The following is a 144,179-nucleotide window of genomic DNA, read 5'->3' on the forward strand; positions in this document are numbered from 1 at the left end:
AGGGCAGAGTCAGTAAGGTACAGAACGGCAGGCAGGCTCAGGGTCAGGACAGGCAGGGGTCAGTAATCCAGGGCAGAGTCAGTAAGGTACAGAACGGCAGGCAGGCTCAGGGTCAGGACAGGCAGAGGTCAGTAATCCAGGGCAGAGTCAGTAAAGTACAGAATAACAGGCAGGCTCAGGGTCAGGACAGGCAGAGGTCAGTAATCCAGGGCAGAGTCAGTAAGGTACAGAACGGCAGGCAGGCTCAGGGTCAGGACAGGCAGCGGTCAGTAATCCAGGGCAGAGTCAGTAAGGTACAGAACGGCAGGCAGGCTCAGGGTCAGGACAGGCAGGGGTCAGTAATCCAGGGCAGAGTCAGTAAGGTACAGAACGGCAGGCAGGCTCAGGGTCAGGACAGGCAGGGGTCAGTAATCCAGGGCAGAGTCAGTAAGGTACAGAACGGCAGGCAGGCTCAGGGTCAGGACAGGCAGAGGTCAGTAATCCAGGGCAGAGTCAGTAAGGTACAGAACGGCAGGCAGGCTCAGGGTCAGGACAGGCAGAGGTCAGTAATCCAGGGCAGAGTCAGTAAGGTACAGAACGGCAGGCAGGCTCAGGGTCAGGACAGGCAGAATGGTCAAAGAACTAGAAAACAAGGACTAGAGAGAACAGGAGTACGGGGGAAAAAACATGGTGTTAGGCTTGACGAGACAAGACGAACTGGCAACAGACAAACAGAAAACACAGGTATAAATGCACAGGGGATAATGGGGAAAATGGGCGACACCTGGAGGGGGGTGAAGACAAGCACAAGACAGGTGAAACAGATCGGGGAATCACAGCATCCCTCTGCAGGGGAGAGTACTATTTATCCTTCACAGTATGCATGAGGTGCTTACTGCTATACTCTGGATGAGGAGAAATTCAATGCCTGGATAATACATCATCCTTTTAGACAGTGTTTTATTGTTGTTGCTTTACCTGGTAACGTTTTTCAGATAATAACAAATTAATAACTGTTTAATAACAATGTTATAGTATTTTGTGACAATGCAGACGTTCATCTATTGAAGTAACATGAGATTGTGTGAGATTATGCAGAGGTTCTCTGGACACGCCCTCTTGGTTTTAATTTTTCGCCGTTTAAATCAAAAACCACTCCCCTTTATGCAAATCCCTCACCTCCGTCAGCGGAAGCTGGCTGTACACTTATTTCCGACTGATATTCCTTTAAAGGCAAATTAAAGCTGTGCTTTGACTGACTGCAGACGTCCCAGAGGATCCAGTCGATGCACCAAAATACCTTCCGAGGGGACGTAAAAACACTATCGCAACAGTTACGAACGAAGGAAAGAGATAACGATAACTGGGTAAGCATAATGCATGTTTTAACAGATTACATTATTATTATTATTATTATTGACCAACTATCGTTACCAAGCATCGCAGGTTACTTGCTGCAGCAAAAGGTTTCGCTTGACGGTTACAGTAGCTATGCGATACGTTATACTTGTGTGACAAGCAGCATCTAAATGTTCCGTGGTAGGCTATAATAAACGCGTTTCCCTATATGTGTTTTACACTGTACTAGAATGAACGAACTGACAACCTCAAGTTTGTTGATAACGTTGAATACACAGCGGGCTTAATTAGATAATAATTTGAAGTGCTCGTTTAGCTGTCTACGATGGATGCTGTTGAAAGTGGCCAGAATAGATTTAAGGTGGAATAACGTTAATTGGCCAGTTGTCAATTACAAATTGTCACGTTAACCTTTTCATATAATACAAAATGTTCATATAACCATTTACATTATAACGTTAATTCTTTCAAAAGCACTCTACAATATATTCCACGAGAGCTAGCTACTATTTTCTACCGTGTCATCCCGTTCAACTACTGTAGTTAGTGTACAGGTGCGCCTGTGAAAAGTAGCCTATATGTTTTGCATTTGTTTTCACAGAATAACATTGTTATGCATTACTAATATAAATATAAATTGACAAGATTTTTTGCCATGTCTTGTCATAACATTCATCAAAAAATGCATTAGATTTGTTTTGTTGCCTCGCATCATTTTGTACCTACTACGAGCGCAGCACAGCCTGGCTAAATAAGTAAAAACCCACGCTCTCTCCTGCAATTGCTTTATTGTGAAATTGCAATCAACACTAGTCTCCAAATTAGCAATATGCATGTGTAAGGTGATTATGACGCAATTTATAATGAAAGTACATTCTTAAATAGCATATTTTATTCTGTCAAATAGGCCAGTTAATTATACAGTAAAAGCAACCAAGTTTGTTTGTTGACCAGTTTTTCAAAATACATTTGTACCTCTAGCTTTTACTCTTCAGCATAGGACAGTACAAATGATACACCTGTAGTATTCTACTTTACAGCAGTACAACTGGAAAGAGTGTAGGAATAGTGGTGGAATATAGTGTGCTAATTGAGAGGTCTAGCTTTTGATACCCTCAGCGACAATGTCACATACCCCACTCTGAGTGTGTTTGAGCTGGGTAAACAAACCAAGCAGCCCACAGTCAGCTCAGCTCTTTACCTGAAAAGTTACCCATCACATACTAGAGAATACCTTCCCCCCATAATAGCCTAGTTGCATCACAGTTAATTCTGAGCATACAGATTAAACTAACAGGTAGGGGCACCTTGCATCATTATCATTATAGAATATCTATCATTATAGAATAGACTATCATTATAGAATATCTATCATTATAGAATATCTATCATTATAGAATAGACTATCATTATAGAATATCTATCATTATAGAATATCTATCATTATAGAATATCTATCATTATAGAATAGACTATCATTATAGAATATCTATCATTATAGAATATCTATCATTATAGAATAGACTATCATTATAGAATATCTATTATTATAGAATATCTATCATTATAGAATATCTATCATTATAGAATATCTATCATTATAGAATAGACTATCATTATAGAATATCTATCATTATAGAATATCTATCATTATAGAATATCTATCATTATAGAATAGACTATCATTATAGAATATCTATCATTATAGAATATCTATCATTATAGAATATCTATCATTATAGAATAGACTATCATTATAGAATATCTATCATTATAGAATAGACTATCATTATAGAATATCTATCATTATAGACTATCATTATAGAATATCTATCATTATAGAATAGACTATCATTATAGAATATCTATCATTATAGAATATCTATCATTATAGAATAGACTATCTAGCCTATAGAGCATATCTATCACTAAACTTCAAGGCAAGGAGAGAACAACAAAATGACATGGATGATTGTTGTTTGGCATTACTCTAACAAGTACTTGACATCTGCTATATTTACTTGCATCGTGTGAGTCTATATTTACTGCAACGTCCAGGTTCATGTCAGGGAAGTGGTGTGTTGTGTGGATCACATTGAAATCAGATGTAAATCGCCCTTTGCTGTTTTGCGTTGAGATGCAAAACAGAAGGGTAGAGAGAGCCTGCGGTAGGTTTTCTCTTCTGCTGATTACCCAAGTGCCTCGAGGGTGGCGATGCACTGGGTACTTCTTTGCTTTCCAGAAAAGTGTGCTAACCTAACCACGATGCTTTGTTTGTCTTTGGCAGGTGCCAAGAAGACCACTACTCCTCTTTTCCAAGAGGACTAGGAGTACGACGTCTTTGGAACCACTGCTGTTGCATGCAGTCGTCTGCAGAGGTTACTGTATGAAGCTTTTAAGGCCTTTTTGGTGAGTCTGTCTGGGTTTTTTATAACTCATTCGTTTTTAGACTGTTCAGGTTAGATACCAGATGTAGATAGACACACACACCCATATACACACATACATATACACACACACATTCACACATACATATACACACATACATATACATACAGTACGTATACACACACACATACACACATACACATACACACATACATACACACATACATATACACACATACATATACACACACACACACATACACACATACATATACACACATACATATACACACATACATATACACACAGTACATATACACACAGTACATATACACACAGTACATATACACACATACATATACACACATACATATACACACATACACACAGTACATATACACACACACACATACACACAGTACATATACACACACATATACACACATACATACATATACACACACATATACACACATACATATACACACATACATATACACACATACATATACATACAGTACATATACACACAGTACATATACACACATATACACATACATATACACACATACATATACACACATACACACAGTACATATACACACATGCATATACACACATACATATACACACATACACACAGTACATATACACACATACATATACACAAACCCATAAACACCCTCTCACACACTCTCCTGACCTGGAACTGTAGTGATGCGGGGTGTGCCGGTCCGGTCTGGTTTCAGCTCGAGCGTCATGAAGTGAAACCTTTACTTCCCATTAATGCTATTGATTTCTAAACACTCCTGCTGACTCAGCAGGCGGTCTCGCACCGCGGCAAAGAGATGGCACGAGCCAGGCAACCACAGACCCTTGTTCTTGATTCGTTGCAGACTTTCTATGTTTCGTCACCACCGCTGAATAAAGCCTCAACGACACATGACAGAAAGGTTACTGTCGGAGCTTCAGCTACTAAAGTGGAAGTGTTCTTCCACAACCCCAGAAGTCATTGGACTGCACTCTCACACAACTTGTTCCTCCAGCATTTTGTGTTCCTCATTGCAGCTTAAAACAGCTGATTAAACCTTTCTGGCTGACTGCTCGATGTGGAGGCATGAGAAATCCTCCTAAATGGGAAATAAGTTTCTTTAAAAACAGTGATACGTTTAGTTTTAGGCTATCTTATCTTGTCTTTGGTTGTATGCTTCTGACAAGGTCTAATTATTTTATTTTAAATTGACAGTGAGTTTAGAAATGGTAGCCCTAATCCTAGGTCTATAGTTAGATCTTTTTGCTTAACTTGTTGTTGTGGGAGATATTGAATATTAGGGCATATAATATCCAATGTAATGTAACAAAATGTGGAAAAAGGGAAGGGGTTGAATACTTTCCGAATGCACTGTAAATCAGGCTAAAATAGTTTGTTGTTTGTCTGTGTTTACTTGTTGATGTCACAGTGATTGCTGATGGAGAGCAGACCTGACTCTGGCCACGCGGACACATTGTCGTAGCTCTAAATCAACATCAGGTGACATGCATGCAGCATGATGCGACTGAGGTTTAATAATAGCCCTGGTTCTAACGTAGAGGTCAGATACACACTGCTCCTGTCCTGTTAGCAAAGTGTCTTCATTTTCCACCTTAGTCTATTATAGTTATCATCCTATACTGAACAAAATTATAAACGCAAGTGTTGGTCCCATGTTTCATGAGCTGAAATTAAAGATCCAAGAAATGTTCCATACGCACAAAAGCTTATTTCTCTCAAATTCTGTGCACAGATTTGTTTACCTCCATTTTAGTGAGCATTTCTCCTTTGCCAAGATAATACATCCACCTGACAGGTGTGGCATATCAAGAAGCTGATTAAACATGATCCTTACACATGTGCACCTTGGGCTGGGGACAATAAAAGGCCACTCTAAAATGTGCAGTTTTGTCACACAACACAATGCCACAGATGTCTCAAGTTTTGAGGGAACGTGCAATTGGCACGCTGACTGCAGGAATGTCCACCAGAGCTGTTGCCAGAGAATTGAATGTTTATTTCTCTACCATAAGCTGTTTTACAGAATTTGGCAGTACGTCCAACCGGCTTCGCAGCGGTAGACCACGTGTATGGCGTTGTGTGGGCGAGCATTTTGCTGATGTTAATGTTGTGAACAGAGAGCCCCATGGTGGCGATGGGGTTATGTTATGGGCAGGCATAAGCAACTGACAACGAACACAATTGCATTTTATCAATGAAAATTTGAATGCACGGAAGTACTGTGACGAGATCCTGAGAAATAGATGTTTTATATAGTGTAGTCTGGGCTCCCGAGGCTGGAGGAATAGATGAACAGGAGAAGAAGGTGAGTGATGGCTGAAAGGGGATGCAGCTGGCTGATTACAGCTGGCTGATTACAGCTGACACACGTGGACATTATTGGACCGGTCATACAATAGAATAGTTGCTGTTGCTTACATTTGAACTGACTTTCTAAACATTTTATAACGGGCACCAGCGGGTTATTTAGATCGGTAAGGTAGTATTGTTTTCATATAGTAGTATCATATGAAATGGTACTACGTTTTTCTAAAATGTTGGTATCATGAGTACAGTATCATGATGTTTTGGTACCGTGATATTACCGTGGTACCGGTATGCCGTGCAACACTACTTAGGATGGCGTCTTGGGCTAGTGGCTGGACGCTCTCTCTCTCTCTCTCTCTCCCTCCACTCACTCTCTTTCTCCCCATCTCTCTCTCTCTCCCTCCACTCACTCTCTTTCTCCCCGTCTCTCTCTCTCTCCCTCCACTCACTCTCTCTCTCCCTCCACTCACTCTCTCTCTCCCTCCACTCACTCTCTCCCTCCACTCACTCTCTCTCTCCCCATCTCTCTCTCCCTCCACTCACTCTCTTTCTCCCCGTCTCTCTCTCCCTCCACTCACTCTCTCTCTCCCCATCTCTCTCTCTCTCCCTCCACTCACTCTCTTTCTCCCCGTCTCTCTCTCTCTCCCTCCACCCACTCTCTTTCTCCCCATCTCTCTCTCTCTCCCTCCATTCACTCTCTTTCTCCCCGTCTCTCTCTCTCTCCCTCCATTCACTCTCTTTCTCCCCGTCTCTCTCTCTCTCTCCCTCCATTCACTCTCTTTCTCCCCATCTCTCTCTCTCTCTCCCTCCATTCACTCTCTTTCTCCCCGTCTCTCTCTCTCTCCCTCCACTCACTCTCTTTCTCCCCGTCTCTCTCTCTCTCCCTCCACTCACTCTCTTTCTCCCCGTCTCTCTCTCTCTCCCTCCACTCACTCTCTTTCTCCCCATCTCTCTCTCTCTCCCTCCACTCACTCTCTTTCTCCCCGTCTCTCTCTCTCTCTCCCTCCACTCACTCTCTTTCTCCCCATCTCTCTCTCTCTCTCTCCCTCCATTCACTCTCTTTCTCCCCGTCTCTCTCTCTCTCCCTCCACTCACTCTCTTTCTCCCCGTCTCTCTCTCTCTCCCTCCACTCACTCTCTTTCTCCCCATCTCTCTCTCTCTCTCCCTCCACTCACTCTCTTTCTCCCCGTCTCTCTCTCTCTCTCCCTCCACTCACTCTCTTTCTCCCCATCTCTCTCTCTCTCTCCCTCCACTCACTCTCTGTCTCCCCATCTCTCTCTCTCTCTCTCTCCACTCACTCTCTTTCTCCCCGTCTCTCTCTCTCTCCCTCCACTCACTCTCTTTCTCCCCGTCTCTCTCTCTCTCGCTCCACTCACTCTCTTTCTCCCCGTCTCTCTCTCTCTCTCCCTCCACTCACTCTCTTTCTCCCCATCTCTCTCTCTCTCTCCCTCCACTCAACCTCTTTCTCCCTGTCTCTCTCTCCCTCCACTCACTCTCTTTCTCCCCATCTCTCTCTCTCTCCCTCGACTCACTCTCTTTCTCCCCATCTCTCTCTCTCTCTCCCTCCACTCACTCTCTTTCTCCCCATCTCTCTCTCTCTCTCCCTCCACTCACTCTCTTTCTCCCCGTCTCTCTCTCTCTCCCTCCACTCAACCTCTTTCTCCCCATCTCTCTCTCTCTCCCTCCACTCACTCTCTTTCTCCCCATCTCTCTCTCTCTCCACTCACTCTCTTTGTCCCCATCTCTCTCTCTCTCCCTCCACTCACTCTCTTTGTCCCCGTCTCTCTCTCTCTCCCTCCACTCACTCTCTTTCTCCCCGTCTCTTTCTCTCTCCCTCCACTCACTCTCTTTGTCCCCGTCTCTTGATTAACTTGTTTTTCCCTCTCCCTGCTCCATGCAGCCTGCTCATAAGGTAGCCAGAGCTGCAGTTACATTACCAATTACATTACCAGTTACATTACCAGTTACATTACCAGTTATATTACCAGTTACATTACCAGTTACATTACCAGTTATATTACCAGTTACATTACCAGTTACATTGCCGCATCACAACACACGCTCCTATGTAGCCTGCCTTGCAGCAGCAGGAGGATTCTGACTCAACTGAATGGGAAAGTCTAAGATGAGAGACTGCACTACGTGTTGTTCCTGTCTGCACTCAACCTTGATTCATGTTGTCTGGTAGTTCTCTGGTAGTCAGGGCTGTGATGTTTGTCAGCTCTTTGACTCTTGTTTCTGTGACTAAAAAGACCTGACTGCTGCATGTGGTTGCCGCGGGCTGAATTGTCTGTCTGAGATGCCGGTCTACCTGTGTACCCACCGTAGTGGACAACAATAGGTCTAGGTCCTCTTCACGCTATGAGTAGATAGGGAGGGCCCTCCAAACAAGGAAGTATCTACAGGGTGCAGTTGGTTTTTATTGTTTCCGCTTCTCAAGGCGCTAGACTTTCATTGCCCCAGATGATTCATGGGTGTGTCTGGTAAGGTGATAACTGAGTATTGTTGATGATCAGTCACTAGGTTGATTCATGGGTGTGTCTGGTAAGGTGATAACTGAGTATTGTTGATGATCAGTCACTAGGTTGATTCATGGGTGTGTCTGGTAAGGTGATAACTGAGTATTGTTGATGATCAGTCACTAGGTTGATTCATGGGTGTGTCTGGTGAGGTGATAACTGAGTATTGTTGATACCTGAGTATTGTTGATGATCAGTCACTAGATTGATTCATGGGTGTGTCTGGTAAGGTGATAACTGAGTATTGTTGATGATCAGTCACTAGATTGATTCATGGGTGTGTCTGGTGAGGTGATAACTGAGTATTGTTGATACCTGAGTATTGTTGATGATCAGTCACTAGGTTGATTCATGGGTGTGTCTGGTGAGGTGATAACTGAGTATTGTTGATGATCAGTCACTAGATTGATTCATGGGTGTGTCTGGTGAGGTGATAACTGAGTATTGTTGATACCTGAGTATTGTTGATGATCAGTCACTAGATTGATTCATGGGTGTGTCTGGTGAGGTGATAACTGAGTATTGTTGATGATCAGTCACTAGGTTGATTCATGGGTGTGTCTGGTGAGGTGATAACTGAGTATTGTTGATGATCAGTCACTAGGTTGATTCATGGGTGTGTCTGGTGAGGTGATAACTGAGTATTGTTGATGATCAGTCACTAGATTGATTCATGGGTGTGTCTGGTGAGGTGATAACTGAGTATTGTTGATGATCAGTCACTAAATTGATTCATGGCTCTGTGTCGTTCTCAGTGGAGACAGACTGCTCAGGTTGTTTTGTATTCTCATGCCCCTCTTGAAATGAGAGATGCTGAAGGTTCCCCTTTCTCCCTCCCTCGACCCCTCTCTCACATAATGTGTCTCCACTCCAACCCAGGTAACTCACTCTGAAGCTTGGGTGACGGGACTTGGCAGCGGTTCAAGAACAACATTAAGGCAGCAGCCAACTAGTGAGTGAGAACATCTCCTCTCAGACAACAAATGCAGTGTGACTGGTTTGGTATGAAAGGTTTCCTTGTAGTGTTTACCTGGGCCAGATCTATTTGGATAGGGATGATATGAGATGCCACCATCTTGACACACAGGTGGGTCATTGTTCATTTAGTGATGATGTAAAATGGAGACTTTTCAAGATAAGCCTAACGTTACTGGTTTTGTTTGTCATTCATTTGAATGTGCAATTGTTAGTGAGATATAATAACCATAATAGTTTTTGTGTTGTGCATTGTCAACTGTCCATGGTTTAGATTAAGAATAGATAGGTGATGATGACATAGCCTAGTTTACACACAGATACCTGAACATAGAAATATAATCTACACTGAGTATACCAAACATAAGGAACACCTTCCTAATATTGAGTTGCATGGAAAGAGCAGGTGTTCTTAATGTTTTGTATACTCATTATAGTTCTAGTGTGATTGTGACGTCTGCCAGGTTTTCAGTTACTGGTCAAGTGAATGTTAGAATGGGCAAAACGAGTGACCTAAGCGACTTTAAGTCACCGGCAGTCCTGTGGGCGAAAACGGCTCGTTGATGAGAGTTCGAAGGAGAATGGCAAGAATCGTGCTAGCAGGTGGGCCACAAGCAGGGAAATGATGGAGCAGTACCTACTGCCCTACAGTACCTACTGCCCTACTGCCCCTACAGTACCTACTGTTCTATAGTACCTACTGCCCTACTGACCTACTGCCCTACAGTACCTACTGCCCTACAGTACCTACTGTCCTATAGTACCTACTGACCTACTGCCCCTACAGTACCAACTGTCCTATAGTACCTACTGCCCTACTGACCTACTGCCCCTACAGTACCTACTGTCCTATAGTACCTACTGCCCTACTGACCTACTGCCCCTACAGTACCTACTGTCCTCTAGTACCTACTGCCCTACTGACCTACTGCCCTACAGTACCTACTGCCCCTACAGTACCTACAGTACCTACTGCCCTACAGTACCTACTGCCCTACAGTACCTACTGCCCCTATAGTACCTACAATACAGACAGTACCTACAGTACCTACTACCCCTATAGTACCTACTGCCCCTACAGTACCTACAGTACCTACTGCCCCTATAGTACCTACTGCCCTACAGTACCTACTGCCCTACTGACCTACTGCACTACAATACCTACTGCCCTATAGTACCTGCTGCCCCTACAGTATATACAGTACTTATTTCCCCTACAGTAACTACCGTACCTACAGTACCTACTGCCGCTACAGTACCTACTGCCCCTACAGTACCTACTGCCCCTACAGTACCTACTACCCCTACAGTAACTACTGCCCCTACAGTACCTACAGTACCTACTGCCCCTACAGTACCTACTGCCCCTACAGTACCTACTACCCCTACAGTAACTACTGCCCCTACCGTACCTACAGTACCTACTACCCCTACAGCACCTACTGCCCCTACAGTACCTACTACCACTACAGTAACTACTGTCCCTACAGTACCTACTGCCCCTACAGTACCTACAGTACCTACTACCCCTACAGTACCTACAGTACCTACTGCCCCTATAGTACCTACTGCCCCTACAGTACCTACAGTACCTACATTACCTACAATACAGACAGTACCTACAGTACCTACAGTACCTACTGCCCCTATAGTACCTACTGCCCCTATAGTACCTACTGCCCCTAAAGTACCTACAGTACCTACTGCCCCTACAGTACCTACAGTACCTACAGTACCTGCTGCCCCAATAGTACCTACAGTACCTACTGCCCCTACAGTACCTTCTGACCCTACAGTACCTACAGTACCTACTGTACCTATAGTACCTACTGCCCCTACAGTACCTACAGTACCTACTGCCCCTACAGTACCTATAGTACCTACTGCCCCTACAGTACCTACAGTACCTACAGTACCTACAGTACCTGCTGCCCCTACAGTACCTACAGTACCTACAGTACCTACTACCCCTACAGTATCTACAGTACCTACAGTACCTACTACCCCTACAGTACCTACAGTACCTACTACCCCTACAGTACCTACAGTACCTACTGCCCCTACAGTACCTACATTACCTACTGCCCCTATAGTACCTACAATACCTACTGCCCCTACAGTACCTACTGCCCCTACAGTACCTACAGTACCTACAGTACCTACTATCCCTACAGTATCTACACTACCTACAGTACCTACAGTACCTACTACCCCTACAGTATCTACAGTACCTACAGTACCTACTACCCCTACAGTACCTACTGCCCCAATAGTACCTACAGTACGTACTGCCCCTACAGTACCTACTGCCCCTACAGTACCTACTGCCCCTACAGTACCTACAGTACCTACTGCCCTACAGTACCTACTGCCCCTACAGTACCTACAGTACCTACTACCCCTACAGTACCTACTGCCCCTACATTACCTACAGTACCTACTGCCCCTACAGTACCTACAGTACCTACTGCCCCTACAGTACCTACAGTACCTACTGCCCCTATAGTACCTACAGTACCTACTGCCCCTACAGTACCTACAGTACCTACTACCCCTACAGTACCTACTGCCCCTACATTACCTACAGTACCTACTGCCCCTACAGTACCTACAGTACCTACTGCCCCTACAGTACCTACAGTACCTACTACCCCATACAGTATCTACAGTACCTACAGTACCTACTGCCCCTACAGTACCTACAGTACCTACTACCCCTACAGTATCTACAGTACCTGCAGTACCTACTACCCCTACAGTACCTACTGCCCCTACAGTACCTACATTACCTACTGCCCCTATAGTACCTACAATACCTACTGCCCCTACAGTACCTACAGTACCTACAGTACCTACTATCCCTACAGTATCTACACTACCTACAGTACCTACAGTACCTACTACCCCTACAGTATCTACAGTACCTACAGTACCTACTACCCCTACAGTACCTACTGCCCCAATAGTACCTACAGTACGTACTGCCCCTACAGTACCTACTGCCCCTACAGTACCTACTGCCCCTACAGTACCTACAGTACCTACTGCCCTACAGTACCTACTGCCCCTACAGTACCTACAGTACCTACTACCCCTACAGTACCTACTGCCCCTACATTACCTACAGTACCTACTGCCCCTACAGTACCTACAGTACCTACTGCCCCTATAGTACCTACAGTACCTACTGCCCCTACAGTACCTACAGTACCTACTACCCCTACAGTACCTACTGCCCCTACATTACCTACAGTACCTACTGCCCCTACAGTACCTACAGTACCTACTGCCCCTACAGTACCTACAGTACCTACTACCCCATACAGTATCTACAGTACCTACAGTACCTACTGCCCCTACAGTACCTACAGTACCTACTACCCCTACAGTATCTACAGTACCTGCAGTACCTACTACCCCTACAGTACCTACAGTATCTACTACCCCTACAGTACCTACTGTCCCTACAGTACCTACATTACCTACTTCCCCTACAGTACCTACTGCCCCTACAGTACCTACTGCCCCTACAGTACCTACAGTACCTACTGCCCCTACAGTACCTACAGTACCTACTACCCCTACAGTACCTACAGTACCTACAGTACCTACTACCCCTACAGTACCTACAGTACCTCCTGCCCCTACAGTACCTACAGTACCTACAGTACCTACAGAACCTACAGTACCTACAGTACCTACTACCCCTACAGTACCTACAGCCCCAATAGTACCTACAGTACCTACTGCCCCTACAGTACCTACTGCCCCTACAGTACCTACTGCCCCTACAGTACCTACTGACCTACTGCCCTACTGACCTACTGCCCCTACATTACCTACAGTACCTACTGCCCCTACAGTACCTACAGTACCTACTGCCCCTACAGTACCTACTGCCCCTACATTACCTACAGTACCTACTGCCCCTACAGTACCTACAGTACCTACTGCCCCTATAGTACCTACAGTACCTACTGCCCCTACAGTACCTACTACCCCTACAGTACCTACTGCCCCTACATTACCTACAGTACCTACTGCCCCTACAGTACCTACAGTACCTACTGCCCCTACAGTACCTACAGTACCTACTACCCCTACAGTATCTACAGTACCTACAGTACCTACTGCCCCTACAGTACCTACAGTACCTACTGCCCCTACAGTACCTACAGTACCTACTACCCCTACAGTATCTACAGTACCTACTACCCCTACAGTATCTACAGTACCTACAGTACCTACTACCCCTACAGTATCTACAGTACCTGCAGTACCTCCAGTACCTACAGTACCTACTACCCCTACAGTACCTACATTACCTACTTCCCCTACAGTACCTACTGCCCCTACAGTACCTACAGTACCTACTGCCCCTACAGTACCTATAGTACCTACTGCCCCTACAGTACCTACAGTACCTACTGCCCCTACCGTACCTACAGTACCTACTGCCCCTACAGTACCTACTGCCCCTACAGTACCTGCTGCCCCAATAGTACCTACAGTACCTACTGCCCCTACAGTACCTACTGCCCCTACAGTACCTGCTTCCCCTACAGTACCTACTGCCCCTACAGTACCTACAGTACCTACTGCCCCTACAGTACCTACTGCCCCTACAGTACCTACAGTACCTACTGCCCCTACAGTACCTACAGTACCTACTGCCCCTACAGTACCTACTGCCCCTACAGTACCTACAGTACCTACAGTACCTGCTGCCCCTACAGTACCTACTGCCCCTACAGTACCTACAGTACCTACTGCCCCTACAGTACCTACTGCCCCTACAGTACCTACTGCCCCTATAGTACCTACTGCCCCTACAGTACCTACTGCCCCTACAGTACCTACTGCCCCTACAGTACCTACAGTACCTGCTGCCCCTATAGTACCTACTGCCCCTACAGTACCTACTGCCCCTATAGTACCTACTGCCCCTACAGTACCTACTGCCCCTACAGTACCTACTGCCCCTATAGTACCTACTGCCCCTATAGTACCTACTGCCCCTACAGTACCTACTGCCCCTACAGTACCTACTGCCACCATAGTACCTACAGTACGTACTGCCCCTACAGTACCTACTGCCCCTACAGTACCTACTGCCCCTATAGTACCTACTGCCCCTACAGTACCTACTGCCCCTACAGTACCTACAGTACCTACTGCCCCTACAGTACCTACTGCCCCTACAGTACCTACAGTACCTACTTCCCCTACAGTACCTACAGTACCTACTGCCCCTACAGTACCTACTGCCCTACAGTACCTATAGTACCTACTGCCCCTACTGCCCCTACAGTACCTACTGCCCCTACTGCCCCTACAGTACCTACAGTACCTACTGCCCCTACAGTACCTACTGCCCCTATAGTACCTACAGTACCTACAGTACCTACTGCTCCTACAGTACCTACTGCCCCTACAGTACCTATAGTACCTACTGCCCCTACAGTACCTACAGTACCTACTGCCCCTACTGCCCCTACAGTGCCTACAGTACCTACAGTACCTACTGCCCCTACAGTACCTACAGTACCTACTGCCCCTACAGTACCTACAGTACCTACAGTACCTACCTCCCCTACAGTATCTACAGTACCTACAGTACCTACTGCCCCTATAGTACCTACAGTACCTACTTCCCCTACAGTACCTACAGTACCTACAGTACCTACTGCCCCTACAGTACCTACAGTACCTACTGCCCCTACAGTACCTACAGTACCTACAGTACCTACTACCCCTACAGTACCTACAGTACCTACTGCCCCTACAGTACCTACAGTACCTACTGCCCCTACAGTACCTACTGCCCCTACAGTACCTACAGTACCTACTGCCCCTACAGTACCTACAGTACCTACTGCCCCTACAGTACCTACTGCCCCTACAGTACCTACAGTACCTACAGTACCTGCTTCCCCTACAGTACCTACTGCCCCTACAGTACCTACAGTACCTACTGCCCCTACAGTACCTACTGCCCCTACAGTACCTACTGCCCCTATAGTACCTACTGCCCCTACAGTACCTACTGCCCCTACAGTACCTACTGCCCCTACAGTACCTACAGTACCTGCTGCCCCTATAGTACCTACTGCCCCTACAGTACCTACTGCCCCTATAGTACCTACTGCCCCTACAGTACCTACTGCCCCTACAGTACCTACTGCCCCTACAGTACCTACTGCCCCTATAGTACCTACTGCCCCTACAGTACCTACTGCCCCTACAGTACCTACTGCCCCTATAGTACCTACAGTACCTACTGCCCCTACAGTACCTACTGCCCCTACAGTACCTACTGCCCCTATAGTACCTACTGCCCCTACAGTACCTACTGCCCCTACAGTACCTACAGTACCTACTGCCCCTACAGTACCTACTGCCCCTACAGTACCTACAGTACCTACTTCCCCTACAGTACCTACAGTACCTACTGCCCCTACAGTACCTACTGCCCTACAGTACCTATAGTACCTACTGCCCCTACTGCCCCTACTGCCCCTACAGTACCTACTGCCCCTATAGTACCTACAGTACCTACAGTACCTACTGCCCCTACAGTACCTACTGCCCCTACAGTACCTATAGTACCTACTGCCCCTACAGTACCTACAGTACCTACTGCCCCTACTGCCCCTACAGTGCCTACAGTACCTACAGTACCTACAGTACCTACTGCCCCTACAGTACCTACAGTACCTACTGCCCCTACAGTACCTACAGTACCTACTGCCCCTACAGTACCTACAGTACCTACAGTACCTACATTACCTACCTCCCCTACAGTATCTACAGTACCTACTGTCCCTATAGTACCTACAGTACCTACTGCCCCTACAGTACCTACATTACCTACCTCCCCTACAGTACCTACAGTACCTACAGTACCTACTGCCCCTACAGTACCTACATTACCTACCTCCCCTACAGTACCTACAGTACCTACAGTACCTACTGCCCCTACAGTCCCTACATTACCTACCTCCCCTACAGTACCTACAGTACCTACAGTACCTACTGCCCCTACAGTACCTACAGTACCTACATTACCTACTCCCCCTACAGTACCTACAGTACCTACTGCCCCTACAGTACCTACAGTACCTACTGCCCCTACAGTACCTACATTACCTACTCCCCCTACAGTACCTACAGTACCTACTGCCCCTACAGTACCTACAGTACCTACAGTACCTGCTGCCCCTACAGTACCTACAGTACCTGCTGCCCCTACAGTACCTACTATCCCTACAGTACCTACTGCCCCTACAGTACTATGGCCTTTAACACCGTCAGTCAGTGTTTGTCTGTCTGCTCGTTGTGCTGTGTGTGTCCAGTGTGGAGCATGCCAGGAACGCTGGGATTAAACAGAGCGGAGGGTATTTGCATAGGAAAATAAAGGGTTATCTGTAGCTAAAGTTCCTTGAGTTGATGTCACCACCAGGCTCTGGGAAAACCAATTAAGGCACCATACTGAATAGCCAGGATGAGATGGGGGAAGTTAGCCTACATTGAATGGTGCATGCAATAACACCACTTTAGTGTTCATCTGTAGTCACTCTATGTATCTATTATATGTTGGTTTATGGCAGGCTTCGTGAGACTACCGCAGGGCTGTTGCATTTGTTGTTGTAAATAGTAGCCTATTCTATTCTACAAATAGACTGCAGTTGATTCTTGCGTCCGTGTGTGAGTACTGTACGTGTGTGTGTGGCAGTTAGGTCAATCCAACGCTAAACTAGAGATTTCACTTTGGCCTCATGAGAAGTGCTGGTGTATATATCAGGAGCTCCCAGATCAGACTATGGGGTGGCTGTTCACACACTCTGTCCAGACTAGTGTGTCCTCCCAGAGGTGGGACCAAGTCATTGTTTTACAAGTCACAAGTATCAAATCAAAGTATAGTACCTACCTCTGCACTACCACACCCAAGTAAGTCTCAGCACTCAAGTCCCAAGTCAAGTCCCAAGTCAAGGCAGGCAAGTCCGAGTCAAGTCTCAAGTCAAGACCGACAAGTATCAAGTCAAGTCTCAAGTCCTAAACTTTGAGTTTCGAGTCCTAAACAAGTCATAATGTGCTCTTCGCCAAATGTAATACCATTTCATATTTTTAACAAGAGTAATAGTTAGTATATTACATTTACGCAAATCATGAATGCTTTTAAAAATATATTTATTACTTTCCAAATAAACGTTATATTTCCATGGAAATACATGGGTAGCCATAAGAAACAACAAACTGCCTAGCCAGTTGTAGCAGTGATCACGTTCCCGCACTGACTGACTGTGTGGAGGCTCATTGATTTAACGTTAAGTTAGCCAACATACTACACTGGCAAAGTTATGAATGATATAGCTGTTGGCTATATTAGCCACAACTTACCGTTCTTTGTGCAGCTTCAAATGTCGAACAAAGTTGGAAGTTGTTGCACCTCCGTCTGTAATTTTCTCCCTGCATGTTTTGCAAGTTGCAATCCGTTTTTTGTTGATACAGTGTCGTCTTTATATCCGAAAATAATCTTTCCAAGGGCTCCATCTGAATTCACCCGCCGACGTTCCTCTGCACTGCCACGCGCAACTTTTTCTCAGCTGGCACAATTTGATTGGCTGCTGCCCGATTCAAACTGTAATCTGTTAACCTGTCTAGGAAACGTGGGACGCTTGCGTCCCACCCTAGTCAACAGCCAGTGGAATCGCGTAGCGCGAAATACAAATACCTCATAAATGCTATAACTTAAATTTCTCAAACATATGACTATTTTACACCATTTTATAGATACACCTCTCCTGAATCGAACCACGCTGTCCGATTTCAAAAAGGCTTTACAGCAAAAGCAAAACATTAGATTATGTTAGGAGAGTACCCTGCCAAAAATAATCACACTGCCATTTTCAAAGCAACTAGCATGCATCACAAATACCCAAAACACAGCTAAATGCAGCACTAACCTTTGACAATCTTCATCAGATGACACTCCTAGGACATCATGTTACACAATACATGCATTTTTTGTTCGATAAAGTTCATATTTATATATAAAAACAGCATTTTACATCGGCGCGTGACGTTCAGAAAATATTTTCCCTCAAATGCTTCCGGTGAATCAGCGCTACAATTTACAAAATTACTATTCGAAAACATTGTTAAAATGTAATATTGTCATTCAAAGAATTATAGATTAACATCTCGTGAATGCAACCGCATTGCCAGATTTAAAAATAACTTTACTGGGAAATCACACTTTGCAATAAACGAGGTGCTATGCTGAGAAAAATAGGCTAGGCGATACAGGTTAGCTCCATCTTGGAACCATCTAAAATCAAATATACTATTGTAAATATTCCCTTACCTTTGATTATCTTCATCAGAAGGCACTTCCAGGAATCCCAGGTCCACAACAAATGTAGTTTTGTTCGAAAAAGTTAATAATTTGTGTTCCAATAGCTCCTTCTTGTTAGCGCGTTCCGAAGGCTATTCATAATGTACTGAAGCGTGCGGGACTTGTCGTCACGAATGTGCAAAAAAAATATATTTACGTTCGTTCAAACATGTAAAACGTTGTATAACATAAATCTTTAGGGCCTTTTTCAATCAGAGCTTCAATAATATTCAAGGCGGACGATTGCATTGTCTTACTAAATGTTTCGGAACGAGAGGGTACCCACGGGCGCCCGCGTCATAGTAGTAATGGCCCTTCCCCTATGACCAACTTTCCAGGCCTCTCGTTCGGTCAGTTTTTACCGGAGAAGACTCAAACCACTTTGTAAAGACTGTTGACATCTAAATGAATCCTAACTCACGGTGTGTTTCATAGGCAAAGTGTTGAAGGTGATTCCACAAATCAGATTTCCACTTCCTGCATAGAATCTTCTCAGGTTTTGGCCTGCCATATGAGTTCTGTTATACTCACAGACACCATTCAAACAGTTTTCGAAACTTTAGAGTGTTTTCTATCCAAATCTACTAATTATATGCATATTCTAGTTACTGGGCAGGAGTAGTAACCAGATTAAATCGGGTACGTTTTTTATCCAGCCTGCAAATACTGCCCCCTAGCCCCAACAGGTTTTAAATGAAGAGTTGATGCACTGCACACTTTTTTAATAGCATCATTTTTAATATTTGGGCTTGGGGAGGGTATCAAGTCAAGTCGAGTCGAAAGGCTCAAGTCCAAGTTAAGTCACGAGTCATTGGTGTTAATGTCAAAGTCGAGTTGCGAGTCATCATATTTGTGACTCGAGTCTGACTCAAGTCCAAGTCATGTGACTCGAGTCCACACCTCTGCTAACTCCTAGTGTTGTTTTTAGCCTCCATTTGTTTCTGCCTTGTCACTTTTGAACATGGTTGTTATGTTGTTGTTAGGGGAAGACGGCTGCATCACCGAGCCTGGCGGGCCTGCTTGTTTTTAAGAGAGGGTTTGCATGTTCACGTTTCAGTGCAATCGATCACTCTGCGTGTACCGTGTGTGTAACTCCAGGGTCAGGGCTGTCAGCTAGACACAGCCTAAAGTGTACTGTGTGTATAACTCCAGGATCAGGGCTGTCAGCTAGACAGAGCCTAAAGTGTACTGTGTGTATAACTCCAGGATCAGGGCTGTCAGCTAGACAGGGCCTAAAGTGTACTGTGTGTATAACTCCAGGGTCAGGGCTGTCAGCTAGACAGAGCCTAAAGTGTACTGTGTGTATAACTCCAGGATCAGGGCTGTCAGCTAGACAGGGCCTAAAGTGTACTGTGTGTATAACTCCAGGGTCAGGGCTGTCAGCTAGACAGGGCCTAAAGTGTACTGTGTGTATAACTCCAGGGTCAGGGCTGTCAGCTAGACAGGGCCTAAAGTGTACTGTGTGTATAACTCCAGGGTCAGGGCTGTCAGCTAGACAGAGCCTAAAGTGTACTGTGTGTATAACTCCAGGGTCAGGGCTGTCAGCTAGACAGAGCCTAAAGTGTACTGTGTGTATAACTCCAGGATCAGGGCTGTCAGCTAGACAGGGCCTAAAGTGTACTGTGTGTATAACTCCAGGGTCAGGGCTGTCAGCTAGACAGGGCCTAAAGTGTACTGTGTGTATAACTCCAGGGTCAGGGCTGTCAGCTAGACAGAGCCTAAAGTGTACTGTGTGTATAACTCCAGGGTCAGGGCTGTCAGCTAGACAGGGCCTAAAGTGTACTGTGTGTATAACTCCAGGGTCAGGGCTGTCAGCTAGACAGAGCCTAAAGTGTACTGTGTGTATAACTCCAGGGTCAGGGCTGTCAGCTAGACAGAGCCTAAAGTGTACTGTGTGTATATCTCCAGGATCAGGGCTGTCAGCTAGACAGAGCCTAAAGTGTACTGTGTGTATAACTCCAGGGTCAGGGCTGTCAGCTAGACAGGGCCTAAAGTGTACTGTGTGTATAACTCCAGGGTCAGGGCTGTCAGCTAGACAGGGCCTAAAGTGTACTGTGTGTATAACTCCAGGGTCAGGGCTGTCATCTAGACAGAGCCTAAAGTGTACTGTGTGTATAACTCCAGGGTCAGGGCTGTCAGCTAGACAGGGCCTAAAGTGTACTGTGTGTATAACTCCAGGGTCAGGGCTGTCATCTAGACAGAGCCTAAAGTGTACTGTGTGTATAACTCCAGGGTCAGGGCTGTCATCTAGACAGGGCCTAAAGTGTACTGTGTGTATAACTCCAGGATCTGGGCTGTCAGCTAGACAGAGCCTAAAGTGTACTGTGTGTATAACTCCAGGATCAGGGCTGTCAGCTAGACAGGGCCTAAAGTGTACTGTGTGTATAACTCCAGGGTCAGGGCTGTCAGCTAGACAGAGCCTAAAGTGTACTGTGTGTATAACTCCAGGATCAGGGCTGTCAGCTAGACAGGGCCTAAAGTGTACTGTGTGTATAACTCCAGGGTCAGGGCTGTCAGCTAGACAGAGCCTAAAGTGTACTGTGTGTATAACTCCAGGATCAGGGCTGTCAGCTAGACAGGGCCTAAAGTGTACTGTGTGTATAACTCCAGGATCAGGGCTGTCAGCTAGACAGGGCCTAAAGTGTACTGTGTGTATAACTCCAGGGTCAGGGCTGTCAGCTAGACAGAGCCTAAAGTGTACTGTGTGTATAACTCCAGGGTCAGGGCTGTCAGCTAGACAGAGCCTAAAGTGTACTGTGTGTATAACTCCAGGATCAGGGCTGTCAGCTAGACAGAGCCTAAAGTGTACTGTGTGTATAACTCCAGGGTCAGGGCTGTCAGCTAGACAGAGCCTAAAGTGTACTGTGTGTATAACTCCAGGATCAGGGCTGTCAGCTAGACAGGGCCTAAAGTGTACTGTGTGTATAACTCCAGGGTCAGGGCTGTCAGCTAGACAGGGCCTTCCTCCCTGTTTTCTTTCCTAACTGAAGTACTGTGGTGTAGGAGTTTTTCTAGGTGGAGTCCATTGTTTGATGTGGGCTGAGTTATTTTAGTAGTTACAGTCTATTGTGGTCTTAATCAAGATCACCAACATCGCGCCACTGAGAGGGATCTATGAAAGGGATTTTGTTGGATGTTTTCCCGCTTGTTATTTCTTTGGTCTTTGAATATCACTCTCATTTCGCTCCAGGGCCTTTCCTTCAGTAGTGATCCAGGGCCTTTCCTTCAGTAGTGATCCAGGGCCTTTCCTTCAGTAGTGATCCAGGGCCTTTCCTTCAGTAGTGATCCAGGGCCTTTCCTTCAGTAGTGATCCAGGGCCTTTCCTTCAGTAGTGATCCAGGGCCTTTCCTTCAGTAGTGATCCAGGGCCTTTCCTTCAGTAGTGATCCAGGGCCTTTCCTTCAGTAGTGATCCAGGGCCTTTCCTTCAGTAGTGATCCAGGGCCTTTCCTTCAGTAGTGATCCAGGGCCTTTCCTTCAGTAGTGATCCAGGGCCTTTCCTTCAGTAGTGATCCAGGGCCTTTCCTTCAGTAGTGATCCAGGGCCTTTCCTTCAGTAGTGATCCAGGGCCTTTCCTTCAGTAGTGATCCAGGGCCTTTCCTTCAGTAGTGATCCAGGGCCTTTCCTTCAGTAGTGATTCCATCTCTTTGCTGTGGTTGATCACAGCAACTTAGGCACACACCACTAAGGGATCGAAGAGCCTGACGATGCCTACATTTCCCTTTTCCTTTGATTCATTTGTTAATGATTTATTTGTGCATGACAAGTTGTAGGCCAACTTTACAAGACTTGTGTTTATGACTTATTCTGTTTCGTTTTGGGGGAAACAGAATAAGGCGAGAGGGTGATTTATGAACCGTTTTCATGAGGGCCTCAACGAGCTTCCCTGACCAACACCCCAGGGAGGCATTGCAGAGATATACTGTATGTTATTTTTACCAGAATTCATGAAAAAGCAACTCCCAAGAATGGACCTCTGAGAAATATAGCTGCGGTCCTTTCTTGGGTGTAGCAGTCTTCTGCCCTAATGTTTAAAAGCCTTCTATTAGCCTGTCCATTTACTCAGACAAGCACTCCATTCTCACAGAGACCTTTGATAGGATCGGCATAGCTGCATAAATTACCAACACCACTTGAGAACCTGCTTCATTTTCTTGTCTTACACTTGAACTGGTCTCCTATATTTTCAGCTTTAAGAATATGGATTGTTATTGGTACAGTTGGTCCCACAGCTCTCTGTGAGCTAAATCCACCATTATAAATCACAAGGCAGGGTTGTTGTTGACGCGGTCGGACCTAAAGCTGGTAAAACTGCAGACTTACTGATTCACATAGCACATTGTGACTGCTTTAATTCCTCCCCACCCCTGTGTGTGTGGGGGGGTGGTGCGTGTGTATGTGTATGGCCGTGTGTGTATGGCCGTGTGTGTGTGGCCGTGGGTCTGTGCGTGTGCGTGTGAGAGAGAGAGAGAGAGAGAGAGGTAGACAGAGAGAGGTAGAGAGGTAGAGAGAGAGAGAGAGAGAGAGAGAGAGAGAGAGAGAGAGAGAGAGTGTGTGTGTGTTCCGGTGAGTGGGATGGGGATTTGTCATACTCCCTGTTAACGTTGGCACACGTGGACGCCCTCTGTCCCAGCCTCACGGGCCCTACCCACTCTCCCACTGCAGCAACACTGCTGCAGCAGTGCTACACACAAACGCACACATACACACACACACACAACCTGATCCACTTTGTTTACAGTCCTACTGTATTATCAGGCTACCGTGGGGGAGTGAGTCTCAACAAATCCATCTGCTGCCACTTCCCTAAGCAAATCTGCATCTTGTCTGAGCTGGAGATGAAATGAATACTGTAATGAGTACACACAGTAGGCTACACGTCACCATGGTGTTCTCAGAGTTGATGAGATGCCTAGCCATCAAGGGAGGGAATGGGACTAAGAAATACAATAACTAGTCTATGACTATGAAACAAAAAAACGAGCATCCTAAATTGGTTTTAATTACATGATGTAAAAAAATACATATTATCAGAACTTTTCCCTGACCTTGAGAGATGTGGTATACTGTGACCTGACCTTGAGAGATGTGGTATACTGTGACCTGACCTTGAGAGATGTGGTATACTGTGATCTGACCTTGAGAGATGTGGTATACTGTGACCTGACCTTGAGAGATGTGGTATGCTGTGATCTGACCTTGAGAGATGTGGTATACTGTGACCTGACCTTGAGAGATGTGGTATACTGTGACCTGACCTTGAGAGATGTGGTATACTGTGATCTGACCTTGAGAGATGTGGTAGACTGTGACCTGACCTTGAGAGATGTGGTATACTGTGACCTGACCTTGAGAGATGTGGTATACTGTAATCTGACCTTGAGAGATGTGGTATGCTGTTACCTGACCTTGAGAGATGTGGTATACTGTGATCTGACCTTGAGAGATGTGGTATACTGTGATCTGACCTTGAGAGATGTGGCATGCTGTGACCTGACCTTGAGAGATGTGGTATGCTGTGACCTGACCTAGAGGGATGTGGTATGCTGTGACCTGACCTAGAGAGATGTGGTATACTGTGACCTGACCTTGAGAGATGTGGCATGCTGTGACCTGACCTTGAGAGATGTGGTATGCTGTGATCTGACCTAGAGAGATGTGGCATGCTGTGACCTGACCTTGAGAGATGTGGTATGCTGTGATCTGACCTAGAGAGATGTGGCATGCTGTGACCTGACCTTGAGAGATGTAGTATGCTGTGACCTGACCTAGAGAGATGTGGCATGCTGTGACCTGACCTTGAGAGATGTGGTATGCTGTGACCTGACCTTGAGATATGTGGCATGCTGTGACCTGACCTTGAGAGATGTGGTATGCTGTGACCTGACCTTGAGAGATGTGGTATGCTGTGACCTGACCTTGAGATATGTGGCATGCTGTGACCTGACCTAGAGAGATGTGGTATGCGGGTCAGGGAGTTGTAAATGGCTCTGTGATCAGAAGGTTACAGCAGCTCACCCCCCTAAGCCGACCATCTAACCTCGGTAGTTTAGCAAATATCAATAATTTCTATGGACTGTCAGTGAGTCACCAAGCTTAAAAATGGCCGCCAGGCAACACGGTCCAATAATTCAGATGGCTCATGGCTTGGAGGTGGCTCATCAAAGACACCATCATAGATGAATTGATCAATGGGTATACAGCCTGGCTGTCCTCATCAAAGCCATTGAAATGCATGCGAGTACAAGGACATATACATGGCCAATCCTGAATTAGGCGTCACTAGTCCGCCCAGCCCAGCTCTCCCTGGGTGTGTTGTGGTTTGTGGTTATTTGTGCCCCTGTCCTCCCCCAGCCTGCCTGCCTGGTTGGTTAGCTGGCCTCCTGACTCCTCAGTATGCCCAGTGTAATCCATATCTGGGCCTCTATTTGGGTCAGTCAAGTAGTAACACACATTCACGTATACACACACACACACACACACACACACACACACACACACACACACACACACACACACACACACACACACACACACACACACACACACACACACACACACACACACGCGCACACACACATGTATACAAACACACACACGTATACAAACACACACGTATAGGCTACATACTTACAAGTACAAACAACTTCTAGAGGTGCCATGATAATGAGTGTCTAAGGATAAATGGTATCCTATCTTGTTCTATAGACATTATCATCACACTGATCATAATTCCCCCCGAGAGAACATGAAATAACAACTTCTGTTTTATAGCTGCATATGAGAACAAATGTTTATCCCTAGAGTTGAGTAACATAGGCAGTTGTAGTACAGTGAGGGAAAAAAGTATTTGATCCCCTGCTGATTTTGTACGTTTGCCCACTCACAAAGAAATGATCAGTCTATAATTTTAATGGTAGGTTTATTTGAACAGTGAGAGACAGAATAACAACAAAATAATCCAGAAAAACGCATGTCAAAAATGTTATAAATTGATTTGCATTTTAATGACTGTATTTGAACTTGTATGAATGCTGGTGTTGGGTGACTTGACATTAAAGGCTGTCTCTCCCAGTGTTCTAGAACTGAAGGTACTTCCCTGGGCCCATTCTGTCACTCAAAACTTTGAGCTTGACCAAATATCAAGTATGGTCCTAATTTATACTGAACAAAAAGATAAACTCAACATGTAAAGTGTTGGTCCCATGTTTCATGAGGTGATATAAAAGATCACAGAAATGTTCCATACACACAAAAAGCTTATTTTTTTAAATGTTGTTTAAATCCCTGGTAGTGAGCATTTCTCCTTTGCCAAGATAATCCATCCACCTGACAGGTGTGGCATATCAAAAAGCTGATTAAAAAGCATGATCATTACACAGGTGCACCTTGTGCTGGGTACAATAAAATGCCACTTTAAAATGTGCAGTTTTGTCACACAACACAATTCCACAAATGTCTCACGTTTTGAGGGAGCGTGCAATTGGAATGCTGACTACAGGAATGTCCACCAGAGCTGTTGCCAAAGAATTGAATGTTATTTTCTCTACCATAAGCCACCTCCAATGTCGTTTTTGCAGTACGTCCAACAGGCCTCACAACTGCAGACCACGTGAAATTATTGCATGATGTGTTTATATTTTTGTTCAGTGTAGTTTTGTTTTGGCCTTTTGAACTCACTAGGCCTAGGCTACATAACCTTGCCATATTTCAGTCCACAGAGAACAGCATGTAGGGTCCAGTACCATGTGACTGTGTTATGTAACCGTCCTGCGGTAGGCAGGCTGAGAGGGAGGGCAGGTAATAACAGGGTCTTGCTTTTTACTCACACAGACGACACACTGAGTCTGATCCTGTTCTGCTCTGTCCTTCAGAATGTTTCTGCTGAGGCCTTTTGTTTGCTTTTCTCTCTCAATACCATTCAGTGGAGAAGAGACTAGACTGTGGAGATCATCATTCTGCCTGGCAACAGCATTATTGAAAAGGACTAATAGCCTATTCCTCAGGTGCTGAAAAGATGAATGTCTCTTCTTTACGACTATAGTATAATATAGGCACTAGTGGAAATGCTACAGTGGTTGAATGTTACAGTGAAAAAGTATAACATTACTGCATTGTCTTAACTTTGTTGAGCAGGTGATCTACTGTACATGGGTATGGCTCAGATAGCCTAACGTTTTTAAGAACGTTGACCCAGTAACTGAAAGGTTTCTGGTTTGAATCCCTGAACTGACTAGGTGAAGAATCTGTCGATCAAATCAAATCAAATGTATTTATATAGCCCTTCTTACATCAGCTGATATCTCAAAGTGCTGTACAGAAACCCAGCCTAAAACCCCAAACAGCAAGTAATGCAGGTGTAGAAGCACGGTGGCCAGGAAAAACTCCCTAGAAAGGCCAAAACCTAGGAAGAAACCTAGAGAGGAACCAGGCTATGAGGGGTGGCCAGTCCTCTTCTGGCTGTGCCGGGTGGAGATTATAACAGAACATGGCCAAGATGTTCAAATGTTCATAAATGACCAGCATGGTCAAATAATAATAATCACAGTAGTTGTCGAGGGTGCAACAAGTCAGCACTTCAAGAGTAAATGTCAGTTGGCTTTTCATAGCCGATCATTGAGAGTATTACTACCGCTCCTGCTGTCTCTAGAGAGTTGAAAACAGCAGGTCTGGGACAGGTAGCACGTCCGGTGAACAGGTCGGGGTTCCATAGCCGCAGGCAGAACAGTTGAAACAGGAGCAGCAGCACAGCCAGGTGGACTGGGGACAGCAAGGAGTCATCATGCCAGGTAGTCCTGAGGCATGGTCCTAGGGCTCAGGTCCTCCGAGAGAGAGAAAGAAAAAGACAGAAAGAGAGAATTAGAGAGAGCATACTTAAATTCACACAGGACAACAGATAAGACAGGAGAAATACTCCAGATATAACAGACTGGCCCTAGCCCCCCGACACATAAACTACTGCAGCATAAATACTGGAGGCTGAGACAGGAGGGGTCAGGAGACACTGCGGCCCCATCCAATGATACCCCTGGACAGGGCCAAACAGGCAGGATATAACCCCACCCACTTTGCCAAAGCACAGCCCCCACACCACTAAAGGGATATCTTCACCCACCAACTTACCATCCTGAGACAAGGCCAAGTATAGCCCACAAAGATCTCCGCCACGGCACAACCCAAGGGGGGGGCGCCAACCCAGACAGGAAGACCACGTCAGTGAATCAACCCACTCAAGTGACGCACCCCTCCTAGGGACGGCATGGAAGAACACCAGTAAGCCAGTGACTCAGCCCCTGTAATAGGGTTAGAGGCAGAGAATCCCAGTGGAGAGAGGGGAACCGGCCAGGCAGAGACAGCAAGGGCGGTTCGTTGCTCCAGAGCCTTTCCGTTCACCTTCACACTCCTGGGCCAGACTACACTCAATCATAGGACCCACTGAAGAGATGAGTCTTCAGTAAAGACTTAAAGGTTGAGACCGAGTCTGCGTCTCTCACATGGGTAGGCAGACCATTCCATAAAAATGGAGCTCTATAGGAGAAAGCCCTGCCTCCAGCTGTTTGCTTAGAAATTCTAGGGACAATTAGGAGGCCTGCGTCTTGTGACCGTAGCGTACGTGTAGGTATGTACGGCAGGACCAAATCAGAAAGATAGGTAGGAGCAAGCCCATGTAATGCTTTGTAGGTTAGCTGTAAAACCTTGAAATCAGCCCTTGCCTTAACAGGAAGCCAGTGTAGGGAGGCTAGCACTGGAGTAATATGATCAAATTATCTGGTTCTAGTCAGGATTCTAGCAGCCGTATTTAGCACTAACTGAAGTTTATTTAGTGCTTTATCCGGGTAGCCGGAAAGTAGAGCATTGCAGTAGTCCAACCTAGAAGTAACAAAAGCATGGATGAATTCTTCTGCATCATTTTTGGACAGAAAGTTTCTGATTTTTGCAATGTTACGTAGATGGAAAAAAGCTGTCCTTGAAACAGTCTTAATATGTTCTTCAAAAGAGAGATCAGGGTCCAGAGTAATGCCGAGGTCCTTCACAGTTTTATTTGAGACGACTGTACAACCATCAAGAGTAATTGTCAGATTCAACAGAAGATCTCTTTGTTTCTTGGGACCTAGAACAAGCATCTCTGTTTTGTCCGAGTTTAAAAGTAGAAAGTTTGCAGCCATCCACTTCCTTATGTCTGAAAAACAGGCTTCTAGCAAGGGCAATTTTGGGTCTTCACCATGTTTCATTGAAATGTACAGCTGTGTGTCATCCGCATAGCACTGAAATGTAACATTATGTTTTCGAATGACATCCCCAAGAGGTAAAATATATAGTGAAAACAATAGTGGTCCTAAAACGGAACCTTGAGGAACACCGAAATTTACAGTTGATTTGTCAGAGGACAAACCATTCACAGAGACAAACTGATATCTTTCCGACAGATAAGATCTAAACCAGGCCAGAACTTGTCCGTGTAGACCAATTTGGGTTTCCAATCTCTCCAAAAGAATGTGGTGATCGATGGTATCAAAAGCAGCACTAAGATCTAGGAGCACGAGGACAGATGCAGAGCCTCGGAATGATGCCATTAAAAGGTCATTTACCACCTTCACAAGTGCAGTCTCAGTGCTATGATGGGGTCTAAAACCAGACTGAAGAGTTTCTTATACATTGTTTGTCTTTAGGAAGGCAGTGAGTTGCTGCACAACAGCTTTTTCAAACATTTTTGAGAGGAATGGCAGATTCGATATAGGCAGATAGTTTTTTATATTTTCTGGGTCAAGATTTGGCTTTTTCAAGAGAGGCTTTATTTTTAGTGAGTTTGGTACACATCCGGTGGATAGAGAGCCGTTTATTATGTTCAACATAGGAGGGCCAAGCACAGGAAGCAGCTCTTTCAGTAGTTTAGTTGGAATAGGGTCCAGTATGCAGCTTGAAGGTTTAGAGGCCATGATTATTTTCATCATTGTGTCAAGAGATATAGTACTAAAACACTTTAGTGTCTCGCTTGATCCTAGGTCCTGGCAGAGTTGTGCAGACTCAGGACAACAGAGCTTTGGAGGAATACGCAGATTTAAAGAGGAGTCCGTAATTTGCTTTCTAATGATCATGATCTTTTCCTCAAAGAAGTTCATGAATTTATTACTGCTGAAGTGAAAGCCATCCTCTCTTGGGGAATGCTGCTTTTTAGTTAGCTTTGCGACAGTATCAAAAATACATTTTTGATTGTTCTTATTTTCCTCAATTAAGTTGGAAAAATAGGATGATCGAGCAGCAGTGGGGGCTCTTTGATACTGCACGGTACCGTCTTTCCAAGCTAGTCGGAAGACTTCCAGTTTGCTGTGGCGCCATTTCCGTTCCAATTTGCTGGAAGCTTGCTTCAGAGCTCGTGTATTTTCTGTATACCAGGGAGCTAGTTTCTTATGACCATTTTTTTTCGTTTTTAGGGGTGCAACTGCATCTAGGGTATTGTCGATGTGCCCTTGAGCAAGGCAATTAACCCTAGTTGATCTGGATAAGAGTGTCTGCTAAATTATGTAAATGTAAAGTTTCTCTTACATTGGTTGCAAATCTGAGACTTAAAGTACGTATCTTTTATTACTGTAGATAAAACCACTCCCAATCAGACAACAATACAAGAATGAAGGCAAAACCACCACCAATTACCCAAAGCTAAAGAAATACTCCTCTGAGAATATCTCTTTCTCTCAGGGGGTTTTCATTTTGCATCCGATGAGGAAGCCCCTCTGAAGACTAGATTCATGTAAGATGAGAGCCTATAGTGCACTCCCATCTTTCCCAGGTCTCAGCATCTCAGTATATAACTGATAAATGAAAAGTGTCTGAGAGAGAGGGAGAGACGTTTTAACGTTAATGTGGACATTGGATAGTGTAATCTCAGATTAGAGCATGCATTAAACCAACAGTTCCAGGACACACTCACTAATTTCCTTCTGAAACCCTGGCCCCCTCATGTACAGTCACAGCTCTATGTACCCTCAGCCTCCTTTCAGCATGTCCTGTCTCTCCTCTCTCCCCTCTCCCTCTCCTCTCTCTCCCCTGTCTCTCCTCTCTCCCCCTCCCTCTCCTCTCTCTCCCCTGTCTCTCCTCTCTCCCCCTCCCTCTCCTCTCTCTCCCCTGTCTCTCCTCTCTCCCCATCCCTCTCCTCTCTCTCCCCTGTCTCTCCTCTCTCCCCCTCCCTCTCCTCTCTCTCCCCTGTCTCTCCTCTCTCCTCCCTCTCCTCTCTCTCCCCTGTCTCTCCTCTCTCCCCCTCCCTCTCCTCTCTCTCCCCTGTCTCTCCTCTCTCCACTCCCTCTCTTCTCTCTCCCCCTCCCTCTCCTCTCTCTCCCCTCTCTCCTTGTCTCTTTCTCTCACTTTCCCCTCTCTCTATATATACAGTATATACATCTTGCGCTCTATCTCTCTTAATCTCCATCTCTCTTTCTCTCTTTCTCTCTCTCTCTCCCCTCTCTCTCACTCACAACTGTCTTACAGGCTGTGTGAGAGCTAGGCCTAACCCAGAGAGCCTCCCCAGTCAGCTCACAATGCAATTAACCTCCACGGCCCTCCAGGTGCTAACCTGTCTTGCTTGACTGCTACAGGAGCTCCTATCCCGCCCAGAGACGGAAGAGGAAGCAAGACATCCCACTCCCTATTTTTTTCTGGTTCATATACAGTCAATGAACTAAGTAGTCCAGACCCAGCTGCTATCACATTGGTGACTTTGGGAGAGCCACCCCTTTAGTAAACCTGAACTGTGAACATTTGTTTCAATGGTAAATGGCCTGAGAAAGACCTCTTCATTTATCCACCATCTTTGTCGTGTCCCCGGAGTCAGACGTGTTCTGAAAATGTACTCGGTTCTGAGATGTGATTGGCATTCTAATTTCAAATCTTACTGGATTTGCCACTCACTGCCTCTGCTTAAAAACCCAACAGGATCTGCTGATTCACTCACACAGACCAGCCTGACATTTCCCCATCCCAGAACCAATCCTCTGAGTCATTCTAATTCCTAGCTGTTTGTTCAGTACACAACAGTACACACGCACACACACACACAGAGACACACACACAGACACACACACACACACACACACACACACACACACACACACACACACACACACACACACACACACACACACACACACACACACACACACACACACACACACACACACACACACACAGAGAGAGAGAGACACACACAGACAGACAGGAGGGGTTGGTTATTAAAGGCAGCTTTATTCATGTCTTATTACAGGATAAAGGAGAAGACTGAAAATCCCCCAGGAGGTGTGTGAGGAGCGAGTGGGTCCTCTCTCTCTCCCTCCCTCCCTCTCTATACTCTACCCTGTACAGTATGCACCAGTCTCTGCCCAGAGGCTAAAGCACTACTAATAGCCAGATGACTATGAACTAGGCCTTTACATGCTTAAATCATCAAATCATCTTTGATTCACCTCAAAGAGTTTTAAACAATGTTGTGAATATGTTTCCACCTTTTCCACAATCATTCTGTATTAGGCTAGTGTGGTTCAGTACAGGTTGGCATGGTTCAGTTTTCTGCTGTCTTACTGGAAGTTTAAAAACATTACTGTCGTTACAGTCTGCCAATCTCCATTTTAATGACTAACTCTCTCTCTCTTTCTCTCTCTCTGGCCCTGGCTTACTGGCGGCTATTCCCGTGGTGCATCCTGGGTATGTGCAGATTGATCGGCCACTCGATGGGGATTCACAGAGGAGCTCTCACCTGTGTCGCCTCCTGCCCTCCACCCTGCCGCCTGCCCTCCCTCTTCTGCACCTCCTCCACACACATCATGAAACTGGTATTAACTGAATGGCAATTGATATGGATTTTTACTGATTCTAGTAGACAGTAAACCAACTAACACAGAAAGGGAGGAAAAGCCATCTAATTTTCACACGTCCTTCTTCACACTAAATGAACCTGCCTGTGGGGTTCTGAGCTGCCTGAGTTGACAGCCCACCCTGAAAAACAACCCAATGCCTCTTTAAGGAACACACAAGGAATGTATTGTACGCTTTAAGAGATTATACTTTCTTCCTGATAACGACGTTCGAGGACATCGACAGCAGAGGGAGCTACTTTGAGGACGAGCTCACACCTGTCACTGCCAGTGTATGAATACTGATCTATTTTTTTATTTAGTTTTGAATCCATTTTTTTTTTCTGGAGCCTGAAGGGTTGTGCGTTTGGCTGTGTGCATGCCGAAAAAGAAGAAAATGGCTCCCCAGAACTCTGAGGCCGATGCTATGCAAGTGCAGGGGGTAATGGTGGTCCCTGCTGCTAAGAAAACCACCACAGGTTCTGCCTCCACAGGGGATAGAGGAGCAGGAGGAGGGGGATGTTTGGTGCTGGAGTCATGCCAGGAGGAGTCGGTGAGCGAGGGGTCTATAGACCGGATCCCGCTGCGCCAGTGGGTGATGCACGGAGCCGTCATGTTCGGACGAGAGTTCTGCTACGCCATGGAAACCGCCCTGGTTACGCCTGTACTGCTGCAAATAGGTAAGAGAGATCACTGTATGGAAAGCATGGAGATTGTACAGACATGTACACACATGTATGTAAACACACACACAGCAAGAGTTAACCAGAGTCATGCAGATGATGAAGGAGCCAGGTTGGTGAATTCACATACTCTACTATACTGTTGACGCTGCTCACACATCATATCCCCACATCTGTATCAACACATCATATCCCCACATCTATATCAACACATCATATCCCCACATCTATATCAACACATCATATCCCCACATCTATATCAACACATCATATCCCCACATCTATATCAACACATCATATCCCCACATCTATAACAACACATCATATCACCACATCTATATCAACACATCATATCCCCACATCTATATCAACACAACATATCCCTACATCTATATCAACACATCATATCCCCACATCTATAACAACACATCATATCCCCACATCTGTATCAACACATCATATCCCCACATCTATATCAACACATCATATCCCCACATCTATAACAACACATCATATCCCCACATCTGTATCAACACATCATATCCCCACATCTATATCAACACATCATATCCCCACATCTATAACAACACATCATATCCCCACATCTATATCAACACATCATATCCCCACATCTATATCAACACAGCATATCTACACATCTATATCAACACATCATATCCACACATCTATATCAACACAGCATATCTACACATCTATATCAACACATCATATCCCCACATCTATATCAACACAGCATATCCCCACATCATATCCCCACATCTATATCAACACATCATATCCCCACATCTATAACAACACATCATATCCCCACATCTATATCAACACATCATATCCCCACATCTATATCAACACAGCATATCCCCACATCATATCCCCACATCTATATCAACACATCATATCCACACATCTATAACAACACATCATATCCCCACATCTATATCAACACATCATATCCACACATCTATATCAACACATCATATCCCCACATCTATATCAACACAGCATATCCCCACATCTATAACAACACATCATATCAACACATCGGTATCAACACATCATATCCCCACATCTATATCAACACATCATATCCACACATCTATATCAACACATCATATCCCCACATCATATCCCCACATCATATCCCCACATCTATAACAACACAGCATATCCCCACATCTATAACAACACATCATATCCCCACATCTATATCAACACATCATATCCACACATCTATATCAACACATCATATCCACACATCTATATCAACACATCATATCCACACATCTATATCAACACATCATATCCCCACATCTGTATCAACACATCATATCCCCACATCTATATCAACACAGCATATCCACACATCTATATCAACACATCATATCCCCACATCTATATCAACACATCTATATCAACACATCATATCCCCACATCTATATCAACACATCATATCCACACATCTATAACAACACATCATATCAACACATCGGTATCAACACATCATATCCCCACATCTATAACAACACATCATATCACCACATCTATAACAACACATCATATCCACACATCTATATCAACACATCATATCCCCACATCTATAACAACACATCATATCACCACATCTATAACAACACATCATATCCCCACATCTATATCAACACATCATATCCCCACATCTATAACAACACATCATATCCCCACATCTATATCAACACATCATATCCCCACATCTATATCAACACAACATATCCACACATCTATATCAACACATCATATCCCCACATCTATATCAACACAGCATATCTACACATCTATATCAACACATCATATCCCCACATCTATATCAACACATCATATCCCCACATCTATATCAACACATCATATCCCCACATCTATAACAACACATCATATCCCCACATCTATATCAACACATCATATCCACACATCTATATCAACACATCATATCCCCACATCTATATCAACACATCATATCCACACATCTATATCAACACATCATATCCCCACATCTATATCAACACATCATATCCTCACATCTATATCAACACAGCATATCCACACATCTATATCAACACAGCATATCCACACATCATATCCCCACATCTATATCAACACATCATATCCCCACATCTACATCAACACAGCATTTCCACACAACATATCCAAACATCCATCGTAAACACATTGGATAAGAATTCAAGGTCTTTCCTGCTCTTCAATGTTCCTGTCACAGCCACAGCCCTAATAACAGGCCTGCCTAGGAAAGACAAGTTTCCAGTTCTTTTACAGTCCATCTGATTAGATGCTATCTTGACTGTAAACAGTTAATCATACTGTTTGATTGGCCTGGGGTCGTGGTGGCAGCACAGTATAGAGACACTGGATGCGACTTAGCAGAGGATTAGAATAACCACGTGGGGGATGCTGGGGGGTTGCTGGGGGATGCTGGGGGATGCGCTGATACACCAGTGTTCTTCTTGATTAATGATAGCTCAGTCGACTACAGCTGTGGATACAAATCACCCTAACAAATACTTTTTCAGATCTAGTGAACAGGGGCTGTGTTTCCATTAGGATAGCTGTTCTGTTATTAATGCCATTAAATAATCCTTTGAGTCCATCCAGCCATCTCTGTCTGACGTCAGTTTTGATTCCAGTGTTTTGAAGGTCTAGCTAGCTAGCTGTCTCTGGCTGTCCTTGCCTCTAAATTTGCTGTTGCGTCTGCTTGGGGATTACAGTTCTCTGAAACACCACAATCCATCCTGGCCTCAAAGACACCCTACCTACCTACCTCACCACTCGCTCTCACGTCAATCCACCTCACTGTGGGGGGGGGGACGTTCTCTGGTCAGAGCTCTAATTGAGTTTACAACTCCATGTGTTCTCTGCACCCACTCTCAGGCTATTTACTTTATAGTGCACTACATTTGACCAGGGCCTATAGACCTACCTCCTCACTCAGACAGACTGAGTTTCAATGATGGTGTGGGTGACATTGCGTGCTCAAGGTTACCTAAGAAGGGCATGGTACTGGAGCAGAGTCCAGTCCAGGGAAACACCCTTGTGGAAGTGACTTAGCATTTGACTTCAGTATTGTCTGATTGTGTTCATCATAAGGTGAGACAATACCGTCCGTCATTATAGTCTGTTGAAACGTCTCTTCGTTCTCTCCTTTGACGTAAAGTAGGCCTCTGTAGTCACAAGCTATCACTGATTGATGTGTTATTTGTTTTTGGCAGAGTAACAACCCAATTTCCTACCCTTGGTAAAATTCTATATATACCATTGTACATTATCATACACACTATTCCCTATAGTGTATAGTGCCCAATATAATGCACTAACATTGACCATTAAAGAAGAAGTTACTTTTCTCCTATAGCAATATGAAGCCATAGGCGACTAGTTAGACTAAATAGGTCCACCAGGGAATAGGCCTAACCTAGAAACCCAGTGCCCTGCATTCTGACCATCAGTTTCCTCTGAACATCTTGGGAAACGCAGAGAGAAGCACTATTGTTCTTAATGTGCAGGTTAGGATGGTGACCCACTGTGTAACTGCACTTTTCTTTTGTTGTTATTGAATCTTTATTTGAACCTAGCCTGATGAGCCCGTCATGTTGAGCCCTCAGCAGGCAGCTCACGTAGGGGATGTTTGTTGACACAGCCTACAGTAGAGAAGGGTAATGGTATTTTCCACTAGAGCTGTTCAAATACAATTATATGTAAACAAACATCATTGTAGGATGGTGACAGTCAGGGTCAAATTCAAATGAACTGAACTGATTCGGCTTGAGACGCCTCAATTCCTTGGTCTCTCAGGTGGTTGTCATTGCTGTTCAGCGTTCTGATTATGTCACCGTTTGAGGTCTCGCCTTAACATCTTTCTTTTAAGAGTGTACTATCAAGAACCTAAAAGAGTTCTTCTTTCAACTGAGGGTTCTACCTGGAACCAAAAAGGTGTCTCCTATGGGGAAAAGGTGTCTCCTATGGGGAAAAGGTGTCTCCTATGGGGAAAAGGTGTCTCCTATGGGGAAAAGGTGTCTCCTATGGGCGGAGGGTTGGTAAGAGGGAGTGATGGACAGATGTGACATAAGCTACGCTAAGAGGTAGCACGCAAGGTTGATGTAACAACATTTTTTTTTAAATAATATATATATAAGATCGTGTTCCACTGTTCCGTTCACAATACCACTGAGAACTCTATGGTCTGAGTCTCCTGTGAATGTTTGGCTGGCTCCTCTACAGAGTTGTGACTTTCCCCAACAGGAACCCACTCATGGCTCATAAACGTGGGAACACAATCTCAGGAGAATAATCGCCCCGTATCAGGGCATTTTGCTCATTTTTCAACCACACTCATTGTTTATTATGTTCTTCACACAAGGGTAACGACCAAAAATGTGACATTTGTTTAGATGAATAAGCCTAGTTCAGAACATCTGAACCACATGATATATGAGAACTACACAGTGCATGGGAATATAGTAGGTTATAAGTATTACTGTCTACCTGAATAGGCCTAGAGCGAATGGCATTGTACCAGCACCAGACAATGTATGGGAACTAAACAATATACACTGAGTATACCTAACATTATGAACACCTTCCTAATATTGAATTCTCTCTCCCTCTCTCTCTCTCTGTCTCTCTCTCTCTCTCTCTCTCTCTCTCTCTCTCTCTCTCTCTCTCTCTCTGTCTCTCTGTCTCTGTCTCTCTCTCTCTCTCGGTCTCTCTGTTTCTCTCTCTCTGTCTCTCTCTGTAATATAAACTCATGACTAAGGTTGATCTAGTCCTACTGTTAAATAAACTCATGACTAAGGTTGTGGATTTGCTCTCTAATCTACAGAAAGCCAGGCTTGCTAGACGGTGTTTGGATGTTGGAAGGCTGGGTGTAGGTTTAGATGGATCCAGGTTATGTTTGGATGTTGGAAGGCTGGGTGTAGGTTTAGATGGATCCAGGTTATGTTTGGATGTTGGAAGGCTGGGTGTAGGTTTAGATGGATCCAGGTTATGTTTGGATGTTGGAAGGCTGGGTGTAGGTTTAGATGGATCCAGGTTATGTTTGGATGTTGGAAGGCTGGGTGTAGGTTTAGATGGATCCAGGTTATGTTTGGATGTTGGAAGGCTGGGTGTAGGTTTAGATGGATCCAGGTTATGTTTGGATGTTGGAAGGCTGGGTGTAGGTTTAGATGGATCCAGGTTATGTTTGGATGTTGGAAGGCTGGGTGTAGGTTTAGATGGATCCAGGTTATGTGCCTTTAGTGTTATTACAGGGAGGAGTTAAGGGTGTGAATGTTTAAACGTTAAAACAAAAGTTGAGATCCTTAAGGTTAAGAAAAATCCCTAAGGGAAACAACTACTTCAAGGTCTCGGAGCGAGTGACGTTACCGATTTGAATTGCCACTAGCGCGCACCGCTAACTAACCAGCCATGTCACATTGGTTACATAGGCACGTTTGACTGTCCACTGATATATGCAACATGGACAGTCAAAGGACAGTCATAGGTTTTTACTATTTCGTAATAGCTGCAGTAGGACTTGTGATGTATGAGTACTATCACCATGCTACAGAGTATGCAAGAAATCTAACCAGCGCATGCTTCAATTGAGGCTAAATATTTGATACACCCCAACACAGTAAAACAACCCATATGTCTGACAGCCTGTCATCTAGGCTGTGTGTCTGTGATATTTTCTGTCCCCAATGCGAACGAAATGCGAACTTCGCAGGTTTTCCGGCTGCCCGATGAACTAACGGTAGGCATATCATATGATTGATTATAACACCACGCCACTGGCTAATCCCTGGCATCCCTGCCCTATGGTATGTTGGCCAGAAATGCCAACTATTTGCAAGGCAGCAAGGAGGCTTCCATTTTGTCCATCCGTGTTTACTTCCCTATGCTGAATAAGAAGAATCACCACAAAGAGATGGACACTGAGAAGTTTGCTAGGCGGGAATGTGTGAGCTGGCACATTTTTTAACCCCCCCCCCCTGTTTTTCTCTGTGGAATCATTTTTGTGGGGTGAGGTCACCGGCAAACCCAACTCTCAGCTGATGATGGGAGGGATGATCCAACTGGAAAAACACTGGACAGGTGGAATTTCTAATGAGGCTGGAATTTGTGGAATTTTAAGGCTGTGTTGTTGTGGTTCTCTGTTAACATACTAGTCCTCGATCCCCATCCAACATTCCTGCATACCTTGCATATTGAATTTTGGGGAAAAGTTAGTTGGACATTGTAACAGGGGGGTAGTTATTGTTAGATGTAAAGTGAGGTAGCATAGCTGGACATTCGACATTGTTAGATGAACATTGAATTCTGGGAAAAAAATTATGAATTGGATATTGTCAGTTGGACATTGTATAAGTAGGGTCACATAGCCCAGATCAGGGTTGCCCAAACCCGGTCCTGTCGCCCCCCTGGGTGCATGTTTTGGGTTTTGTCCTTGCACTACACAGTTGATTCCAATAAATAATGCTAGATGACAATACATTTTTAGGTGATCTAGCTCAGGGGTAGGCAACCCTGTTCCTGGAGTGCTGCAGATGCTATACTTTCACACTGTGAAATCCCACTGTGGGTTTAATGAATGCACTGCTAGTAGACCTCTGAAATCTATACTGCTATGACACACACACACACACACACACACACACACACACACACACACACACACACACACACACACACACACACACGCACCCGCACCCACTGCTGCCGGCTCTCTGTCCCTCTTTCCCTCCCAGTTAGACAGCAAGGAGAGATTTTGTCATTTCTCTGACTGCTCACAGTTGAACTCAGGAAACGAGACGGAGGACTTGCGGTAGACTCATCTCATCACTTTCAGATCAGATCTAACTGCTTTAATTCATATTAAGCTGGGGCGTTCTCCTTTCATTAACATGAGATGATCGCTAGATGACATATAGCACTCTGATATGAGCTGTGTGCGTCATGTCATGTGCTCGTTCATTTGTCCAGTAGTCTGTCATTATGAGCTGGCCTCATCCCATGTCGTCCTATGGGGCCCTTTAGCTTATTACATGTCAAACAGGAAGCAGTGTGTGTGTGTGATGTCACACAGGAAGCAGTGTGTGTGGGTAGGCAGGGGGCAGGAACCTTCCGTGACTCTGGAGCTTACTGATAGAGAGAGGCTTTGAGGCACACACACATCTCACAGCCTGCTGCCAGCCTGCTGCCAGCCCCCAGACATCACTGTGCCGTGCCTCATGGGTATGCCACATCTCACAGATAGAGCCGAGACACACACACACACACACACAATCTCTTTCATAATGGATATTTAATGATTGTCAGTGTGAGCTTAGCTAATTTTTGACTATAAAATGCATTATGCAAAGTGTTAGGCTGTCTTGTTCCTAGACATCACAGTGACCATGAATCTGATGGGTTGAACATAGATTGACTATAACAGGCCAACTAGAAACAAAGCCATTGGTAATAAAAGGATGGGAACCGGGGTTGGGGTCAATTCCATTTTTATTCCGAAAGTAAACCAAATTCCAATTCCAAGTTTTCCCTCATTGAAAAGTATTGAATAGAATTGGAATTGGAATTTCAGTGTACTTCGTGAATTGACTGGAATTGAAATGGAATTAACCCCAACCCTGATGGGAACCATTAAGCCTAGGTGCTTTATGGTATATGGTCCATGTTGGCCTCTGTTATTTTTAATATCATAAACATTACCACGCTCTTTACAATCAATCTTTATTCTCTCTGGTTGTCTTCCATTGTTTCGCGGCCTGTGAGGCTTTTCATCAGCTTCCCCAAAACAATCGGTGCCGGGTGAACCCAGAGCCTTTGGCTAGAGCGAGACCTATTCATTTAGGGTTTGTATTATTTCAATATAGCCATCGTCATCACTCTCCGAACCTTGAGCCATCTGTGCCCACAAAAGCAGGAAACCCCCACACTGTGACCTATTTCGTTCCAGGAGCCCGTTGGGAACCTAATTTGTCTGAATGGCTTCTAATAGAGAATGTTTAATGAGGTGTAGTGACTGGGTGGTAATGTTGTTGTGTTGTCACAGAACGTTGCAGACGCTACTGCAGCAGTTTAGCCTAGAATCTGTGATGCTGTGGTTTACTCCCAGTTGTAAAAAAGAAAAAAAGAAGGGAATTTAGAGTTATTTATTGTGAGGGAGTCCATGTAGACTACAGTATAATGTAAGAAATGTCTCATTTTTAGTGATCTTCTATCTGATTTTATTTTGGGGGGCTATGTTAAAGGGATGTTGTCAAGGAGGCCCTTCATCTCCTTCCCCATAGTCAGATGAAGTCGTGGATACCATTTTTATGTCTCTGTGTCCAGTATGAAGGAAGTTGGAGGTAATTTCACAAGCCAATGCTAACTCGCGTTAGCGGAAGTAGATAAAGGGTCTCATTGCCAAAATCCCCAAGTATCCCTTTAATAATCCCTTTAATAATCTGCAAACATACAACACAACTCAATTTTGTCTTATTTTGTCCCTGTCTGTGTTAAATTCACCATGTCTCTGCTGTGGTTGGGTGGAGGAAGAATCCTCTCTCCCTCCGCCTCTACTGCAGTGTCCCAGGACTATGTGGCTGGCTATTGACTACTGCAGTATTATGTAACACTGCTGACTAACAGCTGTGTGTGTGTGTGTGTGTGTGTGTGTGTGTGTGTGTGTGTGTGTGTGTGTGTGTGTGTGTGTGTGTGTGTGTGTGTGTGTGTGTGTGTGTGTGTGTGCTGTGTGTGTGTGTGTCTGTGTGTCTGTGTGTGTGTGTGTGTGTGTGTGTGATTCATGCCGTTTTAAAGGCGAGCAGAGTGGATGCCGCATAAAACAAAATCTCCTTGTTACATTAAAAGCCAGCTCGGAATCAGTCAATCAGAGCTGAGGACGGCCCCTCTCTTCTCATTCACCCGTACACTGCTAACACACAATACATCATCTTACCTGGCACTGTGCAAATGACCTTGAAGGCACCTTGATGACACTACTGTTCTACGCGCTTAGAAGGGGGAACACACAGCTTTGTGTGTGTGTGTGTGTGTGTGTGTGTGTGTGTGTGTGTGTGTGTGTGTGTGTGTGTGTGTGTGTGTGTGTGTGTGTGTGTGTGTGTGTGTATATGTGTCTGTGGGTCTGTGTGTCTGTGTGTGTGTGATTCATACTGCGGGACTGCTGAGCTAGCTCTTGTCCTGGCTGTCTTCTATTCTGTATTACAGGGCAGTACTGACTCCCCTGTCCTGGCTGTCTTCTATTCTGTATTACAGGGCAGTACTGACTCCCCTGTCCTGGCTGTCTTCTATTCTGTATTACAGGGCAGTACTGACTCCCCTGTCCTGGCTGTCTTCTATTCTGTATTACAGGGCAGTACTGACTCCCCTGTCCTGGCTGTCTTCTATTCTGTATTACAGGGCAGTACTGACTCCCCAACCTGGCTGTCTTCTATTCTGTATTACAGGGCAGTACTGACTCCCCTGTCCTGGCTGTCTTCTATTCTGTATTACAGGGCAGTACTGACTCCCCTGTCCTGGCTGTCTTCTATTCTGTATTACAGGGCAGTACTGACTCCCCTGTCCTGGCTGTCTTCTATTCTGTATTACAGGGCAGTACTGACTCCCCTGTCCTGGCTGTCTTCTATTCTGTATTACAGGGCAGTACTGACTCCCCTGTCCTGGCTGTCTTCTATTCTGTATTACAGGGCAGTACTGACTCCCCCTGTCCTGGCTGTCTTCTATTCTGTATTACAGGGCAGTACTGACTCCCCTGTCCTGGCTGTCTTCTATTCTGTATTACAGGGCAGTACTGACTCCCCTGTCCTGGCTGTCTTCTATTCTGTATTACAGGGCAGTACTGACTCCCCTGTCCTGGCTGTCTTCTATTCTGTATTACAGGGCAGTACTGACTCCCCCTGTCCTGGCTGTCTTCTATTCTGTATTACAGGGCAGTACTGACTCCCCTGTCCTGGCTGTCTTCTATTCTGTATTACAGGGCAGTACTGACTCCCCAACCTGGCTGTCTTCTATTCTGTATTACAGGGCAGTACTGACTCCCCTGTCCTGGCTGTCTTCTATTCTGTATTACGGGGCAGTACTGACTCCCCTGTCCTGGCTGTCTTCTATTCTGTATTACAGGGCAGTACTGACTCCCCTGTCCTGGCTGTCTTCTATTCTGTATTACAGGGCAGTACTGACTCCCCTGTCCTGGCTGTCTTCTATTCTGTATTACAGGGCAGTACTGACTCCCCTGTCCTGGCTGTCTTCTATTCTGTATTACAGGGCAGTACTGACTCCCCTGTCCTGGCTGTCTTCTATTCTGTATTACAGGGCAGTACTGACTCCCCTGTCCTGGCTGTCTTCTATTCTGTATTACAGGGCAGTACTGACTCCCCTGTCCTGGCTGTCTTCTATTCTGTATTACAGGGCAGTACGGACTCCCCAACCTGGGTCCTGAGCATCTCCTTTTGCTGCTTAATGAATGCACCAATACAAACATGATGTCATTATAATCTTTCTCTCCTATGTGTAGGCTACACGCACACATTGACATACTTACCAAAACAAACACAACCCCCCTCTCACTCTCACTGACTCTCCTGCACTTTACTCCCTCCCTCACTCTCTCTCTCTCTCTCTCTCTTTCTTTCTCACTCACTCACTCACTCACTCACTCACTCACACACACAGACATGCACACACACCCTCAGCTCAGCACGGAAAACAAACAAACGCTGCAACGTAGCCTGCCGTGAGGGGGCTTTCTGTCTGTCCGTCTGTCTGTCCGTCTGTCTGTCCATCTGTCTGTCTCTAGGTCTCTTATTTGCGAGTCAGATCTACCCTGCTCTCTGCTTGGTCGGCGGAGCCTGGCAAAGCTCTTTATCACTGGGTGCACTTTAAACCGCCCTCAGTAATTAAATCACCCTTTTCGATGTCAACTGCAGGAAGGCAGGCAGGCCGCTGTGCCACCGGTGGCTCTATTGGCAGGAGCCTCCACCTGTCATAATATTTCACTGTTTCACTTCTTAAGTGCTTAACAAAATTACATTTTGTTGATGCAGTTTATTTAGATTCTTAAATGTATTTCAGTGTTGTTATTGTCTATTGTTGATAGTTATCTCTAGGCTACAGAATGAATTTCAGTTTCTCTCCTCTGGTTTGCTGAAGTTGTTTACAAGCTATAGTACTTTGTCAGTGGCTGCAGTACTGTGGCCCCGGCAGTACTGTGGCCCCGGCAGTACTGTGGCCCCGGCAGTACTGTGGATCCGGCAGTACTGTGGCCCCGGCAGTACTGTGGCCCCGGCAGTACTGTGGCCCCGGCAGTACTGTGGATCCGGCAGTACTGTGGCCCCGGCAGTACTGTGGCCCCGGCAGTACTGTGGCCCCGGCAGTACTGTGGATCCGGCAGTACTGTGGCCCCGGCAGTACTGTGGCCCCGGCAGTACTGTGGCCCCGGCAGTACTGTGGCCCCGGCAGTACTGTGGACCCGGCAGTACTGTGGACCCGGCAGTACTGTGGATCCGGCTGCTCTAATCACTGCTCCCTACATTCTTAGAAAAAAGGTGCTATCGAGAACCTGAAAGCCCTCTTTGGCTGTCCCCATAGGAGAACCCTTTTCGATTCCAGGTAGAACCATTTTGGTTCCATGTAAAACCCTGTACACAGAGGGTTCTACATGGAACCCAAAAGGGTTCTACCCTTTTTTTCTAAGAGTGTACCACACCACTGTAATAACTGGGAAACGAGTGCTCTGTTGCCACCATCCATCAAATGTTGTGTGTTTGTGTGTGAGTAGGAACCCATCTCTTCTGGGACGGATGGGTGTTTTATAAAATAGTCTCCTCACTGACACTCCCCCTCACACGGCTGGGAAGCAGCAAATGCTATTACTCACATCCCAACACCATATAGGCCAGTCTCCTCTCCTCCCCTCCTCCCTTCCACCACACTCACCTCTCAGGGGCTCTGCTACAAATGTGTCAATGCATTTAAATTGGCATCTCTCTCTTTTAGTCCCTCAATCTCTTTCTCTCTTTCGCTCTCTTTCTCTCTCTCTCTCTCTCTCTCTCTCTCTCTCTCTCTCTCTCTCTCTCTTCGCTCTCTCTCTTTCTTTCTCTCGTTCTCTCTTTCTATCTCCTTCTCTCTCTTTCTCTCTCTCTGTGTCTAACATAAAGAACACCTTCCTAATATTGAGTTGCTACCCCCCCCATTTGCCCTCAGAACAGCCTAAATTTGTCAGGACTCTACAAGCTGTCAAAAGCATTCCACATTCCAAAGCATTCCAATGCTTCTGTTAGCAGTTGATGTTATTCTTTAATAACACAGACCCCAAAGCAAATCAGGGTTTATTCAAATAGGACAAATCATGCTTGGAAGTAGATGGTCATTCTCCCCTGTCCTCAGTGAAGCTCTCCTGAGACTCTCCCCTGAACAAAGGGACAGGATGTAGTTTTATAACCCAGCCCTAGCCTGTGGTTGACCAATTAGAAGTCCTTGCAATAAAACTGGGCCAATGGCCAGATAACAAGTATCCTATTTCAGGCTCAATATATAGACAAATTCCTCCCATGTCTCTGCATTAATCACCTATTAAAGAAAAAAAACACTATTTCCATTGATCGTTAGTACTTTATTGACTTTTAGTCCTCTGTCTCTCTCTTTATCTTGGAAATATTCGTACACTTCTCATAGTTGTGTCAAGTTGGCTGGATGTCCTTTGGGTGGTGGATCATTCTTAATACTTGCGGAAAACTGTTGTGTGTGAAAAACCCAGCAGCATTTGCAGTTCGTGACACAAACCGGTGTGCCTGGCACCGACTACCATACCCTGTTCAAATGCATTTAAATCTTTTGTCTTTCTCATTCACCCTCTGAATGGCACATATGCACAATCCATGTCTCAATTGTATTAAAAGGCTTCAAAATCCTTATTTAAACTGTTTCCTCCCCTTCATCTACACTGATTGAAGTGGATTTAACAAGTGACATCAATAAGGGATCATAGCTTTCACCTGGATTCATCTGGTCAGTCTATGTCATGGAAAGTGCATGTGTTCTTAATGTTTTGTACACTCAGTTTATATCTTCACTCTCACTCAGCTTCTCTCTCTCTCAGTCTCTCTCTCTCAGCTTCTATATCTTCACTCTGTGTTTCGGTTTGTTGCGCATCACGGAATTATTCATTGACTGAGACCCACTGCTTGCATATTAGCTCTTCCTGTTGTTGGAAACACAGTGAAGGTTAAGAACAGCATGTGAAATGATCCTGTAAATAATTCATACAGGACATCCCTCTGCTAGCCAAGGGTTCTTCAGCTGTCCCCCATAGGAGAACCCTATTTGGTTCCAGGTGGAACTCTTTTGGGTTCCATGTAGAACCTTCTGTGAAAAGGGTTCTACATGGAACCCAAAAGGGTTCTACCTGGAACCAAAAAGGGTTCTCCAAAGGATTATCTTATGGGGACAGCAGAATAACCCTTTTAGGTTCTAGAAAGCACCTTTTTTTCGAAGAGTGTAGATGGACCCCTCTTTGTCCCTGTTGCCAAGGATTTTAAACTGCCAGGCATCTCAGCTATACATTGCTTGTTGTCAAGGTGTTTTTCTTGAAGAGGGCTTTGTTAGCAGTTGTTAATGGGTGTTTCCCATGCAGCAACCTATTCCCTATATAGCCCTATCGGCTCTGGTCAAAAGTATTGCACTATATAGGGAATAGGATGCCATTTGGGACATGGCCAATGATTTGTACTGTAACCCTGGTCTGTTGAGGTCCTCCTATGTTTCCTCCTCTCTCTGTCTCTCTCCCTCCCTTTGTTAAGGCCAGGCAGGCTGTTATGCACCTGACCAAGTCTAGCTGGCAGCAGCGCAGCCCCAGAAACCACCTGTTTCCTGCCAGTCCTCTATCATCCAGCCTGTGGCTACTTCACTTCAACCCCAAGCCCTCCTACCTCTCTCCCTCTCTCCTACAGTCCCTGACTTGCTTTCACTTTTCACACCAACCACTCAGGACCCCAACATGATTTATTGCCAGTTTCATTTTCTCATGAAAGCCCTCTAATAAAAATGGTTGCATGGGAAGGGTGAGGTATCGGATGAAATTGTTTTATATCTAAATGGCAGCAGCAAAGGAGGAATGGACCGGTCGAAAGCTCAATCATGGGAGCGTAAATTAGTGAACAGGTGGTTAAATTGCCCTGCGTGAGTCATTGTGTGTGTGTGTGTGTGTGTGTGTGTGTGTGTGTGTGTGTGTGTGTGTGTGTGTGTGTGTGTGTGTGTGTGTGTGTGTGCGTGCGTGCGTGCGTGCGTGCGTGCGTGCGTGCGTGCGTGCGTGCGTGCGTGCGTGCGTGCGTGCGTGACACTTGTTTTGATCTGAGCAGCTATTGTAGCCCAAGGCCTACTATATAAGGTGTTGTGACACATGAGACGGGACAGACTTCCAGCCATTAGCCATCGATAAATCACCTCTAAGTGTCTCAGCCAAGTCAATGTAAATGTCATTGTTATTGACTGTGGCCTAATGGTCATTGGGTTGGGAAGGGTAAACTGACCTGACACCTTGCTTACCCAAGGAATTCCGCAACATGCACTGATAGCATTTGTGTCTAATGATTCCATTGTGGAGCTAAATGAGCTGGCACCAAGACTGACTAAACACACTGTAAGGCCTGGACCAGAGCCATATGAATGAGCCATCTGTGCTCGTACAGTTCAGTTCCACACATGGGACGCCATTGTGTGTCAAATGGGAATGATGTGTCTAGATTAACGTCTTTGATGGAGAAGATTGTGAGTTGCCCCCTTCTCACGTCCCTATTACCCACTGTGGGTTGTTTTCATTTTCCCCCTCAGTCACTCTCTTTATGTTTCTCTCTCTCTCTCTCTCTCTCTCTCTCTCTCTGTCTCTCTCTCTCTCTCTCTCTCTCTCTCTCTCTCTGTCTCTCTCTCTCCCTCCCTCTCTCTCCCTCTCTGTCTCTCTTGCTCTCTGCCTCTCTCCCTCTCTCTGTCTCTCTCTCTGTATCTCTCTCTCCCTCTTTCTCTCCGTCTCTCTCGCTCTCTGTCTCTTGCTATCTGCCTCTGTCTCTCTCTCTCTGTATCTCTCTCTCCCTGTCTCTCTCTCTGTCTCTCTCTTTCTGTCCCTCTCACTGTCTCTCTCTATCCCTCACCCCCCTCTCTCTGTCGAGTTTTGTGACTCTGCTCTTTCCTACATGGTCTAAATCTGTCTGTCCTAAGTCTCGCTGGGCCACAGTAAATATATCCTGAAGTAGCGCGAGTCACATTGCTCTCAGTATTGTTCCACATTTTTGACCCGGTGGAGAGAAAAATCCTGGTCTTTATTTACTATAATCGGACATCCTGTTTACCCCGACCGCTTTCCCAAAGAAACAAACTGCTTACCGACAGATTAAAATCTGTTTGTGACATTTTATGTGTTTGTATCCGACGCCGACAGCAGGTCGTGACCAAAACAAGTGAACAATTTATAAAAACACAGTTTTGGGGCCCTGTGAGTAACCTCAATTAAAACTTTGAGGAGGAAGTCATGTCTCATTGATTGGTCATTGAGGGGTCATACGGACATGTCTACAGGAAGTCTGTCTACAGGCAACAGGAAGTAGTGATGTTTGGGGCATAGTGGAGCTCTAGGTTCCCAAGCCACCTGGGTCATGGTCATCATCAACAACCATCAGGTTCATTTGAACCAGAATGTGAACAGGGCTTCACTTACTGTGAGATCCTGTATAGTCTACACTCTGATAAGACCATAACCCACTAGTCTACACTCTGATAAGACCATAACCCACTAGTCTACACTCTGATAAGACCATAACCCACTAGTCTACACTCTGATAAGACCATAACCCACTAGTCTACACTCTGATAAGACCATAACCCACTAGTCTACACTCTGATAAGACCATAACCCACTAGTCTACACTCTGATAAGACCAGAACCCACTAGTCTACACTCTGATAAGACCATAAGCCACTAGTCTACACTCTGATAAGACCATAACCCACTAGTGTACACTCTGATAAGACCATAACCCACTAGTCTACACTCTGATAAGACCGTAACCCACTAGTCTACACTCTGATAAGACCGTAACCCACTAGTCTACACTCTGATAAGACCATAACCCACTAGTCTACACTCTGATAAGACCATAACCCACTAGTCTACACTCTGATAAGACCGTAACCCACTAGTCTACACTCTGATAAGACCGTAACCCACTAGTCTACACTCTGATAACACCAGAACCCACTAGTCTACACTCTGATAAGACCATAACCCACTAGTCTACACTCTGATAAGACCATAACCCACTAGTCTACACTCTGATAAGACCATAACCCACTAGTCTACACTCTGATAAGACCATAACCCACTAGTCTACACTCTGATAAGACCGTAACCCACTAGTCTACACTCTGATAAGACCATAACCCACTAGTCTACACTCTGATAAGACCGTAACCCACTAGTCTACACTCTGATAAGACCATAACCCACTAGTCTACACTCTGATAAGACCATAACCCACTAGTCTACACTCTGATAAGACCGTAACCCACTAGTCTACACTCTGATAAGACCATAACCCACTAGTCTACACTCTGATAAGACCGTAACCCACTAGTCTACACTCTGATAAGACCATAACCCACTAGTCTACACTCTGATAAGACCGTAACCCACTAGTCTACACTCTGATAAGACCATAACCCACTAGTCTACACTCTGATAAGACCATAACCCACTAGTCTACACTCTGATAAGACCGTAACCCACTAGTCTACACTCTGATAAGACCATAACCCACTAGTCTACACTCTGATAAGACCGTAACCCACTAGTCTACACTCTGATAAGACCGTAACCCACTAGTCTACACTCTGATAAGACCATAACCCACTAGTCTACACTCTGATAAGACCATAACCCACTAGTCTACACTCTGATAAGACCATAACCCACTAGTCTACACTCTGATAAGACCATAACCCACTAGTCTACACTCTGATAAGACCATAACCCACTAGTCTACACTCTGATAAGACCATAACCCACTAGTCTACACTCTGATAAGACCGTAACCCACTAGTCTACACTCTGATAAGACCGTAACCCACTAGTCTACACTCTGATAAGACCATAACCCACTAGTCTACACTCTGATAAGACCATAACCCACTAGTCTACACTCTGATAAGACCATAACCCACTAGTCTACACTCTGATAAGACCATAACCCACTAGTCTACACTCTGATAAGACCGTAACCCACTAGTCTACACTCTGATAAGACCGTAACCCACTAGTCTACACTCTGATAAGACCATAACCCACTAGTCTACACTCTGATAAGACCGTAACCCACTAGTCTACACTCTGATAAGACCGTAACCCACTATAGTGGAAACAACATTGATTCGACCAGTGTGTTCCCAGTGGGAAAGTTAGAACATTTTCTGAGCAGGTATAACATTTACATTACATTTAAGTCATTTAGCAGACGCTCTTATCCAGAGCGACTTACAAATTGGTGCATTCACCTTATGATATCCAGTGGAACAAGCACTTTACAATAGTGCATCTAAATCTTTTAAGGGGGGGGTAGAAGGATTACTTTATCCTATCCTAGGTATTCCTTAAATAAGAGTAGCCTACTCTTTTTATTTCTTTTTGTAGGCTGATTCCAGAGTTCTTAGAATGAAATGTGAGATTTGTTCTCACTAGTAAAGTTTTATATTATAAATGATCACTTTGCTTCATTGAAAATGATCAACAAAATGATCTCTGTGTTAACCAGTTCTTTTTTGACGTGTCACTCAGTTCACTCCATGGAGTGACTGTTTTATAAATGCACCCTGCAATCTCTAACCCACATAGCAAAGCAGGGCAGGTGAATAGAAAAGTACTGCCAAGCCGTGGACCTGTGGCATCTGTGTGAGGCAGGTCAGGCCTGTACCCCGGTGACCTTAAGGACTGTACGAGCCTGTTCCTGCGGTTTTGGGACAGGGGTGCCAGAAGCTTAGCCTGACGAGAGAGAACATAAGCACTTTGCAGAACTGACATTGTTGCAGGTCTGGTTCATGTTAATACTGCACATTCAGATCCGCGGTGTGAGTCTGGAATTTTTCTCTCTCTTTCTGTCGCTCTTTCTCTCTTTTTTTGTTTCTCTTTCTTTCTTTCTGTCGTTCTTTCTGAGCAGCCTTTCTGCACTCAGTCAGTGTTATAGGTACACCTGCTAGGCTGCAGCAGCATACCACCCTGCATCCTGCTGTTGGCTTGCTTCTGAAGCTAAGCAGGGTTGGTCCTGGATGGGAGATCAGATGCTGCTGGAAGTGGTGTTGGAGGGCCAGTAGGAACCTCTGGTCTAATGAGAGCCCAATACCCCATGGCAGTTTAGGGGACATTCCCCTGAGTTTAGGTGCTGCCTTTCAGATGGGATGTTAAACAGGTGTCCTGACTCTCTGTGGTCACTAAAGATCCCATGGCACTTATCTTAAGAGTAGGGGTGTTCACCCCAGTGCCCTGACTAAATTCCCAATCTGGCCACCTAATTATCCCCAGCTTCCAATTGGCTCATTCATCCCCCTCCTCTCCCCTGTAACTATTCCCCAGGTTGTTGCTGTAAAGGGAATATGTTCTCAGTCAACTTACCTGGTAAAATAAGGGTTAAGTAAATACATTGGCATCATTATTTATTCTCACTGTTTCTCTCTTGTCAATCCACCTGTCATTAGAAGGAACTGAACTTGTTACAGGCTACTGTTGAGCCATAAATCAGACATGTAAAACACAATTTCTGTGGAGAAGGCATGATGAGGGGGTGTGGCCTTGTCTGACATGATGAGGGGGTGTGGCCTCATCTGACATGATGAGGGGGTGTGGCCTCGTTTAACATGATGAGGGGGTGTGGCCTCGTCTAAAATGATGAGGTGGTGTGGCCTCGTCTGACATGATGAGGGGGTGTGGCCTCGTCTGACATGATGAGGGGGTGTGGCCTCATCTAACATGATGAGGGGGTGTGGCCTCGTCTGACATGATGAGGGGGTGTGGCCTCGTCTGACATGATGAGGGGGTGTGGCCTCGTCTAACATGATGAGGGGGTATGGCCTCGTCTGACATGATGAGGGGGTGTGGCCTCATCTAACATGATGAGGGGGTGTGGCCTCGTCTGACATGATGAGGGGGTGTGGCCTCATCTAACATGATGAGGGGGTGTGGCCTTGTCTAACATGATGAGGGGGTGTGGCCTCGTCTAACATGATGAGGGGGTGTGGCCTTGTACTGTCCTCCTTAAGGTGTATGCAACCATAATGTGACAGCCAGCCAAACCCCAGTCAAGAACTTAACCAGAGTCAGGGATAGGCTTTCCATAAACCTCCAGTTTTATAGTTGAAACGGTGTAAAACTGTAGCAATACTGAACATTTTTATCATTGGAGCATCTCAGACTAAAAGGCATTATTAATGCACAACAGAGTCTAACCGACGTTTCATAGTCACATAGTGAACAATACAATACTTGACCAACACTGTACATAAAAAACATATCCTGCTTGAATATTGTTCTAAATAGGATTAGTATCTATATAACATGTAAGCTAACTTAATTAAGTGTGAAGCGAAATCACATGTAGAGAGAAGTTAGCTCCAAAACAGCACTTAACAGGTAGGCTAGGCTAACGAGGGAATACATGTAATCGATTTACTTAAAAACTCAGAATTAAAACATGACCTGCAGAAAATACTTACAATACTAAAAGATGAACATCTTAGAAATGATTTGTATTTACAGGCAATTCTTAACGAAGGCTTAACAAGAAGGATGGCAGAAGATAAACCGCTGTATTACGTCACTCTTTTCCAACAATGAGGCTGAACTGCATCATTTCCTATTTTTCCTGTTTTACCACCAACAAAGAAGTAGCACAGCGGAGTACAGGCTAGCTGCGGCTACACAAAACAGCCACTGGATGGCACCAAATCAAAAGGCACTTGGCCAAAAGAATAGAAGGCAGAATAGGCCTCATCTAACGTATTGCACTTGAATGGATCTTAAACACAGAACGGACAGCTGATATGATTCATTGTGACAAAATGTTTCCAAATATCAGTTTGTTGGATAAGACGATGGATGAATGGCAATCACCCACAAGTGTCCTAAGATGGTGTTGTCACTTGCATATTACTAGCATGTAGGCTGCCCCATTTATGTACACCAGGACTCCATTCTGTGCCTGTGTAGTTCGCCAGTGAATTGGCACACTTCACCGAATCTGCCTTGTCATTCAGCAAGTACCACTACGTGAAAGGGCTACTTTGGCCAAGATGACAGAAACATGCAGATAGCCATAATAGCCCAGAGAAGATAATCAGCTTTTTGTGCGCATGGAATAATTTGAGGATCTTTTATTTCCACTAATGAAACATGGGACCAACGCTTTACGTGTTGCGTTTATATTTGATGATAAACCCTAACCCTAACCCCCTTCTCGTTTCCTTCCTGTCGATCTCCAGGTCTTCCAGAACAGTATTACAGCCTGACCTGGTTCCTGAGCCCCATCCTGGGCCTGATCTTCACACCTCTGATTGGCTCAGCCAGCGATCGCTGCACCCTGAAATGGGGCCGGCGACGTCCTTTCATCCTGGCCCTGTGTGTGGGCGTGCTGTTCGGAGTGGCACTCTTCCTCAACGGGTCACTCATAGGTAATAAATAATATATTATAAACTGGGTGGTTCGAGCCCTGAATGCTGATTGGCTGACAGCCATGGTATATCAGACCGTATACCCAGTGGTGTAAAGTACTTAAGTAAAAATACTTTAAAGTACTACTTAAGTAGTTTTTTGGGGTATCTGTACTTTACTTTATTATTTATATTTTTGAAAACTTTTGCTTTTACTCCACTACAATCCTAAAGAAAATAATGTACTTTCTACACACAAAAGTACTCTGTACATTTTGAATGCTTAGCAGGACAGGAAAACGGTCTGATTCACGCACTTAAAAAGAAAACTCCTGGTCATCCCTACTGCATCTGATCTGGCGGACTCACTAAACACTAAACAGGCTTAACACAAACGCTTTGTTTGTAAATGATGTCTGAGTGTTTGAGTGTGCCCCTGGCTATCCGTAAATTTTAAAAACAAGAAAATCATGCCGTTTGGTTTGCATAATATGAGGAATTTTAAATGATCTATACTTTTACTTTTGATACTTAAGTATATTTAAAACCAAATACTTTTAGACTTTTACTCAAGTAGGATTTTACTGGGTGACTTTCACTTTTACTTGAATCATTTTCTGTTAAGGTATCTTTACTTATACTCAAGTATGAAAATTGGGTACTTTTTCCACCACTGCGTATACAATGGGTGTGATAAAACATGTATTTTTTCCAAAGCAACTACAGTAATGTATGCATTCATTTAAAATATGGGTGGTCCCAGGAATCAAACCCACCATCCTGGTGTTACAAGCACCAACTGAGCTACAGAGGACCAGCGTTGGAACTGGGGGTTAGGGTTAAGAACAATAAAAAATTCCATTGCGAAATGCTTTTCAGCCTATTAATTCATGGAAATACCAGTCGTTGTAAATGCATTTGACTGGTCATGATTATCGGTCTATAGGTTAATTTGCAAAATTTAGTGTAATTAAATTGGTGCGTTTGTACAGTATATTTGTTATGTATCTTACTTATCACACGCATACAGCATACAGATAAAGAGCATTTGGGCGGGAAATCTGTCAGACAGAGCGAGAGCTGCTGCTACAGCATCTCAAACAGCAAATGTATAGGCAACAGATGCAAGGCTTCATCAGCGCATCACACACCACTTTGCAATGAGCTGGAGGCAGGATGCATTTTAAAAATATATACTTAATTGTTTGAAACCTGAACGTTTTACTAAATATTATGAGGCATGTCTTACCTTGCTTCAAAGTAGCCTAGCCAAAATCAGAGCATATCAGTAGTGGCAATTATTTGATATCAGCTTTCTTTCATTGTCCAGTAGCCAAAGGAACAAGTGTAGTCATATTAGCAACCCATGCTAGTTGTTGCATATTAGGGGAAAGGGAAAGGGGGATACCTAGTCAGTTGTACAACTGAATGACTTCAATTCAAATGTGTCTTCCTCATTTAGATCTCCCCTCTTTCTACATTTCTAACAGATATTTTCATCTCTGTCACGTGAAACCGCTCGCATATGGGATGCGCTTTTGACAATAGTGTTTTGCCGCTAATTTCATAATGAACATTCACACGTAGCTTCCTGACTTGTGTGCGTTGCTGTGCTTATAATGTAAAGAAATAATAGTTTATCAACATTTTAAAGTTAAACATTCTGATCTGTTACATCAGACTCATTACTTTTAACGTTTTTTTTTTATGTAACCTAGGCCTACTGGTTGTATGAATTTGGGATCTATTTTGTGTGTGTGTGCCCTGTGTGTGTGTGTCCTGTGTGTGTGTCCTGTGTGAGTGTGTGTCCTGTGTGTGTGCCCTGTGTGTGTGTGTGTGTGTCCTGTGTGTGTGTGTGTGTGTGTGTGTGTGTGTGTGTGTGTGTGTGTGTGTGTGTGTGTGTGTGTGTGTGTGTGTGTGTGTGTGTGTGTGTGTGTGTGTGTGTGTGTGTGTGTGTGTGTGTGTGTGTGTGTGTGTGGGTGTGTGTGGCTCAGTTGCTAGAGCAAGGCACTTGCAATGCCAGGTTTGTGGGTTTGATTCCCACGGGGGACCAGTACAGGGAAAATGTATGCACTCCCTACTATAAGTCTCTCTGGATAAGAGAGTGTCTGCTAAATGACTGAAATGTAAATCAGAGAGAGAGACATGATTGAGTTCACAGAATAGACTAATTATGTTCTCTGTTGTTATCAGTGAGAGCAGCCAGTCTGTCCGGCAGGCTTTCTGCCTCACCTAATAAGCCCTCTTCTGGAATGTGATATGAAGCAAATTGAATTGAAAAGTAGCTCTGGCTGTGTCTCTCTGTGGTTCTCCTGAGTTTAGGAAGGTCAGGAAAAAGCCTGGTTCTATAACTTCAACTTTGTTCTTATGCAACGTGTCGCACACCAAAAGTTTCACATCCTACATTAGCCAGCCATCGGTTATGGTAAATTCATTATCAGTGGAAGTCACCCTAAGTGCCTCACTTTGTGCAGGCGGAAGAGAGAAGGGATCCATTTCGCTCCGTGCTTTCAAGGTTCAGCAGAGGAGAAGATCGATAGATAACCCATGGAGTTGTTTTGCTGCCGGCTTCAGGACAGTCCACCAAGTAGAACTGAAGAGTCTGGTAGTAGTGGAAGGGAGAGGAAAAGTGGCTTTACTTTCTCTGCTTGCTGGTGATGTGGCTCCATGGGTCACTGAACAAACTGAAAAGTTTGACAGGTCCTGGATTTCAATTGGATTGGATTTGATTTAGTTGGCCCGCGTTGCTTTGAAGAGTGTTGGAGAGAGGTGTATGTACGTGTGTGCACGTTTCTGTGAATGTGTGTGTTGGCTCAGTGCCCTCGTCGTAACCCTCCCAGAGCAGCTATTTTTTTGCGGCGTCACCCCTAGCTCAGCTCCCAGTGCTGTGGGTCACAGTAACTTGCTGAGAACAAGAAGCAGCAAGACTACAGACTCCTGTGTCCGCTGACCTGCTGGGCCAGGCGGTGTGTGTGTGAACCGTCATTCTCCGTAACATGGGAAAGGACTGGGAACCAGTTCACAGGGAAACGTTTCCTGTTGTGCCCTCCTTCTTACCTTTCAATGCCTATCTGGAGCTACTTCCTGTCTCCAGCGCTAGCTCACTGCGCGTCACCCCGTCAGCCATTCCATTGTCAGGAAGAAAGGCTTTGCTTACTACGTACACACAGACTGACTACACACTGACTGACTACACACAGACTGACTACACACAGACTGACTACACACAGACTGACTACACACTGACTGACTACACACTGACTAACTACACACAGACTGACTACACACTAACTACACACAGACTGACTACACACAGACTGACTACACACAATCTGACTACACACTAACGTCACACAGACTGACGACACACTAACTACACACAGACTGACTACACACTGACTGACTACACACTGACTGACTACACACAGACTGACTACACACTGACTAACTACACACAGACTGACTACACACAGACTGACTACACACAGTCTGACTACACAGTAACTACACACAGACTGACTACACACAGACTGACTACACACAGACTCAGTACAGACTTCTTTCTTTCTTCAACTTGTACACCTCTCTTCCTCTTCTGTGGTCATTGTTGATTAGCTAAATATTTTCAGAATAGCTTTTCCCTTTAATGAGAGGTTCTGAAAAATGACTTGTTTGTTGTTGTGTGCGGGGAGTTCCTCTGGGCTCAATGTTATGATGGAAATTCACTACTAAGAGTTTACATTCCCAGTGAAATTGACACTAATGACGCTTACGATAAGGCTTTGGCTTTGTTTTGTTTTACGGCAATGAAACACAAGCTTTCATGGCTGGTTTGTATTATAAATTATATTTTGATGAATAAGATGCTTGTTTTGATAACTCTGCATTGGTGTGACCAGAACAGGAGTGTTCCGATGAGGTAACATATAGATGAGGTAACATATAGATGAGGTAACATATAGATGAGGTAACATATAGATGAGGTAACATATAGATGAGGTACCATATAGATGAGGTACCATATAGATGAGGTAACATCTAGATGAGGTAACATCTAGATGAGGTACCATATAGATGAGGTACCATCTAGATGAGGTAACATCTAGATGAGGTAACATATAGATGAGGTAACATAAAGATGAGGTAACATGTAGATGTTCTCTGTAGCCATAAGGGTACATATGATCCAGTCAACCTTGACGTGTTTCCTGGTCTTTGAGGTGATATATGTCATAAATGTCAGTGTGTGCCATGAACCAAGGTCCTTTGGGGTAATACTAAACCTCTGGGTAAGACAAGGTCACAGCTTGGACCAGACACAAGGGCAACGAGAGTAGTCACACACCACGTAAGGCATTATGGGAAATGGGCTATGAATGACCTAGGGTATATAGTGGTGTGTCAGGGTTTCTGTTAGCCAGCAATAGCCGGATTTGGGCCTAAAAATAAATAAATAGAACAGCCGATAAATAAAATTGACACCAGCCGGGAGAAGAAGAAAAAAATCTGATTGCGAAATAATGCTTTTTAGCCTCTTAATTGGTGGAAATACATTTGACTGGTCTTGCTTATCGGTCTATAGGTTAATTTGCATAATTGAATGGAATTAAATTGGCGTGTGTGTGTACAGTACATTTGTTATGTATCTTATTTATCACGTGTTCGGCATACAGATACAGAGCCTTTGAGCAGAAAAATCTGTCAGACAGTTGAGAGCTGCTGCAGCATCTCAAACAGTAAATACATATGCAACGGAAGGCAGGCTTCCTCAGCACGTTACATACCTTTCTACATTTCTAAGGGTTATTTTCATCTGTCACATGAAACCTCTTGCATATGGGGTGTTTTCCGCTAATAGCATAATGAACATTCACACGTAGCTTCCTGACTTGTGTGCGTTGCTGTGCTTATAATGTAAAGAAATAATAGTTTATCAACATTTTAAAGTTAAACATTCTGATCTGTTACATCAGACTTATTGCTTTTTATCGTTTTTTTTAAAATGTAGCCTAGGCCTACTGGTTGTATGAATTTGGGATCTATTTTGTGTGTGTGTGTGTGCCCTGTGTGTATGTGTCCTGTGTGTGTGTGTGTCCTGTGTGTGTGCCCTGTGTGTGTGTGTCCTGTGTGTGTGTGTGTGTGTGTGTGTGTGTGTGTGTGTGTGTGTGTGTGTGTGTGTGTGTGTGTGTGTGTGTGTGTGTGTGTGTGTGTGTGTGTGTGTGTGTGTGTGTAAAAAGGCGTAACCCACTAATCGGGTATTGATTCACATGTGCAAATCTCTCTCAATCGCTCTCTCCATCTCTCTCTCTCCCCACCTCTCCCTCTCTCTCCCTCTCTCCATATCTCTCTCTCTCTCCATATCTCTCTCTCTATCCATATCTCTCTCTCCATATCTCTCTCATCTCTCTCTCATCGCTCTCTCTCGCCATATCTTTCTCTCTCCATCTCGCTCTCATCTCTCCATCTCTATCTCTCTCTCTCCATCTCTCTCTCATCTCTCCATCTCTTTCTCTTTTTATCTCTCTCTCCATCTCTCATCTCTCTCTCCATCTCTCTCTCATCTCTCTCATCTCTCCCTCTCTCTCTCCCTCTTTTCATCTCTCTCTCCCTCTCTCTCTCCCTCTCTTTTCATCTCTCTCTCCCCATCTCTCTCTCTCTCTATTGATCCAGCAGTGTGCTCCTAGTTGGAGGGCTGAAAGGAACTAAGATGGATATTGCTGGAATGGTCTCTGTGTCCAACTTTCTCTCTGTCTGTGAATTAGGCCTATGGTTTTCTGAACCTGTTATATCGGCTAGGATACTAACTCAGTCTCTGGTTGTGTTCAAGGTCTTGCCGTCGGCGACGTGCCAAATAACCAGCCCATAGGGATCGTTCTGACGGTGCTCGGAGTGGTGGTGCTGGACTTCAGTGCAGACGCCACGGAGGGTCCCATAAGGGCCTACCTACTAGACGTGGCGGACACCGAAGAACAAGACATGGCCCTCAACATCCATGCCTTCTCCTCTGGTATGACACACGTCTTAGTAGCAGGATATTTCCATGCACATACCTGTGTCTGTAATGTCTGTGAAAGTTTTGATAGATTGAGTATTCTCAAAGAGGAAATGATGTGTGTGTCTGCGCCAGGTTGTGGGGGAGCGGTGGGCTACGCGCTGGGCGGTCTGGACTGGACCCACACCTTCCTGGGCTCAATCTTCAAGTCCCAGGAGCAGATCCTCTTCTTCTTCGCCGCCATCTTGTTCACCATCTCGGTGGCTCTGCATCTGTTCAGCATCGAGGAGCAGCGGTACAGCCCCCAGCAGGACCGGCTGGACGAGGAAGCTGACGCTGCCTCCTCCACTGCCAACAAGGTCAACGACACCCTGGGGAAGCTCCACGGCCACAACACCCCCCACATGGAGCTCATTGGAGAAGACGACATCTACGACCCTTGTGACCGTTACGAGTTCTACGGAGAGGGGGGCGAGGACGGGCGCTCGTTGCGCGACATTAACATGGACTTCCTGGATGTGGAGATGGTGAGGTCCAAGTCTGACTCTGTGCTGCAAATGACCGATGCATCACTAGATCACCTGGACCATGATGCTTTGTTCCTGCGCCACATCGAACCCTCCATCTTCGCCGACCACCTATCATCCTACCACGGCTCTCCACCACGCCGCAGCAGCAGCACAGGCAGCCAGGACCTCCTCAAAACCTCCAAAAAGATCTGCCGGCTGTCACAGTTTCTGCAGGAGCAGGACCGCGACGGGGAGGAGGAGCTGCTCAACAACCAGGTCAACGAGCAGAAGACGCCCAACGGCCGGGCGCACGCCAACGGCTTGGGCCAGGGCGCCAACGGGCACGCCCGCTCGGTCATGAAGAACTCGGCCAGCACCAACGCCTCCACGCGGCACCGCCGCCACATCTTCTACCGCAAGCCGTCCTGCACCTTCTCCTACTACGGCCGCGTGGGTTCCCACCGCTACCGCTACCGGAGAGCCAACGCCGCGCTGCTCATCAAGTCCTCGCGCAGCTTAAACGACATCTACGAGGTGCAGCGGAGACAGAAGAGGAGACAGCAGAACCCCAGAGCGCGCCACCAGTCGGGCAACACCAACTCCAGCGGGGATACAGAGAGTGAGGAGGGGGAGACGGAGACCACGGTCAGGCTGCTGTGGCTGTCCATGCTGAAGATGCCTCCAGAGCTGATGAGGCTGTGTGTCTGTCATCTCCTCACCTGGTTTTCCATCATAGCTGAGGCCGTCTTCTACACTGACTTCATGGGCCAGGTCATTTACCACGGAGACCCCACGGTAAGGCTGCTGGGACTCCAAGGTCATTGTGTCACGTTATTATAAAGACAATTGTATTTATTTTGGGCAAAGCATTCTTTTTGGGCATAAATGTACATTTGTATTTTTTCCTTGTCTTCTGCAAATAAAAAACTATTGATCACACAAAAAACTCACTCCACACCAGATTTTCTTGCCGACCTATGATTTGAACCTGCTGAACTCTGGTTGCTGGCCCGCTTCTCTAACCTCTGGGCTACCAGCCTCACATTCTCTCTCAGTAACTAAGCTGAGTTGTTTTATCTCCTCTCTCCAGGCTCCTGCTAACTCCACGGATCTGCAGAACTACCACAAAGGAGTTCAGATGGGCTGCTGGGGGCTGGTCATCTACGCCCTGACAGCTGCCTCCTGCTCAGGTCGCTGACCAGTCACTGAGTTGAATGATGGATGAAAGGAAGGATGGATGGATGGACGTACGGACGAATGAGCGAACGAGTGAAAAACAAATAAATGAAGTGACCAATGAATGAATGAGCGCACATGCCCATACACAGGCATGTGCAGGCCGTGTGCTTTGAGGCAGCCATAAAAACGGTACTGAACAATGTGCACACAGTCTTCACCCAATGTGCTATCTGTGGCTCTGTTCACATGCTGGAGGGTTAGACCGTGATGAGCTAGTGAGCTGAGACGACCTGTACAAGTACAGTCAGACTACTCACAAAGAGCTGTACAGCAACCCAGGATCTAAACACCCAGAGGAAGTCACAAGAGGAATGTTGTACTAGATACTGGTCACTAAATCATGGTGAATGCCATCCAGTTGAGCCACGGTGTGGATAACACTGGAGTTACCTAAACCAACGAGGCCACATGAAATCTAGGTTCCCAGGGTCGCTTTCGCTTCTGTTTTCGCTTCTGCTTTGCTTGCTCTTTGGGGTTTTAGGCTGGGTATCTGTAAAACACATTGTGACACCTGCTGACTTAAAAAGGGCTTTATAAAATACATTTGATTTAGCATCTCCTTGTTTATATTCACAAATGCTTATAAACAATTCTATTCTGTTGTTTGCAGCCGTACTGCAGAAGTACCTGGACAACTTTGACCTGAGCATCAAGGTCATCTACGTCTTGGGTACGCTGGGCTTCTCCATCGGTACGGCTGTCATGGCCATCTTCCCCAACGTCTACGTCTCCATGGTGATGATCAGCAGCATGGGCATCATCTCCATGAGCATCTCCTACTGCCCCTATGCTCTCCTGGGACAATACCATGAGATGAAAGAGGTAAGGATCTATACTAGTTAGTTACACACTGATGTAACAGGTTAGTTAGTTACACACTGATGTAACAAGTTAGTTAGTTACACACTGATATAACAGGTTAGTTAGTATACACTGATATAACAGGTTAGTTAGTTACACACACTGATATAACAGGTTAGTTAGTTACACACACTGATATAACAGGTTAGTTAGTATAGACTGACATAACAGGTTAGTTAGTTACACACTGATATAACAGGTTACTTAGTATAGACTGACATAACAGGTTAGTTAGTATTCACTGATATAACAGGTTAGTTACTTACACACTGATATAACAAGTTAGTTAGTATACACTGATATAATAGGCTAGTTAGTAAACACTGATATAACAAGTTAGTTAGTATACACTGATATAACAGGCTAGTTAGTAAACACTGATATAACAGGTTAGTTAGTTACACACTGATATAAAAGGTTAGTCAGTATAGACTGACATAACAGGTTGGTTAGTTACACACTGACATAACAGGTTAGTTAGTATACCCTGACCTAACAGGTTAGTTAGTATAGACTGACATAACAGGTTAATTAGTAAACACTGATATAACAGGTTAGTCAGTTAGTTACACACTGATATAACAGGTTAGTTAGTATAGACTGATATAACAGGTTAGTTAGTAGACACTGATATAACAGGTTAGTTAGTATACACTGATATTACAGGTTAGTTAGTAGACACTGACATAACAGGTTAGCTAGTTAGTTACACGCTGATATAACATGTTAGTTAGTATAGACTGACAAAACAGGTTAGTTAGTTGTTAGTTAGTTACACACTGATATAACAGGTTAGTTAGTTAGTTAGTTAGTTAGTTAGTTAGTTAGTTAGTTAGTTAGTTAGTTACACGCTGATATAACATGTTAGTTAGTATAGACTGACATAATAGGTTAGTTAGTTAGTTACACACTGATATAACAGGTTAGTTACTGTACACTGATATAACAGGTTAGTTAGTTACATACTGATATAACAGGTTAGTTAGTAGACACTGAGACAACAGGTTAGTTAGTATACACTGATATAACAGGTTAGTTACTGTACACTGATATAACAGGTTATTTAGTTACATACTGATATAACAGGTTAGTTAGTATAGACTGATATAACAGGTTAGTTAGTTACACACTGACTTAACAGGTTAGTTAGTATACCCTGACCTAACAGGTTAGTTAGTATAGACTGACATAACAGGTTAATTAGTAAACAATGATATAACAGGTTAGTCAGTTAGTTACACACTGATATAACAGGTTAGTTAGTATAGACTGACATAACAGGTTAGTTAGTAAACACTGATGTAACAGGTTAGTCAGTTAGTTACACGCTGATATAACATGTTAGTTAGTATAGACTGACAAAACAGGTTAGTTAGTTGTTAGTTAGTTACACACTGATATAACAGGTTAGTTAGTTAGTTAGTTAGTTAGTTAGTTAGTTAGTTAGTTAGTTAGTTAGTTAGTTAGTTAGTTAGTTAGTTACACGCTGATATAACATGTTAGTTAGTATAGACTGACATAACAGGTTAGTTAGTTAGTTACACACTTATATAACAGGTTAGTTAATATAGACTGACATAAAAGGTTAGTTAGTTACATACTGATATAACAGGTTAGTTAGTAGACACTGAGACAACAGGTTAGTTAGTATAGACTGATATAACAGGTTAGTTAGTTACACACTGATATAACAGGTTAGTTAGTAGACACTGATATAACAGGTTAGTTAGTAGACACTGATATAACAGGTTAGTTAGTAAACACTGATATAACAGGTTAGTTAGTAGACACTGATATAACAGGTTAGTTAGTATAGACTGATACAACAGGTTAGTTAGTAAACACTGATTTAACAGGTTAGTTACTATACACTGATATAACAGGTTAGTTAGTATAGACTGATATAACAGGTTAGTTAGTTACACACTGATATAACAGGTTAGTTTGTAGACACGGATATAACAGGTTAGTTAGTAGACACTGATATAACAGGTTAGTTACTATACACTGATATAACAGGTTAGTTAGTTACACACTGATATAACAGGTTAGTTAGTAGACACTGATATAACAGGTTAGTTTGTAGACACGGATATAACAGGTTAGTTAGTATAGACTGATATAACAGGTTAGTTAGTTACACACTGATATAACAGGTTAGTTAGTAGACACTGATATAACAGGTTAGTTAGTAGAAACTGATATAACAGGTTAGTTAGTATAGACTGATATAACAGGTTAGTTAGTTACACACTGATATAACAGGTTAGTTAGTAGACACTGATATAACAGGTTAGTTTGTAGACACTGATATAACAGGTTAGTGAGTATAGACTGATATAACAGGTTAGTTAGTAGACACTGATATAACAGGTTAGTTAGTATACACTGATATAACAGGTTAGTTTGTAGACACTGACATAACAGGTTAGTTAGTAGACACTGATATAACAGATTAGTTAGTATAGACTGAAATAACAGGTTAGTTAGTATAGACTGACATAACAGGTTAGTTAGAAGACACTGATATAACAGGTTAGTTAGTATAGACTGACATAACATGTTAGTTAGTTACACACTGACATAACAGGTTAGCTAGTAGACACTGATATAACAGGTTAGTTAGTTACACACTGATATAACAAGTTAGTTAGTATACACTGATATAACAGGTTAGTTAGTAGACACTGATATAACAGGTTAGTTAGTTACACACTGACATAACAAGTTAGTTAGTATACAGTGATATAACAGGTTAGTTAGTAGACACTGATATAACAGGTTAGTTAGTAGACACTGATATAACAGGTTAGTTAGTATAGACTGACATAACAGGTTAGTTAGTAGACACTGATATAACAGGTTAGTTAGTATAGACTGACATAACAGGTTAGTTAGTAGACACTGATATAACGGGAAAGTTAGTATAGACTGACATAACAGGTTAGTTAGTTACACACTGACATAACAGGTTAGCTAGTAGACACTGATATAACAGGTTAGTTAGTTACACACTGATATAATAAGTTAGTTTGTAGACACTGATATAACAGCTTAGTTAGTAGACACTGATATAACAGGTTAGTTAGTATGGACTGACATAACAGGTTAGTTAGTTACACACTGATATTACAGGTTAGTTAGTTACACACTGATATAACAGGTTAGTTAGTAGACACTGATATAACAGGTTAGTTTGTTGAAACTGATATAACAGGTTAGTTAGTTACACGCTTAAATAACAGGTTAGTTAGTAGACACTGATATTACAGGTTAGTTAGTAGACACTGATATTACAGGTTGGTTAGTTACACACTGATATAACAGGTGAGTTAGTAGACACTGATATAACAGGTTAGTTTGTTGAAACTGATATAACAGGTTAGTTTGTAATCACTGATATAACAGGTTAGTTTGTAATCACTGATATAACAGGTTAGTTAGTAGACACTGATATAACAGGTTAGTTAGTAGACACTGATATAACAGGTTAGTTTGTTGAAACTGATATAACCGTTTAGTTAGTTACACACTGATATTACAGGTTAGTTAGTTACACACTGATATAACAGGTTAGTTAGTAGACACTGATATTACAGGTTAGTTAGTAGACACTGATGTAACAAGTTAGTTAGTATTCACTGATATAACAGGTTAGTTAGTAGACACTGATATAACAGGTTAGTTAGTATACACTGATATAACAGGTTAGTTTGTAAACACTGATATAACAGGTTAGATTGTAAACACTGATATAACAGGTTAGTTAGTAGACACTGATATAACAGGTTAGTTAGTAGACACTGATATAACAGGTTAGTTAGTATACACTGATATAACAGGTTAGTTTGTAGACACTGATATAACAGGTTAGTTAGTATAGACTGAAATAACAGGTTAGTTAGTATAGACTGACATAACAGGTTAGTTAGAAGACACTGATATAACAGGTTAGTTAGTATAGACTGACATAACAGGTTAGTTAGTTACACACTGACATAACAGGTTAGCTAGTAGACACTGATATAACAGGTTAGTTAGTTACACACTGATATAACAAGTTAGTTAGTATACACTGATATAACAGGTTAGTTAGTAGACACTGATATAACAGGTTAGTTAGTTACACACTGACATAACAAGTTAGTTAGTATACAGTGATATAACAGGTTAGTTACTAGACACTGATATAACAGGTTAGTTAGTAGACACTGATATAACAGGTTAGTTAGTATAGACTGACATAACAGGTTAGTTAGTAGACACTGATATAACAGGTTAGTTAGTATAGACTGACATAACAGGTTAGTTAGTAGACACTGATATAACGGGAAAGTTAGTATAGACTGACATAACAGGTTAGTTAGTTACACACTGACATAACAGGTTAGTTAGTAGACACTGATATAACAGGTTAGTTAGTATAGACTGACATAACAGGTTAGTTAGTAGACACTGATATAACGGGAAAGTTAGTATAGACTGACATAACAGGTTAGTTAGTTACACACTGACATAACAGGTTAGCTAGTAGACACTGATATAACAGGTTAGTTAGTTACACACTGATATAATAAGTTAGTTTGTAGACACTGATATAACAGCTTAGTTAGTAGACACTGATATAACAGGTTAGTTAGTATGGACTGACATAACAGGTTAGTTAGTTACACACTGCTATTACAGGTTAGTTAGTTACACACTGATATAACAGGTTAGTTAGTAGACACTGATATAACAGGTTAGTTTGTTGAAACTGATATAACAGGTTAGTTAGTTACACGCTTAAATAACAGGTTAGTTAGTAGACACTGATATTACAGGTTAGTTAGTAGACACTGATATTACAGGTTGGTTAGTTACACACTGATATAACAGGTGAGTTAGTAGACACTGATATAACAGGTTAGTTTGTTGAAACTGATATAACAGGTTAGTTTGTAATCACTGATATAACAGGTTAGTTTGTAATCACTGATATAACAGGTTAGTTAGTAGACACTGATATAACAGGTTAGTTAGTAGACACTGATATAACAGGTTAGTTTGTTGAAACTGATATAACCGTTTAGTTAGTTACACACTGATATTACAGGTTAGTTAGTTACACACTGATATAACAGGTTAGTTAGTAGACACTGATATTACAGGTTAGTTAGTAGACGCTGATATAACAAGTTAGTTAGTATTCACTGATATAACAGGTTAGTTAGTAGACACTGATATAACAGGTTAGTTAGTATACACTGATATAACAGGTTAGTTTGTAAACACTGATATAACAGGTTAGATTGTAAACACTGATATAACAGGTTAGTTAGTAGACACTGATATAACAGGTTAGTTAGTAGACACTGATATAACAGGTTAGTTAGTATACACTGATATAACAGGTTAGTTAGTAGACACTGATATAACAGGTTAGTTAGTAGACACTGATATAACAGGTTAGTTTGTAAACACTGATATAACAGGTTAGTTAGTAGACACTGACATAACAGGTTAGTTAGTAGACACTGACATAACAGGTTAGTTAGTAGACACTGATATAACAGGTTAGTTAGTATAGACTGATATAACAGGTTAGTTAGTAGACACGGATATATCAGGTTAGTTAGTAGACACTGATATAACAGGTTAGTTAGTATTCACTGATATAACAGGTTAGTTAGTATACACTGATATAACAGGTTAGTTAGTAGACACTGATATAACAGGTTAGTTAGTATAGACTGATATAACAGGTTAGTTAGTAGACACTGATATAACAGGTTAGTTTGTAGACACGGATATAACAGGTTAGTTAAATGGACACTGATATAACAGGTTAGTTAGTATAGACTGATATAACAGGTTAGTTAGTATAGACTGACATAATAGGTTAGTTAGTATAGACTGACATAACAGGTTAGTCAGTATAGACTGATATAACAGGTTAGTTAGTTACACGCTGATATAACAGGTTAGTTAGTATAGACTGACATAACAGGTTAGTTAGTAGACAGTGATGTAACAGGTTAGTTAGTATAGACTGACATAACAGGTTAGTTAGTTACACACTGATATAACAGGTTAGTTAGTTACACGCTGATATAACAGGTTAGTTAGTAGACACTGACATAACAGGTTAGTTAGTAGACACTGATGTAACAGGTTAGTTAGTATAGACTAACATAACAGGTTAGTTAGTAGACACTGCTATACCAGGTTCGTTTTTTGAAACTGATATAACAGGTTAGTTAGTTACACGCTGATATAACAGGTTTGTTTGTTGAAACTGATATAACAGGTTAGTTAGTATAGACTGACATAACAGGTTAGTTAGTTACACACTGATATAACAGGTTAGTTTGTAGACACTGATATAACAGGTTAGTTAGTAGACACTGATATTACAGGTTAGTTAGTATAGACTGACATAACAGGTTAGTTAGTTACACGCTGATATAACAGGTTAGTTTGTAGACACTGATATAACAGGTTAGTTTGTAAACACTGATATAACAGGTTAGTTTGTTGAAACTGATATAACAGGTTAGTTAGTTACACACTGATATTACAGGTTAGTTAGTTACACACTGATATAACAGGTTAGTTAGTAGACACTGATATAACAGGTTAGTTAGTTACACACTGATATTACAGGTTAGTTAGTTACACACTGATATAACAGGTTAGTTAGTAGACACTGATATAACAGGTTAGTTAGTAGACACTGATATAACAGGTTAGTTAGTTACACACTGACATAACAGGTTAGTTAGTATACAGTGTTATAAAAGGTTAGTTAGTAGACACTGATATAACAGGTTAGTTAGTTACACACTGATATAACAGGTTAGTTTGTAGACACTGATATAACAGGTTAGTTAGTTACACACTGATATAACAAGTTAGTTAGTATACACTGAAATAACAGGTTAGTTAGTTACACACTGACATAACAGGTTAGTTAGTATACAGTGATATAACAGCTTAGTTAGTAGACACTGATATAACAGGTTAGTTAGTATGGACTGACATAACAGGTTAGTTAGTTACACACTGATATTACAGGTTAGTTAGTATACACTGATATAACAGGTTAGTTAGTTACACACTGATATAACAAGTTAGTTAGTAGACACTGATATAACAGGTTAGTTAGTTACACACTGATATAACAGGTTAGTTTGTAGACACTGATATAACAGGTTAGTTAGTTACACACTGATATAACAAGTTAGTTAGTATACACTGAAATAACAGGTTAGTTAGTAGACACTGATATAACAGGTTAGTTAGTTACACACTGATATTACAGGTTAGTTAGTTACACACTGATATAACAAGTTAGTTAGTAGACACTGATATAACAGGTTAGTTAGTTACACACTGATATAACAAGTTAGTTAGTAGACACTGATATAACAGGTTAGTTAGTTACACACTGATATAACAGGTTAGTTTGTAGACACTGATATAACAGGTTAGTTAGTTACACACTGATATAACAAGTTAGTTAGTATACACTGAAATAACAGGTTAGTTAGTAGACACTGATATAACAGGTTAGTTAGTTACACACTGATATTACAGGTTAGTTAGTTACACACTGATATAACAGGTTAGTTAGTAGACACTGATATAACAGGTTACTTAGTAGACACTGATATAACAGGTTAGTTAGTTACACACTGACATAACAGGTTAGTTAGTATACAGTGATATAACAGGTTAGTTAGTAGACACTGATATAACAGGTTAGTTAGTATACACTGATATAACAGGTTAGTTAGTTACACACTGATATAACAAGTTAGTTAGTAGACACTGATATAACAGGTTAGTTAGTTACACACTGAAATAACAGGTTAGTTAGTAGACACTGATATAACAGGTTAGTTAGTTACACACTGACATAACAGGTTAGTTAGTTTACAGTGATATAACAGGTTAGTTAGTAGACACTGATATAACAGGTTAGTTAGTATACACTGATATAACAGGTTAGTAGACACTGATATAACAGGTTAGTTAGTTACACACTGATATAACAGGTTAGTTTGTAGACACTGATATAACAGCTTAGTTAGTAGACACTGATATAACAGGTTAGTTAGTATGGACTGACATAACAGGTTAGTTAGTTACACACTGATATTACAGGTTAGTTAGTTACACACTGATATTTTATTTTTATTTTTATTTCACCTTTATTTAACCAGGTAGGCAAGTTGAGAACAAGTTCTCATTTACAATTGCGACCTGGCCAAGATAAAGCAAAGCAGTTCGACAACATACAAAAACACAGAGTTACACATGGAGTAAAACAACATACAATCAATGATGCAGTAGAAAAAAAAACAAGACTATATACAATGTGAGCAAATGATGTGAGATAAGGGAGGTAAAGGCAAAAAAATGCCATGGTGGCAAAGTAAATAAAGTATAGCAAGAAAAACACTGGAATGGTAGATTTGTAGTTTGAAGAAAGTTCAGAGATAAAATATAAATAATATGGTGCAAAGGAGCAAAATAAAGAAATAAATAAATACAGTAGGGGAAGAGGTAGTAGTTTGGGCTAAATTATAGATGGGCTATGTACAGGTGCAGTGATCTGTGAGCTGCTCTGACAGCTGGTGCTTAAAGCTAGTGAGGGAGATAAGTGTTTCCAGTTTCAGAGATTTTTGTAGTTCGTTCCAGTCATTGGCAGCAGAGAACTGGAAGGAGAGACGACCAAAGGAGGAGTTGGCTTTAGGGGTGACCAGAGAGATATACCTGCTGGAGCGCGTGCTACAGGTGGGTGCTGCTATGGTGACCAGTGAGCGGAGATAAGGGGGGACTTTACCTAGCAGGGTCTTGTAGATGACCTGGAGCCAATGTGTTTGGCGACGATTATGAAGCGAAGGCCAGCCAACGAGAGCGTACAGGTCGCAGTGGTGGGTAGTATATGGGGCTTTGGTGACAAAACGGATGGCACTGTGATAGACTGCATCCAGCTTGTTGAGTAAGGTATTGGAAGCTATTTTGTAAATGACATCGCCGAAGTCGAGAATTGGTAGGATGGTCAGTTTTACGAGGGTATGTTTGGCAGCATGAGTGAAGGATGCTTTGTTGCGAAATAGGAAGCCAATTCGAGATTTCACTTTGGATTGGAGATGATTGATGTGAGTCTGGAAGGAGAGTTTACAGTCTAACCAGACACCTAGGTATTTGTATTTGTCCACAAATTCTAAGTTAGAACCGTCCAGAGAAGTGATGCTGGACAGGCGGGCAGGTGCAGGCAGCGATCGGTTGAAGAGCATGCATTTAGTTTTACTTGTGTTTAGGAGCAGTTGGAGACCACGGAAGGAGAGTTGAATGGCATTGAAGCTCGTCTGGAGGGTTGTTAACACAGTGTCCAAAGAAGGGCCAGAAGTGTACAGAATGGTGTCGTCTGCGTAGAGGTGGATCAGAGATTCACCAGCAGCAAGAGCGACATCATTTATGTATACAGAGAAAAGAGTTGGCCCAAGAATTGAACCCCGTGGTACCCCCATAGAGACTGCCAGAGGTCCAGACAGTAGGCCCTCCGATTTGACACACTGAACTCTGTCAGAGAAGTAGTTGGTGAACCAGGCGACGCAATCGTTTGAGAAACCAAGGCTACTGAGTCTGCCGATGAGGATGTGGTGATTAACAGAGTCAAAAGCTTTGGCCAGGTCAATGAATACGGCAGCACATATAACAGGTTAGTTAGTAGACACTGATATAACAGGTTAGTTTGTTGAAACTGATATAACAGGTTAGTTAGTTACACGCTTATATAACAGGTTAGTTAGTTGACACTGATATTACAGGTTAGTTAGTAGACACTGATATTACAGGTTAGTTAGTTACACACTGATATAACAGGTTAGTTAGTAGACACTGATATAACAGGTTAGTTTGTTGAAACTGATATAACAGGTTAGTTTGTAATCACTGATATAACAGGTTAGTTTGTAGACACTGATATTACAGGTTAGTTAGTTACACACTGATATAACAGGTTAGTTAGTAGACACTGATATAACAGGTTAGTTTGTTGAAACTGATATAACAGGTTAGTTAGTTACACACTGATATTACAGGTTAGTTAGTAGACACTGATATTACAGGTTAGTTTGTAGACACTGATATAACAAGTTAGTTAGTATTCACTGATATAACAGGTTAGTTAGTAGACACTGATATAACAGGTTAGTTTGTAAACACTGATATAACAGGTTAGTTTGTAAACACTGATATAACAGGTTAGTTAGTATAGACTGATATAACAGGTTAGTTAGTAGACACTGATATAACAGGTTAGTTAGTAAACACTGATATAACAGGTTCGTTTGTAAACACTGATATAACAGGTTAGTTAGTATACACTGATATAACAGGTTAGTTAGTATAGACTGATATAACAGGTTAGTTAGTAGACACTGATATAACAGGTTAGTTAGTAGACACGGATATAACAGGTTAGTTAGTAGACACTGATATAACAGGTTAGTTAGTATTCACTGATATAACAGATTAGTTAGTATACACTGATATAACAGGTTAGTTAGTAGACACTGATATAACAGGTTAGTTAGTGGACACTGATATAACAGGTTAGTTAGTATAGACTGATATAACAGGTTAGTTAGTAAACACTGACATAACAGGTTAGTTAGTATAGACTGATATAACAGGTTAGTTAGTTACACACTGACATAATAGGTTAGTTAGTATAGACTGACATAACAGGTTAGTTTGTTGAAACTGATATAACAGGTTAGTCAGTATAGATTGATATAACAGGTTAGTTAGTTACACACTGATATAACAGGTTAGTTAGTATAGACTGATATAACAGGTTAGTTAGTTACACACTGATATAACAGCTTAGTTAGTATAGACTAACATAACAGGTTAGTTAGTAGACACTGATATAACAGGTTAGTTTGTCAACACTGATATAACAGGTTAGTTAGTAGACACTGATATATCAGGTTAGATAGTTACACGCTGATATAACAGGTTAGTTTGTTGAAACTGATATAACAGGTTAGTTTGTTGAAACTGATATAACAGGTTAGTTAGTTACACGCTGATATAACAGGTTAGTTAGTAGACACTGATATTACAGGTTAGTTTGTAAACACAGATATAACAGGTTAGTTAGTTACACACTGATATAACAGGTTAGTTTGTTGAAACTGATATAACAGGTTAGTTTGTTGAAACTGATATAACAGGTTAGTTAGTTACACGCTGATATAACAGGTTAGTTAGTTACACGCTGATATAACAGGTTAGTTTGTTGAAACTGATATAACAGGTTAGTTAGTAGACACTGATATAACAGGTTAGTTACTATACACTGATATAACAGGTTAGTTACTATACACTGATATAACAGGTTAGTTACGATACACTGATATAACAGGTTAGTTAGTAGACACTGATATAACAGGTTAGTTACTATACACTGATATAACAGGTTAGTTAGTAGACACTGATATAACAGGTTAGTTAGTAGACACTGATATAACAGGTTAGTTACTATACACTGATATAACAGGTTAGTTAGTAGACACTGATATAACAGGTTAGTTAGTTACACACTGATATAACAGGTTAGTTAGTAGACACTGATATAACAGGTTAGTTTGTTGAAACTGATATAACAGGTTAGTTAGTTACACGCTTATATAACAGGTTAGTTAGTTGACACTGATATTACAGGTTAGTTAGTAGACACTGATATTACAGGTTAGTTAGTTACACACTGATATAAGAGGTTAGTTAGTAGACACTGATATAACAGGTTAGTTACTATACACTGATATAACAGGTTAGTTACTATACACTGATATAACAGGCTAGTTAGTAGCATCTCCTACTGCAGGTATTTCCAATCTGGGGTGCAATGCCGCTGAGGGTACACCAAATAAAAATGTGATTCACATTAAAAAATATATATATATAAAAAAAAAAGATCTTCACATTTTCTAACAGTCCATTTATATTTTCCAACGGGGATATACATTTGGGTGAGGTTTTTTTCTCGCCTGAGTAGCCTCGTTTCACTGCCAAAATTAAAATCAGCGAAATACAACACAATGTCAAATACAGGTAGCCTAGTCAAATAATTAACATCCAATCACATTAACCATTACTCTCTTGTGGGAATTCCACTAACGGTCCGTATGTAGCCAAACGTAGCTGCTGCTCATTCTGTTTGCTCTAAAATGGATGAATGGTTAACAAAAGTAAGGCCCGCGTCCATAGAGACTCATACCAGCTCTACTGGTAGTACTGCTACTACCAGCAGTATTACACCTGCACCTGTTGAAGACACAAGTTGTTCTGCTTCCACGACCACATCCAATGCTAGCATCAGTAATTCTACATGTGTTGTTAGCCCAGCTAGCATGGACACTGACAGTTGTGAATATGATGCAGCCGAAGAGCTACTGCCCCCTTACCCGGGAAAGCACCGAACAACAGACAAGGACGTTGGACCATCGAAGAGGCGTAAATATGATGAGCATTACATTGATTTGTGGTTCACTTGTATTGGGAGTAGTGCCTTTCCTCAGCCACAGTGTGTTATATGTGCAAAAGTGCTATCTCACAACTCGATGAAACCTTTACTCTTGTACAGACATTTAGATACAAAACATGCCAATTTGAAAAATAAGCCAAAGGAGTTTTTTGAGCGAGTATTAAGACAACTTTTGAGTAGTAAGACATGTATAAAAGCAACAGATACCATTAATAAGTAGGGGCTAGAAGCGTCTTATACGGTGAGCTACCGAGTGGCTAGGACAGGCAAGCCCCATACTATTGTGGAGGACTTAATTCTTCCTGCTGCTGCAGATATGACTGGGACAATGCTGGGGGAAAAGGCCAAAATAACTATACAGACAATGTCTTCATCAAACAACACTGTTTCATGACGCATCAGTGACATGGCAGAAGATGTTTTGAAACAATTACTGCTTCGCATACAAGCCAGTGAGTTCTATGCGCTACAGCTGGATGAGTGGCGGGCCTGGCACAGCTCCTGGTATATGTCCGTTACATTTATGACTCTCTCCAATACAATCCAACATTGCAGAGTTATGTGCATCCTTTCAAGCACACCCTTCTCATTAACCTGTGGTGAGTTATTCACAATTTTCGATGAACAAATAAAGTTTTATATGTAAGATGGCTAAATAAAGAGAAAAATTATTGATTATTATTATATTATTATTTGTGCCCTGGTCCTGTAAGAGCTCTTTGTCACTTCCCACGAGCCTGGTTGTGACAAAAACTCACACTCATTCTTATGTTTAATAAATGTATCATGTACTGTGTGTGTGGCAGGCTTACAATGATGGCAAAAGCAACATTTGAGAGTGCGCTGACCCTGGTGCTAGAGGGGGTACGAAGCTGGAGGTTGAATGTTTGAAGGGGTACGGGACTGCCCTACTAGATCGGGAACCACTTTCCTACTAGATCAATATACAGTATACCAGATGATGTTCAGAGGTCATGGTATTCACTGTTCAGAGGTCATGGTATTCACTGTTCAGAGGTCATGGTATTCACTGTTCAGAGGTCATGGTATTCACTGTTCAGAGGTCATGGTATTCACTGTTCAGAGGTCATGGTATTCACTGTTCAGAGGTCATGGTATTCACACCCAGTGTGAGAACATGAGAGCAAAAATGTGGATGCTTTATTACATTCTTTTACATGTCCCCACAACGTTTTGAAGTAAACATACTGAGTGGACATCTCATTAAATATAGTTGAAATCACATACAATAAACAGTAGAAGTAACTTCTGTCGAAGGATGTTATTGCAGACCTACATGCCAGAGGGCAGATTGAAGGTGCCAACCGACGGTGGTAATGTTTCATCTGCTGACTGTTATGATTATCCCAAGGCTGTATGCTGCTGTGTGTCAGTCCATGAAAAGATCCAGAAACGTTAACATTGATGTCACTATGCCAAGACTAATGCCAGATGCCCTTAGAGGATGCCAGAACGGGTTATACGCAGGTTGATATAATATCTACATTGTTTTAAATGATGTAACATTTATTTAACCAGGTACAAGTCAGTCAGTTACGAACACCCTGTGTATTACAATGACAATTTAGCAATTATTTTACACCATACCTCTTCTCTCCCTCTCTCCTCTCCCTCTCTCTACTCTCTCTTCTCTTTCTCTCACTTCTATCCCTCTCTCTTCTCTCCCTCTCTCTACTCTCTCTTCTCTCCCTCTCTCTTCTCTTCTCTCCCTCTCTCTACTCTCTCTTCTCTCCCTCTCTCTTCTCTTCTCTCCCTCTCTCTTCTCTCCCTCTCTACTCTCTCTACTCTCCCTCTATTTTCTCCCTCTGTACTCTCCCGCTCTCTTCTTTCCCTCTCTCTACTTTCCCTCTCTCTACTTTCCCTCTCTCTTCTCTCGCTTTCTCTACTCTCCCTCTCTCTTCTCCCTCTCTCTACTCTCTCTACTCTCCCTCTCTCTACTCTTTACTCTCCCTCTCTCTTCTCTCGCTTTCTCTACTCTCCCTCTCTCTTCTCCCTCTCTCTACTCTCTCTTCTCTCCCTCTCTCTTCTCTTCTCTCCCTCTCTCTACTCTCTCTTCTCTCCCTCTCTCTTCTCTTCTCTCCCTCTCTCTACTCTACCTCTCTACTCTCTCTACTCTCCCTCTCTCTTCTCTCCCTCTCTCTTCTCTCCCTCTCTACTCTCTCTACTCTCCCTCTCTCTTCTCCCTCTCTCTACTCTCCCTCTATTTTCTCCCTCTGTACTCTCCCGCTCTCTTCTTTCCCTCTCTCTACTTTCCCTCTCTCTACTTTCCCTCTCTCTTCTCTCGCTTTCTCTACTCTCCCTCTCTCTTCTCCCTCTCTCTACTCTCTCTACTCTCCCTCTCTCTACTCTTTACTCTCCCTCTCTTTTCTCTCCTCTCTACTCTCCCTCTCACTTCTCTCTCCCTCTCTCTTCTCCCTCTCTCTACTCTCTCTACTCTCCCTCTCTCTACTCTCTACTCTCCCTCTCTTTTCTCTCCTCTCTACTTTCCCTCTCACTTCTCTCTCCCTCTCTCTAATCTCACTCTCTCTTCTCTCCCTCTCTCTCTACTCTCCCTCTCTCTACTCTCTTCTCTCCCTTTTTTCTCTCCCTCTCTCTACTCTCCCTCTCTACCTCTCTCTCTCTCTATTCTCCCTCTACCCTCCATCTCTCTACTCTCCCTCTCTCTTCTCTCCCTCTCTTCTCTCCCTCTTTCTACTCTCCCTCTCTCTTCTCTCCCTCTCTACTCTCCCTCTCTCTTCTCTCCCTCTCTCTACTCTCTTCTCTCCCTCTCTTCTCTCCCTCTCTCTTCTCTCCTTCTCTCTACTCTCCCTCTCTCCCTCTCTCTATTCTCCCTCTCTCTACTCTACCTCTGTCTACTCTCCCTCTCTCTTCTCTCCCTCTCTACTCTCCCTCTCTCTTCTCTCCCTTTCTCTACTCTCCCTCTCTCTACTCTCTCTCCCTCTCTCTTCTCTCTCCTCCCTCTCACCTCCCCGCTCCCTCTATCCCAGTACATCCACCACAGCCCGGGGAATTCCAAGCGGGGCTTCGGCATCGACTGTGCCATCCTGTCGTGCCAGGTGTACATCTCCCAGATCCTGGTGGCGTCGGCGCTGGGCGCGGCAGTGGACGCCACGGGTAGTGTGCGGGTCATCCCCATGGTGGCGTCCGGCGGCTCCTTCCTGGGTTTCCTCACCGCCTGGTTCCTGGTTATCTACCCAAGTCACGGCGACGCGGAGGCCAAGGGCGAGCAGAAGGCTCTAACAGGGCCTGTGTGCGATAACAGCGTCACGGAGAAACCCAGTGTTCTAAAACTGACAAAGAAAGGTGCCTCCACCACTATGTGTAAAGTGCAGTGCGAGTCCACTCTGTAATTTGATGTGATCGCCAATTCACCGGAAAGGTCGGAGCTTACTGTAACCATAGCAATGCAACGACATCATCAAAAAATAAAAAACGACATTCCTTTTTTACAACCGTTGCCACCCAATAATCTGCTGATGGCATTTGCTTGACCGACCTCTTTCTCAAAGACACACATGGGCTATGATGTGTTAAGGTTTTGACTTGTATTTCATTTAATTTGGGGCCTGTCTCTCGCTCGTCACGGTCTAAGGACTGTGGTGTGGCGAGGAGAGGACAGCCGTCTCTCCCTCTCAGGGCCACCAGGGGCCGCGATCGAGGCGGTCCAACTGGAAAGGACAGATCAGGGGACAGTGGATACACATGTGACCGACCGACGTTCACGCGCTGAACTGGGATCTCTGGAAAAAGACATGCACTTCACTCTCACTTCCATTCAAAGGTCAAGATAAAGGAAAAGACGAAGAGTCTCTAAGAAATATTATATTCTTCTAATAAGTGAAGCATTTGAAAATGCAGAAAATTGCTCTTTTGATTGAACATGTTTATTTAGTTAACTTTCCTCTATATAATTTTGACATTATGTTGCAGAAGGACATTGTTATCACCAAATGGGCCAGGCCCGGTATCATTTACAGGGTTGATGTTTTACTTTTTGGACTTTAGGTTTTTAGTGGCTTTAAGAGGAAACGGCACATGTGTAAGGAGGTGATTTCTCAGTTAGGAGAGGAGGGGGAGGAAGGCATTGTTTGGTAAATCAATCACTTCTCCTAATTATTGTATTTCTAACTGTTATGACAAACGAAATTGTAATAAGACCAGTTACACCACGTGTCAAACTCATTCCACACAGAGCCGAGTGTCTGCTGGTTTTCGCTCCTTCCTCGTACTTGATTGATACATTTAGGTTATTAATTAGTAAAGAACTCCCCTCACCTGGTTGTCTCGGTCTAAATTGAAAGGAAAAACTAAAAACACCAGACACTCGACCCTCCGTGGAATGAGTTTGACACGTCTGAGTTACACTATATCTACTGTACACAAGCATTTCCCAAACTCTCTCAAGGGGTACATGTTTTGGTTTTTGCCCTAGCACTACACAGCTGATTGAAATAATGAATTCATCATCAGGCTTTGATTATTTGAATCAGCTGTGTAGTGCTAGATCAAAACCAAAACGTGCCCCCCTTGTGGTCCCCAGGAGCGAGTTTGGGGAAATGCTGATCCACACAAATATATCTTTATCCTCTTTAGTCATTTATACTAAGGATCCTATTTTCCACCTTTCAGAATATATCCTTCTGAGATCACAAGGGCCTCACCATTGACGGAGAACAGAAACACTTTAAGGAAATGAGAAAGAATCTCAATGCTGCATTGGAGTTACGGAGAATTGCATACCAAACGGAGGACAGAAGTTGAGGAGCACTGTAAGGAGCTTGGAAGCTCTTCTGTCTCACAGAGGAGAAACAGATTTCAGGCTTCAATTCGTTCTCTTCTTTGTCTTGTTTCAATTGCATTGTTAATGGATTGTGTCACTCGCTGCACAATTTCAGCTGCTGACGTTTGTTTGAGGATGTAACTAATACTAGCTAGATGAATGTGGGAGTGCCCGCCCGTGGGGGGGGGTGTAAGTCGGAGTATTGGGGGAGGAGCACTTAGGCAGAACTTAAACTGTGCAGGAATTCAAGTTGATTATTTTCCTACCATATAGGTCTTCCTTTTATTTTTCTAACTGAAGTAATGGGTCTTGATAGAAGAGTTATATCCAGGGGCCTCCCGAGTGGTGCAGTGGTCTAAGGTACTGCATCGCAGTGCTAGCTGTGCCACTAGAGATTCTGGGTTCAAGTCCAGGCTCTGTCGCAGCCGGCCGCGACCGGGAGACCCATGGAGTGGCACACAATTGGCCCAGCGTCAATTAGGGGAGGGTTTGGCCGGCAGGGATGTCCTTGTCCCATCGCGCACTAGAGACTCCTGTGGGGGACGGGCACAGTTCACGCTGCCACGGTCGCCAGGTGTACGGTGTTTCCTCCGACACATTGGTGCTGCTGGCTTCTGGGTTAAGTGGGCATTGTGTCAAGAAGCAGTGCGGCTTGGTTGGGTTGTGTTTCGGAGGACGCACCGCTCTCGACCTTTGCCTCTCCTGAGTCTATACGGGGAGTTGCAGCGATGAGACAAGACTGTAACTACCAATTGGATACCACGAAATTGGGGAGAAAACGGGGTAAAAAATTAAAAGAAGAGTTATATCCTCTCACTTGTAGTGCGTTTACATTTAACACCTGGTTGCTGCATGGTTTGGGCCTTGTGGCGAGTTATGCTGTTATCTGAAGCGGCCTTAGCTAAATGTTAACTCAACATGTTGGCTCTGCATGGCCTACATGCACCCTGAGCCAGAATGGGGGCTCAGTGGCATTCTTCTTTAGAGGACATGGTGGACTGAGGGTGGAAACTAGTGGATGGAGTAGAGCTCCACTGTGGAACTCATTATGGCTCTGGTCTGTCTGTTGTGTTGAGTATGCTGGTTATGGCTTTACAGGCCCATGTGTCTCTGCTGTGACAGGCCCCAGGAGGTCAGATCAGAGCCTTAGGGCTATAGAGCTGGGACTACCCAATAACTATATCCAGGTTGGCTGTGTTTCTACACGAATACTTATCGTATATGAGATATGGCTTCCTTCTCCTACGTGTTTATTATATTGAAGTTTCAGAGTACATCGCTCTGTCGTCTCTTGTTAAGGATACATGTTAATCAGTAGAGGTAGATTTGTGAAAGTGTAATTTAACCTTCATTAATGTGTCCAACTGAAAAACAAAAAGCTGAAATCTTTTCAGTGTCAAGAGGAGATTCAAACCAAACTTGAAGTGTAAACAAACAGAGAGCATCAAGTATTTGACAAATCAGACGATCGTTGCAATAATGTTTTCTGCCTCTGTAAGCAAGGGTGGAAGTGTTAAGACTGGGGTCGGGTGAACTTTTTTCATGCATGGCTGTATGTATGTCATAGTATCATAGTTATACTGTATGAAAAACAACAACCATGTACTCGTAGCTAAATAAGCATAGTATTGGTTTGGTTTTTAAGAGAAGAACCATGCCTTGTTGAATACTTGAAGTGCAACTTGAGTGTTTCTAAAATGCAAGAAAGTGTATGATAGTTTTCCTGAACCTCTAGCTGTTGACTCTGGAATGTTGAGATAGTGGCCTATGTTGAAAGGCCTGCTGGGAGTTTGCGTTTCTTTGATTCCATCAGGTGACAAAGTCATGAATGTAAAATATTTGTTGTTTTGTGATGGGCAGAGGGTCTGCACAGAACTTGCACATACAAAGTTTGAAGAAAAGAAAAGAATAATCTTGCAAAAGAAAAAAAAAGAACAGGATATGTTTGATATATATAGCTCTTTTCATGTTAAATGGATGCTTTCACTTTATTTAAATATAACATATATAAATACAGATATATATTTACAGTTGTAACAAATGCAAGAGGTATGTTACAGTAATGGAGGACTGGAATGTGTTTGAAACACGTGCGCGTGCGCATCATCTGGTTTACAATTCACTTTATTTTCTAAGATTGAGGTCACACTGCAATACCAATATTTCATTTGTTATCTTTTCAGACAGAAATGTGTTTTTGAATAAGTATAATTCAATTTGATAATTAAACTCAATCAATTTCCCTCTTTTCTTTTGATAGGAGAATGCAATCATTCATCTCTCATTATTTTAAAGATACTTTTATAAGGTCATTTTATTTTAGGACAATGGGAGTTGCATATAGTATTTTATGTAATGAATTTATCAGTGATATTACTTAAAGAATGGGAAAAACAGTATTTGCAGTAAATACTATTTTAGTTTATTTTGCTGCTATAAAAAAGCGGATTATTTGTATGAGCTTTTTTTCTATAAGGACTGTATGTACATTCTGTAAATATGCTTGCGGCTTCATATGTAGAACCATGGAAGAACACTGTATTGAATGCACCTAAAAAAAAACTCAAGGGCTTCTGTCGCTTTATTGTTGTATTGCACTCATATATGACCTTTTGAAAACAAAATATTAGCTATGTATCTATGATAATAAACTGCATCATCTATGAACTACTCGACACGTGTAATATAAAGTCATATTAACGTTAGAGGGTGGTTTGTTTTTAGGTCAATATGAGTAAAGCCAGCGTACAGTCCGAAGATCTTGGTAGACGAAGAAGACATGAAGGCTATCAGTGCATTAAGCGCCAAACTTTAATGATGACCTATCAGGGTTATAAAATGAATAAAAAACTGGAGAGGGAATAGCTACACCTCCACACCATATCACATTCCACCTCGGGTCAAACCACAGGTCGTCTACGCTGAGCTAACCACAGCTTCCTCTTTCAATTAAAGCCACACTCTGTAAGATCATGTTTATCATAAGGTGAAACAGTTGCTGGCATAAGCTACATAAGTCATATACTATTTCTAAACCAAGGGGGGTATTTGATTCATTTAAATTACTGGAAATCTACCAGACTGCAATACTATGTCTTACCAGTGGTGGGAAAAGTACCCAATTGTCACACTTGAGTAAAAGTAAATACCTTAATAGAAAATGACTCAAGTCAAAGTCAAAGTCACCCAGTAAAATACTACTTGAGTAAAAGTCTAAAAGTATTTTGTTTAAAATATACTTAAGTATCAAAAGTAAATGTAATTGCTAAAATATTCTTAAGTATCAAAAGTAAAAGTATAAATCATTTCAAATTCCTTATATTAAGCAAACCACACGGCACCATTTTATTGTTTTTTTATTTATAGATAGCCAGGGGCACGTCCAACACTCAGACATCATTTACAAATGAAGCATGTGTTTAGTGAGTCTACCAGATCAGAGGCAGTAGGGATGACCAGGGATGTTCTCTGTTTAGTGAGTCGACCAGATCAGAGGCAGTTGGGATGACCAGGGATGTTCTCTGTTTAGTGAGTCCACCAGATCAGAGGCAGTAGTGATGACCAGGGATGTTCTCTGTTTAGTGAGTCCACCAGATCAGAGGCAGTAGGGATGACAAGGGATGTTCTCTGTTTAGTGAGTCCACCATATCAGAGGCAGAGGGGTGACCAGGGATGTTCTCTGTTTAGTGAGTCCACCAGATCAGAGGCAGTAGGGATGACCAGGGATGTTCTCTGTTTAGTGAGTCCACCAGATCAGAGGCAGTAGGGATGACCAAGGATGTTCTCTAGATAGGTGTGTGAATTAGACAATTTATCTGTCCTGCTAAGCATTCAAAATGTAACAAGTACTTTTGGGTGTCAGGGAAAATGTATAGAGTAAATAGTACATCATTTTCTTTAGGAATGTAGTGAAGTAAAAGTTGTCAACAAAAAATTAGTAATGCTAAGTACAGATACCCCCCCCCCCCCAAAAAAAATACTTAAGTAGTACTTTTAAGTATTTATACTTAAGTACCATACACCCACTGTTTCTTGGACATGATCTAAACATAACGCACAAATGAGACCTTGTGCAGAAAAAGGGCCACTCGTCTGCGACTGTTGACAGCAGTCCTTTATACAATGTTCCCACCTTGTGGTGTTCTTCTAGAGTTACATTTCTCACCACTGGATTCTGCGTTTCATGGATGTTTCTCTCAGCCGCTGGATGGCAGCATTTAACTACATATTGCAACCAGCAGTACTATACATTTTTGGTCGTTTTATTTGTAAAATGATTGTAGTTGTAAGCTACAACATACATCTTAATTGAATCGCAAAACAGTAGAACTAATATGATTTTAATGAGTTATCTGCTTCTGATTCATATTAGTCCTGAATCTAATTTGAATCTGTGTAGGCTATGAACCGCCTTTTTACCAGGAAGTTGTATGGAGCCAACAGCGGTTAAAATTTGACATTTACTCCACTGCTCTGGTCTTATCCAGTGAGTGGAGTCTTCGGGTCGGGTCGGGTCAGCGGCGTACTGTGTGGAGCTTCGTGTGCGCGTTATCGCAAATAAAGGTGGATTTGACGCCTTCATTATTTCTCCAACGAAGGTACCTGATGGGAAATAGCCGATTGAATAGAGGTTGGTGATGTCTTGTATTTTCTAAGTGTCATAAGAGAGTTAGCTATATGTCCGGTTTAAACAATCTGACCACTTTTTATTTAAGATGCAAACCTTGTCACAACAATGCCATTTAAAGTGTCAAGACCGTGTCAAAACCGTGTCAAAGCTGAATACAGCTGACGCAGTCCCCTACCAATACTGTCATCACTTTTCCTCTTTTGTGTTCTGTAGTTTAAATGACAAGTCAACATGCGTTTATAGATGAGGACAAAGATCAGTCTACCTGTCGTTAGACTATAAATAGCACCCTATCAATAAGATCCATGAGGCACAGAGTTGCTACGTACCTGAGATGTAGAACTAGAATGACCAGTGTGTCACTATCGGCCAGGACTCAGACTGGGTTCTGCCAGAGCAGAGTACAGACTAGGTGTCTGTGGCCCCATCGGGTCGTTTATTTCTGGAAAATCCTATTTTAAAACCCATCTTTGGTGTCATGTAGTATAGTAACAGTGCATATGTCTTTTCAACACCCTCTATGTATTCACGATGCATGTTTTGGAATATTTCTATATTTGTATTCTGTTCACTCTGCCATTATTGTGGAGTTACTGTAACATTTGGATGGATCGCTATTCTGAACTGTACCTTGAATAGTTTTGTACAGGCAGAACTGTGTTGTTTTTTTCCCCCCCCTAAACTGTGGATTTTGAGAGAGAATAACATTACTCCGAGTGTTTTCCATTACACAAGGTTATGCGACTCACTGGTCCAAAATGTTGGGCAGGGATTTCATAGACCTAATGTGAGCACCGCTGCAGCTGCACTGATGATAACAAACGGATGTGCCTTTTGGGGAGAAAAGCAAACTGCTTGGCCTTTATGAATCACACAATCCTACTTACGCTAGGCGACTTTGTTGTGTCTTGTATTTTTATCTTTTGAATTAAACCTTTTGACCGAATAGGTCATATGTAGTATTAGGAATATAATTATTTACATGTTAAATAAAGACTATGAGCACTGCATGCAGACAAAATGGCAGTTATGACAGGATGATATCTAAACTGTGCCAACAAAGTAAATAAATCTCACTAAGTAATTCATGGTAACTTGCGGAAGTATGTTTTTTTTCTCCAAAATAACTGATAGTATTCAGAACCCTTGGATTGCTTCACATTTTATTGTGTTACAAAGTGAGATTAAAATGTATTTAATTGTCATTTTTCATCAACAATCTACACAGAATACTCTGTCAAAGTGGAAGAAATATCCTAACATATTTTAAAGATTAATACAAATTAAATATGCTAAAATATAATCGTTGCATAAGTATTCAGCTCCCTGAGTCAATACATGTTGGAAACACCTTTGCCATCGATTTACAGCTGTGAGTCTTCTTGGGGAGTCTATAAGGGCTTTGCACACCCAGATTTGTGCAATATCTGCCCATTTATTATTTTCTAAATTCTCTGTCAAGATGTTGGGGATTATGTCTAAACAGCCATTTTCAAGTCTTGCCATATATTTTAAAGCAGATTTAAGTCAAAACTTGGCCACTCAGGAACATTCACTGTGTTCTTGGTTAGCAACTCCAGTGTAGATTTGGCCTTCTGTTGTGGATTATTGTTCTGCTGAAAGGTGAATTCCTCTCCCAGTCTCTGGTGTAAAGCAGACTGAAGCAGGTTTCCTTTAGGATTTTGCCTATGCTTAGCTTAATCCCATTTCTTTTCATCCTGAAAAACTCCACTGTATTTGCTGATTTTTCAAGCATTCCCATACCATGATGCAGCCACCACCATTCTTGGAAATAAGGAGTCAGTTACTCAGTGATGTGTTGTGTTGGATTTGCCCCAAACATAAGGCTTTACATCTAGGCCAAAAAGTGTATTCCTTTGCTTTGTTTTTTGCAGTATTACGTTAGTGCCCTGTTGTATACAAGATGCATATTTGTATTCTTCTTTTCAGTCTGTCATTTACATTATTATTGTGAAGTCACTACAATGTTTTAAAATCACCAATGGCCTCATGGTAACATCCTTGAGCTGTTTCCTTCCTGTCCTGCCCCTCAGTTCAGAAAGACGACTGTATCTTTGTTGTGTCTGGGTGGTTTAATACATAATCCACAGCATAAATATTAACTTGACCATACTTAAAGAGATATTCAATGTCTGATTTGTTATTATTACCAATCTACCAATCACTGCCCTTCTTTATGAGGCTTTCGAAAAGCTCCCTGGTCTTTGTAGTTGAATCAGTGTTGACATTCATTACCTGACTGAAACCTTACAGATGTTGTATGGGGGACAGAGGATGGGTTCATCATTAAAAAAAAAATGACAACCCCTATTATTTCACACAGTGAGTCCATGTAACTTATTATGTGATTTGTTAAGTCAAATTTTACTCCTGAACTAATTTAGGCTTCCCTAAACAAATACTTATGCAACGATGATATTTTAGATATACATTTTTTATATACAGTACCGTTCAAAAGTTTGGAGTCACTTAGAAATGTCCTTGTTTCTGAAAGAAAAGCAAAAAAAATGTGTCCAATCAAATTAATCAGAAATACAGTTTAGACATTGTTAATGTTGTAAATGACTATTGTAGCTGGAAACTGCAGATTTTTTATGGAATATCAACATAGGCATACAGAGGCCCATTATCAGCAACCATCACTCCTGTGTTCCAATGGCATGTTGTGTTAGCTAATCCAAGTTTATCATTTTAAAAGGCTAATTGATCATTAGAAAACCCTTTTGCAATTATGTTAGCACAGCTGAAAACTATTGTCCTGATTTAAAGAAGCAATAAAACTGGCCTTCTTTAGACTAGTTGAGTATCTGGAGCATCAGCCTTTCTGGGTTGGATTACAGGCTCAAAATGGCCAGAAACAAAGAGCCTTCTTCTGAAACTCATCAGTCTATTCTTGTTCTGATAAATTAAGGCTATTCCATGCGAGAAATTTCCAAGAAACTGAAGATCTCATACAACGCTGCGTACTACTCCCTTCACAGAACAGCGCAAACTGGCTCTAACCAGAATAGAAAGAGGAGTGGGAGGCCCCGGTGCACAACTGAGCAAGAGGACAAGTACATTAGTGTCAAGTCCTCAACTGGCAGCTTCATTAAATAGTACCCGCAAAACACCAGTCTCAACGTCAACACTGAAGAGGCGACTCCAGGATGCTGGCCTTCTAGGCAGAGTTGCAAAGAAAAAGCCATATCTCAGACTGGCCCATAAAAATGTAATATTAAGATGGAACACAGACAATAAACTTCTCATCTTCAAGTGGACAGAAGAATGCAGACATTGTCATTCTCCACACCACAATCTGAGGCTTCAGAACACAGTCCACGGAGGAATGGGTTACATCGGTTATCAGTCCTGAGGAAAAGCTCTTATCTCCGTAGAAATCTTCACTCCCAGACCAGCTCCTTTCTGGAACCTACATCAGTAAAGCCCTATCTCTGCTTGATTAGTTGTTTTTTTACCATCGCCAACAACAGAGGAAAGTATGCAGGCAAAGTAATACGTTATGGAGAAAACATGTTGTACGTGGTTTGAGGTTCAAATCGTACCTTGCTGCTTTACCTTTGACAAAAAATAAAACAAAGTCAAAACCTGACGATTCACTTAGATAAGTTACAGTAACTACGGACACTTGATTTCCTCCCCTGGGCTTGGGATGAATGTTAAACATGTTAATGATCGGTTTCTGGTTAGCTGCCTGAGTGATCAGGCCCCAACATCTGGTGGGATGACAATGGGTTTTTCATGATTACCAGGCTGGCATGCAGGATCTTAGTTTATAGGGTCTATATGCTGACTTCTATCAGGCCTTAGTGACTTATAGAATGACCAACCTAACTGACTAATGTCTGTGTCTGTTGTTCCCTAGACCTGAGGCCATGTTTCAGATGATTCTACTGAGATGCTTCTGATCTAGACGGGTCCTGTGGAAGTGAAGAAAGTGGTAGAGGAGGAGAAGCAGGGGACCTATCATTCTGACTCTAATCTCGCTGTATGGACTGTAGACAAACACCATTGTCTTACGTCAGACAGTGCGACTCAGTCCACATTTGGTTGAACTAACGTCGTACAGGAGGAGTTTTGCGTAGGAGTGACGCCACCTGTTGGACTCAGAAAAGAAGACAATGCTGTAGCTGGCAGTGTGTGTGTGTTGGTGGTGTCCGGCTGGCTCTGCTGTCGTCTAGGCTCTGATGGCAGATGTTCCCTCTGGACTACTGGAGGCTTGTGTGGTGGTTGGAGCAGCCAGCAGTACACTCAGGGAACTCTATCGGGTAGGTACTGCTGACTCAATCGTGTTCTTCCAACTTTTCCCTAACAACTGACATTTTGACCACTAATGCAACAAGTTAGAGAAAATGTTTATATTGTATGAAATCTTCCCCTACTTCTCTGCTTGTTAAATCGGCGATCGGATTCCAAATCGTGCATATGTTTTCGTAACCCATCGCCTGCTCTCTTTCCAGCTTTAGTAAATCATGTCAGAAATGTGCAGATTCACTACACTGTTGGTTTTGCAACACATTGATTTCCGTAGGCTTAGGCTCCACCACATCATATCAATCATATGACACATAGTAATACGCATCACATGTAGGCCTGTATATGATATCATGTAATGTTTCCCCTTCCTGCCAGTCACACCAGCAGGGTAAAATCAAAGAGTTCCCCCTGTTGGAGACGGAGGTACTGCAGGTGCACGCCCCACCCTTTGTGACCAATGAGAGTGTAAGTAGCGAGACCAAGGGTCAGGGTCACGCCCCGGCCTTCACCAGGATCCAGAGGAGGCGCTCCTTCATCAAGAAGAAGATGGTGAGGCCTGGTACGGCTAATGGAGAGGCAGCCAAGGGTAGCGATGGAGGGGGTGGCACCACAGAGGACATCAGTGTCCCCAAGGACCTGGACCTCATCGCCCTGCCTCAGCTCTGCTTCCCAGGTGACACGGCGTGATGATTTTGGCTAGCCACACACACTACACCATAGCACTACATATTAATGATCAAAGGAGTATGTTCATAACTCCAGATTTGCCATCTTCATCACCAAAGGTGTATGTGTCGTGTCGTGCGATTAAGCGATATGGCACGAGGGGGTGTGGTATATGGCCAATATACCACGGCTGAGGGTTGTTCTTAAGCACGACGCAACACGGAGTGCCTGGACACAGCCCTTAGCTGTGGTATATTGGCCATATGTCACAAACCCCAGAGGTGCCTTATTGCTATTATAAACTGGTTACCAATGTAATTAGACCAGTAAAAATAAATGTTTTGTCATACCCGTGGTATACGGGTGTCGGCCAATCAGCATTCAGGGCTTGAACCACCCAGTTTATAATTCCTCTTAAATGCGGTCTTGTGTCTGCGTTCTTCCATTGGCCAGGGGGTCTTCAGATAGCCAGTGAGCAGAGAGAAGACTCGTACCATTACCTCGTGTTTACTGATGTCTTCGGGAACAGGACACATGCTGTAGTGGTGCAGTACTACAGGCCTATACAGGTGGAATGCTTTACCTTCTTCAATAAAGAGTGGTTTATCATTTGAAGAGAGATGGATGGACATAAGCATGTTCATCAGCAAAACAAAGATTTATTGTGAACATTGTCCTTTTTAGGTCCATGTTTTTTTTTTTTTATACATTTGTAGACTTTTACATTTGCTGCTATGGGAATGTAGAAGGACACATGGAATATAAATACAGTCTACAGCCATATGAACAGTCATTTCAATTACTGTCCACATCAGGTCATTGGTCACTGTGTAAAGCATTGCTCTCTGATTGGTTGTTTGCTTGGGTCCCAGTTCTCTCAGGATGGTGGGCACCAAAATGGCCACCGGTTGTCCTCCAAGTCGTCCCATCTCTACACGGCGTACAGCATCTGTGTCATCTCTAAATACCCATACTACAACGCTCTCAGGGACTGTCTGTCATGGTGAGAACAATTCACCATCCTCCCACCATCCTCTCTTTCCTCTAGGTCTTTCTTTGTGTTTTAAGTAAATACCAAACGAGAATACAGAACAGTAGACTACAGGTTATCCCAGTAAATACAGCCAGATGTGGGCCGTTATTATAAAGGGATCAGTTCAGCTCATCTTAGACACCTATTGACCTGTATGTTATGTTTTGACTGCATGGTGTCCATCTAACGGGCGTGTGCTCAGTCTCTTGTCCCAGCTCAAGCCCAGCTGGATGGGGGACTTTGAGGAGAGGGTGAAGGAGTTTTCAGCCAAGCTGGCGCTGGTGCCCATACCTCCACCTGGGCAACTGCATGTGGTGAGCCATTTGTCTCCCTCTATGATTTACTGGCATTATTTAACAGTAGAGATCATGTTAAGGATGAACTGTAAAACCAAGCATGGGCATTTTGCCAATCTCTCCGCTCCACCCAGTCTATTGTATGTTTATATAGTGTGTTGTATTGTTAAGTGCCTAACATTAAACTAGTGTAATTTAACTATCTGTGTTCCTCTGCCTGTTCTGTCCCAGGTCTTTAGTCTGAGGCCTCTCCAGATTGGGCTTCCCCCCCGGGAGGATAAGGACCGGCCAGCTGTTGATCTCGACCTCCATCTGCCTTTCCTGTGCTTTAGACCCCGACAGCTCCTCCAAGTGAGGACAGACAGACGGATTATACTGCCACAAAACTGCCTAACCCACTACATTATATTTTCTTTCAATGCAATTAGAGAGACTAAAAGACTGTGGGAATGTGATAATGTGCAAATGTACAGTATGTTTCTGTTCATCTGTTTGGAATGGTAAAAGACATGTCTATATCAATCAGACCTGGGTTCAAATACGATTTCGGATATTTCAAGTACTTTCAAAGTCATTTGGAAGTAAGTATTTAGATTTCTATAAAAAAAAACACAGGTAGTTAAATATTGGAATATATTTGGAAATACTCAAATACACAGTATTTATACACATGCTTAAATAATCCCTGGAATTTGAACCAGGTTTGTTTGGCATTTGAAATAATGTATTTGGAAAAAACTATTTGAAAATACTTTGAAATAGTAGGCCTGTAAATAGGAAATGATTGGAAAATGCTTTCAATAGAAGTAGTTGATTCGGGCCACATTATTAGAAAATACTTAAATACACCGAAAATAAGTATTTAAATAACAAATAATAAAATACACATGTATTTGAACCCAGGACTGATATCAACGTTACCTCCTGTCTGTCTGCCTCCGTCTCATCAGATCATTACCAGCCTGCTGACAGAGCAGAGGGTAGTACTGTTCTCCTGGGACTGGGCCCGGCTCACCCTGCTGGCAGAGAGCCTGATGCTCTTCATCCACCCCCTGGTGTGGCAGCACCCCTTCGTCCCCGTCCTCTCAAGCCAGATGCTGGACTTCCTCATGGCGCCCACCGCCTACCTCATGGGCTGTCATCTGCACCACTATGAAGAGGTGGCCGCGGTAAGGATGGATATCACTAGTGTACATGGCCATGCTAGAATAGAATGCTGTAGCATGATCAGGTAGTGACCGTTATAGTGATAGTGACCCCTTCCTGGGGCGGAAGATAGCCTAGTGGTTAGAGAAGCGGTTGCCGGTCTGAATCTCAGAGTCAGCCGGGCAACCGGAGGATTGCTGTGATCATCCTGGGTACCATCGCCTGCCAATGTGCCCTTGAGCGATGCACTTTTCAGCACATTGCTGCTGACCCGTTGCTTCCAGCCCCACTGGGTTTCCAGCCCCACTGGGTTTCCAGCCCCACTGGGTTTCCAGCCCCACTGGGTTTCCAGCCCCACTGGGTTTGTGTGTTTTCCGGGGGGGGGTTGTGCATAAAGCACCAGCACTATCTGACAATGTTCCTCGTATCACTGATTTATTTATCATGCTTTATCATTTATCAGCATTTTCTACTTACTTTTACATAGGACATTGAACCACATGATCCTTTATACTAACTGACATACAGGACAGAAGTTAACAGAAAGTCCAGTTCATTTGAGCTGACCTTCCTGACTTGACCCTAGTCTGTTGTTCTCCTCCATTACAGTGTGTTCTCTACGAGGGACAGAGTGTTGTGTTTTACTTTCCCCTGTCCTCACAGGAAACAGATGATCTGATTCTGGTTAATATTGATGATGGCACCGTGTCGTCTTCCTCGTCCGACGGGGTTGACCTGCCGGACGTCCCGCTGGCAGCCAGAGAGTGTTTTCTAACACGGTAGGACAGGAAAGGATCTGGGACATGTTCATTAGGGCACGCCGTAGGAAAATGTTTTGCAACGGAAAATGGAAATTAACATTTCTTATTGGACAAGTTCAGACTGTCCCTCCCTGTTTGTCTCTTTTCTTACGTTTTGGTGCCTAATGAATATAACCTAGACGACAAGCCCAATTCTGGTCTTTTGACCAATCAGATTAGGTTATTTTCCAATAATTGGGTTAAAGATCAGAATTGGGCTGCCAGCGTAAACGCAGCCAGTTAGTTTTCTGTCGTATGTGATCATATTGCTACTGTCCGTGTGCTCTGGAAACAACATGGATTGTTATAAATGGGGGAAGGGGGTTTTATTCAAATATGAGTTCCACATGTTTTCTGAATATTTTTACACGTGTGTGTGTGTGCGTAGGGTGGAGGGTCTCCAGATGCACTATGACCTGGAGGTGTGTCACCTGGGGTCCAGTACAGACGTCAACGACCAGAGGGCCCAGAGGAGGCAGTGGCAGAGGAAACTCAACACACACATCCAGAACATTACTCTGGAACTCATCGTCAACATCTTCAGGTCAGCATGAAATGAATCTCTTGTGGACAGACTACGTAAACATAAATGGTACTGAGCATCTGACCAAATGATGCTACATTTGAGATCTGGGCTAACTGAAATTAACATCAAATCAAATGACAGCTAGCTATATTGTGTTTTACTTTACTGTCGTTCACTATGACAAAACATGTACACGAGTATTATAATATCACATAGTTGTTACAATATTATCATCTAATTTATATTTATTTATGTTACTATGATAGTGGAGACTCAAACTTAGCATACATTATCTAGTTAATATGTATTGGGTTGGACCAAAGTTGCCTATTTCTCATATAAGCAAAGCTTGGTGATTTATCAAATGGATATTGATATATTTAGAAATGTGAACAATGCTGTTAGTTATCCTATTGTACATTTTTATTCTATTTTCTATTATTGTCTATAATATTATTACTGCGCTGTTGGGAAAAAGCTCTCAAGGTAAGAATTTCACTGTAGTGATTTACAGCTGGTCTTTCCTGTGCACACTGTGAATAAACTTTGAAGCGTGAATCAAAATCCTGCTTTATTACAACCAATACAACTTTAAATGTCCTGTTCAATATCAGGCCAGGCAAGCTTAATCCAATGACTATTACTCTCAACCTCACCCCCACTCCCATCACCACTGCACCCCCACAGAGAAGTCCACGATCACCTCAACTATGAGCACAGAGTCTTCAACAGTGACGAGTTCTTCAGGTCTAGAGAACCAGCAGACCAGCCATTTTTCAAGAAGGTATAACTAGAGCCTGTTCAGTAACACGCACATTTGTTTCAACCTACAATATTTAGGACGTATTTAACTTTTTCATGCCTTTTTTTTCTGTCCAGCATGTGATCCAATTGATGGTTGAACGTAGTGTATTTTGTCTTCTTTGTAGGTGTTGGACACACACATCTTCCACTCGTTCCTACGGGATCGTCTGAACAGGAAGATGGACGCGTTCACACGCATGGAGCTGAGCACTCGGACAGAAGCTTACAGGTGAGAAAGAAAGATAAAAGTTTAACATAAATATTTACCTTTAAACTAGTAAAGTTTATTTTGACCTTTATTGCAAATGCAATGGGTTTCAGTAGGATTTTAATTTGGTTTCAAATCGTGGATTCAACTAATCAACTCATCAGCAATCCTTTTACTAGAATCAGGTGTGTTAGTGCTGCGGCAAAAAAGAAAAGTGCACTCGTTTTGGCACTCAGGACCAGGATTGGAAACAATGCTGTACTGTATCTTCATAGACACATCCCAAGTATGTCCCTTCCTGGTATAAGCACAGCCTTTCCCCTGATGTCTATCCTAACTCCAAGGTGAACTTTCCCCTTGGTACAGATCTAGGATTGGCTTCCCATCCCCCAATCCTAACCTTAACCGTTAGTGGGGGAAATGTTAAACTGACCTAAGATCAGCAACTAGGGGGAAACTTCTCCCTACACCTCTGTCCTCTTCCGCAGGCTGAAGTCCATGACAGAGTTTCCGCGGCGGCCCACCATGCAGGAGCTGGCCCGTAAATACACAAGCCCAGAGAGCCGACTCAGCAAGAGGCTGGGGGCCAGCCTGCCCAACCTGGGGGAGGGTGTGGCCTCCCTGGTGGGACCCCTCATGCAGAACTCCCTCAAGAACATACAGGTGGACAGTGGTAGGTGGACAGCGGTAGTTTGTAGGTTCAGGTGGACAGCGGTAGTTTGTAGGTTCAGGTGGACAACTAGGTTCAGGTGTAAAACTGTAGGTTCAGGTGACGCTAATTGTTATCTTTTGTGATTTCTGAACATTGAGTGGTTTTAGTATGAGTGTTTAGTGGTTGAGGTGAAGACCTGCACACACGGGGTATTCCCCAGTACCTAAGTTGAGAAACCCTGTTGTAGTTGACCACTACTATTGAGTTTGCCACCTTATAAGAACCAACCAAGGACGATTGGCCAACTGCTTTAAGGTTTCCTCTAAATGCTGTTCTCAGTTCTTGAAACCTTTGTGATCGAACCCTAATAGGTCTGAAGTCTCCCCAGAAGCCAGTGAGATGCTTCAAGCTTCCTGAGTTCCCTCCACCGCTGGCCTACCACTACGTCCAGAATTACTACCAGGAGATGATCACCCTCCTGGACAAGGCCATCAGCGGGGTGGCCTTCGAGGAATCCTCTCTCCTGGCCTGCTATCACTACCTCCGGGGCTTCGTCAACACAGTGGCCGGTAAACGCCTGGACGCTCTGGAAGACTTTCAGAACCTTTACAAGACGGACACGGACATCTTCCCTGGCGAGCTGGTCAACGCGCTGGTGGACTCTCTACAGGATGGGGAACGGGCACAAGCTAACCGCCGAACCGAGATGAAGCGCCTGATTAGTCGAGTGAAGAAGGACCACGAGAGGGAGCGGGCGTGCCATGACGACGAAGCTGTCAAGCGGTTCCAACTGCCAAAAAAGCACATGCAGTTGGAGGACTTTGTGAGGCACGTGCAGGAGTCTGGGATTGTCAAGGACCAGGGGACCATTCACCGGCTGTTTGAGGCTCTCACTGTGGGTAAGGAAGTCACACAGACTTAGAGATGAGAAATGATAAAGGAGAGAGGGTTGTCTCTTTCTTGGTGGAGGGTGTCTTCACCAAGGTACGTGTGTTAATGTCAATCTTGATTTTTATGGTAACCCCTTGTTGTGTGGGACCCATCATGAACATACTCCAGTTGATAATTCTTAGCCTCTACTCTGTAATCATGCCAGTCCCTGTGATTAATGTGTTAATACCTTAATACCTGTAGTGAATGGCCATGCTAATTCATCTGTCAATTGAATCTGCTTAATTTCCCTCAATCTTACCCGTGGTATAAAGTACTTATTTTGGACTATGACTTAGCTACATTCCTAAAGACAATTATGTACTTTTTACTCCATTCATTTTCCCTGACACCCAAAAGTACTCATAACATTTTGAATGCTTAGCAGGACAGGAAACATGTCCAATTCACACACTTATCAAGAGAACATCCCTGGTCATCCCTACTGCCTCTGATCTGGACGACTCACTAAACACATGCTTATTTTGTAAATGATGTTGGAGTGTGCCCCTGGCTATCCGTCAGTTAAAAAAAACATTGTGCCGTCTGATTTGCATAATATAAGGAATTTGAAATGATGTATACTTTTACTTTTGATACTTAAGTATATTTTAAAACCAAATACTTTTAGACTTTTACTCAAGTAGTATTTTACTGGGTGACTTTCATTTTTACTTGAGTCATTTTCTATTAAGGTATCTTTACTTTTACTCAAGCTTGACAGTTGGGTACTTTTTCCACCACTGAATCTTACCCCCCCACCCTATTAGAATGTTGTTAGAGCGGCTTGGGTTGTCAAGGTGGTGACCCTGCGGTGAAGAACTCTTTCCTGTCAGTATTTTACCTTGATTCCAGTCTGGAGGGTAAGCATAGCATGATGCCCTGCCTGGCTGCAGAGTGTGCTGTGCCCATCTCCAGCCCTGGTGTGTGTGTGTGTGTGTGTGTGTGTGTGTGTGTGTGTGTGTGTGTGTGTGTGTGTGTGTGTGTGTGTGTGTGTGTGTGTGTGTGTGTGTGTGTGTGTGTGTGTGTGTGTGTGTGTGTGTGTGTGTGTGTGTGTGTGTGTGTGTGTGTGTGTGTGTGTGTGTGTGTGTGTGTGTGCTGCTTTGGCCTTTGTTTTTCGGCTTAATAAGCTATCCCCCTCAGGTCTTAAAGCTGATTTACTTTCAAGATTAGTGTTTGGTTCCCAACCTGTGTGCAGCTTCAAACACACCCTCACATACTGTAGCATGCCTTCAATGCTGAAGTCTGGTTAATCATTTCCTTCACTTCCTCACTTGAAGTCTTGGGTTTTGAATGTCAAAATAGAATTCAGCCTATTTGTTCTATTGGCTGTGTTCCAAACAGGACTCTGAATCTGCTCTATCGTACAATGGTCCATTGAACTGTGAGTTGCCTTGTAGAAATGTGTGTTTTGTACCTCTTCATGTAGGAGTCATACTGTGCACGTGGAGTGTGTGTTTAGTAGGAGTCATACTGTGCACGTGGAGTGTGTGTTTAGTAGGAGTCATACTGTGCACGTGGAGTGTGTGTTTAGTAGGAGTCATACTGTGCACGTGGAGTGTGTGTTTAGTAGGAGTCATACTGTGCACGTGGAGTGTGTGTTTAGTCTCTTGCCCCAGTGAACCCACACACCATGGACTTGCTCCACCAGCCAACCAAAACAAGGCTGTGTAATATTGTTCCTGTAACTCCTTCCCCAACCCTGCTAGCTTCTCTGTTCCATGCTTGCACACCTATTGCCTTTTGTTTTGAGTGGAAAACCTAGAATCCCGCCAGAGACAACGTTATGAAATCATTGTGAAATACAGTAATAAACTGTCCCTCTATCGCCCCCCTGCAGGCCAGCAAAAACAGGTGGACCCAGAGCTCTTCCGGGTGTTCTACACCTTCTGGAAGGAGACTGAGGCCGAGGCTCAGGAAGTGGCCCTGCCGGCCTCAGTCCTGGAGCACCTGGAGGCTCACGAGTGTGTCTTCAAGCTGTCCTCTTCGGTCAAGACCAGCCACGGCGTGGGCAAGATCGCCATGACCCAGAGACGGCTGTTCCTGCTGACCGTAGGACGACCCGGGTACGTGGAGGTCACCAAGTTCAGAGACATTGAGGTGAGTTACGACCTTCCGCTCCTACGTTCCTACTACACTTTCTGTGATATACCATATATCATTCATGATACTAGACTTTTTTGATAGAGATTACAATGTGAATACATTAAGCTATAAAATAGACAAACAAAGTAATGTTTGATGTGGTTATAGATGGGTAATCTATGCTTTATTATACAGCTAATGTAAATGACGGGATCTAGTCCCTAACACAGTGTAAGTCATGTACCGTTATCATAACTATTAATGTTATGCTTGCTTATAGCTAGTGTTACAATGCACTGTGGGCGCATCATGAGACACTATAGATACACGGCTTTATGTGCTGTTATACAAAGTGTTACCAAGTATTCTATTAGAAATATGAATGAGTCAAAGTTGGTGTTAGGTGAACAAAATAAGCCTGGTCCCAGATCAGTGGTCTTTACAACCGTAGCAGTTAGCTATACAGCACAAAGTCACCTGGGACCTGCCTAGTGGTTGTGTAAGTTGTTGAGTTGCAGGGCTCAAAGGGACTCCCTGCTAAAATAAAAGGTAGTGAATTGTGGATAACCAGTTGGCTGTTGTACCTCAGGAGGTGAAGATCTCCTCGGCTCCCTTCCTGCTGCTGAGGATCCCCTCTCTGAAGATCAAGACCACTCTGAGGAAAGAGACGTTTGAGGTCAACCTGAAGTCAGAGGTTGACCTCTGGCACCTCATGGTTAAGGAGATGTGGGCCGGACGGAAGATGGCCGACGACCACAAGGTAGGATGTCAAAATGTCAAAATGTGACTTTAAACTTTCTGTTAATCCCTGTCTCTGGGTGTGTCCCAATAATATCATATTTTTCCCACAAATCTAAGCATTGGATTGGTGGAGACATGGGCTAGTGGGAGTTTCTACAATTTTAATTCTACCAGTCATTTCCTTTCAAATGAGTGAATAGAAGTGAACAAATGAACACTTTGGGAGGAAGGAGAGCTTTGAAACAGGTTATGTCTTTTCGGCGACAGGTGTTTGCTCCGGTGAGTCCAAAAACAGACTTTGGAGTTATCGTTTAAAGTCAAGTATGACAACAGACTGTATATGGCTTATGCTAGTACGGGTAGTCAATGGTGTTTTGAGTGTGGGGATGTTGGCCATAAGCGACATGCTTGCCTGAAAAGGGAGAAGGCGGAGGGTGGGGAGAGGTCGTCCTCGTAACGCCTGGGCCCACTGATGTAGGGAGAGGTGGGCCGACAGTGGTAGAGCAGTCACAAGTACCTGTTTCTGAGGAACAAGTTGTCCGTGTTGAGGGTACGGCTACTGAGGTTGACTTCTTCAGGAAACATAGTGATGAGGCTAATGAGGTTGACTGGGGTATGTGGTGGGAGGGGCAGCATATACTCAGTCATGGTACTAATTTCAGTGCTGAGTTGGCCGTTTTGTTTTCCTCAGGCTATTGGGTGACTGGTATCTACAACAGAGATTGTCAAGGGTCGGGTTTTATTGGTCAAGGCGGATGTTATGTTTATGCTCCTAATGAGGGTACAGGGCGTATTGCAGTATTTGATAAAATCAAGGAAACCTGAAGACAGTGTGACCAAGAGGGGTGTATGGTTTTAGGGGGGGACTGGAACTGTACGGTGGATTTTACTGTTGACCACACTGCTGAAGAACCTCACCTGCGGTCAGCCACTTGCCTGTCTGGTCTACTAAATGAGTTTGAGCTTTCTGATGTGTGGAGAGTAAGAAATGAAAAAGTTAGGCAGTACACATGGTTGAAAGTTAATGAAGGTGGTGTCGGTGCAGCAAGGTTAGACAGGTTGTATGTATCTGAGCAATACTGTAGTAGGGTTGGAAGGTTAGACAGGTATCTGATCACTACTGTAGTAGGGTTGGAAGATACAACCTGTCTAACCTATCTGATCACTACTGTAGTAGGGTTGGAAGGTTAGACAGGCTGTATGACCTATCTGATCACTACTGTAGTAGGGTTGGAAGGTTAGACAGGTTGTATGTGTCTGATCACTACTGTAGTAGGGTTGGAAGGTTAGACAGGTTGTATGTGTCTGATCACTACTGTAGTAGGGTTGGAAGGTTAGACAGGTTGTATGTGTCTGATCACTACTGTAGTAGGGTTGGAAGGTTAGACAGGTTGTATGTGTCTGATCACTACTGTAGTAGGGTTGGAAGGTTAGACAGGTTGTATGTGTCTGATCACTACTGTAGTAGGGTTGGAAGGTTAGACAGGTTGTATGTATCTGATCACTACTGTAGTAGGGTTGGAAGGTTAGACAGGTTGTATGTATCTGATCACTACTGTAGTAGGGTTGGAAGGTTAGACAGGTTGTATGTGTCTGATCTCTACTGTAGTAGGGTTGGAAGGTTAGACAGGTTGTATGTATCTGATCACTACTGTAGTAGGGTTGGAAGGTTAGACAGGTTGTATGTGTCTGATCACTACTGTAGTAGGGTTGGAAGGTTAGACAGGTATCTGATCTCTACTGTAGTAGGGTTGGAAGGTTAGACAGGTTGTATGTATCTGATCACTACTGTAGTAGGGTTGGAAGGTTAGACAGGTTGTATGTATCTGATCACTACTGTAGTAGGGTTGGAAGGTTAGACAGGTTGTATGTATCTGATCACTACTGTAGTAGGGTTGGAAGGTTAGACAGGTTGTATGTATCTGATCACTACTGTAGTAGGGTTGGAAGGTTAGACAGGTATCTGATCTCTACTGTAGTAGGGTTGGAAGGTTAGACAGGTTGTATGTGTCTGATCACTACTGTAGTAGGGTTGGAAGGTTAGACAGGTTGTATGTGTCTGATCACTACTGTAGTAGGGTTGGAAGGTTAGACAGGTTGTATGTATCTGATCACTACTGTAGTAGGGTTGGAAGGTTTGACAGGTTGTATGTATCTGATCACTACTGTAGTAGGGTTGGAAGGTGTGACATTACTCCTGTGGGTTTCTGTGATCACCATTTTGTTACTGTTGATATTCATTTGTCCCGTCCACGAAGGTCATCATCTTACTGGTATTTTAATGTAAAATTGTTACATGATGTCATGTTTTGTGAAAGGTTTTTGTTGTTTTGGGAAAAATGGAGGGTTACAAAAGGGGATTTTGAGTCCTTGAGACAATGGTGGGAGGTTGGGAAGGCCCAAATACGATTATTTGTCAACAGTAGTTAAAGAGACTATCAGGGCCCTTGAACAGGACATCAAATCTATTGAATTGAAGTTGTTCACTCAGAATAACCATGAATTTACAGGACAAGAGACATCAACTGAGGTCGTTTTTACATGAAAGAGTGAAGGGTGTCTTGATTAGGTCTCGCTTTGCTACCCTCAATGATATGGATGCTCAAAGCGCTTTTTTTTAAACCACTAGGACAGTGGACATTACAACACAAACAGATGGTCTGCCTTCGTCTCCCTGGTGGGAACGTAACCACGGATGACAGTGAAATGTGCCAACATGCCGTTGATTTCTACTCTGCCTTCAATAAGGCAGAGGATTGTGATTGTCTGTGTACTGAACAGTTGTTACATGGATTCGATTATAAATTAACAGGCACCGCATTGATTATTTGCAACGCAGGACAAGCTAGTTAAACTAGTAATATCATCAACCATGTGTAGTTAACTAGTGATTATGTTAAGATGGATTGTTTTTTATACGATAAGTTTAATGCTAGCTATAAATTTATCTTGGCTCTTCGCTGCACTCGCGTAACAGGTGGTCAGCCTGCCACACAGTCTCCTTGTGGAGTGCAATGTAATCGGCCATAATGGGCGTCCAAAAATGCCGTTTACCGATTATGAAAACATGAAATCGGCCCCATTTAATCAGCCATGCCGATTTAATCGGTCGACCTCTATTAAATATATAGATTAGTTGAGTTGCTTAAAGGGTTTATTGTCTCACTATCACTAAGCACGTGTAGGGGTGGTGGGATCTTTGAGGTTGTTTCTCTCGAGGGCGCAACCAGTGGGAGGGGCAGGTTGTAATGGCCACTCGTGGAGGTGTAGAGTTTGAAAAACTTGGTCGGCAGCATGGGATAAAGATTCCTGCTGCGACAGGTTGTTCGGTGGAAGAATGTAGTTTAGCAGTGAGCGCTATCATTGGGTATGATGGCATAAAGTCAGCCTCAAGGATGAATAGCGCTGTAGTGATGTTCTTAGATTCTGTTGAAAAGCTGAATACGATAGTTGAGAGTGGTGTTGTGTTGCAGGACACAGACGTCGGTATTTCCTCTTATGAATCTGGAGAACAAAGTTATACTTTCTAACGTGTCACCTTTTGCTAGAGATGAAGCTTTGGAGCGAGAGTTATCTTGCCATGGTCAACTTGTATCTACAATAAAAAAGGTTATTTTTGGATGCAAATCACCTTTGCTGAAACATGTCATATCTCATAGGAGACGAGTTCACATGATTTTAAAGAAGGATACTGACCAACTGAATTTATAGTTCAGTTTCAAGATTGATGGGTTTGATTATGTGTTTTACGCTTCTACTCAATCAATGAAATGCTTTGGATGTGGAAAAGAGGGACATTTGGTGCTCAATTGTCCAGCGAATGAGCGTGCAGAGCCTGGTAGCTGCACCAGCGCTAGAGCTGCTAAAGCACCACTGAGAAGGGATGAACAGGCTAAGGGTTCAGGAGGAAGGAGAAGGTCGGCGGATTTAAAAAAATATATATTTCACCTTTATTTAACCGGTAGGCCAGTTGAGAACAAGTTCTCATTTACAACTGCGACCTGGCCAAGATAAAGCAGAGCAGTGCGACAAAAACAACAACACAGAGTTACACATGGGATAAACAAACGTACAGTCACTAATACAATAGAAAATCTGTATACAGTGTGTGCAAATGAAGTAAGGAGGTAAGGCAATAAATAGGCCAATGGTGGCGAAGTAATTACAATTTAGCAATTAACACTGGAGTGATATATGTGCAGATGAGGATGTACAAGTAGAAATACTGGTGTGCAAAAGAGTAGGAAAAACAAATATGGGGATGAGGTAGGTAGTTGGTTGGATGGGTTATTTACAGATGAGCTGTATGCAGCTGCAGCGATCGGTGAGCTGCTCTGACAGCCGATGCTTGAAGTTAGTGAGGGAGATATAAGTCTCCAACTTCAGTGATTTTTGCAATTTGTTCCAGTCATTGGCAGCAGAGAACTGGAATGAAAGGCGGCCAAAGGGGGTGTTGGCTTTGGGGATGACGAATGAAATATACTTTCTGGAATGCAGGTTGTAGAGATGGAGTTGTCTTCTGGGGATGATAGTGAGAGGGAGGCCTCTGATGCGTCACAATAAAATAGTGAGAGAATTGGGGAGGTATGGGATTGAAAAAGTTCGTCAGTTTCTGAATTTGACAAAAAGGAAGAAATATATGCAGGATTATAATGTATGTATTTTTCTTCCTGGAAGTTACTTTTTTTTTTAAATCAGCAAAGTTTCTGATGTCAAAAATAATGGGTGGAGGTTTGACAAGCCCAGAAATTGCTAGACTAAAGAGTGGTCATGAGAGTGACAAGTGAGGTATATTCTAAAGGAAATGAAAGAGGTCAGTCGCAGTCTTAACTCTGTAAAGAGATTTGTTTTCTGTCTCTTCCTGTAAAGAGATGTGTTTGTTTCTTACTCTGTACTTTTTTTCCCAGCCATGGGCAGTTTGAAGATTTCTTCTTTAAACGTAAATGGGGTGAGAGACAGGGAAAAAAATTGTTAATAAAGGGAAAGGGAAGTGACAAGTGTTCTACAGGAAACACACAGTAGTATGGAAAATGAAGTTATGTGGCAACAGGAGTGGGGGGGACAGGGGTGTGAAGTCATAAAAATTCAAAAAGTGGAGGTGTGGCCATCCGGTCCTCAAAAGGTTTTTTGCCTTTGTCATATGAGGTTGAAGAGGTAGTGGAGGGGAGGTTATTAAAAGTTACAGAGAGATATGAAAACTTCACTATGTGTTTAATAAATGTACATGCCCCAGTAGTGGCAGTTGAGAGGGTATGTTTTTTAGAGACATTATCAAATACCATTGAGAAACGTAATGCTGAGGATTATTCATTTCTTGCTGGGGATTTTAACTGCAGTCAGTTATTTAGATAGAAATCACAAAGAGACCCTCATAGAGCCTCAAGGACTTTTTAAAAACACCACCTTATTGTAACACATGAACTATGTGATAGTTGGCGGAGTCAAAATGGAGGCACGAGACAGAACACATGGTCTAATGTGAGAGAACACCATCTCTCTGACCAGGTTAGATAGGTTTTATTGTAACACTGTGTGATGTTTGGAGCCAACATGGAGGTAGGAGACAGAACACATGGTCTAATGTGAGAGAGAACACCATCTCTCTGACCAGGTTAGATAGGTTTTATTGTAACACTGTGTGATGTTTGGAGCCAACATGGAGGTAGGAGACAGAACACATGGTCTAATGTGAGAGAGAACACCATCTCTCTGGTCAGGTTAGATAGGTTTTATTGTAACACTGTGTGATGTTTGGAGCCAACATGGAGGTAGGAGACAGAACACATGGTCTAATGTGAGAGAGAACACCATTTCTCTGACCAGGTTAGATAGGTTTTATTGTAACACTGTGTGATGTTTGGAGCCAACATGGAGGTAGGAGACAGAACACATGGTCTAATGTGAGAGAGAACACCATCTCTCTGACCAGGTTAGATAGGTTTTATTGTAACACTGTGTGATGTTTGGAGCCAACATGGAGGTAGGAGACAGAACACATGGTCTAATGTGAGAGAGAACACCATCTCTCTGACCAGGTTAGATAGGTTTTATTGTAACACTGTGTGATGTTTGGAGCCAACATGGAGGTAGGAGACAGAACACATGGTCTAATGTGAGAGAGAACACCATCTCTCTGGCCAGGTTAGATAGGTTTTATTGTAACACTGTGTGATGTTTGGAGCCAACATGGAGGTAGGAGACAGAACACATGGTCTAATGTGAGAGAGAACACCATCTCTCTGGCCAGGTTAGATAGGTTTTATTGTTTTGAGCATCAATCTCAGGTCTGTAAATCCAGTGTGATAACCCCAGTGGGATTTTCTGATCATTGTTTAGTAACAGAGGTCGGGGACATTAACACTGCAAACCCCACAAGTGCATACTGGCATTTTAATATAACTTTATTGAGTAATGCTCATTTCAGGAAATATTTTCGTTTTTTCTGGGAGAGGTGGAGGTCTGAAAAGGACAATTTTGTATCTCTTCAACACTGGTGGGATACAGGGAAAATCCATTCAACAACCTGTAATCAGTACACCATGAATGAAACCAGAAATATCACCAGATCAATGAACGCCCCAGAGTCTGAAATAATGGAACTCCTGACGTTAGTTGAGACCATAGGAGATCAAGGCCATATTCAGGCACTGAAAAAAGCCGCGTTGGCAGACGCGGCTGGGTATCAGAGCACAGGGGGCGTTGGCAGACCTGCTGGGTATCACAGCACAGGGGGCGTTGGCAGACCTGCTGGGTATCACAGCACAGGGGGCGTTGGCAGACCTGCTGGGTATCACAGCACAGGGGGCGTTGGCAGACCTGCTGGGTATCACAGCACAGGGGGCGTTGGCAGACCTGCTGGGTATCACAGCACAGGGGGCGTTGGCAGACCTGCTGGGTATCACAGCACAGGGGGCGTTGGTGAGAAGTAAGTTCCAGGGAATCTCTGAAATGGATGCCTCATCCAAATATTTCTTTGGTTTAGAGAAAAAGAATGGACAAAGAATAATTATTCACTGCCTCAAATCAGCTGTTGGACAGGAGCTCACTAGCCCAAGTGAAATTAGAAAGAGGGCAGTAGAGTTCTATGCTGAGTTCTACAAGTGTGAGTACAAAGAGGTGACATAGCAGTTACTTGATGGGCTCCCACAGGTGGCTGCAGAAGCTCAGGTTGAACTGGAGCAATCATTGTCTTTGCAGGAGCTATACACTGCATTAAAAGGCATGGAAAATGGAAGGGCACCGGACATTGATGGGCTTCCTGTTGACTTTTTAAAGTATGTTTGGGCTATGTTGGAAGAGGATTGGCTAGCAGTTGTTAACGATAGTTTGACCGGAGGGTTACTAATGATAAGCTGCAGAAGGGTTGTCCTCACCCTACTACCAAAGAACTGGAGGCTGGTGGCCTTAATGTGCACTGATTATAAGATCCTGTCCAAGGCTTTGTCCAACAGGCTGAGGGAGGTGATGGGGCAAATCATACATACGGACCAGTCCTACTGTGTTCCCGGCAGGCAGATAGGGGATAACATTTCCCTGATTCGGGACTTTTTGGACGTCTCTAGGGCTTTTGGGTTGGATGCTGATCTAATTTCAATTGATCAGGAAAAGGCATTTGACCGAGTTGAACATCAATACCTATGGCGCACTTTGGAGGCTTTTGGTTTCAGCTCTGGTTTTATTGCCATTATCAGGGTGACATTGAAAGTGTATTGAAAGTTAACGGTGGCTTGAGTGCTCCTTTTAGTGTGTAGAGGAATTAGGCAGGGGTGTTTATTGTCTGGAATGTTGTATGCCATCGCTATAGAGCCACGAATAAATAGAAGTCTCATTGAAGGGGTGTTCCTTTCAGAGGATATTCCTCCTATTGGTCTCTCAGCATATGCTGATGTAGTTATTTTGGTGAAAAGTCAAGCGGATGTGGATAGTTTGAGTCTAATAGTTCATAACCGCCATCGATAAAAGACAGTACTGTGCAGCTGTCTTCATTGACCTAGCCAAGGCTTTTGACTCTGTCAATCAATTCTTATCGGCAGACTCAATAGCCTTGGTTTTTCTAATAACTGCCTCGCCTGGTTCACCAACTACTTCTCAGATAGAGTTCAGTGTGTCAAATCAGAGGGCCTGTTGTCTGGACCTCTGGCAGTCTCTATGGGGGTACCACAGGGTTCAATTCTCGGGCTGACCCTTTTCTTTGTTTATATCAATATCGCTCTTGCTGCGGGTGATTCCTTGATCCACCTCTACGCAGACGACACCATTCTGTATACATCTGGCCCTTCTTTGGACACTGTGTTAACAAACCTCCAAACGAGCTTCAATGCCATACAACACTCCTTCCGTGGCCTCCAACTGCTCTTAAATGCTAGTAAAACTAAATGCATGCTCTCCAACCGATCGCTGCCTGCACCTGCCCGCCCGGCTAGCATCACTACTCTGGACCGTTCTGACTTATGTGGACAACTACAACAATATGTGGACAACTACAAACACCTAGTTGTCTGGCTAGACTATAAACTCTCCTTCCTATTTTGCAACAAAGCCTCCTTCACTCACGCTGCCAAACATACCGTCGTAAAACTGACTATCCTACCGATTCTCGACTTCGGCGATGTCATTTACAAAATAGCCTCCAACACTCTACTCAGCAAACTGGATGCAGTCTATCACAGTGCTATCCGTTTTGTCACCCAAGCCCCATATACCACCCACCACTGCGACCTGTATGCTCTCGTTGGCTGGCCCTCACTACATATTCGTTGCCAGACCCACTGGCTCCAGGTCATCTATAAGTCTTTGCTACGTAAAGCTCCGCCTTATCTCGCGTCACTGGTCACCATAACAAACACCCACCCGTAGCACCCGCTCCAGCAGGTATATCTCACTGGTCATCCCCAAAGCCAACACCTCCTTTGGCCGCCTTTCCTTACAGTTCTCTGCTGCCAATGACTGGAACGAATTTCAAAAATCGCTGAAGTTGTAGACTTATATCTCCCTCATTAACTTTAATCATCAGCTGTTAGAGCAGCTCACCGATCGCTGCAGCTATACATAGCCCATCTGTAAATAGCCCATCCAACTACCTACCTCATCACCATATTGTTTTTATTTACTTTCTTTGCTCTTTTGCACACCAGTATTTCTACTTGCACATCATCATCTGCACATCTATCACTTCAGTGTTAATTTGCTAAATTGTAATTACTTCGCTACTACGGCCTATTTATTGCCTTACCTCCTCACGCCATTTGCACACACTGTATGTATATTTTTCTATTGAGTGTACGTTTGTTTATCCTATGTGTAACTCCGTAGTTTTTTTGTTGCACTGCTTTGCTTTATCTTGGCCAGGTCGCAGTTGTAAATGAGAATTTGTTCTCAACTAGCCTACCTGGTTAAATAAAGGTGAAATTAAAAATAAATAAATAAATAGGTTTAAGTGAATATCCTCTGCAAAGGTTAATTGGGAAAAAAGTTGTGCTTTACAGATTGGGAAATGGTCTGGAGGGATCATGGCTTTGCCAGGGGGGCTGGAATGGTGTAAGAGAGGTTTCCAGTATCTTGGAGTGTACCAAGGGGATGAGGGGACAATGGAAAAAAAAATTGGAATGGAGGAGTTGAAATGGTGGAATGGAGGATGAGATGGCGGTGGTTGTTAATGTGGTTGGGGGATACATTTTAATGGGTTCCACTAAGTGTTCTGTATTTGTCAAAAGAGGAGGGGGACAAGGTCTTGTACATCTTGCTAGTAGGGCTGCTGCTTTCCTGTTCCAGTTTATTCAAAGGTTGCTTTATGGACCAGAAAATGTGGTTTGGAGAGGGGTGGCAGGTCTGGTATTACAGGTAGGGCAGGGGGATTAGGTTTAAAGAAGGCTTTATTTTTGGTAGATGGTAGTCAGATTTCTAGGGATGGAGTACCTCCGTTTTACAGAGGCCTTCTTAGGGTTTGGAGTATAATGAAGGTGTCCAGATGCACTAAGGCTGAGTCAGTGCATTGGCTGCTGGATGAACCTCTGGTGTACGGGGCAAGACTGGATTGTACAACTGAAGCTCTTCCACATTTCTCCAAGATGCTGCTGAAGGGCAAAATCATCACCCTAAGGAAGTTAATGGACATGGCTGGGCCCACATTAATGGATGGAGGACGGGGGGGCTGAACATTTGAGGGGGGAGGTCGGACAAACGCTGGAAAGTTGCAGGAAGGCTCTGTCAGCAGAGGAGTGGATTATGCTCAAGAGTTACTAAAGAAAGGCACAAGATGAAGACATCCCATTTCCAGGATTACACCGAGTATCCCAGTCAGACAGAAAGGCTTTATTAGTGGATTTGAGAGGGTTGGAAGAGGTGAATGGGAAGGAGTTATATAGGGGGTGTGTCAAGGTTTTAAATTAAGATACATTGAAAAATAGAAAAGACACTCCTTGGAGGGTGAAACTGGACCTTGATGACAAGGTAAAGCCAGCATGGAGAGCACAGTACAAGCCACCGGTACAAAAGGGTACTGGTGATATGCAATGGAGGGTGTTGCATGGCATCATTGCAGTTAATGCTTTTGTATCTGCCATTAATTCAGATGTTGGAGATGGTTGTCCCTTTTGTAATGTAAGAGAAACCATTTTTAACTGTTTTATGGAGTGTGAGAGGATAAAACCTCTCTTTGAAATACTAGACTATGTTTACAGCGGTAGGGAAGATTTTCAATAACACTGTTTTTATTTGGGGGTTTCAATATAGTAAGCAACAGAAAAGAAAATGTCAACTGTTAAATGTTATTTTGGAACAAGCTAAGATGTCAATTTTTCTGAGTAGGAAACAGGATATGCGCAGGATGTAAGATGTGGTTTTAAAGGATTAGTCAAAGTGGATTTTGAATTCTTGAGTTCTTCTCGGCTGTTTGAGGAGAAGTGGGCTTATGAAGGAGCGGTATGTTTTGTGGAGGAGGGGAAACAATTTTTTGTTGATGAAATAAGTTGAATGTAATTATGATTTTTTTTTTTTATTGAATTTAAAAAAAAAAATGTTTTATACTTTGATAAAAACTCTCTGTCACTCTCTTTGTCTCTCTCTCGGTCTCGTCTGTCTCTCTCGCTTTGTCTCTCTCTTTCTCTCTCTTTCTCTCTCTGTCTTTTTTTGTCTCTCTCTCTCTCGCTTTGTCTCTCGCTTTGTCTCTCTCTTTGTGTCTCTGTCTGTCTGACTCACTCACTCACTCACTCACTCACTCACTCACTCACTCACTCACTCACTCACTCACTCTCAGGACCCCCAGTATATGCAGCAGGCTCTGACCAATGCCCTGTTGATGGATGCAGTGGTTGGCTGTCTGCAGTCACAAAAGGCAATTTTTGCTGCAACCAAGTTAGCACACTTTGACAGAATGAAACTGGAAGGTATGCCAAAGTTAATCTTTTAGCATGACTAAAAGAAACTTGGTAAAAAAAAAAAAAAAAATCAACATACCAAAAATCTATGCAGTATGTTATTGAAATTATTAGCAGAAAGTGCATGTTCATGAAATAATTGTGCTTCTCAGGAGATGTTCAATTCAAAGTTTGACATATGACTTGTCTGTCCATCCTGAGCAGTGCCAATGATGGTGCCCAAAACCACGTCAGAGACCCTGAAACACAAGATCAACCCGTCTCTGGACCTGACTAGCCCCCAGGCGGTGGATGTTCTGCTCTACACCCCAGGTAAACCCTTAAGGCTCACTGTCAGCCTCAAAGGAAGGTGAGCGTCATGACGTGGGGCGTCAAACTAGAGCTCACATCAGACACCATTCAGTTCCTGTTCAACAAACTGGTAGCGCTACATATCTGTAGAATGATTTCCCAGTACTATAAACACCCTGCAGTATTCTTGGTAGATCAAGTAGGTGCTGCCGGTATTTCCTATTCAACCCCACTAAAATGTTCACTCTCCCCAGTCTAGGACAACCCACGTACCTTCAGACACTGCTCCTCAGATCATGACTGTCATGGTAGTACACCTCAAATATGTGTTCTGTAGTCGAGGTATTGCGTGACAACAACACACAAGACTCATGTTGCCTGTGTCCTAGTAACATATGTCACATTCCAGACCTGGGTTCAAATACTATTTGAAATCTTTCAAATACTTTGTGCGTTTTTTTCATCTGCCTGAAGTGTCAGGCGGGTGGGGTTTGAACTTTTGGGACTTTTCTACTGGTTACATTGGAACAGTCAAGCTCAATCATTTTTAAATGATTTCAAGTACTATTTGAACCCAGGTCTGTCACAGTGCTGCATTCTGCTGCTGCTAGGACAGTGATGGTGTCAGTGTGGCGTTACAGGAGGAGGCTTGGCCAGAGTCGGTTTTGGTTCCCGAGATTTTTTTACTGTCTCTTAAACAAATAATAAGGCACAGATTTTCCCAACGCATCACCACCAACCACTTCCTGTTGTGTTCCTCAGTTTCATCCTTATTACTGATTACTGATAGTAGTCATACAGTAGTCACAATAGAATCACTGAAATTGTTCTTCCTACTCAAACCACAAACGTTTATATTATATTACACAGACTTGTATTACACAATGAGATGTGTTTTAGTCTGACTTCTGTATCAATTTTACATCTGAAACGTATGTTTCAAACATCAATCGTTTGAATCAGCATTCTTTTTTTCTCAGGCTCAATAGAACGTCTCACAACGTGCTGTTTTGACTAGGGCAGATAAGAAACAGACCCCAGTCTGCAAGGATCCTCCCAGCACCTAAACTAAAAGGAGCCTCTTAACCTAGTGACGTCAGGGAACCAACACAATATCCCTCCTCCTTCCCCTGGTCCTCTCACACACAATATCCCTCCTCCTTCCCCTGGTCCTCTCACACACAGTGGTCCTCCTCCTTCCCCTGGTCCTCTCACACACAGTGGTCCTCCTCCCACCCCTGGTCCTCTCACACACAGTGGTCCTCCTCCCACCCCTGGTCCTCTCACACACAGTGGTCCTCCTCCCACCCCTGGTCCTCTCGCACACAGTGGTCCTCCTCCTTCCCCTGGTCCTCTCGCACACAGTGGTCCTCCTCCTTCCCCTGGTCCTCTCGCACACAGTGGTCCTCCTCCTTCCCCTGGTCCTCTCACACACAGTGGTCCTCCTCCCACCCCTGGTCCTCTCACACACAGTGGTCCTCCTCCTTCCCCTGGTCCTCTCACACACAGTGGTCCTCCTCCTTCCCCTGGTCCTCTCACACACAGTGGTCCTCCTCCTTCCCCTGGTCCTCTCACACACAGTGGTCCTCCTCCTTCCCCTGGTCCTCTCACACACAGTGGTCCTCCTCCTTCCCCTGGTCCTCTCGCACACAGTGGTCCTCCTCCTTCCCCTGGTCCTCTCACACACAGTGGTCCTCCTCCCACACAGTGGTCCTCCTCCCACCCCTGGTCCTCTCACACACAGTGGTCCTCCTCCCACCCCTGGTCCTCTCACACACAGTGGTCCTCCTCCTTCCCCTGGTCCTCTCACACACAGTGGTCCTCCTCCTTCCCCTGGTCCTCTCACACACAGTGGTCCTCCTCCTTCCCCTGGTCCTCTCACACACAGTGGTCCTCCTCCTTCCCCTGGTCCTCTCGCACACAGTGGTCCTCCTCCTTCCCCTGGTCCTCTCACACACAGTGGTCCTCCTCCCACACAGTGGTCCTCCTCCTTCCCCTGGTCCTCTCACACACAGTGGTCCTCCTCCTTCCCCTGGTCCTCTCACACACAGTGGTCCTCCTCCTTCCCCTGGTCCTCTCACACACAGTGGTCCTCCTCCTTCCCCTGGTCCTCTCACACACAGTGGTCCTCCTCCTTCCCCTGGTCCTCTCACACACAGTGGTCCTCCTCCTTCCCCTGGTCCTCTCACACACAGTGGTGTGTTTTTCTAGGCCTATCCCGCTGATTGTTCCAATTCCCGCTGATCTGTATCCAATTAGAAGGTGGCATGGTAGTGGCCACGGTATGGGACGTGGAGATGACCGTCTAGGCATTAGTAACAGTGCTGCTTCAGCACAGAGCACCATTGAAGTCCTTGCTCTCAGGGTCTAAATGTAGGTCACTAATATGTGCCGTTGGACAGTGTCCATATTCCTTCCTCCTTTCCGTTCTGTTCATCACTCCTCCCCATGAAAGGGAGGATGTGACACAGGATGTGACACATCTTTTTTTTATTTATTTTTCCTATTATGATTTTTTTTTTAAGAATTGTTACGCCATCAGAGGAAATAGAGCAGTTTGTGATTCTATTTGAAAATATGGTTTGATGTCTTACTAGATCATGAATGATATCTGACAGAAGTTCAATATGCGTGGCATTGTGGGTAACTGTCAATGTTTACATTTCTTCTGTGTGTGTGTGTGTATGAGAGAGATGTTGACTGAATGTTTACTCTTTTTCTGTGTCTGTGTGTGTGTGAGATATATTCAGCTTTGCTCATAACAAACTAGAAGATGTATTATAAATAGATATTTATTATAAAGAACAGTCTTCACCAGGGTGTTGCTTACGTAACTGTATAGGTACTATCTAGTCAAACCATGACGTCCTTACTGTATTTGAGTTGGATCTAATTGATTTGTTCAGTATGAGATAGAGATTCTGCTTGTGGGACAATAGAAATAAAAACATAGAAAATGTGAATTCAGGCATTCTAGCCTTCATCAAAATGTTTGTTTACATTGTCAGGCCAGCTGGGCGTATCGTTCGACACCGAGGGTGATGGGAACCCCAAACTGTGGTGTGCCCTGAGCGACGGGAAGGTGGTGGTGTTTGATGCAGCCAGCTGGTCCATGCAACAAAGCCAAGTTCAAATAGGCTCTTCACGAGTGGTAAGGCTGTGGACGTTGAACAGGGATGAGACCGGCTATTTTTAAAGAAAAGGAAAATTCAAAGGGAGAAGGACAATTATAGAAGTATGACGAAGCAGTAGTTATTCACTGACCGGAGTTAGTCATCTTTCTGCTTTGACCCATTTGAACTATATTTAGTGTTTGTGTCAATTAAAATAACTCAAGGGATTCTGCTGCCCCCTGGTGGTGTCTGAAATTGAAGACTTATGTTACCACACTTCCAAGTCTTGTATTCACTTGCTAATTGGAAAAAATCTGAGAAAAGCCAGTGGTGATCAAGCTTGCTTCCATGGCTTAAAAAAGCTTCTGGAAAGCCTGTCTGGTTTTTTACATATTTCTAATTTACCAGACACTCTTATCCAGAGCGACTTACAGTAGTGAGTACATACATTTTCATACTGGTCCCACGTGGGAATCGAACCCACAACCCTGGCATTGCAAGCGCCATGCTCTACCTACTGAGCTACATGGGTTATACATCATAATGGTTCATATCTTCCCAATGTTATTTTATGTTGTTTTCTTCAGAACTGCATGCTGGGAGTGGACCGGCAGCAGGTGTGGATTGGCTCTCAGGATTCCGTCATTTACATAATCAGCACCCGCAGCATGTCCTGTAACAAGCAGCTGACGGACCACCGCAGTGAGGTCACAGGGTTGGCCATAGGGGAGCGCAGCGAGAAATACAGGTGAGGTGTGACAATGACATGCATCAAACATACAGCTACTACTGGCATCACAGCCATTGAGAGAGCCTTCTTTTTAGGAGCCTATGATAAAGGCATCAATGAGCAGTCCCAGCTCTAAGTACAATGGATGACATCCTTTATTTATACCTGGGCTGTGTTCATTAGGCACCAAACGGAAGAAAATGGACTGAAACACGGAGCAACAATCTGAATTTGTATAAGAAACACTCCTGTTTGCCATCTTGAACATAGCCCTGCTGATTCTTCTCTGTGGTATCACTAACATTAGTCTTTACCTGTGTATGTATTCCCTGTTGCAGCCCCAAGGTGGTATACTCCTGCAGTGCGGAAGGTACAGTGATGGCGTGGGACGTGTCCACACTGCAGGTGAGGAAACAGTTCAGGCTCTCCTGTGACCGCCTCCAGTCCATTCAGCTCTGCAGTGGAACCCTATGGTGCTGTAAGTACACATAAAAATAGTGTACTTAAAATGATGAAAATTACTTCTGGCTATACTAGACTTAAGCAATAAGGCCCGAGGAGGTGTGGTATATGACCAATATACCACGGCTAAGGGCTGTTCTGAAGCACAACACAACGCAGAGGACCTGGACACAGCCCTTAGCCGTGGTATATTGGCCATATACCACAAATCCCTGAGGTGCATTATTGCTATTATAAACTGGTTAACAACGTAATTGGAGCAGTAAAAATAAATGTTTTGTCATACCCGTGGTATACCACTGATATACCATGGCTGTCAGCCAATCAGCTTTCAGGGCTTGAATTACCCAGTTTATAATACTGTATATGACAGATTGATTGTTATAATTGTGGTTGTTATTCCTCCTACGTCATTCAGGTGCCAGAGACTGCATTATGGAGGTGTGGAAAAACGGAACGTTGAATCGCAAGATCTCCCTTCCTGAACAGCTCTGTGGCTCCCCCACTGCCTTTAGCAGCTTCCTGCTCTACCAGGAGGTGACTCGTGGTTTATGTGTCTGTAGAAATATAGAAATGAAACATGCTGAGGCTAGTACTTTTCAGAACCTACCAGGCTGGATGAAATGTTGTTTTTGAAAGGCACTGACTTTAGACCAGAATGTTACCCGGGCTAGTGGAAATCGTGGCCTGCTAGCCCGGCTGGCCAGTGTCATGTTTCATCCCTGCATGTATTGTATACATAGTATGTCATATTTAACATATAGCCTACTGTGATCAGTGAGGTCTGTGCTACTTTGACATGGTATGAGGGTGATGAAGGACTGGTGTTGTGTGCTGTGTGTTTCAGAAGGAGCAGCTGTGGACGGCCTGTATAGACGTCGGGGAGCTGTGTGTGTGGCACCTCGCGGAGCTCACCAAGCCCTTCCAGAGGATCCAGTTGCCCGACTGTGCAGGTGTCACCTGCCTCATCAAGGTCAAAAACCAGGTGAGATTATCTGCAGACTGCATTGTTGACCGATAATTAGAATGCTTCGATTCTACTCTACTGTCATTTCCATTAAAGCACATTGCTTGAGTACTCTACTGTAGTTTCCATTAAAGGGCATTCCTTGAGTACTCTATTGTAGTTTCCATTAAAGGGCATTCCTTGAGTACTCTATTGTAGTTTCCATTAAAGGGCATTGTTTGAGTACTCTACTGTAGATTCCATTAAAGGGCTTGAGTACTCTATTGTAGTTTCCATTAAAGGGCTTGAGTACTCTACTGGACTACTAGATACACTAATTACAGTTCGCACTGTATTTAGGTATTCTATTATGTGAAAGTATTCATTGGTCCAAATCAGCCTTGGTTCCCCTTCCCGCTTTTCAGCTTTTTAAAATGTTATGCATAATAGATCATTCATAGCACAATGCATTCTGACATGCTGCCCATTGTCAATGTAACATGTCTTATTAAAAACAGAGATATCTCTTATTGGTCATTAAACCACATCTTTTACCCTGTCCTGTCAGATCTGGGTTGGCGGCCGGAGCTCGGGGAAGTCCAGAGGGAAGATCTACGTAGTGGATACCCAGCGACACACTGTGGAGAAGGAGCTGGTAGCTCACACAGACTGTGTCCAGGCACTGTGCTCCGCAGAGGACCGCTATGTGCTGAGTGGCGCGGCCCGCGAGGATGGGAAGATAGCCATCTGGAAAGTGGAGTAACTGGAGTGGAAATTCAATACTGCCCCCTGGTGCCTTGGGTTCAGAACAGGGTCGTGTTCATTAGGAACCAAACGGTAGAAAATGGACTGAAACAGAGAATGGCTACATGGGCCAATAAGAAACACTCTTTTTCGTTTTCTGTTGAAAAAGGTTTCGCTACGTGGTGCTCTAATAACCCAGGTTATTGTGAACAGTTGGGAAATGGACTTGTCGTGATTTTAGACTGCCTGTGGATGGATGACTGACCCAAAGACAAAATAAGGGGTCTTCCCCATGATTGCATCGGGTTTTTGTATTGCTGCTCATTAGACTTACAACAACTAAATTAATTTGTCCAACCTATAGTTAAATACCTCTTTGTTTATGTTCAGCAGTGTTAACTGCTTCTTTTAATATTAACCTCTAAGGAGGAGCCTTAACTTTTTATATTGGAACTACAGTAGAGATGCATGATAAGTGATTCCTAACCATATGAATATTTAATCTATATGGTTTTTTGTTGTTGTTGTAAATAAACCTTTTTGTATGTTTTAATACACAATAATACATTTTTGTATTGTTTACTGGTGTTATTAAAAATGTATTATTAAAAATGTATGAATGAAGACTCAATTTATTTGGCTCTGCATGTAACATGACAAACTATTTTCCAAACATTTAAATGAAAAAGTGAAATATTCACCATAAATAGAAGTTTCATGTGTATTCTGTATATGCTTTTGCCACCAGGGGACAGTATAACATCTAATAGCTTTAAATTGACATCCCAAAGCTGTCCTCTGTAAACCACGTCATGATATTTGACTTCTTTGTATTGTACTGACTGAAACCAAGGACTTTTATCATTATTTCTATATAGCGATTTGACTGTGATGCTAAGGCCAGGTGTTTTTGTATAATCTTGGGAATTATAAAATTTTAACCCACTTGGCCCATATTCAATCAGATATAATAATTTGTCTGCCTTCATGCAGTACAGTCAGATCTGTATTAAATCCCATTACGGTGGCTACAGGGAAGCCCGTCTCTTCATAATCTGAGAATCCTCTCAATCACACCAGCAGATGTCAAAATCATCGAAATCATCATCCAAATGCCAGTGTTCCAATTATAATTCTCCAACTGTCCCCAGCTGTACGAATATAAATCCCTCTCCTCTCGGTGCTTATACAATGCAGCACAGAAACATAATCACAGACCACATTTTTAATTCAGCTGCAGATTATTCTTTTACGATGTGGTTTCCTCAGATTTAGCCAGATTGGAATTTACCCAATGGGTTTCAAATGCCATCTCTTTTACTCATAACTACAAGTTACTTTGAGTTGTAGTAATTGAATCCAGGGATGTGGAAGACTGATGACGCCGAAAATACCAGGACTAGATTACACAGGGCACTGTTGAATCATGCATTTCTATCCACAGATAAAGTGACAGCAATAAGATTAGTTTAGTCCAACACACACATAGAACAGGAAGGCTCCTCCCATCACAGGCAGATTTTACTTCCCAGAAGAATTCATGTATGTTTGTGGGCAGATGTGTAAACAAAAGATACTGTATAAACATCAAGATGTAGGCACTTATGTGTTTACTGAATACACTTGTGCGTCCAAAATTGCAACCTATAATGTTAAAAGTGCACTAATTTAGACCAGGGCCCAGTTTCCCAAAAGCATCTTAAGGCTAATAAGTTAATCGTTAGAACTATAGCATCCTATGGTTCTAAATTGAACTTAGCCTTAAGATGCTATTGGGAAACCAGGCCCTGGGCCCTTGTCAAAAGTAATGAGCTACAGGAAATAGGATGCCATTTGGGACTGTGTTCTGGTTGATGTTCCTGTAGGGTTTCTCCGTATTGGCTAAAAGTGGGGCCATTTTTTTTATCACTATTTGTATTTACAGTAAATAGTCAATAAATCTTGAAGCTGAAAATGACTGATTTTATTATACCCAGCGAAACTGGATACCACAGAAATGGTACATTACCAATCAAGCAAAGTTATGAAAGACGGCCATGTGGCACCATCACCCTGACCTGGGTCTCCGTCATTTTCCTGTTTCCTGTTAACCATGAGGATTGGATGATTCCCTATTCCAAGGGATACTCTGTTTTCAGGTTGTCCAGACTTTTAGAACTAACATTGTGTGGGTTGGTGATTGTCCATGACAAATTGGAATCTGCCTCTTATGAGCCAGAACTGAGCGCTGCTGAGTGAACAACCATTTGCTATTTAAAGAGGCTACTTATGGAAAGAATCAGAGAGAGATGTATGTGGCAGTTGAACTGAGAGAGGGTTTTTTATTGTGTGTGTTTCATATGGATAGAACTCTACTACCATATGCACTGTATAGACCATCTATTAAATCAATTTGATGGGCAAAATAAATGACTGAGGTAAATGTCTCTGCGTAGTTCAGGAAACGGTGGGTACCAGTAGTTGTATTACGCTAACTTTGATCTGTGCATAGTTCAGGCAACGGTGGGTATCGGTAGTTGTATTGAACTTGCATTGAATCTCTCTTTATCAAGAGTCCCCACCATCAGAAATACTGTATTACACACGATATGGTGTGGGCTGTGGTAACATTATGTTTCCCTATATTGGATAGATACCACAGTTAGAGCACATAATGCATAATAACATAAACTCAGCAAAAAAAGAAACGTCCATTTTTCAGGACCCTGTCTTTCAAAGATAATTCATAAACATCTTAATAACTTCACAGATCTTCATTGTAAAGGGTTTAAACACTGTTTCCCATGCTTGTTCAATGAACCATGAACAATTAATGAACATGCACCTGTGGAACGGTTGTTAAGACACTAACAACTTACAGACGGTAGGCAATTAAGGTCACAGTTATGAAAATGTAGGACACAAAAGAGGCCTTTCTACTGACTCTGAAAAACACCAAAAGAAAGATGCCCAGGGTCCCTGCTCATCTGCGTGAACGTGCCTTAGGCATGCTGCAAGGAGGCATGAGGACTGCAGATGTGACCAGGTCAATAAATTGCAATGTCCGTACTGTGAGATGCCTAAGACAGCGCTACAGGGAGACAGGATGGACAGCTGATCGTCCACGCAGTGGCAGACCACGTGTAACAACACCTGCACAGGATCGGTACATCCGAACATCACACCTACAGTACAGGTACTGGATGGCAACAACAACTGACCGAGTTACAACTTGAACGCACAATCTCTCCATCAGTGCTCAAACTGTCAGCAATAGGCTGAGAGAGGCTGGACTGAGGGCTTGTAGGCCTGTTGTAAGGTAGGTCCTCACCAGACATCACTGGGCACAAACCCACCGTCGCTGGACCAGACAGGACTGGCAAAAAGCGCTCTTCACTGATGAGTTGCGGTTTTGTCTCACATGGGGTGATGGTCGGATTCGCGTTTATCGTCGAAGGAATGAGCGTTACACTGGGGCCTGTACTCTGGAGTGGGATTGATTTGGAGGTGGAGAGTCCATCATGGTCTTAGGCGGTGTGTCAAAGCGTCATTGGACTGAGCTTGTTGTCATTGCAGGCAATCTCAATGCTGTGCGTTACAGGGAAGACATCCTCGTCCCTCATGTGGTACCCTTCCTGCAGGCTCATCCTGACATGACCCTCCAGCATGACAATGCCACCAGCCATACTGCTCGTGCTGTGCATGATTTCCTGCAAGTCAGGAATGTCAGTGTTTGGCCATGGCCAGCGAAGAGCCCGAATCTCAATCCCATTAAGCGCATCTGGGACCTGTTGGATCGGAGGGTGAGGGCTAGGGCCATTCCCCCCAGAAATGCCAGTAAACTTGCAGGTGCCTTGGTGGAAGAGTGGGGTAACATCTCACAGCAAGAACTGGCAAATCTGGTGCAGTCTATGAGAAGGAGATGCACTGCAGTACTTAGTGCAGCTGGTGGCCACACTGTTACTTTTGATTTTGACCCCCCCCCCTTTGTTCAGGGACACATTATTCCATTTCTGTTAGTCACATGTCTATGGAACTTGTTCAGTTTATGTCTCAGTTGTTGAATCTTGTTATGTTCATACAAATATTTACACATGTGAAGTTTTCTGAAAATAAACGCAGTTGACAGTGAGAGGACGTTTATTTTTTTGCTGAGTTTATGTTATTTATCTAAAGGGACTTATAGACATACATTTTTAACATATAGGTAGTCCCAGGAATCAAACCCACTATCCTGGTGTTATAAGCACCATGCTATACCAACTGAGCTACAGAGGACCACATCCCACATTTAGGACTGACGATAAGCATTGAATTACAACTGCAATGACAAGATACCAGTCAAACACTTTCTTTTTACGGTGGCAATACAACAAAAACCCCAAGATTGTGATTTCCAGAAAGGAGAATCAGAGGGAGTGTCAGGTTACCAGTGAACAGGTGCTCCTTGCTTTGCACCCCTCTGATGTGGGGGAAGGGTGGGGTGGGGTAGTACTGTGGTGTTGGGGTACAGGGGTGATGCAATCACTAAATTGTAGCCCTTTTCGTTGATACATTGTCTCCAGGTAACTTGACTCCACTGCATGCACATAGTGTTCGCCCCAATGCACAGATCATGTTATATTCTGATGGTAGGGTTGGAGTGGGGAAATGTGACCCCAGATCTGTAGGCTAAGCTACTTTATGGGCAACTCCTACTACTAGAGATGGAACATCATACTGGTAGTGTGTGCAGAGACTTGGATCCCAATGGAAGGAGTGTAGACGGCTACGAGTAGTATGACAATGACATTAGTCATTCAGTCAAATATACAGTGCATTTTGAATGTATTCAGACCACTTGATTTTTTTCCCACATTTTGTTACGTTACAACCTTATTTTCTAGAATTAATTAAATATTTTTTTCCCCCTCATAAATCTACACACACACACACACACACACACACACACACACACACACACACACACACACACAATACCCCATAATGACCAAGCAAAAACAGGTTCATTAAAAAAAAACATGTATTACAAATAAAAACAGAAATATTACATTCACATAAGTATTCGGACCCTTTACTCAGTACTTTGTTGAAGCACCTTTGACAGCGATTACAGCCTTGAGTCTTCTTGGGTATAATGCTACAAGCTTGGCACACCTGTATTTGAGGAGTTTCCCATTATTCTCTGTAGATCCTTTCAAGCTCTGTCAGGTTGGATGGGAGCATCGCTACACAGCTATTTTCAGGTCTCTCCAGAGATGATCAATTGGGTTTTAGTCCGGGCTCTGGCTGGGCCAGTCAAGGACATTCAGAGACTTGTCCCGATGCCACTCCTGTGGTGTTTTGGCTGTGTGCTTAGGGTCGTTGTCATGTTGGAAGGTGAATCTTCACCCCAGTCTGAGGTCCGAAGCAGGTTGTCATCAAGGATCTCTCTGTACTTTGCGCCGTTCATAATTCCCTCAATCCTGACTAGTCTCCCAGTCCCTGCCGCTGAAAAAAATCCCCACAGCATGATGCTGCCACCACCATGCTTCACTGTAGGGATGGTGCCAGGTTTACTCCAGACGTGACGGTTGGCATCCAGGCCAAAGGGTTCAATCTTGGTTTCATCAGACCAGAGAATCTTGTTTTTCATGGTCAAAAAGTCCAAAAGTCCTTTAGGTGCCTTTTGGCAAACTCCAAGCGGACTGTCATGTGCCTTTTACTGAGTAGTAGCTACGGTTTGGCCCCTCTACCACAAAGGCCTGATTGGTGGAGTGCTGCAGAGATGGTTGTCCTTCTGGAAGGTTCTCCCATCTTTGCAGAGGAACTCTGGAGCTCTGTCAGAGTGACCGTCAGGTTTTTGGTCACCTCCCTGACCAAGGCACTTCTCTCCCGATTGCTCAGTTTGGCCAGATCTAGGAAGAGTTTTGGTGGTTCCAAACTTCTTCCATTTAAGAATGATGGAGGCCACTGTGTTCTTTAATGCTGCAGAAATGTTTTGGTACCCTTCCTCAGATCTTTGCCTCACCATAGTCCTGTCTCAGAGCTCTACAGACAATTCCTTTGACCTCATATGGCTTGGTTTTTGCTCTGACATGCACTGTCAACTGTTGGACCTTATATATTATGTCCAATCAATTTAATTTACCACAGGTGGACTCCAATCAAGTTGTAGAAAATCTCAAGGATGATCAATAGAAACAGGATGCACTTGAGCTCAATTTTGAGTCTCATAGCAAAGGGTCTGAATACTTATGTAAATAAGGTTTTTCTGTTGATTCGTTTTTATACACTTGCAAAAATGTCTAAAAACCTGTTTTCGCTTTTTCATTATGGGGTATTGTGTGTAGATTTCCGAATGCACTGTATACATATACACGCAACCTCACAAATGACATAATTAAATATAAACAAAATAAAACTGACCTATAAAAAGAAAATTAAGTAACATCAATAGATGTTTTATTGTCACATACACAGCTATGTTTAAAAATCATACAGTACGATAATATTATTATTACATTATTAGCTCACGGTGCAGTAGGTCATTTGCAATATTGTCAAAAAAGATTCACATTATAGACTACACAGTGACTTCAAGTGCACCCTTTTTGAAGTTTTAGAACTTTACATTGTAGCCTTTGATGTCACATGTCACACAAATAGTGCTTGGCCACCACACAATGTATCACCTTGACTTGAAACACGAAACATTTGAAGTAGAATAACGTTTCAAAGAGATACTTGAGGTTTGGCAGTATGAATGTTGTCTGAGTGTGTGTGGCATTGGCTGCTACAGTTTGTGTAGTTGGGAGTGTAGTTGCTTCAACTATGGGCCAGTTGAACCTGGGTCTGTGCTATCTGAAATCCTTGGGACGTTCCTACCCCATTGAAGTTGACGTTTAAAATGGTTAAGGTTATATAAGGGTTATGATTAAGGTTAGGCTAAGGGTACGAGTGAAGGTTCGGGTTTAGGGTGAGGACGTCCCAGGGATCCCGTATAGCACTGACGTTGCTTCAGCGTGTCAGCCATATTGGAATGCTCGGCTCAGGATGGGAAATACAGGACTGGCGTAGTAGGCGAGCCTGGAGTGGTGGGCAGAGAAAGGAGAGCGCACCAACCGCTAAGCAACTTGAGTTTTTGACGGATTTAAAACACATATAAACGAGGAATTACACCGGTAAACTAAAGTGAATTATCCGACACGCGAATTGGATAGGCCAACGTGAGTACGGTTATGTTTCTTATATTATATCCTGATGTATAATGTAGGCGACTTCCAGGCGAAGTGTGTGATGGAGCGTCTGCTGTGCTTACACATTAACGTTTCCTCCCATAAAACTACAAGTTGTTTTCCTTATCACTTATCTTTCTGTTGAAGATGGCTAGCTAATATGTCGTTCTCAATCATTGTGTTGTCTATCAATTGATACTTCATCGCTATAACGTAAGCATATCACACACGTAGCCCATTCAACCTAGAAATGATATTCTTGTCGTCATTCATTAAATCTTCAGGAAAGTACGTTAATCACAATCTCCAGATTGTTGTGTGTATATATAAAAACAATGTCCCCAAATGTGCTCATAAAGTCTTCATTCGTAAATTCCCGTAGTTTATGTCTATTTTGTATTCAATGATTGTTAGTGTATTCAGATTATACGTTTGTATGTTGTAGCTAGGTAACCAAGCTTATGGATGTTTCCTGAAGATTTGTGTTGTTAATTACACCCTTGTGAAGCTTATTACATTTGGATATTGGCGTGGCATTTCTTCTTGTTGTTCTTACTGTTTATACTACTGTAAACCCGAGGCTCTGGAAATTCAAATTACACTGAAGTCCTGTATTTTTAGGACCTTTTTATTTATTTATTTCACCTTTATTTAACCAGGTAGGCCAGTTGAGAACAAGTTCTGAGGGTAAAGATATAGTGTAATCACATATTGTCCTAGTTACTACTTTTAATTTATACATGTATGACTCAATATCTGAAGTTGTTGAAAGGCAATATGACCAGACCTTGGTCCGCCATAATATTGTGTTCATGTTGTTGAGTATCCATTCCCAATGTTTTTCCGGGACATTCCAAATATCGACTTGTCTGCTTGAGACTTACAAGAAACTTTTGTATCAAGTGAGAAGTTGGGACAGTGTTGCACTCAGGGCCTGTATTTACCAAGCGTCTCAGAGTAGGAGTGCTGATCTGGGATCAGGTTCTCCCTGTCCATAATAACCTGCGTTATTATTATCTAAAAGGCTATACAGATCCCAGATCAGAACTCCCACTCTGAGACACTAAAATACAGGCCCAAGTACACTTTCAGAGCCAGGAGGGCAGATTTAGACAGACTTCTTCATGATGACACAAACACTTGACAGTTTGTAATCTAATGGGCTGGGAATGAAATGAAACATACAGGCATTGATTGGAGTCATAAATTGCTTGAGGAATTGAATTAATTGATAAGACTCCCAGAGTGTGTGTGTGTGTGTGTGTGTGTGTGTGTGTGTGTGTGTGTGTGTGTGTGTGTGTGTGTGTGCGAGAGAGAGCTTGAGCATGTTACATTTTCCACTGAGTAGGCCTAACCTTGCTCATAGACACCTCAGGCGAGTTCTATCCACAGGCTCTATTCCACATCCTCCCAACGTATTCTGCCTACAGTTGTTTTAGAGGAAGAGGAGCTGCCTAGTGTTGTCTTAGCTACAGAGGAAGAGGAGCTGCCTAGTGTTGTCTTAGCGACAGAGGAAGAGGAGCTGCCTAGTGTTGTCTTAGCGACAGAGGAAGAGGAGCTGCCTAGTGTTGTTTTAGCTACAGAGGAAGAGGAGCTGCCTAGTGTTGTCTTAGCGACAGAGGAAGAGGAGCTGCCTAGTGTTGTTTTAGCGACAGAGGAAGAGGAGCTGCCTAGTGTTGTTTTAGCGACAGAGGAAGAGGAGCTGCCTAGTGTTGTCTTAGCTACAGAGGAAGAGGAGCTGCCTAGTGTTGTCTTAGCGACAGAGGAAGAGGAGCTGCCTAGTGTTGTTTTAGCGACAGAGGAAGAGGAGCTGCCTAGTGTTGTTTTAGCTACAGAGGAAGAGGAGCTGCCTAGTGTTGTCTTAGCTACAGAGGAAGAGGAGCTGCCTAGTGTTGTCTTAGCGACAGAGGAAGAGGAGCTGCCTAGTGTTGTTTTAGCTACAGAGGAAGAGGAGCTGCCTAGTGTTGTCTTAGCTACAGAGGAAGAGGAGCTGCCTAGTGTTGTCTTAGCGACAGAGGAAGAGGAGCTGCCTAGTGTTGTCTTAGCTACAGAGGAAGAGGAGCTGCCTAGTGTTGTTTTAGCGACAGAGGAAGAGGAGCTGCCTAGTGTTGTTTTAGCGACAGAGGAAGAGGAGCTGCCTAGTGTTGTTTTAGAGACAGAGGAAGAGGAGCTGCCTAGTGTTGTCTTAGCTACAGAGGAAGAGGAGCTGCCTAGTGTTGTCTTAGCGACAGAGGAAGAGGAGCTGCCTAGTGTTGTCTTAGCTACAGAGGAAGAGGAGCTGCCTAGTGTTGTCTTAGCGACAGAGGAAGAGGAGCTGCCTAGTGTTGTCTTAGCGACAGAGGAAGAGGAGCTGCCTAGTGTTGTTTTAGCTACAGAGGAAGAGGAGCTGCCTAGTGTTGTCTTAGCTACAGAGGAAGAGGAGCTGCCTAGTGTTGTTTTAGCTACAGAGGAAGAGGAGCTGCCTAGTGTTGTTTTAGCTACAGAGGAAGAGGAGCTGCCTAGTGTTGTCTTAGCTACAGAGGAAGAGGAGCTGCCTAGTGTTGTTTTAGCTACAGAGGAAGAGGAGCTGCCTAGTGTTGTCTTAGCTACAGAGGAAGAGGAGCTGCCTAGTGTTGTTTTAGCGACAGAGGAAGAGGAGCTGCCTAGTGTTGTCTTAGCGACAGAGGAAGAGGAGCTGCCTAGTGTTGTTTTAGCGACAGAGGAAGAGGAGCTGCCTAGTGTTGTCTTAGCTACAGAGGAAGAGGAGCTGCCTAGTGTTGTCTTAGCTACAGAGGAAGAGGAGCTGCCTAGTGTTGTCTTAGCGACAGAGGAAGAGGAGCTGCCTAGTGTTGTCTTAGCTACAGAGGAAGAGGAGCTGCCTAGTGTTGTTTTAGCGACAGAGGAAGAGGAGCTGCCTAGTGTTGTCTTAGCTACAGAGGAAGAGGAGCTGCCTAGTGTTGTCTTAGCTACAGAGGAAGAGGAGCTGCCTAGTGTTGTCTTAGCTACAGAGGAAGAGGAGCTGCCTAGTGTTGTCTTAGCTACAGAGGAAGAGGAGCTGCCTAGTGTTGTTTTAGCTACAGAGGAAGAGGAGCTGCCTAGTGTTGTTTTAGCGACAGAGGAAGAGGAGCTGCCTAGTGTTGTCTTAGCTACAGAGGAAGAGGAGCTGCCTAGTGTTGTTTTAGCTACAGAGGAAGAGGAGCTGCCTAGTGTTGTCTTAGCGACAGAGGAAGAGGAGCTGCCTAGTGTTGTTTTAGCGACAGAGGAAGAGGAGCTGCCTAGTGTTGTCTTAGCGACAGAGGAAGAGGAGCTGCCTAGTGTTGTTTTAGCTACAGAGGAAGAGGAGCTGCCTAGTGTTGTTTTAGCTACAGAGGAAGAGGAGCTGCCTAGTGTTGTCTTAGCTACAGAGGAAGAGGAGCTGCCTAGTGTTGTTTTAGCGACAGAGGAAGAGGAGCTGCCTAGTGTTGTTTTAGCGACAGAGGAAGAGGAGCTGCCTAGTGTTGTCTTAACTACAGAGGAAGAGGAGCTGCCTAGTGTTGTTTTAGCGACAGAGGAAGAGGAGCTGCCTAGTGTTGTTTTAGCGACAGAGGAAGAGGAGCTGCCTAGTGTTGTCTTAGCTACAGAGGAAGAGGAGCTGCCTAGTGTTGTTTTAGCGACAGAGGAAGAGGAGCTGCCTAGTGTTGTCTTAGCTACAGAGGAAGAGGAGCTGCCTAGTGTTGTTTTAGCTACAGAGGAAGAGGAGCTGCCTAGTGTTGTTTTAGCGACAGAGGAAGAGGAGCTGCCTAGTGTTGTCTTAGCTACAGAGGAAGAGGAGCTGCCTAGTGTTGTCTTAGCTACAGAGGAAGAGGAGCTGCCTAGTGTTGTCTTAGCTACAGAGGAAGAGGAGCTGCCTAGTGTTGTTTTAGCTACAGAGGAAGAGGAGCTGCCTAGTGTTGTTTTAGCGACAGAGGAAGAGGAGCTGCCTAGTGTTGTTTTAGCGACAGAGGAAGAGGAGCTGCCTAGTGTTGTTTTAGCGACAGAGGAAGAGGAGCTGCCTAGTGTTGTCTTAGCTACAGAGGAAGAGGAGCTGCCTAGTGTTGTTTTAGCTACAGAGGAAGAGGAGCTGCCTAGTGTTGTCTTAGCTACAGAGGAAGAGGAGCTGCCTAGTGTTGTTTTAGCGACAGAGGAAGAGGAGCTGCCTAGTGTTGTCTTAGCGACAGAGGAAGAGGAGCTGCCTAGTGTTGTCTTAGCGACAGAGGAAGAGGAGCTGCCTAGTGTTGTCTTAGCGACAGAGGAAGAGGAGCTGCCTAGTGTTGTCTTAGCGACAGAGGAAGAGGAGCTGCCTAGTGTTGTTTTAGCTACAGAGGAAGAGGAGCTGCCTAGTGTTGTTTTAGCGACAGAGGAAGAGGAGCTGCCTAGTGTTGTTTTAGCTACAGAGGAAGAGGAGCTGCCTAGTGTTGTTTTAGCTACAGAGGAAGAGGAGCTGCCTAGTGTTGTTTTAGCGACAGAGGAAGAGGAGCTGCCTAGTGTTGTTTTAGCGACAGAGGAAGAGGAGCTGCCTAGTGTTGTTTTAGCGACAAAGGAAGAGGAGCTGCCTAGTGTTGTCTTAGCTACAGAGGAAGAGGAGCTGCCTAGTGTTGTTTTAGCTACAGAGGAAGAGGAGCTGCCTAGTGTTGTTTTAGCGACAGAGGAAGAGGAGCTGTGTCTAAAGGAGCAGCTGTGACAGGAAGGACAATGCAACAATGTTCTCCAGTTGTACTGCTGCATTCTCCTGTAGATTGGCCAGGATGTAGCCTAGCTTGGCTGCCACACACACACACACACACACACACACACACACACACACACACACACACACACACACACACACACACACACACACACAATGAAACTGCTCAGGATTCTGCTGAGGAAAAAGGCGTTTTCCCCCAGAATCCTGAGGGACGGTGTGTGTGGTGTGTGTGTGTGTGTGGTGTGTGTGTGTGTGTGAGAGGAGTTGATGTGCTCTGATGCAGCTGTGGCGATTATGTGAATTGTTGTGTTGCTTTTTGACCTGATGATCTAAGTGTGGTGGTGATAAAGAACATGTTTCAAAAACAAAGGTATTAGGGGTAGGTCTGCTCTGCTGTTGGCATTTATAATGGACACGTTTGAGTTCCAGCCTCAGAAACATAATTACAAAACAAAGATGCAGTGTGCCCATTTCAAACACTTTTTTTTCCTTTTTTTTCTAAATATGTTGGGGGTCAGAAGTTTAAATGACAGCTTAAACTGGTGTATTACTTCCACTGGTCGACAGGCAGCATGGTTTCACAACCAGCGTCATGTTGCAGTTCACTCCCAGTTTAATTGACTCCAGGTTCCCTCAGATTACAGCGTGTGTTGGGTTTCATAGCGCTGTGCATTCATAACTCTTTGAACTATCTCTGTGAGGATGGATGGACATATGTGAGCTGATTGAAAACAACATCAACTGTTTTCAGTCTCTGTGTGTGTGTGTGTGTGTGTGTGTGTGTGTGTGTGTGTGTGTGTGTGTGTGTGTGTGTTCCTCCTCTATTATAACTGCAGTGTTCCCTGGGATAGCCTAGCAGTATAATGTTGAATTACTAATGTCAAGGATGCCTCTGATTGCTATGTTGGCGCTCACTGAACTGTCATTTTAAGTTAATGGGCATGTTCCTCTGCCAAGACTACTGGTTGCAAAATTCTGGGAACTTTCAATAAATTCCCCGGTATTCCCGAAATCCCATTTGGAGGTTTCCCGTAATCAGGAGGGAATAAGCAGGAAATCCGGAATCCTCCAACCAGGATTTCTGGAAAACCAGGGAATTTATTGAAAGTTCCCAGAATTTTGCAACCAGTAGTCTTGGCAGAGGAACATGCCCATTAACTTAAAATGACAGTTCAACCCTAGACAGACATTGCTGAAGCATGCCAGCTCTTACAAAGCCTGGATAGGTATTTTACATTGCTATACCTATAATCTGGTGGCTGACTGCACAGTTGATGATGTCACATGCAGCTATTGGGGCGTAGACAGGGACGTACTGTTAAATTCAGACCTAGTCTGCATCCTTAATGGCACCCTATTCCCTATGTAGTGCACTACATTTGACCAGGACCCATAAGGCTCTGGTCAGAATTAGGATAGTATGTAGGGAAAAGAGTGCTATTTTGGACGTAGGCCTTGTCTTCTGCAGTGTCTGGGAGATCAGGTGTTGTTCAGCCATTCACAATCTTTAGTTTGAATCCATTCATAAAGCATTTAACACACACGGTCATGCTACTAATACAATACGACCTTAAGTCAAAGCATCACCTTTCACTGGTGGTGAGGAAAATGGTACATTACTTAGAAATATGTCTGATTTATGTGTGTGGTCCTGTGGTGTGTTTTTAAGCATTGTGGGGATGTTGGTACGCCTCTTTCCATTCAAATCATTGTCTAAATATTTTTTAAATAAAAATGGTTCCATGTGTCCCTGGTCTGAAGTTCTCTGTTAGGCATTATGTTGTGGTTTAGATCAGGGATGGGCAACTCCAGTCCTCGGAGTGGTGTCACATCTCCCCCCCCTCCGCTAACAAACACAGCTGGTTTACACTGATTGCATTCTAAACTGAGGATCGTGATTCGTTTATAATTGGAGTCATGTGTGTTAGCTGGGAAAAAGTGTGACACCAATCAGGCCCACAAGGACTGGAGTTGCCCATCCCTGGTTTCGATTAATACATTAATGTTAATCCTGTACACATTTAATCTACCTCAATGAACATAGACAAACCTAACTACCTCCAGGTCCTTTTCCATGACTGGGTTATTTTGAAAGGGGCTAAAAATGCAGCAAATGTAGGTGGAGGACCTAAAGTCAACCCAACTACTACAGTAGTCTACACTACCCTACACTCTATGGGCTGACTATGTTAAGTCTCAAGCTAAAGGTCCCAGTGTTCTCTCTCTGGCTGTCCCAAATGGAACCCTATTCCTTACATAGGGCACTACTATGACCATAGCCTTATGGGGACTGGGAGTGGAGGGCTGTGGAGGCTGGTCATGTTCAGTGGGGAGAAAAACATGATTTTTTTAAAAACACGGAGGTACTAGTTTAACAGGGAGATAATGCCTGAAATTGTATAAGAAGATATTTAACTGTGGTGTGCTTGTCCAGGGATACGACAAAAATGTGTGCCGTTGGAGGTACTGGGGACTGGAGTTGGGAACCACTGCGCCACTGAACACTCCACCAGCCTGGCCTGCAGTGGCCTTAGCAGGCAGGATGAAGGACCGGAAGAGGAAAACAAACAAAGCAAGCAGACTGCCAGCCATTCTCTTCCATCCAGAGCACCTCAGGGACCACAGAGTATCTGGGTAACTGGTGATGAGAGATATACCCCCGCTAGCATTTCTCGTTGCTTTCTTTAGCGGTCACAAATGCAGCAGTAGATCAACTCCCTCTAAAGGTAAATAGAAAACAAGCTACAGTAGGCAGTCAGATCTGTTTTTTACATTTACAGGAGGCACAACCATAGAAAGCTTATAGTATATAAGCACATCTGTTTTTTAACACGGAAGGCCATTGCAAAGTGTCTTCTGGCTGTAGTGGAAAGACAATAGTCATTGCTTAGCCTAGTTGGGGACGGGTTGTACTGTATAGTACAGCTCACCCACAGTCAGTGTATAGGCTATTTGAGACAGTGAAAGGCCATACAGGAAGGCTCAGGTGGTCAGTCAGAAACCCAGATGATGCTTGAGACCTGTACTGTATGTTTCCAGAATCAGAGTCTATCTTTAGCTAGCTGCCTGGCTGGCTTCTCAGAACTTCTGTTCCACTGGAAGGCAAGGACCACCCAGTCCCAGCCTCACTGTCATGCTGTCTGACTGTCTGGATCAGGGGTGAGTCTCACTGTCATGCTGCCTTTCTGCCTGGTGTAGGGGTGAGTGTGACTGTAATGCTGTCTGGATCAGGGGTGAGTCTCACTGTCATGCTGCCTGTAAGTCTGGATCAGGGGTGAGTCTCACTGTCATGCTGCCTGTAAGTCTGGATCAGGGGAGAGTCTCACTGTCATGCTGCCTGCCTGTCTGTCTGGATCAGGGGTGAGTCTCACTGTCATGCTGCCTACCTGTCTGGATCAGGGGTGAGTCTCACTGTCATGCTGCCTGTAAGTCTGGATCAGGGGAGAGTCTCACTGTCATGCTGCCTGCCTGTCTGGATCAGGGGTGAGTCTCACTGTCATGCTGCCTGTAAGTCTGGATCAGGGGAGAGTCTCACTGTCATCCTGTCTGTCTGTCTGTCTGGATCAGGGGTGAGTCTCACTGTAAAGCTGTCTGTCTGGATCAGGGGTGAGTCTCACTGTCATGCTGCCTTTCTGCCTGGTGTAGGGGTGAGTCTAACTGTAATGCTGTCTGGATCAGGGGAGAGTCTCACTGTCATGCTGCCTGCCTGTCTGGATCAGGGGAGAGTCTCACTGTCATGGTGCCTTTCTGCCTGGTTTAGGGGTGAGTCTAACTGTAATGCTGTCTGGATCAGGGGAGAGTCTCACTGTCATGCTGCCTTTCTGCCTGGTGTAGGGGTGAGTGTGACTGTAATTCTGTCTGGATCAGGGGTGAGTCTCACTGTCATGCTGCCTGTAAGTCTGGATCAGGGGAGAGTCTCACTGTCATCCTGTCTGTCTGTCTGTCTGGATCAGGGGTGAGTCTCACTGTAAAGCTGTCTGTCTGGATCAGGGGTGAGTCTCACTGTCATGCTGCCTTTCTGCCTGGTGTAGGGGTGAGTCTAACTGTAATGCTGTCTGGATCAGGGGAGAGTCTCACTGTCATGCTGCCTGTAAGTCTGGATCAGGGGAGAGTCTCACTGTCATGCTGCCTGCCTGTCTGTCTGGATCAGGGGTGAGTCTCACTGTCATGCTGCCTACCTGTCTGGATCAGGGGTGAGTCTCACTGTCATGCTGCCTGTAAGTCTGGATCAGGGGAGAGTCTCACTGTCATGCTGCCTGCCTGTCTGGATCAGGGGTGAGTCTCACTGTCATGCTGCCTGTAAGTCTGGATCAGGGGAGAGTCTCACTGTCATCCTGTCTGTCTGTCTGTCTGGATCAGGGGTGAGTCTCACTGTAAAGCTGTCTGTCTGGATCAGGGGTGAGTCTCACTGTCATGCTGCCTTTCTGCCTGGTGTAGGGGTGAGTCTAACTGTAATGCTGTCTGGATCAGGGGAGAGTCTCACTGTCATGCTGCCTGCCTGTCTGGATCAGGGGAGAGTCTCACTGTCATGCTGCCTTTCTGCCTGGTTTAGGGGTGAGTCTAACTGTAATGCTGTCTGGATCAGGGGAGAGTCTCACTGTCATGCTGCCTTTCTGCCTGGTGTAGGGGTGAGTGTGACTGTAATTCTGTCTGGATCAGGGGTGAGTCTCACTGTCATGCTGCCTGTAAGTCTGGATCAGGGGAGAGTCTCACTGTCATCCTGTCTGTCTGTCTGTCTGGATCAGGGGTGAGTCTCACTGTAAAGCTGTCTGTCTGGATCAGGGGTGAGTCTCACTGTCATGCTGCCTTTCTGCCTGGTGTAGGGGTGAGTCTAACTGTAATGCTGTCTGGATCAGGGGAGAGTCTCACTGTCATGCTGCCTGCCTGTCTGGATCAGGGGAGAGTCTCACTGTCATGCTGCCTTTCTGCCTGGTTTAGGGGTGAGTCTGACTGTAATGCTGTCTGGATCAGGGGTGAGTCTCACTGTCATGCTGCCTGTAAGTCTGGATCAGGGGAGAGTCTCACTGTCATCCTGTCTGTCTGTCTGTCTGGATCAGGGGTGAGTCTCACTGTAAAGCTGTCTGTCTGGATCGGGGGTGAGTCTGACTGTCATGATGTCTGGATCAGGTGTGAGTCTCACTGTCATGCTGTCTGTCTTGATCAGTGGAGAGTGTATCCCTGTCATGATGTCTTGATCAGTGGAGAGTGTATCCCTGGGTAGGGCTTTGACGGTCATGGTATTTTGTCTGCCGGTGATTGTTAAGCAAAAACTGCCATTCTCATGGTATTGACCGTTAATTAACATACACACATTTAACATCTCTTGGCTTCCATGCATAGCCTACAACCCACTGGTGCAGACCTTTGGAACATCTACATTTTAAAAAGTCTAATAAATCAATTTAATAAAGCCTACACCATCACAATAAATCCATTATTTATTTTATACTGGTCTAAAGAAACATGATATTAAGAAAATGTAGTCTATTTCAGAAGAACAGACTAGCTTACTCTGAGTTGTCCTTATGTTAGGCCCTGACCTGACTATGTCATATGGCTGTGGGCTACTACTAGTCCTTTAACCTGTTGGGGCTAGGGGGCAGTATTTTCACGGCTGGATAAAAAAACGTACCCGATTTAATCTGGTTACTAATCCTACCCAGTAACTAGAATATGCATATACTTATTATATATGGATAGAAAACACCCTAAAGTTTCTAAAACTGTTTGAATGGTGTCTGTGAGTATAACAGAACTCATTTGGCAGGCAAAACCCTGAGACATTTTCTGACAGGAAGTGGATACCTGATGTGTTGAATTACCTTTAAGCCTATGCCATTGAAACACACAGGGGTTGATTAATGTTTTGGCACTTCCTATTGCTTCCACTAGATGTCACCAGCCTTTACAAAGTGTTTTCAGTCTTTTACTGTGAGATCTGACCAAACAAGAGCCTTGGAACGGTGATGGCCGATTAGACTCTGGCGCACGAGTTCATGTTGGGTACCCTCGTTCCAATACGTTATAAAAGAGAATGCATTCGTCCACCTTGAATATTATTCATGTTCTGGTTAAAAAAGGCACTAATGATTTATGCTATACAACATTTGACATGTTTGAACGAACGTAAATATATTTTTTCCCCTCGTTCATGACGAGAAGTCCGGCTGGCTTAGATCATGTGCTAACAACACGGAGCTTTTTGGACATAAATGATGAGCTTTTTTGAACAAAACTACATTCGTTATGGACCTGGGATTTCTGGAAGTGACATCTGATGAAGAGAATCAAAGATAATGGATTATTTACATAGTATTTTCGATTTTAGATCTCTCCAACATGGCCGTTTGTCTGTATAGCAAAGCGTATTTTTCTGGGCGCAGTGCTCAGATTATTGCAAAGTGTGATTTCCCAGTAAGGTTATTTTTAAATCTGGCAAGTTGATTGCGTTCAAGAGATGTAAATCTATAATTCTTTAAATGACAATATAATATTTTACCAATGTTTTCTAATTTTAATTATTTAATTTGTGGTGCTGACTTGACTGCCGGTTATTGGAGGGAAACGATTTCCTGAACATCAACGCCATAGTAAACCGCTGTTTTTGGATATAAATATGAACTTGATAGAACTAAAAATGCATTTATTGTCTAACATAATGTCCTAGGAGTGTCATCTGATGGAGATTGTTAAAGGTTAGTGCATCATTTTAGCTGGTTTTATGGTTTTGGTGACGCCTGTCTTTGAATTGACAAAACATTACACACAGCTATTGTCAATGTACTCTCCTAACATAATCTAACTTTATGCTTTCGCCGTAAAACCTTTTTGAAATCGGACAACGTGGTTAGATTAAGGAGATGTTTATCTTTCAAAGGGTGTAAGATAGTTGTATGTTTGAAAAATTTGAATTTTGACATTTATTTGGTTTCAAATTTGCCGCTCTTGAAATGCACCTGCTGTTGATAGGGTGCACCACGGGTGGCACGCTAGCGTTCCACATAGCCCCAAGAAGTTAACAGACAAGATTTGCTTAGAATTCCGTAGCATTATTTTATAGTATTAAGAATACAATTGAACATAGCTGAATTAAAATAGAAAGGATATTTTCTCCAAATGATTACAGAGGGAGTTCGCACATGCGTCTATTCTGTGTTGAGTGGTTAACAAAGAAACAGTTCCTCCTATATGCTTAATTTAGAGTTATTTATGCAACTTTAGTTGTTCTACAAACGTTGGGCTATATGTTTTGATTTTTAATACATTCTAAGGCTGCATGATGCGACTGATTTGAAAAAAAGTTGCATGAAAAGCATGAGCTCTGCTACTTGCGCAGGCTGTACACACTTCATCAGTCTCTCATTCACAATTTGACAAGGACTTGATAATACCTCGAATTTCCCTGGCGGCATCCCTCTTGTGTGGCCTTAATGCCCTCTAAAAAAATCCATGCCTTGTGCCGTTGTGCCCTTGGGCTGAATATAATAATTTGAATTTCCTTCTCCCGGTTGCCAATTGCTGTGCTCCAAAGCAGCTCTCACTCACATGGCTCTCTCAGATATCTCAATTCTTATTAGCTAATGCCCGTCATGTGATCGGGTCCTTCTCACAGGCATCTCAGCTCTGAAGTAGGCTACAAGTGAAGACAGACACATCGGGGATGAAACTGCGTGCGTCCTTCTTATTGAATTCCGAGGCGCATATTGAAGATGTTAGAAATGTCCATATTTCATCGGCCAACAAGATGAGTAGGCCTAACGAACAGCAAAAACACTAGCCTATGTCAATCTACTATCCCCCATAGTACAAACGTTGATCTATTCTATTGGTCAAGTTGTCCTTCTGGGCGAGAAAGGAATATTCCAAACATACTCTGGGACAGTTGTGGGATGTGATGGATCCCAAATGAATACAACCACTAGCATCAACAAAAACATTTTTAACCTCTCTAGGGCCAGTTGGACGATTTCGTCCCACCTACGTAACAGCCAGTGGAATCCCGTGGCGCGTTATTCAAATACCTTAGAAATGCTATTACTTCAATTTCTCAAACATATGACTATTTTACACCATTTTAAAGACAAGACTCTCGTTAATCTAACCACACTGTCCGATTTCAAAAAGGCTTTACAACGAAAGCAAAACATTAGATTATGTCAGCAGAGTACCCAGCCAGAAATAATCAGACACCCATTTTTCAAGCTAGCATATAATGTCACATAAACCCAAACCACAGCTAAATGCAGCACTAACCTTTGATGATCTTCATCAGATGACAATCTTAGGACATTATGTTATACAATACATGCATGTTTTGTTCAATCAAGTTCATATTTATATCAAAAACCAGCTTTTTACATTAGCATGTGATGTTCAGAACTAGCATACCCCCCGCAAACTTCCGGTGAATTTACTAAATTACTCACGATAAACGTTCACAAAAAACATAATTATTTTAAGAATTATAGATACAGAACTCCTCTATGCACTCGCTATGTCCGATTTTAAAATAGCTTTTCGGTGAAAGCACATTTTGCAATATTCTAAGTAGATAGCCCGGCATCACAGGGCTAGCTATTTAGACACCCACCAAGTTTAGCCCTCACCAAAGTCAGATTTACAATAAGAAAAATGTTATTACCTTTGCTGTTCTTCGTCAGAATGCACTCCCAGGACTTCTACTTCAATAACAAATTTTGGTTTGGTTCAAAATAATCCATAGTTATATCCAAATAGCGGCGTTTTGTTCGTGCGTTCAAGACACTATCCGAAAGGGTAAAGAAGGGTGACGCGCCCGACGCGTTTCGTGACAAAAAAATTCTAAATATTCCATTACCGTACTTCGAAGCATGTCAACCGCTGTTTAAAATCAATTTTTATGCCATTTTTCTCGTAAAAAAGCGATAATATTCCGACCGGGAATCTGTGTTTTAGTACAAAGAGAGAGAAAATAAAAACATGGGGTCGCCTTGTGCACGCGCCTCAGTCTCATTGTCCTCTGATAGACCACTTACCAAAGGCGCTAATGTTTTTCAGCCAGGGGCTGCCTCGACATCATTCAGCTTTTTCCCGGGTTCTGAGAGCCTATGGGAGCCGTAGGACGTGTCACGTTACAGCAAAGATCCTAAGTTTTCAATAAAAAGAGTCAAGAAGCCCAAGGAATGGTCAGAGAGGACACTTCCTGTACAGAATCTTCTCAGGTTTTTGCCTGCCATATGAGTTCTGTTATACTCACAGACACCATTCAAACAGTTTTAGAAACTTTAGGGTGTTTTCTATCCAAAGCCAATAATTATATGCATATTCTAGTTTCTGGGCAGTAGTAATAACCAGATTAAATCGGGTAGGTTTTTTATCCGGCCGTGTAAATACTGCCCCCTAGCCCTAACAGGTTAAAAACAATGAGGCTGATGCAACAGATCAGAACATTTAGCTTAATGTTGATAAACTATTAGGCTATTTCTTCACATTATAAGCGCAGCAATGTGCACACTGCAGTAGACCTATTAGAACGAATGTTCCAAAATGCCATCAATTAGCGGGAAAATACTGTTCTCAAAAGTGACCGCAAATGCAATTATGCATGTAATGCTTTATTATAAAGGTGCATTTTTATGGTGAAAATGATCTTCCCCAAACATGAAACTCACACGCTGCTTATGTATGCCAGTTAGGCTCTGTACCCCTTGTAAAGTGGATTAATGTGCTTAAAATGAAGAAATTATTTGGCCACTTTAGTTGTGATACAAACCAAACATATAGGCCTATGGGCTACATGAGGTGTGCGACTATGATTTGAAAAAGGGCATGCAATGTTTCTTGCAATCGTTCACAAGTGATAATATTGTCACCCATCAGACTATTCTTGATTACATTTTTATTTTATTTATTTAACTTTATTTAACTAGGCAAGTCAGTTAAGAACAAATTATTATTTACAATGACGGCCAAACCCGGACGATGCTGGGCCAATTGTGTGCCGCCCTATGGGACTCCCGATCACGGCCGGATGCAGCCTGGATTCGAACCGGGGACTGTAGTGAAGCCTCTTGGACTTATCTCCCTCACTAGCTTTAAGCACCAGCTGTCAGATCAGCTCACAGATCACTGCACCTGTACATAGCCCATCTATAATTTAGCCCAAACAACTACATCTTCCCCTACTGTATTTATTTATTTTATTTAGCTCCTTTGCACCCCATTAGCTCTTTTTCTACTTTGCACTTTCTTCTACTACAAATCTACCATACCAGTGTTTTACTTGCTATATTGTATTTACTTTGCCACTGCTTTGCTTTATCTTGGCCAGGTCGCAATTGTAAATGAGAACTTGTTCTCAACTTGCCTACCTGGTTAAATAAAGGTGAAATAAATAAATAAGTAAATAAATAATAAAATAATAAAAAAAATAATAATAATATATATATATATATATATATATCCTATGCATGGTCCATATTATCAGGTATGCTATTAGCAATATCACCTGTAGCCAAATGATGCAGCACAGTGGCTATAAATACATAGGCAACCCCATGCTTCAACCTATCTGCATTTAACCCCATTGGGCTAGTCATAAGTAGAGTCCTGCATCAGGTCAGCTACCCATGGGTGAGCTGCAACAACAAAAAAACAGCTGGCGGGTGGAATGAAAACATTTTTTAAATCCAGATAATGCACTTTTTAAATACCAAGGAACATGTTGTGTTATGAATTCCATTCTGTTAGCGGCATGGCAGACATAAGGCTACCAGCCACGCATTGAGAGTGTGTGGAGCCGGAACTGTCCCTTATTTATATGGCGATAAAACGTCCTCGTTTCTCCACAAGATGAGTTTGTTCCCTCTCCCCACGTGAGAAAACGACACGTTACTACGTTTACTTTCCCAGAATAGCCTAGTTTACGCAACAATTGCTAATGTAGGCTTAACCGGATAAATAAAAAGGGAGATTACGATAAGGGAATAGGTTACAACACCATCGTGGAAACAGGTATTGCGCAAGGTAAGGCACCAGTTTGGAAGAACAACTTGGTAGATGGACACACAACCTGCACTAAGTGCAAGCAGGTAGACCTATTTGTTTTGGACATTTCTGTTAGTTATCAGTTAGTTATTACATTAATTCAGGCTTTTGTTTATTATACCATAAGCAGGCCATATAAAGTATAAACCGGTGTGGTTGGTAAACGTTTGAGTAGCCTACTAAGTAAATGTAGCCAACTATGGCACTCGTAAGTGCCTCGAGGAATATTTCTCTAGCATAGAACAAACCGACTACGTAAATAGATAAATTATACTACTATGGGGTTGTCAGATTTTTCTATTCATTCAGCTATTCGTTTTGTTTTCAGAAGAAAAGTAATTGTTCCATATGTATTTTACGTGGCGGAAACACTGTAATAAACAAGTTCCGTTTTTTTCAAGATTTGATGGCACTTATGGGTTTTTCTAGAGTAGATCAAAGTAGTATTTTTGTATGCAGATTTGAATGATCTGGGAAGCCTCGACATCAACTACAAATCCCTCTTGTTGCCATGACATAGTCACACACAAATCGAGATCTTTACGGTCACATCATTTTGATCCCGAGGTATAACCGTGATTTGAGAGAGCCATACTAGCTATTCCGATTAAGGTACTCTAGGTATGTACTAGAACACGTTCAAATGGAAACATTAGCCTAGCTACAGTTATGCTTAGTCACGAGATGGATCCTTTTGTGAGGCTTCAAACAGCCTGTGTGTGTGTCCCAAATGGCTTCCTGTTCCCAATACAGTGTAATACGTTTAACCAGGGCCCATGGCTAAAGGGAATACGGTGCCATTTGTGACTTATCTTGATCTTTAAAGGTCAATATAAATGAATGATCGAGAGGCTGCCTGGTCCGCCTTACGTTTATCACAACTCCTTCATATCTGTCAGGCGCCAGCGCTGTAGCTGATTTGTACAATGTAACATGCCCTTATAGCCCAGCGGTAGGGATGGGTATGAATAATCGGACGTCAACCCCCCCCCCTAAAAATAAATACAAAATAATCATATTTACCATGTTTATTTGCTTTGACTAGTGTCCCATTTGTACGTGTGCTTTTGCAGGGCACGACAAAAAAGAAACCAAGGCAAGTATCACACAGTTATTCTCCCTAAATTCCATTTCCCCTCAGCGTCTCACTATTGCGTTCTGACCGCTCCTTCCACACACGTGTACTAAGTTCGCACACAAGGTCCCTTTAGGCCTACAGAAATGAATTCTTATAAAAAGAATGGACGGTGGGCTTAAAAAATGTATTTAACTGATGGGATACACAAGCGACCTTCCTTGCCAAATGACAGCAATTTTATCACAAATTCAAAATAGACAATGAGCTGCAGTTTCGAAATAATTTAATCCTGTCGATTTCCGCTTAAGCTACTTTGCTAGTGCTATGTTTAATTGGTTTGTCTAGCTAGGCTATAACCCCCCCCCCCCAAACATAGACAGGTTCCACAATGAAAATATACAAAAACATTAGTTTGATTAGTTTCATTAAGCCTAGGTCTACTCACCAAACAGATGTTTGGGCTGTAATTCATCAACATGCAGTGTTCAATATGGAGGAATTGTTCATCCATTTAGAAAATTCCAAAGAACAGGCAGAATAAACTAAATGGAACATCTGTAGACCTATACAGAAAATAAGACCCGTTTTCAAATAATCAGTCTGAGAATTACTGTTCCAGACGCACATTACTTCGCCCTGGCAACTTTTTTCATTTAGAAAAATATTTTCTTCTATTTTATTCTGTGATGTTACATCATGTTTTTTTTGCTATGAAATGGATGGCTTGCTTGTGATAATTGCTCAGGAAATAAGAGAGTCTTGTCTGTGTTACGATGCCTCCTAGGAGGAGGGAGGTGCAGGAATCAGGAGCAGGAGAGCAAGGAAGTTACAGTGGCACAAACGTTTATTAATGTAGTCCCGACTCAACAACAACATGGGGGAAAACACGCACAAAACGAAGTCGCCACACACAGGAAACTCATTACACACACGGAGGAGAAACCTTGACTCCTAAACAAAATCTGGAAACGGTAACACTACCGAATGAAACGAAAACCCTGTGGTGCAGACACGCACCCCTAACGTAGTACACATACAAACAATCCCGCACAAAGACTAGCAGGCAGCGGGGTGTAAATAAACCCACCGAAATCAACCAAATGAACACGGGTGTGATACAACAGAGACACAAACGAAAAGGAAAAATGGATCGGTGGCAGCTAGTAGGCCAGCGACGACGACCGCCGAGCACCGCCCGAACAGGAGAGGTGCCACCTTCGGTGGAAGTCGTGACAGTACTCAGTACTCTCCCTCGAGCGCTTCACCCAATCCTCCACCACAGGAGCCTCGGTCTGGCTCAGATGCCATGGTACCAGGACCGGCTGATACCCCAACACACACTGAAAGGGCGAAATGTTCGTTGAGGAGTGGCGGAGCGAGTTCTGGGCCATCTCTGCCCATGGAACATACCTCGCCTACTCCCCTGGCCGGTCCGGGCAATACGACCACAGAAACCTACCCACATCCTGGTTTACTCTCTCCACCTGCCCATTACTCTCGGGGTGAAAACCAGAGGTCAGTCTGACCGAGACCCCCAGACGCTCCATGAACACCCTCCAAACCCGGGACATGAACTGGGGACCCCGATCAGAAACTATGTCCTCAGGCACCCCGTAGTTCCGGAAGACGTGTGTAAACAGGGCCTTCACAGTCTGTAGGGCCGTAGGGACACCGGGCAAAGGGAGGAGACGACAGGGCATAGAACACCGATCCACAACGACCAGGATCGTGGTGTTCCCCTGGGACAGAGGAAGATCGGTCAGGAAGTCTACCGATAGGTATGACCAAGACCGCTGTGGAACGGGGAGGGGTTGTAACTTCCCTCTGGGCAGATGTCTAGGAGCCTTGCACTGAGCGCACACCTAACAGGAGGAGACGTAAACCCTCACGTCCTTGGCTAAAGTGGGCCACCAGTACTTCCCCCTAAGGCTTCGTACCGTCCTATTGATACCCGGATGACCAGAGGAGGGTAACGTGTGCGCCCACCGACTCAATCTATCGCGGACACCAAGCGGGACGTACTTCCGTCCAGCAGGACACTGAGGCGGAGTAGGCTCCAATCGAGATGCCTGCTCGATGTCCGCGTCCACCTCCCACACCACCAGACAAGAGGCCGGAAGTATGGGGGTGGGATCGATGGACCGCTCCTCTGTATCATACAGACGGGACAGTGCGTCTGCCTTAGCGTTCTGGGAACCTGGTCTATACGATATCGTAAATCTGAATCTGGTGAAAAACATGGCCCACCTTGCCTCGCGAGGGTTCAATCTCCTCGCCACCCGGGTGTACTCCAGATTACGGTGGTCAGTCCAGATGAGGAAAGGGTGTTGAGCCCCCTCAAGCCAATGTCTCCACACTTTCAGAGCCTTTACGACAGCCAGCAACTCCCGGTCCCCCACGTCATAGTTTCGCTCTGCCCGGCTGAGCTTCCTCAAAAAGAAAGCGTAGGGACAGAGCTTCAGTGGCGCGCAGTGAGAGCACGGCTCCAATCCCAGCCTCGGATGCGTCCACCTCCACCATGAATGCCAAAGAGGGATCCGAATGAGCCAACACGGGAGCCTCGGTAAACAGTGTCTTCAAGCGACAAAAAGCTCTGTCCGCCTCAGCCGACCACCGCAGACGCACCGGCCCCCCCTTCAGTAGTGAGGTATTGGGAGTAGCCACATGCCCAAAACCCCGGATTATCCTCCGGTAGTAATTGACAAACCCTAAAAACCGCTGCACCTCCTTTACCGTGGTGGGATTCGGCCAATTACGCACGGCTGCAATGCGGTCGCACCCCATTACCACCCCTGATGTGGAAATGCGATACCCCAGGAAGGAGACGGACTGTTTGAAGAACACGCATTTCTCAGCCTTGACGTATAAGTCATGCTCCAACAGTCGCCCAAGTACTCTGCGCACCAGAGACACATGCGCGGCGCGTGTAGCGGAATATATCAGAATGTCATTGATATAAGCCACCACACCCTGCCTGTGCAGGTCCCTGAGAATCTCCTCTACAAAGGATTGGAAGATGGCTGGAGTATTCTTCAACCCATACGGCATGACGAGGTACTCTTAATGGCCGGAGATGGTACAAAATGCTGTCTTCCACTCATCTCCCTCCCGGATACGCACCAAGTTATATGCTCCTGAGATCCAGTTTTGTGAAGCAGCGTGCTCCGTGAAATGACTCAGTCGCCATAGCGATGAGAGGTAGCGGGTAACTGTACCCCACTGTAATCGAATTTAGACCTCTATAGTCAATGCACGGACGCAGACCTCCCTCCTTCTTCTTCACAAAAAAGAAACTCGAGGAGGCGGGTGACGTGGAGGGCCGAATGTACCCCTGCCTCAGAGATTCAGAGACATATGTTTCCATAGCCAACGTCTCTTCCTGTGACAGGATACACGTGACTCCTGGAAAGTGCGGCGTTTACCTGGAGGTTTATCGCACAATCCCCTCGTCGATGAGGTGGTAATTGGGTTGCCCTCTTTACAGAAGGCGATAGCCAAATCGGCATATTCGGGGGGAATGCGCACAGTGGAGATTTGGTCTAGACTCTCCACCGTCGTTGCACCAA

At 43.6% G+C, this 144,179-nt stretch overlaps 3 protein-coding genes across 7 annotated transcripts in view; all 3 read left to right on the plus strand.

Annotated features, from left to right (window-relative positions):
* The first annotated feature begins 1,195 nt into the window (after nucleotides 1–1,195).
* Nucleotides 1,196–82,841, plus strand: LOC106588990 (solute carrier family 45 member 4). Of its 4 annotated transcripts, none has more exons than XR_001324748.2 (10): nucleotides 1,196–1,346; nucleotides 3,626–3,747; nucleotides 32,674–33,492; nucleotides 54,055–54,243; nucleotides 60,050–60,229; nucleotides 60,350–61,518; nucleotides 61,814–61,913; nucleotides 62,573–62,784; nucleotides 78,379–79,482; nucleotides 80,021–82,841. XR_001324748.2 is itself a non-coding variant. In XM_014178588.2 (10 exons), exons 4-10 carry the CDS (start codon nucleotides 33,192–33,194, stop codon nucleotides 78,739–78,741), a joined length of 2,514 nt encoding a protein of 837 aa, XP_014034063.1. In that variant the 5' UTR covers nucleotides 1,201–1,346; nucleotides 3,626–3,747; nucleotides 5,187–5,257; nucleotides 32,674–33,191; the 3' UTR covers nucleotides 78,742–82,841. The 4 variants fall into 4 exon arrangements, 3 of the variants coding, with proteins under 3 accessions (XP_014034062.1, XP_014034063.1, XP_014034065.1); XM_014178588.2 differs by adding an exon at nucleotides 5,187–5,257 and having other exon boundaries at nucleotides 1,201–1,346; nucleotides 78,379–82,841; XM_014178590.2 differs by adding an exon at nucleotides 32,227–32,258 and having other exon boundaries at nucleotides 1,201–1,346; nucleotides 78,379–82,841.
* A 1,624-nt stretch (nucleotides 82,842–84,465) lies between these two features.
* dennd3a (DENN/MADD domain containing 3a) lies at nucleotides 84,466–117,241 on the plus strand. The gene is made up of 24 exons (XM_014178591.2): nucleotides 84,466–84,801; nucleotides 88,688–89,090; nucleotides 89,455–89,752; nucleotides 90,199–90,314; nucleotides 90,618–90,748; nucleotides 90,981–91,092; nucleotides 91,306–91,425; nucleotides 92,025–92,243; nucleotides 92,884–92,999; nucleotides 93,409–93,564; nucleotides 94,234–94,330; nucleotides 94,476–94,579; nucleotides 95,047–95,231; nucleotides 95,582–96,109; nucleotides 97,981–98,240; nucleotides 98,815–98,985; nucleotides 110,221–110,350; nucleotides 110,546–110,653; nucleotides 113,641–113,783; nucleotides 114,333–114,493; nucleotides 114,814–114,953; nucleotides 115,356–115,474; nucleotides 115,785–115,922; nucleotides 116,452–117,241. Exons 2-24 carry the CDS (start codon nucleotides 89,010–89,012, stop codon nucleotides 116,644–116,646), a joined length of 3,828 nt encoding a protein of 1,275 aa, XP_014034066.1. The 5' UTR covers nucleotides 84,466–84,801; nucleotides 88,688–89,009; the 3' UTR covers nucleotides 116,647–117,241.
* Nucleotides 117,242–123,621: 6,380 nt separating this feature from the next.
* The window catches only part of LOC106588992 (focal adhesion kinase 1), a 252,781-nt gene continuing 232,223 nt past the window's right edge, over nucleotides 123,622–144,179 (plus strand). The window contains exon 1 of one of the 2 annotated variants that reach the window (XM_014178602.2): nucleotides 123,622–123,814. The gene's annotated coding sequence lies outside the window, so the exon portion shown is untranslated. The remainder of the gene's footprint in view (nucleotides 123,815–144,179) is intronic. The other variant, XM_014178603.2, reaches the window with a different exon arrangement.

This window comes from Salmo salar, chromosome ssa27 (genome assembly GCF_905237065.1).
Source record: "Salmo salar chromosome ssa27, Ssal_v3.1, whole genome shotgun sequence".
In the NCBI taxonomy this organism is placed as follows: domain Eukaryota; kingdom Metazoa; phylum Chordata; class Actinopteri; order Salmoniformes; family Salmonidae; genus Salmo; species Salmo salar.

Bases quoted from the DNA above. Each gene is read 5' to 3' on its own strand.
- LOC106588990 (XM_014178587.2), top strand. From the start codon at position 33,192: ATGCCGAAAAAGAAGAAAATGGCTCCCCAGAACTCTGAGGCCGATGCT. The intron at 61,914-62,572 runs GTCGCTGACCAG...TGTTGTTTGCAG, and splicing joins GACAGCTGCCTCCTGCTCAG to CCGTACTGCAGAAGTACCTG. The intron at 62,785-78,378 runs GTAAGGATCTAT...CCTCTATCCCAG, and splicing joins AATACCATGAGATGAAAGAG to TACATCCACCACAGCCCGGG.
- dennd3a (XM_014178591.2), top strand. From the start codon at position 89,010: ATGGCAGATGTTCCCTCTGGACTACTGGAGGCTTGTGTGGTGGTTGGA. The intron at 90,749-90,980 runs GTGAGAACAATT...GCGTGTGCTCAG, and splicing joins CTCAGGGACTGTCTGTCATG to TCTCTTGTCCCAGCTCAAGC. The intron at 94,331-94,475 runs GTATAACTAGAG...TCTTCTTTGTAG, and splicing joins ACCAGCCATTTTTCAAGAAG to GTGTTGGACACACACATCTT.